This window comes from Hoplias malabaricus, chromosome 3 (genome assembly GCF_029633855.1).
Source record: "Hoplias malabaricus isolate fHopMal1 chromosome 3, fHopMal1.hap1, whole genome shotgun sequence".
Taxonomy (NCBI): Eukaryota; Metazoa; Chordata; class Actinopteri; order Characiformes; family Erythrinidae; genus Hoplias; species Hoplias malabaricus.
In genome coordinates, this window is record NC_089802.1 from 69,726,003 (window position 1) to 69,855,843 (window position 129,841).

General features: G+C 39.0%; 3 protein-coding genes across 4 annotated transcripts; all 3 read left to right on the forward strand.

Moving 5' to 3' along the window:
- The first annotated feature begins 29,568 nt into the window (after window positions 1–29,568).
- On the forward strand, window positions 29,569–30,627 carry trim63a (tripartite motif containing 63a). Its single transcript, XM_066666179.1, has one exon. It carries the CDS (start codon window positions 29,569–29,571, stop codon window positions 30,625–30,627), a length of 1,059 nt encoding a protein of 352 aa, XP_066522276.1.
- Window positions 30,628–41,576: 10,949 nt separating this feature from the next.
- On the forward strand, window positions 41,577–59,131 carry mlpha (melanophilin a). Its single transcript, XM_066666459.1, has 13 exons — window positions 41,577–41,705; window positions 43,930–44,151; window positions 44,706–44,818; window positions 47,283–47,324; window positions 48,112–48,173; window positions 48,270–48,359; window positions 48,469–48,586; window positions 50,510–50,706; window positions 50,961–51,044; window positions 51,316–51,549; window positions 55,409–55,573; window positions 56,825–56,896; window positions 57,818–59,131. Exons 1-13 carry the CDS (start codon window positions 41,596–41,598, stop codon window positions 57,881–57,883), a joined length of 1,575 nt encoding a protein of 524 aa, XP_066522556.1. The 5' UTR covers window positions 41,577–41,595; the 3' UTR covers window positions 57,884–59,131.
- Window positions 59,132–62,836: 3,705 nt separating this feature from the next.
- lrrfip1b (leucine rich repeat (in FLII) interacting protein 1b) lies at window positions 62,837–116,660 on the forward strand. Of its 2 annotated transcripts, XM_066664387.1 has the most exons (22): window positions 62,837–63,473; window positions 90,052–90,138; window positions 92,096–92,113; window positions 93,382–93,429; window positions 94,991–95,035; window positions 95,551–95,601; window positions 96,731–96,796; window positions 97,275–97,319; window positions 98,659–98,724; window positions 100,068–100,145; window positions 102,025–102,054; window positions 102,218–102,343; window positions 103,212–103,382; window positions 103,546–103,638; window positions 104,218–104,310; window positions 105,154–105,246; window positions 105,355–105,499; window positions 110,307–110,356; window positions 110,444–110,561; window positions 110,941–111,020; window positions 111,653–111,757; window positions 113,303–116,660. In XM_066664387.1, the coding sequence occupies exons 1-22, from the start codon at window positions 63,384–63,386 to the stop codon at window positions 113,411–113,413; spliced, it is 1,809 nt and encodes a 602-aa protein (XP_066520484.1). In that variant the 5' UTR covers window positions 62,837–63,383; the 3' UTR covers window positions 113,414–116,660. The 2 variants fall into 2 exon arrangements, with proteins under 2 accessions (XP_066520484.1, XP_066520483.1); XM_066664386.1 differs by lacking the exons at window positions 110,307–110,356; window positions 110,444–110,561; window positions 110,941–111,020; window positions 111,653–111,757; window positions 113,303–116,660 and adding an exon at window positions 106,116–107,234.
- The last annotated feature ends 13,181 nt before the right edge of the window (window positions 116,661–129,841 follow it).

A 129,841-nucleotide genomic window follows, 5' to 3' on the forward strand; every position in this document is an offset into this window, starting at 1 on the left:
GACGTTCCAAGTATGAAATTTCAACTGGAATGCCACAGAAATTCAGTTTCTTACTCTGAAAAAATGTGGGGAGCCTCACCAACTCTGAGTTGAGAATCCAAGATGGCTGCCCACATATCAACAGTGTGTAAAACACAAGTGTGAAAAAGTTTATTAGCGATACTATTTACTTGTGTCTTTATCAGTTGTACACAAAGTAGTGTCCAGTTGCTGAATGTAGATGTGTTTCCTTATCAGACCTTATCAGAGACTGATGAGGTCCTAAATCATTACATTCCTCAATGACAATTTCAATAAAATTTCCATTCTATTCTCTTTACTATGTGGCTTGGTGTTCAGCACTATCAGAGCGTATAATCTCTGGCTGTAAACACAGGAGAAAGCCTGTATCCCATGTGTCTGTTAACCCATGGGATAAAGCAAAATGTGGGGAGCCTCACCAACTCTGAGTTGAGAATTCAAGATGGCTGCCCACATATCAACAGTGTGTAAAACACAAGTGTGAAAAAGTTTATTAGCGATACTATTTACTTGTGTCTCTATCAGTTGTACACAAAGTAGTGTCCAGTTGCTGAATGTAGATGTGTTTCCATGGGGTTTAAACAGGCAAAATATTGCATAAGGATATCACTAACAGTGCTAACCAGTAACAAGCTAACAATGTAAACCTAGGGCATAAGTTTTTCTGAATGTTTCACTGGAACACAAACAGCTCGGGTGTGAAGTAATTCCCAGCTCCAACATCTAACTTACGAAGAGTTAAATGGATTGCAGCATTAATATCATTGAGTGTATCATTGTGTCATGTTATGTTTGCACAATTATGTATCCATAGCGGCTTGACCCTAATATAACCGAATGTACTATTTATAATAAGTGACTATAAATCTTTGGACATATAATGTCACAGATCACCACATTAGTACATTTTCCTGATGTCTATTTAATCCTTATAAGTGATTTAAATCAGCAAGTGCACAGTGCTTCTTCATTTAATCAATTCTGACATCAAAACTTTGCTGTGTGGTTTCTACTGCATTATATACTACACTAGGGTGGAATAATGGGAAGTCTGAAGACTTGACATGGGGTAGAAATAAGCTGGGATATATACATACGGGAAAACCTTATGGAATACTGATCACATAAGCTCAGCCAAGTACATATCCAGATGTTGAATAATCGTTGTGTGTGATTTGTCGTCATGTTTTTATGCCTCTGTGCAATAATACATTAATTCCCACTCATGTACTGAGAGTGAGTGGTGATTGGTGGAATTGGGCTCATATCCTTCATCCCACTGATTCATTCACAAAGAACGCTCTTAAAATCCCTGAGAAACTGGAGCTGCCGGTATGCATGAGAGTCACCAGAATTAAAGTTGTAAATGTTGTTTGTCTCGGCGTAAAAGAGCAGGGAACTGTTTATTTAACTCCACTTTAGCTGCTTTAGTGTTTTATATAAAATTGATCATTCCTACAATGAAGGGCTGTAGGAAGCATGTGGATATATTTACAGCCTTATCAGAGACTGATGAGGTCCTAATTCATTACATTCCTCAGTGACAATTTCAATAAAATTTCCATTCTATTTTCTTTACTATGTGGCTTGGTGTTCAGCACTATCAGAGCGTATAATCTCTGGCTGTAAACACAGGAGAAAGCCTGTATCCCATGTGTCTGTGAACCATGGGATAAAGCTGAACATTTCTGAGGTAGTTTTGGACATGTTTTAATCACTGACAAGGCTATTTGTCCATACTTTTTGTGTATACTTTAACAAATGTAGAGTTTACCGATATTCCCTGAGAATATCTGGTGTCGGAAATGGGATTTATTTAGTTCCAGGATGAAAGTGAAAGTTCATTCATTCATTATCCGTAACCGCTTATCCAGTTCAGGGTCGCAGTGGGTCCAGATCCTACCTGGAATCATTGGGCGCTAGGCAGGAATACACCCTGGAGGGGGCACCAGTACTTCACAGGGCAACACACACACTCACACCTACGGACACTTTTGAGTCGCCAATCCACCTACCAACGTGTGTTTTTAGATTATGGGAGGAAACCGGAGCAAACCCACGCGGACACAGGGAGAACACACCAACTCCTCACAGACAGTCATCCGGAGCGGGAATCGAACCCACAACCTCCAGGTCCCTGGAGCTGTGTGACTGTGACACTACCTGCTGCGCCACCGTGCCGCCCTTGAAAGTGAAGGTATTCTTTATTTTTTCCCCCAAATATTAATTTTGATATTGAAAAAAAAAATTCTAAATTAAACAATTTTTATACACTTTTTAATATTCTTGTGGCTGGCTGCAGTCAAACTGTCACAGAAAGTTTCCAACAGCTTGTGTAAAGCTTACTCTGAAAGGTTGGCTGTTACTGCATTAAAAAAGGGGACCATTGCACTATTAATTGCCTTTACTTCAGATGTAATGTTGGATGATAGCATTCACAAATTTTTTGACCCTATGTAGTGTATATTGTTGAGTTTTTAAACATTGTGTGCACTCATTGTCTACTCTCTTAAGCACACCTACCTTGTTGGTCCGCCTTGTAGATGCAAAGTCAGAGACAGTATCTCATTGTTGCGCAGTTTGTCTTAATCAGATGGACAGTGTGCAATTGTAGAACTTAGAAAGTGCACCCATATCAGTGGAGCTGATAAAGGGACTGAGTACAGAAAAAAGGTGGCTTTAATGTTATGGCTGATCACTGTACGTCACAACGTGACACTTGTCAGTGTGCACTTGTGATGCAGTGATACAACCCACACAATGAAGTGTATAGGAGATGTTTGAACACTCAGCTACATTAACTTTGGAGCAGCAGCATGAAAATAACGAAGCAAATTTTAGACAAAACATGTCTTGGATGATAGAATGCTTCTGGAGTGTGTACATTTGAGTTTTCACCAAGCTATTCATTTGACAAATCATTTTGCTAGTAGCCTATTAGTGTTTAGCTTTAGTATTAAAGCATATCCATAGGTTTATTAACCTTAAAAAAAAGCCATTTTTTGGTCAGAGAGGAGATTAAACATGGTTATTATTTCAGCTCTGTGCTAAATGCCTTTGCCTCACTCATCTTTTAGCGTTGTAATTAATAATGGGACACTAATGGGGTCTTGAACATTCTCATTCATAACTGTCCACTCCTTCTGCGCTAGCCCCCTATTAAAGCCCCTCACTCCAGGCAGAGCAAACCCCATTTATCTTCATACACACACATACACACAGAACACACCCTTGAACCATGCATAAAAACCCAATCCAAATTTAAAAAATGAGGCAGTTTGTGAAATGTTAGTAAAAATATAAAGCAGTGATTAATATAGAATAATTAATAAGCATGGTGGTGCCACAGGTGTGATGAGTGTGTGATGGATTGTATCTCTGTCCAAAAGTGTCTCTAGATAGGTTCCGGACGCAGTGCCACACTGATCAGGATGAACCAGTTACAGTAGGTGAATTAATGAATCAACTTTGACTGATTTAATACATTTTTTTGATGATGCTATGCAACATGGAGGTTGAATTTGCTAAAATTCCTGCAAGAACACACGTGATTCTTCAACTGTGGTCTTATTCACTAGTGCATTTTGGCCTGGGCCAAATAAAGGAATAAGCCTTTTACGGATACTCCTTTTAGAAGCAAAAAGCAGTTAAAATATATATTTTAGGTTATTAATATTGTAGCACACACACTCAGACATACTCTTAAAAATCTGATATAGTGAAATCTGGTTTAGCCTTTTGCTAAAACTAAATCTAAGCCCACCAGCACTAGGCACTGCATTCCATGAGGCCAACACTGACCACACTCACATTCACGTAAATAACACCACATTTACGAGTCGAATTAACACACACACGTGCATTGTGGTCTGCTTTCAGTCACACCAGTTTCAGAAAGTTCGTTTTCATTACTTTTTGGAGACAAACTTTGTATTTTAAAAGTATTTTAAAAGGTGTTTGTTCTGTATCAGTTTTTGGACGTCTGGTTGGACCACTATAATGAAACATTACTATTAAAACTCTCAAAAGAGATGTGTTATAACCAAAACATAGGATTTCTTTTATCCAGCACACTTTGACACATGGATAACACACCTTTTGTTACTTTTAACACACAATGTGTTATTTAACACATGCACTTTTACTACAAAGCTGTGTCTTAATGATAGTGTGTCAGACACGCAGTATATCTCCCAAATTTTGTAGACACCCTTTATAATGAGTGGAGCTAGGAACTAGTCAGTTAGTCCTGCCTCCGGTGAAAAATAGAGACGCCGCGTTTAGCTTCTATGCAGCTCTTAAATGGAACCAGCTGACTGAGAACATTAGAAGAGCCCCAACTTTAGACACTTTTAAATCAAGACTGAAAACATTCCTGTTTGAGCAGGCTTGCAGGTTGGTTCTTTTTATTCTGGAATGGCACTTTAGTTGGTGGTTTGTGGTTGGTGTGGTACACTGGTAACCCCAGGTCTGGACAATCAGTCTGTGCTACACCAATAAGAGTCCTTGGGCAAGACTGTGTTGGCGTACCTGTAATACCAGTAACCTTGTAAAGCCATCTGGGTAAGAACGTCTGCCAAAAATGTAAATGTAGTTTTTATTATTTTGTCATATAATATTAATTTTTTGAATGATTTAAATCATGTGTTTTTTATTGCACTATTTTAATGGAATCATTTTAACAGTTTGAATCATTATAATCATGTTTTCTTTTATTGCACTATTTTAATTTTTTTCTATTCTTGCTCTTAATCTAGATGCATTTTACTGTTTCTTTTGACTCTGTAAGGCACTTTGAATAGCACTTTGAATAGCATTTGCCTTGCCTTGAAAACATTAGCAAGGTCTCATACTGACACTGGATGGTTAGCTCTGGATCACTAGCGCTTATCACAAATGTATTGGAAGGAGCTCCATAAATCCAGAGAACACAGTTTCACTGCTCCTAAGGTTATATACCCCCCCAGCTGATGCTTTGCATTAAGCAAAGTGACCTATAAAAAGTTTGCACACAAATTAACATTTGTGGGTCAATGAATGATTCTTAAAAAAGCTGAAGTAATGTTTCTACCCACATTGATATATGTAGGATATTATTGGTTTTAACAGTTTTATTATTTTATTCAATGTTGTTATTTAAGTGTTCAGCACAGTTCAAACCTGTCCAAATACATTTCTAGTATTTTCATAATGACAACACAAAACTACTTGCCAATTTCCTTCTGGAAACTGAGACTAGGATTAAGATTAGTTGAAGGGTGTAACTCTGCCCTATTTTGCTACTATAAAGGACAAGTCAGTGAATACCTCCCCCTAAAGGTAGTAATACAAGAACTATCTGTGTGTGTCAGTTGGAAAAATGGCTGTGTAGCTTATGGGGCTACGAGACTTCTAAAACGTCTTTTATTTGAGTTTTCTGTGGAGGGTTTTGGTTCCAAATGCAGGGTAAATATTAAAGTGGCAGGGATAAGGTGGGCCCTGGGCCATGGGCAGCACAAAGAATGAGAGAGAGAAAAAGAGATAGAGAGAGAGAGGGGCCAGAAGCTGGGGGAAAGGCAGAGCAGCTGTCAGTCTACTGTACTAAACCCTGACCTTCATTCAGTCTTCCTGACGGCTTTAGAGCCGACCTCAGGCAATGGGTCTATAGAAAAGTGCGTTTCAATACACAGCTATCTGTGCTTTTATTATGGCAAACAGACCCTGAGACGCCAAACTGCCAATCACTGTGAGCTGCTGCTGCTTTATCTGTACATAAAAGATTTAGGGGGAAAAGGGAAAAAAGACAGTTCGGACAACAAAACAGACAAAGCACACATGCAAAGGACATGTCTCTGTATATTTTTCTTCACTATTTCAGGACAAAGGATGTTCTGCCTTGGAGAAGAACCAAAATATTTTCACAGGTATAAGTTCCCTTTGAGGGCTATTCCAAAAACAGGAATGTACTCCACAGAGTGTGATGTTTTGGTTAGTGTATAGGTTATCCTATATACAGGGTGAGCCAAAAGTTGCAGGACACCCTTTTATTTCTTTGATATGCTACATGACCACTTGCCCAATGGAAAAACTTGCCCTTGATCCAAAATAGCGGCTTTTAAGGTGGCGGCCATTTTCCGAACATAGTTCCAGGTTTTCAAATAAAAGTGTCTTTTATCTGGGACTTTTGACTTACCCTGCATAATATGTTTAATATTTAATAATAAAAAAAATACCTACTAAAGGAATTACACATTTTAACTAGATAAAACCAACTGAAATATATATTTCTATTTATTTACATGCTCTTTGACTCTGGATCTCAGAAAACTGGAGGTTCATCAGTGAACTGACATAAGGATTTAAAACCTATATCCACTATTTTCTACAAATCAATCATTTTAAAAGGAGACATGTTATACCCCTTTTCTAGAAGTTAACATGGTTTCCTAGTATCTTAATAAAAAATCTGTAATGTGCTTTGGTCAAAATACCACATGCATCAAACAACACAGGCCTTCTCTTACCCTGCCTGAACAGCCCTGTTCCAAAGGACCATTTTTAGTGCTAAGGACAAGCCCATTTATTTTCTTTCACAAGGCCCCAAGGGACTGAGGAGTGAGGAGCAGAAAAGCTGTCTTTAATCTCCTTCGCTTGGTTCTCTTTCTTGTCCATTTTCATTTTCACCATATTTACTCAGTATACTTCTCTGTGCTCAGAATCAAAATGACTCATTTTATCCCATGATTTCAGATTATATAAAACACACACACACTAACAGATTTTTTTATTTTACAGTATTATAAAAAGCTCCAAATCCCCAAACTAATGTGCTAATACACTCCGAAAGTTATTTGTCATAAGTTCCCTTTAATATTTTGATAAAAATAGACTGGAAAAATAGACACACATGAACAAATTAGCTTTGTTTCTGACCTCAGAGGCATTAAAACCCTCACATGCTGACTGCATTTCCATTAACCAATATTTTACCAAATATATCTCTCTACTTAGAAAATAGACTTGAAACTGAGAGTGTCTCATTGTGTATGTGCTGCCAGGGAAACTCTATTTGTGTGTCATTTCCTTTAACTTTTATAAATGTGTAATCAACTTCTGTTTGAACATTAATACTTAGAAGAGTACATATTAAATGCTGTCACACTAATTTCTGCTTTTTCTGTTAGTGACCCTATGGGATTTTGTACACATGCACACAGTATACATAATGTCTATATGTAGATCTGGATAATTGTGTCTGCTACAAATGTAGCTATAGCAGCAGCCAAAACAGAGCTCTGGCTAATGAAGAGAAAAACAATCACTGGCTTAGTGAATGATGACAGCAGAGACATTTTCAAATCTTAATTGTCTTGAAAGCGTATAGCAAATCAGGCCATTCCTGAGGAAATGAAATGACTGGTTGGAAATTGTCGCTATCTCCACTGCAATCTCTGTTGTTAGAGCTGTAGGGATATTACACACTGGGGTTGTGACCTGTGAGGAGGCAGCACAAGCTTGGTGCCAAAACTAAGCTCCAGATCTCCATGAGACACAAGAAGCTGTGGTGAGTGTGATTTAGTACTGGCAATGTGCCTGACAAAGGCTCAGACTCAGGAACCGATTGTGGCCATTGTTGCTACAAAGACAATAATTCATTTCCTTATTTGAGGCTTAATCTGTCATTGCCTTTTTATGTATCTGAGGCCTATCGTAGGGTTCAACACCATTACAGCACTGGTATCATGATGAAAACCATAATGCTCCCCTTCCTCAGAATCCTCTGGATGGCAGAGCCATGTTTCTAGATTTCTAGGTCCTTTCAACTTGGTTTGAAGTGGTCTGAGGTAAATGGAGGACTTAATGCCTCAGGACTACTGGCCAAATGGATACAGGATCTACAGTACGTATGGTCCACATCTTTATTAAAAAATGCTGACTGTTCCTTGACTTCAAAGGTTTAAGTAAGATATATTATGAGATATATCGATGTAGCACAATACTCAGTATCTTGCAGTGAATCATTTTACAAAACTTCATTCTAGAAAATGTGTATGTTATTTCTTTGTAAAATGCAGGAAAAACAAGACTTTGTTGCTTAAAACATGAAGTGAACTGATAACTGCAGCAAAGAATAATACAATTTACACTTACATTTAAACACATCCACAACTGGAGAGGCAGGCAGCCACCTCAGTGCCATGGGAGCAACTTGATTAAGTTGTATAAATATAAATATATTTTAAATGTGATGCCTTTAACACACACACACACACACACACACAACTCGGGTTTTACCTCACAGAATGAGGCCTGGCATTGTCTTGCTGAAATAACCATGAACTTCCCAGGTAAATACTTTATCTTGAAAGACTGCATATGTCTCCCCAAACCCCTTATATGTGTCTCCACATCAATGGTGCCTTTAGACACATGCAAGTCACATATGCCATATACATTCCCATATACGGGTTGGCAAATGTTTGTAAATACCCTTTATATTTAGTGAATTCAACTTCAAAATGCAGCCATTGTGGACACCAACAACCTTTTATGCACACACAGCCTTTATAATCATCTTAGAAAAGCTTGAAATTAATTTAGCTTCAGATAACTTTGGGTAAGATATGCCAAAAGTTTGGCTATCGGTGTATAAAGTATTGAGCTGAGGAGCACTGGACCTGTGTTCTCATATGGGGTGGAAAACCATTCAGTATTATTCTGATATGTTAAAGTGGGATTTGTTTTACATAACTAATCATCCAACATCAGTATTCATCATTAATAATGTTGTTGTTGTTGAATTCCATTAAAACTTTATTGAAATGTAAATACTTTCCAGAAGAGTAGAATCTGTCACTGCAGTGAAGAGGGAACAAAAGATGTTTGATAAGCAATTTCTCACAAAGTATGGATATATAGTGCATATGGATTAGTGTAGAAAAAGTCAATAATGTTTAAACTTTAATGAAAAACATTTAGCCACAAGGGGCTGACCTTTGGTTGCCATTATCCACCCAGAAATTCATTATTTGTGTATCCCTTGTCTAAACTCTTTTGAACTTGTACATCATTTACTGTAGAGCGTGTTTGCTGGCAAGTCTGTCCAATAAAATGTGTAGGAAAAGGTCAGTGCTTCTATTTCCTCCTGTTCATTAATAGCTTCATTGTGTGCTTACTTATCTGACTGTGAGACACACTAAAATTTGACACTTAGTGACCTGGCTTTGTTTCTGAGCACAGAAGCATGAACAAACCACTCACCTGCTGAGTGCATTTACTCCCATTAACCAGCGTTTTACTTACCAAAGGTCATTCTACATGGCACTAAGATCTGACTCTGAGAGTGTCAGTGTGTGTATAATGCTAGGGGAACTTCATTTTGGTATGTAATTTTCTTTAACTTTTGCAAATGTGTAATCACTGCCAACTTGAACATTAACTTTTAGCTTCTATCCTATTTGCCATCCCACAGGCAGGAACGAAACTGATTGGTTGCCTTTTTCCTAGTTTATATCTGCTTAAAACCGATAGTGGAGTCACAGCAGGAGTACATGCTGCGTAGAGTGAAATAAATTAAAGGAGAATCAGACCTTTCTTTGTGCTACTACTGCAAGGCTTTCTGTATTGTTGGAGGAAATGTGTAGATATTTTTTCGTCCTATAGCCCTGACGTTTTCCACTATTAAACGCATAGTGAGTCACACTGATTATTTTCACTGTGCATGGTAAATCGTAGTAAAGCATAGTAAATTTACTTTATTTTCTGACTGAAAAATATGTACATACAGAGAATGTGTTTTTGTTTTTTGATGATAACATAACTGTGGCTGCTAAGAGAAAAAACCCACATAAAAAAGTGTCAAGTAAAATGAGAGTGAAGGTATTCTGTTTAGTAATGCTGTTTGGATTGGAGATCTTGTGAAATATGTTTTAAAATTAAACATGAGCAAAGCTGAGGTGCATGGATCAAGGCCAAATGCATAAAGAAGACAAAGGGAAAGATTCTTTCCCCAGAAAAGCCTGACCTGTGTGTACAGGTCTCTGGGTGGTAAGGAACCTGACATTTGTGCATAAATCTCAGTGAAAGCCAGTGCACTGCCAAAAGGCTTTGGTTCTAAAAACAAGCAAAGCATAACAATGCATTTGAAACTTACTTTTATGGTAAGATCTATTTTGGTGGCAAAATGGCGAGGATGTAAATTTACTGCATTGGAAGGAAGTCAGCATGGGTTAAGTGAAGTCTTTTATCTGGTTTTGTGGTTTATAGACAGAAATAGACATCAGCAAGCAGATTTGGACTGGACATTAAACAAGAGGCCAGAGGGCTTAGGAGCATTTAGAACAGGGGTGAATGTGGACTGTCACCTTAAACAAGTTTAACATGCCTGCCTCTATGATTGAAGCAAATGCTCAGGAATGGTTGGAGGAAATCGTGGAGAGCTCCACAATGGCCTTGCAGCAATCCTCAAAGTCACGGAAGGGAGTGGACAGTGAAAACACACGAGCATCACACTCCCCCACTGGCCAGATGACGAGAGTTGCATTGTTGAGGAGATTGCAATGAGCAAACACACCAACACAAACACAGAGTCAATCAGAGACAATAAAGTCTTTCCTCACCATTAAATTTAGGGCTGGCAGCAGCCAAGTTATCTGCTCGTCTAACCAGACCTTATGAAAGTATCACTATAAGGTGTTGCATAGCAGCAACATTTCTTCAAAACAAGGTATTCTTCCAATGCCAACTTTTGACCAGCCAACGGAAATTAAAAAATAAATAAATAAAAAAATAAAAAATTCATCGCAGTGCTGTTGATCCAGGTTTGAAATCCCACAAAATTTAAGAAAGATCCCAATAAAGGGTCTGAGCCCTGAACTAATAAAATCACTGCATACTTGGCAGACAAAACAAACCCACAGTTTTGGCTCAGTGCGTCTAGGTTGTTTACATAATGCAACCATGGAACTCAAAATTAGGGCATGTTTAAAAAATAATTCCAAAGCAGGTCTGACCTTGTTTTTTTCTAATTACTTTGACTCCCAATCAGGAGTCTGCAAATTAACTGGCAACATATTAACTCTGCAATTTTACTGGGGATCAATTGGTGTTTTCTTCAACCTTTAGGACCACAAGCCATTCCTGCACATATATTGTTCATTTTGACATTTGAGCTCACTTATTTAGGGCGACCAGACATCCTCTTTTACCTGGAAATGTCCTCTTTTTTAGACTTTAAAAAAATGTCCGGGTGGAATTTTACAAACGTCCGGGATTTTGTTTTTCTAGAGCCCCCCCCCCACCCAGACGTGGATTTAGGGATTATTTGCAAATCAAAATACAACTATTTATTTGTAATTACTAGAATAAAATATTATAAAATGGTATGTTTCCTTTAATAATAACATATTGTGGTGGCACAGAGTATGGGAGGAGCTGAGGAGCTCACTGTGTAGCACCCAGCGTGCTCGGAAGCCACCATTTCTGTTATTTAGGGATTATTTTAAGGAGTTTGTGTGTGTTGCATGTGTGTTTGATCTCGGTGCGTGGTGAGGTGGTGTTATGTGTGGGTACACCTTCCTGAAGAAAGTGTGGTGTCCCTGCCTCTTGTTACACAGCAAGCCCAAACTGCTACCTGTTCACTTGCTTCTTTCTGCTTAGTGTAAGGGTGCCAGATTACAAAGGTTGCTGGTTACAGTAATGACTCATTCTTGGTTCCTGCCTCTGGTGACATCACAATATTAAGTAATGAAATTTTGAAGTGCTACATGTATGTTCAAACAAGTCTTATGATGGTCTGAATCTAAACGGGCCTACAAGCATTTTGCCAAATCAGAAAAGATAGGCATCTATTGCCACATATATATTTTTTTTACTAGACCTATAGGGGGCTCTTGAATCTTTGTTGCCTGCTGAAGTTTACCACAATATTAATAATTAAAAAAATATATATACATACTTCTGTGTCTTTCCCCGTAATGATTAGATGCAAAGCAATGACATTAATGAAGTGAAACTGAAAAATGTCATTCGCCTTCATTAGCTTGTTCAAGTTAATGTTTGAACAAGCCAGAGTCCAATGAAAGTCCATGATTTTAAGAGCCAATGTAGATTAGATTATACTGATGATTGAAAGTGAGCCATAAGCTGTGGAGAAACTGTTCATTGGTCATATTTTCCAATGATGTGGCAAGATCAGTTACATTTACATTTACATTTATGCATTTGGCAGACGCTTTTATCCAAAGCGACTTACAAAAGACTTACAGTTGGTTTTAGAGGTAGAGGGTGTTTGCTTTTATGCAACCCTGTTATTACCTTGTGGAGCATTTTTCCAGTTCATTTACCAGGCACCATTAATAAACTAGTGGGAGACAGGTTGAGGAAATTCTAGAGATATTTTTAGGATGACTGTAGCCCTCCACCCATGCACTTTGATCTTTTGAGTTTGCTAATGAAAACTGTTCCTGTACTTCTTGGTGGAGCACGAGAGAATGAAACTGGGTAGATCTTATCGCTAAGTATGAGGTCATCCTTGGCATGGACTTTGCTTAAAACAATATCCTAGTGACAGTTGATAGGATACGGGAGCTCAAGTGCATGGTAGAGGAGAGAGGGAAAGTAAATAGATGTGGAGATAAGAGGCAGGAATAACGCAAACACTCCGTACCTGTTTTGACCTGTATTGTAACAAGCTGGATATGCTCCAGATTCAATTACTGAGCCCTTGAGCCTTTGAGGCCTTTGGACCTGAGTCTGAGGTCCTAGGGTTTGCCTGAGAGACCGCTGACCAGGGTAAAGCAACACAGGGGGCTGGGCTCTGATCTCTGGGTAATTTCATGGGTATTTACAGAATTGTAGAGTCTACAGCTGTCCCTCAGAGCACAGCCTGACCCTGACACAAGGACAGCCATGGGAAAAAGCAGAGCAGCTAATCTGAACCACACAGAGCGAATTTGACACACCCAAAGGATGTGGTAAAATTATTAAAGGCAACTATGTTGTAACAAAGTGATTTCTCTTTATACCAATTACAGACCAGTCGGTTTTCATAAATAAAAAAAATGTACATATGCTTTTTTGTTTAAAAAAATGCATTTTAACTTTTAATAATGTGTGGTCCAGTTTCTATTCACATGAATATACATTTGTTCATTGTTCTGATTTCACCATTAAAAATAATATAATGATATAAAATCAAATGTGCTGCTTGTGCATCTATTTGATAAGTAAATTGTCCTTTACATGTACGTTTACTTAAAACATACACAGTAAAATTTTGCATTTGACATGCTATTTTATAACATCAAACATTAAAACATGGTACTATGTTACAAGTAATGCTATCTTTTACCAGTGCTGTTATTATGATGCTAATATTGTGCTGGTTTCAGTTGAGTAAATTTAATTAAACTGAGTTGAATTGCTGTGAGGAGTTTGGTGTGTTCTCCCTGTGTCCGCGCGGGTTTCCTCCGTGTGTTCTGGTTTCCTCCCACTTTCCAAAAACACATATTGTTAGGTGGATTGCCAACTCAAAAGTGTCCGTAGGTGTGAGTGTGTGAGTGAATGTGTGAGTGTGTGTCGCCCTGTGAAGGAATGGCGCCCCCTGGAGGATGTGTTCCTCCAGTTCCTCCAGTGATTCCGGGTAGGCTCCGGACCCACCGTGGCCCTGAACTGGATAAGTGGTTACAGACAATGAAATGAAATGAAATGAAATAAAATGATGAATTGAATTAAACCAAACTGAGTTAAACTGTACAGAATCACTTAGGGAGGCATGTTGGCACTACAGGTAAATACACTGTCAGAAAAAGGTTTTTTTGAGCAATTTTGTACCTTTAAATGGGGAACATATGACCGAACCACCTCAACTCTTCTCAATGAAAAAGAGCAGTGACTCTACTCCGAGCTCCTCCCTAAACATTGAGCCCTTCACCCAATCACAGAATCCACAAACTTGTTCTTTCTGTCATTACCCAGAGCTCATGACCATAGGTGAGAGTGGGTACGTAGACTGACTGTTAAACTGGGAGTTTTACTTTATGGATCAGCTCTCTTTTCACCATATTGGTCTGGTACAGTGATCACATTACTGCAGATGCTGCACCTAACCTATGGTAAAACCCACAATCCCTTTTCCCATCACTTATGAATGAAAACCTGAGATACTTGAACTCCTTCACTTGGGGTAAGTTCCCACCCACTACCTGAATGTAGAATGCCATCTGTATCTTTTATTTTACAAAGTTCTACAATGAAATATTACAAGCCACTCCTTCTTGAGAAGAGATTGTAATGTACCTGTAGGTAGCACAACTGGACTCCAAATGTTGTGTTCTCCACATGTCTGCATAGGTTTCCTCTGGTCGCTCTAGTTTCCTTCCACAGTCCAAAAACACTTGTTAGTAGGTGGACTGGCTGTTCAAAGTTTCCATAGGTGTGAGTTTGTTAGGGAATGTGTGAGTGTGTGATGCCCTGTGAAGGGTTGGTTACTTGTCAGAGCATGATCCTGCCTTAATTACTTAAAGGGAACATCTACGATTGTGGGGAAACTCTGTTCTCTGTTCTGTTTACATTCAGAAGGCCCACGTCTTTTAAGGCAGAAGTGTATTGTGACTGTAGGTTTTATTCATTGTTTGAATTACCACAGAACTCAAGTTGTTTAGTTTTATAGCACTTTCAGTTTGGTTTACTTTTCTTGGCATTGTCACTCTCCTGAATTTCCATCTGGTCAGGTCCATCTACAGCAAAAATAAGCAAGTGATTTATTATTGAACAACAATTAATAATATAACAAATGATTTCAAACTCATGAAGTGTGTAACAATGCAGTGCCTGACTGAGGGAACAGAGTTGAATCCTAACACATTTGTGAGTGATTGTAAAACTCTGGGCAAATGTAACACCAGATATTTACTGTAGCTTCAATAACTCCAGAGACTGCTGTGAAACTCCCTCCAGTCTCTGCAGTGCACATGTGCATGAGCTTGAGCAACATTTGCATTTTGCCACAGATAACAAAGAGGTGTAGGACAAGTAGGGAACCAGATCTGAAATAAGACTCTTATTTTAAAATGTTTTATGAGCACATGTTGTTGAAACCACCCTTTTAGCCTCGGCCTCTACATAACTTCCAGTACTAAGATGTCGCATTCATTGTGTAATGACCCCAAGCCAGTTTTAAAGTGACACCATAAAACAACTACGGGTGGCTGTCACGTTCAGCTACCTCACTGGATTAACATTAGACCCGAAGGTGTCAAAATGTGCAACACAGGGGCTATAAATCTTCGAGAACTTCAGCCACATTTTTATGGTCTTCAAGTGGACCTGAAAAAGCCTGCGAAGGCTCTTTAATCTGTCCAGCAAATATCTGGAAGGACAATAGCTAACCCCAGATTCAAACAGATACAGTCAAAGCCCCCATCTCTGCTGTGTTTACACTTTTGCGTCAACCTTTACCCCCAGTCCTGAGCCTTTTAGCCAGGTCTAACCCTGAGAACTTGCATTAGGCCTAACACAGGCAAACATCACTTTTAATTACAGGCCTCTAGTGTCTAGCGAATAATACCATTAACCCAGGATACTGCATGCTTGACTAATCTTCTGTTTACACTACTCTGGCTCTCTTTCTTCAGTCGAGACGGTCCACAGGCTTCAGTAATCTCCTGTTAATCTGCCAGAATTTTATTGCTTGGAATGACAATGTTCTTTTTCCCAGTGAATGACAAGCCAATGGATATGATTTCTATCGTTTCTTTGTTGTTGGGGACATGGCCATGTTAGGAATAATCATGAGCTCAATTTCTCAATAACAGAAATAAGTAGCAGACAATTTTTCAATTACCATTACTTACTCTGGATGTGGAGTGTTTGACAGATGTTGTTCATTATTTTCAGTATGCAGCGTAATTAGCTCGTATGTAACGAAAATGGTTGTTCAACTTAGAATCTAATAATATTCAGGAGAAAGTCTGCAATATGCAAAATGCATCAAAATCCCATTCACTTTTCACATTTTTCAGCCCTGTTCTCTAGACCCCCCACTATGTAAATTATTTTTAAGTCACTGTGCTTATCTTCTCTATAGTTCAAAGTAAAACATGAGCCATCGTCTGGAAGAACATTATTGATGCCCATTGTGCAGAAACAATATGAACATTGGTTATGCTCAGGCTATTTTACATCTACATTCGAAGCGAAGGAGCCAAACCAGTAAGATGGTTTTTTATTTTAATTTTTTAACTTTTTTTAGTTCAGCATTATTACAGTATATATATATATATATATATATATATATATATATATATATATATATATATATATATATATATATATATATACATTTTTTAGACAGTTTTATTGATGAGATGTATAACCACATTGTGAACTCCATAAGAATGAACTAGGACTTTGACCTACATTTAGGTCAAATAGTATAATTCGGTACAGTGGTATTATGAACTCTGGAGTACAAAATCTATTCAACCTCATTCTAATGTTACTGGATGGAGCTGAATCACTCTAGAGAACAGTTCTAGAGGGATTTATATCACTCTAGCACCTTCTCTATGTCCCTCTGGGGTCCACAAACTTCTAGACACAAATGTGTACATGTACTAATGTTAGTATCTGATGTACAGTAAAAAAACGGGGGACCATGTTTGCTAGACTTACAATAACCTTTATAATGGCAACTATTTTAGAGTTAATTGGAATTTAGAATCTTTAAAATAATTAAAAAGTGATTGGCAGCTCAGTAAAACCCTCTGACCTCAGTCAAGTGGATATTTGTGGTGCATGCCTGGTGTGTTTATGAGGAACGACAGCTTCTGTATAAATGTCAGCCCTCATGTAATGTTACCTTTGGGTGAAATTCATTGAAAATTGCTTTGGCAGTGCCAGGACTGTGGGGACAGTGTGGGCATGGCTTGTAAAGAAAGGTGGAAAATCAAACACTGAAGACTATGGGACACTAGGGAAAAAAATGGAATTGGACTCTAAATAGCCATCTCTTTAATATAATGTATAACTCATTATGTCTTTAGACAGTGAGTTATGTTGGTTGGAGTGCATGTGCAGAAATGTCCAGAAAACTAGATTGGAGAGACACCTTTCCACACTGTAGCCCAGTGGTTCCCAAAACTGTGTGTGGTGTGGGATGCTATTGCAGGGGGAGCTCCATTATTTTCAATAAAACGTTATAGTTTTGTATGAATTTCAATGTTAAAAATAAAATCCAATAGAGTCTGGATTGATTTGAGAGGTCCAGTGGTGTTGTGTTAGCAGCAGTTCAGAAAGAAGAAATAGTTGGCTTCATATGTTTGAGAGGAAGCTCTATAGTATCTATAAGATTTATCATTATCTCTATAAGAATGAATCATTATAGCAATCATATATTGTATACAATGTATTAAAAATCAGTCGATTATCAAACAAAAAACAAAGGTTTATTTGTATTTTCATTGGGGCCTAGTGCAAAAACTGCTATAAGAATGATTAATAGCATGTAACTCCCACATACTCCCCCATTCCATGTCATACAGCGGGCAAACAGAGCCACTGCCCCCTTTGGAATTCCTGCCTCATTGTCCCCTGCCAATCTGTTGGGATAAATAAACCCGTCCAACAAATAAATACGAAAAGCTCCAACTCAGGACAGATCAAAGTTTCACTTGGGGGAGGTTGACAGTATCAAGAATTGTCTCTCAGTTAAAGTATACACACACAGAGAGGTAACATGTCCAAGCTTTATGTTAATTGTAGGATGTTATGACAAGTTTGCCATCGGGTCCCACATGGTTCAGCTACGCTGCATGCAATTCCACTTTTGCAGCAGTCAGCTTTATCTGATACAGCCTATTGACATCACCTATTCTATTCCTCAGCCATATATTACATCATCTTTATCTTATGCCCAAATAAGAGCTCCTGGCGTAAGCGGTTATTCAAATGGAAAATTGACTGATGTTCTCCAAATGCCTCTAAAACCCCTTGGGGTAAACAAAATAACATGATTATTAAGTAGTCTACAATAATACATTGTTACATTAGAGCAGTCATTTTATGAGAAACTTTTCAGTGCTTGCACACATCCATTTTAGTTTCTGCAATGCAAACCTACACACACACTGAAAGAATGTCATATTGGGGGCTGTAAAAAAAATCAGTAAACATGGGATAAAATGAACCTTTCTGATTTTGCTTATTTTCCTGCATCAAGTTCAGATTCATTAGAATTATACTGATTCTGAGAATCCCCAGTCACCGTGCTGGACCCATCATTGTGTGAGTTACTGCCTTCAGTAACTGTCCTCCGATAATAATTCATACTTACAAGTTTTGAGATCATAATTTAAAGGCATATAGGCATTTAAATGTGGTTGGGGGCTGTACTTTTGTTTTGTGTATCATCAGAAACACATTTTCCTTATGTAAGGAAAATTTCCTATGAAAAACCATCACTAACATGCTCAAAACTTAACGTCTATTGTAGAAGCAGTGTCCAAACTGCAGCCGCTATGATCATATGAACATGGCGTATATATGACAAATATACTAATCATACAGGCTACAAAGTGTTCTAGAGGCTATTAATAAAAATGCTGTAGAGATGTTCTCTTCAGAGATTTATTAAGTTTTCTTTTTTTTTTTTGGCCAGGTGCCACAGAATGGGATCATACAGCTTTAATTTAGCTTATGGGGCCCGTGGAACAATGATTTACCCAGACAGAAATTTGTAGAGTTGTGGGCTATAGTAACCTTGGAAAGCATCCTCCTACACATTCTTCCGTAGGATTAGATGGATGTCTTCACAGGCTATGTATGAGAAAGACGCTTTCATTAAGTTTTCTCTTTGGCTTATTCATCGTTTCTAAGGAAGTGGATGTATGGGGATAGGGGCAAAGGGTACCACATCACGGTCAGACAATGGGTGTAAGTCAACCACCACTTAACATAGTGTGAAACCCTTGGAGGTTTGAAACCTTCTTGAGGACTCTTATCTTGGAGAATTTGTGGTTTTTACTGACCTTTGTGTCAAAGAGTACCATTTAGCATGGATAGTATGTTTTCCAAGTTATCCTGAAGTTCAAGCCATCTTTAATGCGGAGAAACAGCTGGATTTGTATGTCTTTAATCAAGTGTAAAGTTTGACAGCTTTGCCCATAAAAATGTTGGGGAATGGTCCAGTAATCCCTCACTCCTAAACATCACAGCAAATGGTTTCAATGATCAGTTTCTTTGTACTTTGATTATAATTTATCGTCACAAAACAAAGTATTCTCCAATGTGGGGACGAGGAGAACACTTTGTAGCTACTAAAAAAATAACATTGTTCATGCAGCATTGTCTATGAAATGTTTGGTGACCATCCAGTAATTCTTTGCTTTTTTAACACCACAGCAATTTATTTGAACTGTTACCATTTCGATGCACTGTTTATCACAGTGAAACACCATGTTCTCTACTAATATTCTTTCTGAATTATCCCCTGTGGGTACTGTTGTGCTGTAAAAACTTGAGAGAGAAATCCCGTCTGGGAGAAATCCCAAGGGAATACTTCAGTAGCTGTAGGAAAATGACCTTTGTTGAACTGGGCAGAGTATCGTGAGATAAAGCCTTGCCCTTTCCTGTACTCAGTACACTCTGCAAGTCAACAGATCCCAGGACAGCAGTGGAATCAATAGAGAACCATTTCACATTTTGTAAATGAAGAATTACATTAGTGAATTAGATACACCCATTGTACACACAGATGTTCTGTGCAGATTATGCACACACATTTTACATAATCTCCATTGAAAAGCATGAAAAGAAATGCTTTTTAGCACCTATGCATAAATCTAATGTTACCATGTCTAACACAATGTTGGTTAAAGGGTGGTTTCACATTGCCAGACTCTCTAGGAAGCTCTGCTTGTGGGCGGAGCAACTGTGGCTGAAACTAGTGCAAGAGTTTTGGGCTGTGGATCTGTGAAACTGGAGTTTTCTGGAGGGACCAAGTTGGGATGAGTTATGGCTTTTGTGATCTAATCATTCAACATCAGTTCCTGAACTCCCTCAAATCCTCACAGAAATGTTCAAACTTCCCAGAAGAGGCTTCCCAGATCCTGCAGCTAATGAATGGAAACTCATACTATTATCTCTACTATTATAACTATTATCACCAGTAGATTGACCAGAGGAGGATGGGTCACCCCTTGTGAGCCTTGGTTCCTCCCAAGGTTTCTTCCTCAGCTGGGGGAGTTTTTCCTTGCCACTGTCGCCCCTGGTTTGCTCACTTGAGGTTTTTACATTTGTTTTTACATTTCGTGTCAAATCTTTGTCTTACTGGAATTCTGTGAAGCTGCTTTGTGACAACATCAGTTGTGAAAAGCGCTATATAAATAAATTTGATTTGATTTGATTTGATTCATAATTATACCACAGTTAGTGTTGGCCCCACAATATGATTAGCTGAGAGATGTTTCAGGAAAATGAATATCGCACAATAATTGCACCCTGACCTTAACAGTGACTGGAACTGGTTAATGTCCCATTCATGCACCTAGTTTTAAACGATTCAGCGCACATCCATGGACATAAATAGGATCTGGAACATGATAGGTTTGTTCCCAAATAATAGTAGGTACTCCAACATGAAACGTGATGATGTCTGAGGGTGTGTCAAGTTAAAGAAGCTCCAGAAAGAGCACAGATACTAAAGATACAGCACAGTGGACCCAATCTCCACTTTCTGATTTGAAAACAAAAGAAAATCGCAAGGAAATAAAACAGGAAAATGCTCTCTGAGTATTTTCATGTGCTTTGGTCTGCATGAGTCAAGGCGGGTTATTTATTTATTTTTTAAACTTTCCTCCATTGTTCATGTTCACCAGTTCAGCAGGACAGATCTGAAGATACTCTGAAATACTGAGTTTAAATGTAAACAGGCAAACTCTGTAACATTTACAAGATTAAGACTAGAAGGATCATTTGGAAATTTAATATGTTAAGGAATGGAACTATTTTACTTTGTGGGATGTTGATAAATAGTTTTTTCTGTCCTGTTTAGCTTAAAACCTAAAAATAAACAGCAATAACGGAATTAAACTGTGGTATAATTGCAATAATACACTCAAGGTTGGTACTATAATGTGAGATATTGACACTGGTGTGCTGATTTTTGACTACGATCGAACAGAAGTCTCATGCTTAATTAACCCTGCAGTTTGGGATACATTCTGGATGAGCAGAGCCAATTAACTTTTGAGTGTATAGGCCACAGCTCAGTAAGTTGGTGACATGGAAATATCATGTATGAACATAAACATTGTGAGGAAAATGGGAACTGGCTGTCCCATAAAGATACAATATATAACTGCACTCATCAGTTTAACAAGTTCCTGCACACTTTTGATAAATCTGGACATATGTCACGTTAGTGCGCACATAAGCAAAACCACAAACGGTAAGCGTAGACAAGCCGTTGATTTTTAAAGCTATCAGATGCTCCATGAATGGGTGGGTGGAATGTCTGAAGCTGATATCACCCTTGAGAACCTTCACTGTAACAGTGATCCATGGGCTGTAGGAACAAAAGCGAGAGGAGTTGGAAAATTGACTGTATCTATGATAAATACCCCAATCAAATGACAAATGACCTCTTTGTTCCTACACTCAATGTCCATTTAAACAGCTGCACAGTTTGCAGTTACAAAAAATAACAGGCTGTAAGCCAGGACCTGCACAAAGCATGATTTAGGCAAAGGATCATTCTCAGCACTGTACTGATGTAGTGTGTGTTGTGTTTGTACAAGCGGATCAGACACAGCAGTGCTGCTGGAGTTTTTAAACCCCTGCCCACTCACTGTCAGCTCTGTTAAACACACCGACCTTGTTGGTCCTCCTTGTAGATGCAAAGTCAAAGAGAGTAGCCCATGTGTTTACAGAGGTCAGAGTGGTCAGTGGATGCTGTCGGCTGGATATTTTTGTTTCTAACACATCTCCACTATATCAGTTTTAACTGCAGTGCTCAGAATGCTCCACCACCCAAATAATACCTGCTCGCTATTGGTCATATGGGGCTCCTGATCTTTGAAGAACAGGGTGAAAGGGGGCTAATGAAGTACGCAGAGCAAGTGATGGACTGCATTATGTAATTGAAGGACTACAGAGTGGGCATATATAGCAATTTGTGCTGACAAAATGGACTATGAATGTGGAAAAAATGAGGTCATTTCATATACATTAACATTCAGCTAATGAAAATTGGAAAAAAATGGGTTTGCCATATTAATGCCAACATACAATGCAAAATATGCTAATGAAAAATGTAATTATTCACAGTATTAAAAAGTGAATTAATAATAAATTCCAAAATGTCTGTTATTTTATATTAAAACGTGCATATTTATGTATGGTGTAAAGGAAGGATTGTACGTGACCTTCTATGCGTAGTCAGAGAAAGGTTGGATGAAGAAGTGGTCACAAAATTGGGGCATAAAGTGTATCTCAACATTACCAAGAAGACAAGAAGGGGAAGTGACACTGTTTACACACATTGCTTCATTTTTCTATTGCTGACATTTTGCTTTTAACAGTAGTGATGTCAGGCATTCCCGCTTATTCCACTGATGGCTATATTTTGACGAATCGAAAGGCTAATAATAATTTTTTATTCCAACCAGACCAATATTTCTGTCTCCTGATGTGTGGGAATATTCATTTCCATATAAACATCATCGCTGAGGGCGCCACGGAACAATACACAATGTAATATTTATGGGAACGTCCGAGTGAGTGAAGTTTAGCTCAGCAACAGGAATCTCGTCTGCACGGCATGGAAAAGTACCACCTTAAAATGTGCACAAAAACAACTCCTTACCCTTTTTCTGCTGGGTTTCACTCTCAGCATTGTGCCTCATGCACGTCTCAGTGAAGAGGTATTGTAGACATACTTGGACGTGGAAATGGCTCGTCTGATAAGGGCCTAAGTGGCACCAGTCAGGAAACACACATTCAAGAATTATCTTTAGTTATGGCAACAACGTAAATAATCCAGCTCAGACAAGGCATTATCACCCAGCTCAGGAAGCCAAAGCAAAATGCTGCTGGGCATATCAACAGAACTGCACAAAAAGACTTGTTTTACACTGAAGTGACATTCAGAACTAAGTAAATTAACAACTTTTTGATTCCAGATAATCATCTGTTTAGTGCTTGAACTCTGTAGTCTCATCATACCAGATGCACAAAATGTACAGAGACATTGTAAGTTAGATTTGTGACTGAGTCAAGAGGAACGCATATAGTCTAAAATACAGTGCTCTTCAGCAGCCACGTGTCACACTGTAAAGTCTGAAATATTCATTATACAAACAAGAGCTGTTTGATTTGGATTTCCCAGGAGCTTTTCAGATTACGTCAGAGGTCTTAATGTATTGATGTTGCATGCACAGGCTCAAAAAAAGGATTCTTCTGAGTAAAGTTAGTGGGGGTGTGGCTCACAGTGTGGATCTATACATCACTAAAAATTAGGGAATGGAAGAGCGAGATATAGCAGAATATGGTGCAATATAAATCAATATAAATGCTCATATTGCAGCCACAGAGCTAGTGAATAAAAGAAGGCTTGTTTGGAAAGTAAATCAAGTTTAATTTTTGTTGTCATTTTCCAGTTTCTTCTTGTTATTTTTTATAGTTGAGCAATTGTATTCAATACTTTAGACATAATTCATCACAGATCCCGTTCTTTTGACTACTGCTTTAATTTGAACATGCTCACAGTCATCATCAATCCACTCACGGGCAGAATGCTGCACCACAGCACATTACAAAGTTCTTTCATACCCCCCCTATAAAATAATAGAAGAGTTTGGTGTGTTCTCCCTGTGTCCGCGTGGGTTTCCTCCTGGTGACTGTCTGTGCTGAGTTTGGTGTGTTCTCCCTGTGTCCGCGTGGGTTTCCTCCGGGCGACTGTCTGTGAGGAGTTTGGTGTGTTCTCCCTGTGTCCGTGTGGGTTTCCTCCAGGTGGTTCCTGCCAGTCATCATCAATCCCCCCCACCCCCCACCCCCTACCTTGTCAATCAGTATGATGCTGCACAATAATATAAAAGTGAAGGTTGGGTTGGAGGTGTCGCTGGTTCAATTCCCAGGACAGAAAAATAAAAGTGGTTGGCATTCACTGCTGTTTGGTGTGTTCTCCCTGTGTCTGCATGGGTTTCCTCCAGGGGCTCCAGTTTCCTCTCACAGTTCAAAAGAAAGTGTTCTTAGAAACGTGTAGTGCCCTGTGATGGACAAATAAAATTTCATATTTTCACTATTTCATATAGTTCATATTTTTTCACTCTTAAACAGCTGAAATATTGCCTAATGCAGCTCTGGTATTATTTGATAGTATTTAGTGAACGGTGCTGTGAAAGCACGAGGCCTTATTTTTTAAACCCGGATTCCCATTTTGAGAAGTGAAGTCAGAGATAAGAAAAATTGAGAGTAGCTCCCCATCTAGTGGCGCCTGTTCACAATTACACTTCATTCATTTCACCTTCGGTCTTGTACGTCCACATGTAAGATAGAAATAAAACACAAAGACAACTTTATGAGCACAGCGATTAGTTTTCATACAATATTTATCATTTCTAAACTATAGGGTCAAACGTTTTGACACTAACACGCCCAGTGATTTTCTGAAATCAATGATGTTGATGTGCTGCTTGTCCCATGTAGCCTCAGTTACAAATGACTCTGCAAGGCCACATCTAGGTTGCAGTAGCCAGATCCGTATTGTAACATGTGGAAAAAAATTAGCATTTTTGATATGTGGGCAGAGCGGCACGGTGGTAGTTTCGCAGTCACACAGCTCCAGGGGCCTGAAGGTTGAGGGTTTGATTCCCGCTCCGAGTGACTGTCTGTGAGGAGTGTGGTGTGTTCTCCCTGTGTCTGTGTGTGTTTCCTCCAGGTGACTGTCTGTGAGGAGATTGGTGTGTTCTCCCTGTGTCTGCGTGGGTTTCCTCCGGGTGACTGTCTGTGAGGAGTGTAGTGTGTTCTCCCTGTGTCCATATGGATTTCCTCCGGGTGACTGTCTGTGAGGAGTTTGGTGTGTTCTCCCTGTGTCCACGTGGGTTTCCTCCTGGTGACTGTCTGTGAGGAGTTTGGTGTGTTCTCCCTGTGTCCGCGTGGGTTTCCTCCGGGTGACTGTCTGTGAGGAGTTTGATGTGTTCTCCCAGTGTCCGCGTGGGTTTCCTCCGGGTGACTGTCTGTGAGGAGTTTGGTCTGTTCTCCCTGTGTCTGTGTGGGTTTCCTCCGGGTGACTGTCTGTGAGGAGTTTTGTGTGTTCTCCCTGTGTCTGTGTGGGTTTCCTCCGGGTGACTGTTTGTGAGGAGTTTGGTGTGTTCTCCCTGTGTCTGCATGGGTTTCCTCCGGGTGACTGTCTGTGAGGAGTTTGGTGTGTTCTCCCTGTGTCTGTGTGGGTTTCCTCCTGGTGACTGTCTGTGAGGAGTTTGGTGTGTTCTCCGTGTCTGCGTGCGTTTCCCCCGGGTTACTGTCTGTGAGGAGTTGGTGTGTTCTCCCCGTGTCCACGTAGATTTCCTCCGGGTGCTCCGGTTTCCTCCCACAGTCCAAAAACACACGTTAGTAGGTGGCTTGGCGACTCAAATGTGTGAGTGAATGTGTAAGTGTGTGTCACCCTGAAGGACTGACGCCCCCTCCAGGGTGTGTTCCTGCCTTGTGCCCAGTGATTCCCACTGCGACCCTGAATTGGAAAAGCAGTTTCTGGGATGGGAAAAGCGGACTATGAATATGTGAGCAAATTTTGGTTCAAATTGAGTTTGTCAGTAAAAAGAAAAAAAGTCCACATACTAGATGGGTCTGAATCACAAACACTGTTCCAACTCATCTTACAGGTATTTTCTGGAGCTCTATTACTCCACAGCAGGGAGCTTAATACTGGCATTTTTACATGGTGAAAATAGTTGAGGGGTGGAAGATTCCACCAATCATTCCATTTCATGCTTTTTTATGGAGATCATAAAAGCTGTGTGTTTACAAGCGAATGCCTGTACAGGTATTAACTCCAGAGAAAGGAGTATAACATCACTGTCCAAAGAAAAACATGCATTTCTGTTTTTGTCAATATTTTTTTTACTACATCATTTGAAGGCAGCAGCTGCCCTGCACATTGTATGAAAATGTCATCCTGAATGGACCAACAAAAATGCTCCAAAACTGATTTTTTTAAACATTGACTTCCTCTGAATGTTAAGAAGTTATTATATATGTTACAAATGGTGTCTACAAATATTTGCACACACAGGGTACATTACAGTTGAACCTAGATATAAGTTAAGACTTCTTTTTTGTATTTAAAAACTCACAAGTTTACAGACCAGAGGAAGAAGAATGAAAAGTTCCATTTAATATTTCTAAGAAGATTACAAAAGCTAGAGGTGTTATCTGCAGCACAACTTCAAAAGATTGTAGATAGTTTTCAGTGTCCACTGAAGTCCTCTCAGAAAGCTGGATTTGCTCTAGTCTCTGACTTTCCCATTAGTCTCAGTTTATAATCACAGTAACACAGGGTGTAGCTCTTAGGGAGGGCCACATATATTTAACTTGTCAATGTGTTATTGTTCAGTTCAATTAATTTAAAACAGTTGTTTAAAACCCTATCAATTAAACTTCTTTCATTTGTATTATTTTTCTTTTAAAAATTATACCCATAAATCATTGCATGTGTTGTGACTTGGGACTGCTAGCAGATGTTCTGAGAATAACAAACAATGAATATACTGAAAGTTAATTAATGTGTGAATGCTTTTAAACTGGTATTTCATAAATGTTTAATAATGATGATTAACATCAAGAAACACTGCACGATCTGCCAGAAAATAATTTTAGCAAGCTTATTCTAGTCACTTTGAGGTACATTTTGCATAGCAAGGCGCTAATATTAATAACTCTGAGGTAAAGTTTGCCTAGTAAATGGACTTTGCTAAATCAATTACTCGTTTTCTGTAGCACTGCAGTGGAACCTCTGTTGTTGGGGCAACAAAGTGAAAACAAACACAGTGTTTTAGGGAGAAAAAAAAATTAATGTGTGTTAGCTAGTTAGCTAACTTAAATATCTTGCTTGAGCTCCAATATATGACTACAGCAAACTAGACAGAATGTAGCATTTTAATAAGTAAACAAAGTTTTCTTAAGTTCACTCTGCTGTGTCTACTTCACTGGAAACTGGCTCCCGTCACCTTTAGAAACTGTTTCATAATCTAAGAGTATGAGTGTCAGCTAGCAGCAAGGGTCACACGCTTGTTTATATTTACATGGACATGGGCGCAGAGGAGGGGAAGGGTGGACAGTCTGTAAACTGACTGGACCTTTCCACTATGTAATCAGGATGACACTACAGCTGACTTTTAATGAAGGTCACCGTAGAAGATTATGTGTATTTTAGGAAAACAAACTGGCTTGAACCAGGGCTTCAGAAATCACCAGAGAAAGGACATTAAGTGTGACAGAATTCAAGGTTATTATCATAAAACTGGAATTTATAACTAATAAATAGTCCATTAGGTGTGGTTTGTTGAGAAAACGTGTGGAATTTTCTTTATAGCAGTTGTGACAGGAACCAGAAGTTACATATTAAACACAGATTAAACACTTTCGTGTTTCTACATTCATTGTCCATTTCCTCAGCTACACGAGCACTTTGTTATTCTACAATTACAAACTGCAGTCGATTTGTTGCTCTGCATACTTTGTTTGCCCCTTTTACCCTGTTCTTCAATGGTCAGGAACCCCACAAGACCACCACTGACCAGCTATGATTTGGGTTGTCAGTTATTCTCAACACTATATTGACACTGATATGGTGGTGATGTGTTAATGCGTGTTGTGCTGGTACAAGTGAATCACTCAGGTTAGATGTTAGAAACACCTACCTCATTGGCCTACCTTGTAGATGTTAAGTCAGAGACAGTAGCTCGTTCTCTAGTCCTTCATCAGTGGGCAGAGGACGCTGTGCACAAGACACTGATGATTGTATGTTTTTGGTTGGTGGACTATTCTCAGTCTGACATTGAGTTGGTTAAAAAACTTCAGCAGCACTGCTGTGTCTGATCCATTTGTACCAGAAATACACACACAGCCACCACATCAATCACGGCAGCGCTGAGAATGACCCACCATGAAAATGATACCTGCTCTGTGGTGGTCCTGAGGGGTCCTGACCACTGAAGAACAAGGTGAAAGGGGGCAAACAAAGTATGCAGTGCAATAGATGTAGTACAGTTTGTAATTATAGAACTACAAATTGCTTCTGTGTGGTCAGCTGAGCCGAGGGAATGGACAGAGAGTGTAGAAACAAGGAGGTGGCCATAGTTATGGTTGACTGGTTTACATGTATGTATGTCTCTAGGGTTTATACTAGAGATTAGAGTTTATAAACAGGATTTATTCAGGATAATTTTGGGGATTCCCAGCAGTTTTATGGCTCTATCTATCTCTTACAAATAATAACAAAATCAATCTGTTCTAAAGCTATAATAATAATAATAGCAATAATAATAATAATAAAATAAGGCACATGTATTGAGGTTGCTAAATACTAGATGTCCTAAGCTGTTTATTGCAAAGGATAGAGAAATTCATTTAAATTCTTGGTAATTTTTTGTTTGCCACATGATATATTGCTACCTCGGTGAATAACAACATTCCAAGACTGAAATGTTCGTATCCACATGTACCAACATCTTTTAAAAGATCTGACATCCACTATGTTCTTGTCTATCATCATGATAACATGATGTTTAGCACTGGCTATTTTTGCATGTGGAAAGTCTATATATACTGGACAATGCGTACTTCAATTTCAGAGGAAAATTGCACAAGCTACCTTCGAGTTATGTGTCGAGGTGAATGAATGTTAGACACATGACTGTCTGTTTACAGGAGCAGTGGTATTCTGGTTGAGCAACAGCACAGTCACAACAGGATGAGATTTCTAGAAAGGGTGAGGTCTTCGTTTACATTGGATTTGGACTGGCCCCAATCCCAATATTCTTCTAGAACTTTTTTAACCGGTAAACTATTGTGAGACTTCTGGACTAACTTGAAAATCATAACCCAAATGAGAACCCAAATAAATCAAACCAGTAAAGAAAAATGAGTTATGCCCCACTTCACCTGAAATGTTGTTTAACAACCAGTGAACCTCTTTATGTGTCTATCAGGGCACATGGGGCTTGTTTGGGCTGCCCATTTGATCCTCCCATTCCACAGATGGAGTGCTTGGGTGGTTGGGGGGGTGAATTGTTGCTAAGTTTGGCATGTGACTACCCATGGTGGGTTGGGTTTGGAGGCAGCATGTTTTCTCCGAATCAAGTCTCAAGCCTCACAAACAAGCAGAGGACGGAATCTTGCCACAGACACCCTGTGTATCAAATGTCAAAAGCAGCCGGCTGGTATATAAGCTGAGTCTCCTCCACTGGGCTGCTAGATTAAAATAAACTCAGCTAGTGACAGAAGGCTTTACGGACACAGCTTACCAACCACAAGGATCGGAATCAGATACGTCCACCCTAAAGGAAAGACATGGACATTCAGACAGGCCAGATTGTGAGTACCCCGAGTACTCTGGAGAGCTTGGAGAAGCAGCTGAGCTGTCCTATTTGTCTGGACATGTTCACCAAGCCTGTGGTCATCCTGCCCTGCCAGCATAACCTGTGCCGCGGCTGCGCTAATGACCTCTATGACTCCCGCAACCCATATCACTTCTCGGGAGGTATCTTCCGTTGCCCAACTTGCAGATTTGAGGTAGTGCTGGATCGCCACGGTGTCTATGGGCTGCAGCGGAACCTCCTGGTCGAGAACATCATTGACATCTACAAGCAACAGCTGGAAAAAAGTGGCACTGATGGAGGCAATCTTGAGCTACCCCTGAAACCCAAGGACACCAAAGAGCTGATGTGCCAGGAACATGAGGATGAGCGCATCAACATTTACTGCATCACCTGCCAGGTCCCCACTTGCTCAATGTGCAAGGTATTTGGGCAACACAAGGACTGCGAAGTGTCCCCCCTTAAGAGTGTGTATGAAGTCCAGAAGGCTGAACTGAAAAACTCTGTTGACTTGCTTGTAGCTAGCAACAGCTCCTTGCAGGCTATGCTTGCACAGATGGAGGATACCTGCAAGGCCGTGGAGGAGAACAGCCAGCTGCAGAAGCAGAGGCTTGGAGAGAAATTCGACCTACTCTATGCCATCCTAGAAGAGCGCAAAGCCCAACTGCTAGACAACATCGCCCAGGAGCAGGATGAGAAGGTAGCAGTGGTGAAATCACTAGTCCAGCAGTACACAGAGCAGCTGCAGGCCAGCATTAATCTCATGGACAAAGCTACCCAGAGCATGGACAACAGCAATGTAGCTGAATTCCTCATCTCAGCAAAGAAGCTAATTGCAGAGGCAAAGGACACAGCCAAGAACTCCCAAATAGAAAGGCCAGAACCAGGCTTTGAGAAAATGGACCACTTCACACTGTTCACTGACGACGTAGAGGCAATGCTTGCAAAAATAGACTTTGGAGCAGATGGTGATGACGACGACAATGATGATGATGACGACTTTGAAGAGGCAGAGGAGGAAGAGGAGGAATAAGGGATAACAGACTTTGAGAATTTATATGAGGCATAGACTCAAAGACTCAGTTGTTTGGTGGGAAAAGGTTAGAGAAAGTGATTTTAAACACCCGTTGATACATGTCATCAATCGGGAACACAGTCTAGCTGCTTTTGAAAACTGTGACAAGCGTGTGCAATCCCAGCAGTTTATTTGTTGTACAAAGTCAAACTGCACCATTTCCACTTTTCCACTTGACTTTTATACTTTTGTATTTATACGAATGTTAATGTTTTATTATTTTTGATATCTTGTAGATCTGTAGATGGCAAGGTTTAAACTTGAATATACAGAATTAGACATTGTTTGGCAAGTTGCTTGCTGTAGAATACAGCTGCAGATAGTTGAGTTTTAGAGTGCCTCATAAAATGTTTGAATACTTGAAATGCTCCATTGTGCACTTGATTTATCAATTACTGTAAAGTTTTGTTTTCATTGGACAATTCAGTGGGAATAAAGAGTCTAAAAATAGATTGGTTTCTGAGTGTCTCAAGGCACCCAGTCATAGGCTTTGTGCCTTACATCTATGTACTCTGCCTCAACCAACTTTATCCTGCCCTCTTTGCTGTTCAAGAGGCCAACTATTTTTGCAAGGTGAGAATGAGAGAAGCCATGGAGCTCCAGGAATAGAGCACAGTGTGCAGCAGACCTCATGTTTCCATCCCTGACAATTACAGCTGCTAGCAGGCATGCCAGCTAGAGCTAAGGGTCAGAAGTCAACCCTGATTTGACCACCAGCCACAGATAGTTGCTAGGTCCCTTCACAAATTTTGAATGTAGTCGGAAGCATTTACAATTGGGAATTAATCAAAATATTTCAGCGCAGTACAAAGGGTAACAAGACTTTTGAAATGAAGCCAAAAATTGACAGGTGACAGTTTGGACGTTTCATTAGGCACACAAATGAACAACTACATACTCAAACATGCAGAATTTGTTGTCATATTCATTGTTACATTTTATATCCAATGAGCTGTAGCACAATTCAAAAAACAAGAATTATGTTAGCGTCTAAAATATTAATGGCCACATTTAATATCCCTTCCACTGGTGTTATTTATAAACTAGAACAGGTCTCATTCTTGAAATAAGCAGTCAACACCATGGCTGCACATTTACACTATGAATAAGCAGTGTCCCATTGCAGGGCCTCACCTTAACAGATTCAGAGCAACAGCGTAAACGTAAGGAACCAATCCTGTCAACTTTTGACTGAGCTTTCAAGCTGCAAATGAGCAACAGACGTTTGGATGTATATAGAGGTACATACTAATTGCATATTTGTGCATACTGACCAAAGTCAAAGGTGTGAAGTTCCATCTAAGCCGCTTTTAACGTCTTAACTTCTAAATATATAGTTTTGATGAACAGAGGTGTGTTGTCAAGGGATCTAACAGATCACGGGAGGTGGAGTTTAAAAATAGAACGCATAAAGAATCAGCAAACCTTAGGTATTAGAACAGTAACCTATTTACACCATGATTAAGAAATTAATGAGGGTACAGTATAATTCATTCCACACACTTATATTCAGACTTTGTAGGTTTATATACTCAAGTAATCTAGATGATATTGGGGATAGTGTTGCACTGCCAGACTACAGAGTGTCTGGTGCCTTTCGCCATGTTGCCAAGATCCCCCTACTACTGCAGGAAAAGAAATGTGACTGACCCACAAGGACCAATCACACAGCTGCCTTTTTGGCATGACGTGTAGAAGGAGGTAGTCTTTATGATTTACTTCGGATCTGTAAGAGTCAGTACAAAATAATACACGGAAGTGCGAATACATCGATGGACAGAGAGCCAGTCAGAATGCAACTGGCAGAATCCTGACAGTGAGGCCAGATTAGTGCACTGAAAGTATCAGACTCTAGGTCAACTTGTGGACGAAGCGTCTGTGGCTGAGACTATGCTGAGGACAATGTCAGCCTAAGGACTATAACCGAATCAACCCGTGAAAAAAAAAATATATTACTTTTGTCTAAATCTGAAAACACTTTTTTTTTTACCTTGAACTCAATTTTAGCTCCTTGGGCTGGTGCAATAGGACAGTGTACACCAAGACCCTCACTGGCCTCTTTGTGACAGCTGATACCTACTCTCAAGCCGTTCACGTGTACAACACCAAAACCCAGCTGTGAACTCAGTACCCTGTGAACCAAATCCATATGTACAACATGGCCAAAACCTTCTGCACACCTGCTCATCCAACATTTCTTCTTGAGTATTTCAGGGTATTAATAGGAAGTTTGTCCAATCTTGGCTGTTGCAACACTGCTGTAAGACTTTGGCATTCTGTCACATCAACATTAATGAGGTCAAGTACTGATGATGGGTGACTTGATCTCCAATGACTGGGTGACCCTAGAGAATACAGTTCTGTTGCTACACAGCCCAGCACTGCAGTCTTATACCCCTCTAGCCCTCATTTGGCATTGTGCATGGTGCATGTTAAGCTCATGTGCTGCACTTCAGAGGGCTTCTATTTTATTTCACAATTATCTAAGGAGATTTTACTGTGTGCACCTAAGTATAGCAGAGTTAATTAATTCTTAGTTTATTAAGGTGGACATGTGCTGTAGGTCATAATGACAATGCTACTGCTAGTGAAGTGACAGCACCCTGTCAGTGACAGCTTCTGAAGTCAGCAGAGGCTATCAAGCGGAATGTGAACTCAATGCAAGTCTGTACAAGCCAAGTGGGTCTTTGTCTAAAGGCACTCTACAGCTGCTTGGTGGCTGACTTGTTGATCTAAAACCTTCCACCTATGTGGGGCCCAGCTTCTCAGTTCAGACGCTATATGCACACTGCACGGCATGAAGCTCTAGCTCTCATATTTCCCACATGCCTCAGGATGCACTGCTACATGATCCACAACATTGCAATAGGGCTGAGTCTGCACCCTGTAAACTACACTACAAAACAATGATTGTGCACTTACAAGCAGTGGCCAACTATAAGACTTAACCAGCTATAAAATTCTAAAATAAATTCTTGCTCAAGGCCAATCATTGGCTACAAGGTTATAAAGCTCTCCTGTATCAGGCTTTGGAGCAGTGGAACTGATAATTGGAGCCCCATTACCTCTGAGTGGAATGAGTTAGAGTAGGGCTTGTGATCCAAAACTAGTCATTCACAATCAGTACCTTACCTCACTAAATCCTCATGGATAAAGGCCATCTAATATTCACAGCAGCGAGAAGCTCTTAATACAGCCAAGGGTGGGCAAATTAATGCTCTTAGCTAATCAGGTATATGAACATAGTGTGTATTTTGATGATTGCACTGAAAATCCTACAACTACAGTATGTAGCCCGTATGACCCATTCCAAGTCAAATTTAAGGTGGTATGACCTTGGTCTTGAAAAGCTTTCCTTTACATTTGGACAGAGCCCAAGGTCAAATGCTATTTGTAGCATTGAGGCCAAAACAAGAAACTAACAGAATGAAAACGGCACATTTTTTGAGTCATGAATTGGCCACAAATTATTTGTTTTGGTTTTTTTTTCCATTTAAAAACTATTTATATACCACTCTTTTGACCATTTTTCACCCAATCATTAGTCACTGTGCAACCTACTATTAGCTGAAATCCATCCATCCATCCATTATCTGTAAGCACTTATCCAATTTTAGGGTCGCAGGGGGTCCAGAGCCTACCTGGAATCATCGGGCCCAAGGCGGGAATACACCCTGGAGGGGACGCCAGTCCTTCACAGGGCAACACAGACACACACACATTCACTCACACCTACGGACACTTTTGAGTCGCCAATCCACCTGCAACGTGTGTTTTTGGACTGTGGGAGGAAACCGGAGCACCTGGAGGAAACCCACGCGGACACGGGGAGAACACACCAACTCCTCACAGACAGTCACCCGGAGCGGAAATCGAACCCACAACCTCCAGGCCCCTGGAGCTGTGTGACTGCGACACTACCTGCTGCGCCACCGTGCCGCCCCTATTAGCTGAAATACTATTGTAAATAATGCCACTAACACTTGGTGAGGACAAATATGTGCTTTCATGTAATGTAATGTAATGGCTACTAATGCAGTTCTCAGTGTGAATAGGAGAGGGCGGGGGCCATCTTTCTGCCCCTCTGCTGTTTTAGGTCTTTTTCACACTTGTCCCAAATACCTGAGTCTGCACCCAGGACCAATTTCGGAGCTTGTTTCTGGAAATTCACACTCACACTCCACAGAGCTGAGCTTAATACAGTCTCCCAGCTCCAGTCAGTCTGTGACAGTGTGGATTTAGTAAACACGAGAAAGGGAAGTAATACGACAAGTCAAAGCAGTTACATTACAAATGAATAAATCACGCGATCACACACATGGCTCTGGGAGCAGATCGCTTACACATCTGCAGCAGACCACACCAGAGTCTAGAAGCAAATCCCAGTCCCTCAATTTCAAAAGAAAGATCCAGAGCCCAGGCCCTGGGCTTGTCCACACTTGACCAAATTTTCCAATCACTCCCGACTCCATGTTAGCTAACATTCACAAATCACATAATTTTACCAGGCTGGCACATGCTGAAGTCAATTACTGCCTCTTTATAATCTGTTGAGAACACAATGCCTGTGGACGACTCAGCATGCTTGGATGAGAACACTAATTGGCCAGTTTAGTCATGCTAACATCATGCTGAGTGATGGGGGAGAGGGGGGCCATAATACGCACCAAGAGTGTGGCTGGTTGTGGCGTCGTGTGGTCTCTGGGACTCCAGGCCTCAAATGTTTGAGGCATCACTGGGGATTAAATTCATCATCTCTCAACTCATGCACAGCTGTACCAAATGGGAGCCATTTGATTTGTTTATTTCGCGTTTGGTTTACATTTCTGTTTGTCTCTCTCTCTCTCTCTCTCTCTCTCTCTCTCTTTCTCTCTGGTGCTTGTCTTATTTGTCTCTTTCTTCTCATTTTTCACAAATTACTGAAAACTATACACTACATTTTGTCCAAATTTATCCTTCAACCAAACCCAAGGGTAACAAGATTCTCCCACCTACCTAGTGACTCACCATATGGCTATTCTGAAGTCAACTGACCACCAAATGTGTCACGGGCGATTGGGCGGTTGTTTCCACATTGACTCATGAAACTCCGAAACAGTTACTGACTACTTCTGACATACGGTGTATCATCTTTAATCAAAATTCTGTGTGACATTTTCTTTTTTGATGTAAATAATATTTTTAATTGGTAGCATTGATTAGTGTTTGTTGATTTGTCTTCAGTAATAATAATAATAATAATAATAATAATAATAATAATAATAATGAAGGACTGGCGCACCCTCCAGGGTGTATTCCAACCTTGCGCCCAATGATTCCAGGTAGGCTCTGGACCCACCGCGACCCTGAACTGGATAAGCAGTTACAAATAATGAATGAATGAATGAATGATGGTAATAATATTGTATTTATAAAAGAATCACTCAGTAAAACTTAGCAGCAAAGTTAGCATGCTTCTAGCCACCGTGTTAGCAAATTGCTAACTGATGAGCAGCAGCAACAAATGCTTCCCCAGCCGATATCACCAGCAGCTAGCAGAAGTGTTAGCAAACTACTACCCATCAAGCAGCAACAGCAACAACCAGCAGTAGCGAAAGCCGGATACCAGCCACTGGTGACAAAGTGGTGAGGGCCGGCAGCTGTCAGAAGTGATGAAGGCTGGCAGACATGTAGCTACAGAGCAGCAGCGATGAAGACAGGCTCCCCTAGTCAGCAGCCCAGCCTCAGAGATAGCAAGAAGCTAACTATGAATTAGTGATGAAAACAAATTGCATTCACATGTAATTCTTGAGTTATGGTTTCATGGTGATGGAAATGGTAATTCTTGGAATATACTTTTATAGCATTTTATTGCAGAGTGAAAAATAACATAAGAATAAAAGTGTATTTTATATTTATTTAAATGTCCCACTGTCCCATTAAACTCAGTTCAAGAAGGAAAGGATAACTGCTTGCATAATCATCAGTTGCATATCCGGATGCCTCCCCTATGTACAAATCAAGTGCTGGTCTTTTTGTGCCAATTTTATTAGTAAGCCGTGCATCTTTTGGCATAGTTAATTTTGAAAGATCCTTGTCTCACCAAAACGTTATGTACCCTGTTTTCACAACTTAATTCTCTTTTGAGAAGCTAGTCTAGTGCTCTCCTGCACAACTCAGCAGAGAAGAATTTAGCCTTGTCTGGACTGACCCGTCCATGTCTGGAGAGTGGCTAGCAGCTCCAAACTGGTTCTCTAAATAAGAGCAGGACTTCCCCTGGCTGATCAACAGTACAGCAACTAAATTTAGAACTGTGATTCAGCCTGCCCTGATCCCCTGCCCAGAGCACTGAAGGACAACATCTCAGTCAGGTCAAAGCTGTGAGTCCAGCACCTTCCCTGTAAGATGGAGTAGTGTAATAGTCACTAATGGAACCCTTGCAACAGAGAGCACACAAGGACACTCTAATGAGAGTAGCTTGCTTTCAGACATTAAACATAGACAGTGACTCTTATATTCACCTGCTCAGTGGTCATTAACATTTTTGAGCGACTTACTGAAATCAGGTATTAATGCTGATAATCAGATTACTTCTGAAACATACCACTCATACTAATCCCAAATGTACTGAATGGAGCTTCTCTCTCTCTCTCTCTCTCTCTCTCTCTCTCTCTCTATATATATATATATATATATATATATATATATATATATATATATATATATATATATATATATATATATATTTTTTATTTTTTTTTTGTTATTATTATTTTTCAATGAACAATGGGTGTGTGTGTAGCCAATCTACCTACCAATGTGTTTTTGAACTGTGGGAGGAAACAGGAGTACCCAGAGGAAACCCACACAGACACAGAAAGGACACTAGACTAGCCATGATTGAGTTGTCAGTGATTTAATAGTGATTCATGTTTTACATGATAAGTACCTTATAAATCATTAATATGTGGATATATTTAGTCCCAGTCAAGACTGAGACTGGGACACATCAAGCCTGGGTCAATATAAAAATAAATAATCATTTAATGTCATTGTAAATATATATGACAGTTACCATTAAATAATAGAACATAATGTATTTTTTGGAAATATAACATTCAATAATACAGAGTTAATTATTGTTTAAGCTACTAAAAACCTGCATCTCCCCTTGTGCTTTCTTTTCAGAGGTCTGGGACATTTAGCTGATGATGAGGTGTGGCACTCAGCTGGTCTTGAGCGCGAATTTCAAGTCCACCTTACCGCATGACTGAGACCAAGACCAAGTCAAAATGTCTGACCAGGTCTGTTCATTAATGATCACAACACTATTAATGATAGCATTATACTTAAGCATTGCTACATGATCAAATAATATATTAAACAATTATAATACTAAAGTAACATTGTTTTATTATATGCACTAGTATAAGAATAAATGGTTAATATTCTTCAAATACATCTGACTTACTGTTCATCCTTACAAGAGTTATTAAGGCAAAATGCAACTGACCAGATTTAACATTATGACCTAACATGCTGTGCATGTGTGTTATTTCATGCTAGATTTGTTACAGTAATGAATCAAATTCATTCATTCCTTCATCTTGATTCCTGATCAGTCAATGCTAATACCAATGAGCATGTCAACCCCAGCACTCAGTGAAGAAACGATGAGTTTGAGATAATGGTAGATTTTGCTAGATAAATGTTTATAATTATGTTTTTGAGTAATTTGGCCCTAAGGTACTTGTACTCTAATGGGTTAAAGATGTGGGCTCACAGAAAACTATGGCCTGAGATTTTGCAGAGTGCGCATTTGGAGTGTAAAAATATCCACAGTTCATTTTTAGACACAGTGCCGCTGCCTGTAGATGGTCGTACAGTAAATAGAATCGTTCTCTCTGTCACCTTGCCATGTGGTCAGCTGGCCTATAATCTACAGTCACATCAAAGAAGTCAATAGAGATCTCTGCAGAGTAAGGAAATTGGAAAATACTCTTCTCAGATGATCAAACGTGACATTTTCTGAAGCTACAAAATTGCTGCATTGCAAAAAATACCTGGGTCATGTTATGAAATATGGACAATAGGTTACATGAGGTTGGCTATTGTTCTCCACATTGTGACCTTGAGATCATTATCATAAAATGACAGTTATGTCCAAATGTTTGTAGACACCCTTTGCAATTTGTGCTTTATATACTTTATTGTAAATACGTTGTGGAGACATGCATGAAGTAACACCTCATAAAACACACACAATGTTTTTACAGTTGTAATGTTTTTTTATTATTATTATTAATGAAAGATCGCCAGTTCAATCTCCAGCAATGTCTTAGCCAGGAGTCTAAGAGAGCACAACTGGCATTGCTGTCAGGGATGTGTAGCACCCAGACACTTTTACTACACAACCTTGCTGTTGTAATACATGTAGAAATTGGTTTGGACGTGTCTGAAATAAGCAAAGCTAAAGTTGTCATTAAGATTGCAGCATGTTTAGCTCCAAACCTGTATATATCATTCAGCATTAACAGTGCCTTCACACATATGAAAATCATCCATGACAAGTGCATTAATGCACCTCCATACCATTATAGATTCTGGCAAACTCTGCACTTATTAAATGCTGGATTCTCCCTGTCCTCTTTAGCCCAGAGTATGCAGCATCCATGATTTCCAAAAAGAATTTCAAAGTTTGATTAAGTCTGTCCACAGCACATTATTACTTCAGGACCAGAAGAGGCAGCAGCATTTAAGGATCTTGTTAATATATAATTTCTTCTTAACATGTAATTTAACCTGTAATTGTGGATGCTAAAGAATACTGTCTTCACAGACAGTAGTTTTGGAAAGTGTTCTTGAGCTCATGCAGCCATTTCAACCACAGAATCATATCTTTTAATGCAGTGCCACCTGAGGGTCTGAAGATCATAGCAATCCAATACTGGGTTTTGTTCTTGTTTATTACATACAGAGATTTTGTCATATTTTACATTGAGAATAATTATTCTTGATACTTGTCTTTCACAGTGTAGTGAACAAACACAGCTTCTCTGTTTAAACTGTTTTCCCCATTAATATACGTAAAGGTTCTTTTAAATTTTATATGATGAATACTTATAAATACATGTTTGTAAGTGTAATAGTAGACTACTGTCAGACTTTTAAAATCCCAGCATTAATTAATGGATGTAATTAGTATTCTGTATAAAATAAAATAAAAATAAAAATAAATAAATAATAAAAAAAGATCTAAATATAGGTTTGGGTGTAGTTAAAGATGGTCTTCTGATTTTTCTACCTAAAATAAGTGAAAATATGAGTGCTCTTTTACAAAAACGTAGACACAGGCCTGTAATATTCACCACAGTAGGTTTGTTCTTCTTTAGGCAGTTTCCCTGCGCTCAGAAAAATAAAAACCTCCATTCACTGGAGGCTGGAACGTTGGCGTTTGTCCTCTCCCACTTTTTTCGCTTGAAAAGTTAAGCATGTGACTAAACACAAAATATTTCAGCTTGTTTCTGCATTTTATTGCCTCTGCTTGGAGGGACTTGGACGGCAGCAGCTGATTTTCCACTAAGAGACAGGTAACTATAACTGCAGCATATAAAAGTCGGATTTACACTGTACTACATTCATATTCTGCAAAAGAATGAAATAATATGAAATGTGTATTAATAATAGTGAACTAATCTCAAATATTGTAAATCTATTTAATATTTTGCTGCAAGAATATTACAATATTATTTAAACTACTTTTTGGTTTTACTTGTTCTAAGTGATTTATTTAGGAAATTGTATATGTGTATTGTTCCAAGTATCATTTCCTGTAAAAAGCAACATGGTCTGCATTATTTTTTAAAGTCAATGATCTGCCAGTGGAACATGACGCCTTCACAGGATAAAATCACTTAAAAATAGCAAAAGAGCCTAGAAACAGATTAAATAATCTTATAAGATTCTTATGGCAATAAGAATTAACTACTAGATTTATTACAATTAAGATAATTTCACTTAATGAGATACCTTTCTTTATTTTGGTTAAAGTCTGTAATAGCCACTTTGAGCCTGTAAAAAAAGTCTGTAATTGAGCCTTTGGGGCTCTGGTCTGTGGATCTGGTCAAGTCCAGTTACTACTAACACTCTGAGATAGCACATTAAATGCTAGGAATATGAAAGCAACATCCAGTCAATACTATGGATCAGGGTCAGATTATTAACATATTTGTAGACGATGCTGTTTTTGTTGTTATGGAATCATTCATCTTTCATGACTTTAATAAAATGTATGCACTATGATTTAATCATTTACAGGTTGCAGTTATAGTGTGATCAGTAATTTCATGATCCTTACCTTTTCATGATCCAGTCCTTACACACATTGGATTCTAGTCATTGGCGTGGATTTTGGTTCAGTCATACAGATTATATACACAGTTTATTAAGAAAGAGAAAGATTTTTGATGCTACTGCTATTATTATTATTATCATTATTATTTATTTTATTATTATTAGAATATTTCTAATATTCTTTTTTTCACATTATATGTTTGTTAGTGTTACTTCTGCTCCTCTGGGAAGGCTTTACACTTAATTTTGGGACATTGCTGTGTGTATTTGATGGTATTTGGACCAATAGAACCTGAGTGAGGTCAAGCACTGATGTTGGATAATTAGATTTGAACCACACAGACCACTCCAGCTCTTACCAAAGAAACTAATTACTGTTGCTCCTCAGCCCTGGGTGGCTTCATACACCTGGAGCAGACACTTGGCATTGAGCATCTCACTCTATTGCCAGTGTTTTGCTATGAAAGGTATGCAAGTTTTCAGGGACTTTCGTGGGTGCACCTATAGTGTGGTCGAATAATTTTCCAGTAACTTTTGCTTGTGCATTTAGTTCCTTTTCTCTAAAGAACTGAAGGGTTCCCAAGAAGCTGTAGCATGGAAAACAAATTAGACCTGTCCAGACTCTCGGATGAAGAGGCTAAGCATGTGTGGGAGGTCATCCAGAGGGACTTTGAACTGAGAAAAAAAGAAGAGGAGAGACTTGGGTAAGTCTTAAAGGAGCAGTCAGTAAATTACCCATTATACTGACACCTTCTGGTCAGGATGTATTCGACATTCAGTAGCGTACATTTATTTTAAACATTTTGTGTCATTTTAAAAAGCCTATTTAATTTATAATATTTGATTATTTTTGGTGTTATAACTGATCACACCTCCTACTCTTCTAGGAGAGTGAAAGTTGAATGGGTACATTTAGTTCTGGTGTTTTAAGTACAATAACTGGTGTGATGGTCACACTCACTCTATAATTAGTGCCCAAAGTCCCTGAGGGTTAAGTATGGTGACCACTCATGCCTTGTTCTTTCTATAGAATAAGTCAGTGGCAATGGAATGTAAGTGTGGAAAGTCTGATGTTATGAGGCAGGTCCCATTATGACGATCATGGCAAAGTCACAAGGCCAATCTCTCCATGGCTCAGCCTGGGAAAACAAGATGCTGTGAGAACTATTCTTTCCGCTCACACAAAGATGCCTCTGTTTGGATTTTGCTTTCTTCATTTGCTAATGTCTGAAAAATAGCCCCCCCCCCACCACCCACACACACACACACACACACACACACACACACACACACACACACACACACCCTCGTCTCATGAACCAGGTTTGTCAGTGTCAGCTTTTACCAGCAACTTCTCCTGAGTTTTATTTTTGATATAGTGCTGCTTGAGATTGTGGCCATATTTCAGAATCAATATTAAATCTTGAGGATTATGTAAGTGGAATTATGAATGGCCTGACCAGCATAGGCTATGTCCAATGGTGGACAGTAACGAGGTAAATGTAATTTGTTACTGTACTTAAGTAGTTTTTTCATGTATCTGTACTTTACTGAAGTATTTCCATTGTTCTTCTGCGACTTTATACTTTTACATTATGAAAATCTACCATTATTTTTTTGTTTATGTGTGAATAAAATCATAACGTGTCTGAACAAATCTCCCGACTACATTGCTAAAAGTTTCTCCGCCTAAAACCAATCATACCAAAGGCAAACTTTGTTTTTATTAACTGTTGTGCGAATTTGACACAGTTAGTAATCACTTCAGTTATGAATTAATCAAATGATTTATAGCGTTTAGTATTTGACTGTGTCATCAGTAACTACTGCTGATTCATATACATGGTCATTGAGGATTAGAGTGAATCAGAGATTCATTAAACACAATACATAAAGCGAGGGCAGAACCAGAATAAATATTACAAAACCCAGAAATTAGTACAGTACATTTCCAAAAGACAAACAGATTTCCAGGGCTACAATATTCTGGTAAGGTCAGGGGCTAGGATCCACAAATCCCACTTAAGCTTAAAAGAGAATTATACGAGCTAAATGGCTAATAATTAACATGTTCTATGAATTTCACCTGGAATCAAAGTCTCTAGAATAAAAATAAAAGCAACAAAAAAACAAACAAACAAAAACACTAAATTAGTAATATTCCAGTCAGGTTTTAGGACGTATCATAGCGCAAGACCACGCTGCTAAAAATTGTGTATGATTTTTTTGTACTTAAACATTTATAATACTGTAGACATTATGGGGTGACCTGTGGGGTTCCACATGGTTCAATCTTAGGATCACTCATTTTAAATTTGTATATTTTACCCCTGCGAAGGGTCATCTGGAGTAATGACATCCGTTACACAAGTATGCTGATGACTCTCAGATCTATTTGACTGTGTCTCCTGATGACATTCAGTAGATCGTTGCATTTGCTAACTGTATCTTAGCTGTAAAGGTCTGGATCTCAAATTTTTTTACAGTTCAACCATGATAGCAGGTAACTTTATTAGAACATTTGGGTAACGTTAGCCAAAGAAGTGGGATCCTTCCCTGGTACCCTGGGAAAGTTCTGATCATTAACTCAAAAGCTTAGAGACAGAAACTGTGCTCCAAACAAAATGCACTAATATTTTAACCCAGTCAAAAAGCAAGAACTCTAAGAGTGAGTGATTTTTTCACTCTGATTTTAATTCCAAGGCTCGTTTTGGGATGTTACAAAAATGCTCAATAAAACTTAAAGGGGACATACATCATCTGTAAGGTATATATATATATATATATATATATATATATATATATATATATATATATATATATATATATATATATATATCTGCCTGATAGTGTTTATTTGTAATCATTCAAAAAAATTGAAATATTTAAAATAATTCAAATAAATTCTGATCATTTTGGCTCCTCCAGAGCATTAAGAAATAAGATTGAGAAGGAGGATTCAAAGAGAGAGCTGTTGGGTTCTCAGTCAAACCTGGCCGAGTCCCACTGCATCCGCTGCCTACAGCCCTTCAAGTTCCTCGTCAACAGTAAGCGCCAGTGTCTGGACTGCTGCCTCTACACATGCAAAGCCTGCAGCCGTTACAACAAGAAAGAACGAGGCTGGGTGTGTGACCCCTGCAGAATGTCCAGGTCAGACACGTTGTGAAGTGTTATAAAGCTTATATAGACCGAGTTGTCAGTTTATTGTTTACACAAAGCTGCATTTATTGGCTATTTTATTAGGTGCATTTTCTGCTTCTCACATTTTGAGTAATTCCAATTACAAATGTAGTCTCTATATCTAAATACACACGTAATGCACAGCTCAAACATTTTGATATAATGCACTTGGAAGATTCTATAAATTGCTTTGCAAATTTCCTTCAACATGGACACACTTTGTCACAGATACAAAGCACTGTATAACATCCCATTTTTGGGGCATTTTATAAAATGTGAGTGAGTGAGTGTGTGAGCGAATGGCTGTTTAAGTGAATGAGTTACATGAAGATTTCATGAGGCTCATTGAATCTAATAACAAGAAAACAAGTGTCCTAAAAAGAATGAAAGATGTAAACAAAGGGCAAATTCTGGCCACACCAAATACTAACAAGCACAAATGTCATTGATTTGTTGACAGTGTGTTAAAAATGATGTCCCATCTTTACTCCATTAGCCTTGAAATGTTCTTCTTGTTGGCACAGGATCCTGAAAATTGGAACACTGGGCTGGTACCATGACAATGTGCGATCTCGCTTCAAACGCTTCGGCAGCGCCAAGGTGATGAGGTCACTCTACAAGAGATTAAATGAAGAGAGTGAGTGCTATAAAAAGTATGTTGATAATCTTGCAGTGTGTTAGAATGGCCTTCGCTATCATCACACCATGTTATCATGGTTTTCCATAGATATGCCAAGCACAGATAATAAGCGTTTAAACTAAAGACACTGGTTTGTATCTTTGCACAGTACACTGTTAAAAATGGATGCAAACTTATGGTGTAATCATTCTTTAAAAGAGCCACTTAAAAAATGTATGGATGTTATTTTCTATAATATTTAAACTTTTTTAAATGAAATTATATGAAAAATCAAATTGAGCCATAGTGCCGAAAAGAACCAGTTTATGTTTCATAGGGTGGGAATAGATTTTTTTACTTGGATTTATTTGGACAGTGGACCACAAATTCTGGTAGATTTTTTGGCATCCAACACACAGGTGGTTTCTTCTTGTGCCCTACCATATATATTAGACACAAACCATAAATCAAGTAAAGTCTAATGAACCTCTTAAACATGGCCTTTCACATAAGGTTGACCAGACATGCCTGGGAGCTCCGGTCAGTTAAAGCTAAGCTTTTATTGTCCTGTTCTTAGCTCAGTGATGTGCTGTTGATCAGATAGAGCTGGAGGGCTGTACTCAGAGCTGAAGCAACAGCACATCACATGTTGCTCTAACATCTGAACAGAGACTCTTGAAATTGTTTATGACTTGAGCTTTGCATGCTGAGACATGTTATAGAGAAATGGATAGCATTGGAATGCACCACTAGGAAATGGACAATATAAGCATTACCCACCATGATTGGGAATATATCTTATAAATATAAATATTAAATATATCTTTGTTGCAGTGTTGCTTCAGAACATAGAAAGATTAAAAAAGACAAATACATCATCAATTTAAGCCCCAATTTAATACATTTACATTAGATGTAATAGTGGCAGCATGGTGGCGCAGCAGGTAGTGTCGTAGTCACACCGCTCTAGGGACCTGGAGGTTGTGAATCCCGATCCGGGTGACTGTGAGGAGTTTGGTGTGTTCTCCCTGTGTCCGCGTGGGTTTCCTCCGGGTGACTGTCTGTGAGGAGTGTGGTGTGTTCTCCCTGTATCTGTGTGGGTTTCCTCCGGGTGACTGTCTGTGAGGAGTGTGGTGTGTTCTCCCTGTGTCTGCGTGGGTTTCCTCTGGGTGACTGTCAGTGAGGAGATTGGTGTGTTCTCCCTGTGTCTGCGTGGGTTTCCTCCGGGTGACTGTCTGTGAGGAGTGTGGTGTGTTCTCCCTGTGTCTGCGTGGGTTTCCTCCGGGTGACTGTCTGTGAGGAGTGTGGTGTGTTCTCCCTGTGTTTGCGTGGGTTTCGTCCGGGTGACTGTCTGTGAGGAGTTTGGTGTGTTCTCCTTGTGTCTGCATGGGTTTCCCCCGGTTGCTCCGGTTTCCTCCCACTGTCCAAAAACACACATTGGTATGGGGATTGGCGACTCAAAGTGCCCATAGGTGTGAGTGGTTGAGAGAATGTGTGAGTGTGTGTCGCCCTGTGAAGGACTGGCACCCCCTCCAGGGTGTGTTCCCACCTTGTGCCCAGTGATTCCAGCGAGGCTCCGGACCTACCGTGACCCTGAACTGGATAAGCGCTTACAGACCATGAATGAATATGACTGTAGTATGGTAGTGCTATTTTTAACTGCAAGTGTGCCCAAAATTAGCATAAAATTTTGCAAAGGTTCAAATGCTCTATTAGTAATTTTAATTTATTTTATATGGAATCTTTGCCACAAATATCGTTTACCCTTTAGATTACTTAATTAACATAGAATATCCTAATGTGTGGTTTGCAGGGCTACTGTAGTTGTAAGCATTTACCTTTGTAAAAGACTGGTCTTTCAAACAGATTTTAATTATACACCCTTACCTGAATCAATGAGTGTATGGAAGGCACACACCTGTGGTGATTATTTTGAATAGCCAGTCCACCAGTCTGTGTATTTGGATTGTGGGAGGAAACCAGATCACCTGGAAGAAACCCATACAGACACAGGGAGATCACACCAAACTCCTCGTAGATAGTGACGTGAGGCAGGGTTTGATCCCATAACCCCAGGATCCTGGAACTGTGTAACAGTGATACTGCGCATTGTGCCGTAATCCTATTAGTAAAATAGGCAGGGCAGTTAGCTTTCTCCTCCCTGCATGATTAGCTGTCCAGTGTCATTGTGTTAGTGGCAGTGTAGTTAGCTTCTTCAGACTAAACTGGGAAGAATATTGCGTAGAAAGAAATTACTGCTATCCCATATGTAAATGTATTTTATCCCAGCCACATTGTGTAACCACATGAAAGCTACTGGAATATTCATGATTATTTAAGTACAGGCCTGAAACTGAATAACATGACTGTAGAGTTATGGCCTCAGCCTGGCTGGCTGTGTGAAAATCCTGCTGGAATGAAACATGGGGGTTCCCAGAAGGCATGGGATTAGCATTCACATTATTCTCCTTTGTTTGTCCAGGTCACCGTGACGATGACACACAGAGCATGCCAGATGTCCGCAGTGAGTTGACAAACAGATGACTCCTGTTCCAACTGTCCTAACTGCAGTTGTCCGATAAGCAGTGATTTGATACAAGTCAGAATGAACTGACACTTTTAGAGATATTGTTTAAAATAGACATTCACAAACACAATGCGGACGAATTGTTAAATTAGTTCATTCATTCATTCATTATCTGTAACCGCTTATCCAATTCAGGGTCGCGGTGGGTCCAGAGCCTACCTGGAATCATTGGGCGCAAGGCGGGAATACACCCTGGAGGGGGCGCCAGTCCTTCACAGGGCAACACACACACACACAAACACACATTCACTCACACTTTTGAGTCGCCAGTCCACCTACCAACATGTGTTTTTTGGACTGTGGGAGGAAACCGGAGCACCCGGAGGAAACCCACGCGGACACTGAGAGAACTCACCAACTCCTCACAGACAGTCACCTGGAGCGGGAATCGAACCCACAACCTCCAGGCCCCTGGAGCTGTGTGACTGCGACACTACCTGCTGCGCCACCGTGCCGCCCTGTTAAATTAGTAATATATAAATTATTTTTTATTAATTTTATATAATACAATATATATACATTTTAGCTGGTATATAATAACCAGCTAAATAGTGCTCGTATTGCTTGGTAATACATATTAAATCATTAGCATATTGTAATGGTTAATAGCTGCTCTCTACATGGCAGACATTTAATTTCCAACCATACTGCATATAAATCTAAACAACATGTTGTCATATCACCTGGTAATTTCCAACGAATAATGGTACAACTTTCCTTTTAGATGTGCACAATGGCCACGACGATGACCACCTGGACACAACAGAAGCCCAGCGCTACAGGCAGGTAGAAATCTCCCTTCAAAGCCTATTGCATATTATTTTCATATAATCACTGAACATGTCTCAAATTGTAAAATCCTTTATGCTTTCTGCTACTGAGATGCGAAAGACCAAGCGCCTGCTATCGGTTCACCCCATGGACCTGGACATGGATGAGTATGCTACCCACTCCCGGCGTCATTCTGTACAGGCAAGAGGGCTTTAATTTGTTTACATTTATGGTCACTTACAAACGATACGCTTTAAACCCAATTTCATTTAATTTTTTAACTTATAAGCCTAATTTAGACTTCTCTCAGTGTATGCAGGATGAGCGTGTGCTGTCCAGAAATGAATTTGAATACACCCCTGACATGTACCATCATCATCATCATCGCACGAATCGCAGGAAGAGCCTTGACCGCTTCTCACGTGCAGGTTTAAGAATGAGCTTCTGTTTTAACATACAATATATGAACAAAAGTATTGGGACAGAACACCTAATTATTGAACTCAAGTTTTTCATTCAGCACCATTGCCACAGGTGTAATAAATCAAGCTCCTAGCCATGCAGTCTGCCTTTACAAACATTTTGGAAAGAATGGGTCGTTACACAGTCCTCAGTGTATTTAAGCACAGTAATATTATGAAATGTCTTCCCCTCTTAGATATTTCATCAGCTGAGTGATATTATTGAGAAGTGGAATAATTTGGGAACCACAGCAACTCAGCCACAAAGTGGCAGACCACGTAAAGTTAAAATGCAGAGTTGATGAGGCATATAGTGTGTAAAATTGACAATGTTGTGCTGACTCAAATATTCAAACCTTCTGTTATAACTGCAAAGGGGGAACCAACTCCACTATTATGCCTGTGGATTTAGAATGGGAGGCCATAAAAACTGTGTAATGTGTAGGTGTCCCATTATTTTTGTTCATACGGCCTTGCATTTTTGGACATTGTTTCCACCCATCGCAGACACAAGATCTACAATTTGTACACTCCATAGAAGAGAATTACCAATGAAACACTTTAAGGCAGAAAATCATATGCTTGAAGTCACCATGCACAAATATCCAGATGTGTGTGAATGACTGGATGATTGTGAGTTGCCCTGTGCACACAGTTCAGTCTGAATTCCTGCCTTAACCCAATGATCCTGAGTAAGCTCTGGACTCTCTGCAACCCTGAATAGGAAGAAGCCATTAAAAAGATTAATTAATGAATAAACATAATTTTAGAAGAAACATGATATGATCAGATATCATCAAACTTAAGACTGTGTTTGCAGCTCAGAGTGACTGGACCCCCTCACCACATGGCTCAGGCATGAAAGCCTGACCTATTTTTTTGGTGTATGCCACACTTTCACCCACTTGTAGAATTTAAAGAAGGGTGTCAAAAGTGTAAATAAGTATTTGTCTTTGTAAGGAGGGATTTATGCACTGATCTAAACAGTTTTTTGAACCATGGTACTCTGTAATGATGTGTATATGCACTGTAGCCCTACTATAATATCCCTCTCTATACAGTTGTGAAAAGAATGTCCTTCCTGACACATTCTGACCATGTCTGGCATTGACATTCTCAGTGGCCTGAGAAACAGTTGCTCTACTGTTTCTCCTTACATGTCACACTAATAAAAAAAACATCACGGTCACTGAGAGATTTTGACCAGTATTTCCTAACCATATAATTACTGATATCTTTCCCATAGATATGTAGTCACTTTAGTTGTTCTGACTGGAACACTATCCGGTTGAGGAGACTTTTGTGAACCATTTTACAAATTTATTTAGAGAAATGTCTGGCATTGTAGAAAAATAACAAGGTCAATTTAGCCAGCTCAGCATATTAATAATCTACATGTTAAAAACCTTTTACAAACTCTGTAATTAAATAATTCTGTAATTTAAAAAAATACGTCCATTTTATGGTGCACTAGTTGTGGAAAAAGATGTTTTAGCAGTGCACACACAGCTTGCATAGTCTCCACAGGAAAGCATTAAAAGAATTGGGACGCTCTGAAAAATTAACATGAGGTTTACATCACCATGCCCAATGCCAAATCTCCAAATCTTGGCAGAGGGGTTTAAGACCTCATGCACTCAACTCAGGATCAGTGGAGTAACATTTGTATCCAATCTTAGTAGAGGCTGAATGCCATTAAATTGGTACAGCAAGGTACCAACATCTAATATAAAGTCTGTTTAAGCAGGAAGGGGTTGTTACAGGAGAAAATATACACCTTGGATTTCAGAAGACATGTTAGATTAGCTTGTGTCTACATGTGTTTTTTACACTTTAAGTGACTCAGCATATACATAATAGATACTGGAATAATTGTCTTCTTTTATTTAGATGATGGCATCTACTCTGAGCACAGGATGGTGCGTGCTCGGTCTCTGTCCAAGATAAACTCTTCCATGCCTCAGCGCTCTAACTATCTTGACACCTCTGAGGAGGAGGATGGTTATCGGTTTCCAGTCTATCAGATGCCTTCTCGTCGCAGAAGCCGAACCTGGTCCCAGGAAAGCGCCCAGCAGAACGCTCCTCCGGTATACCTCCTGGGGTCATGAGCAATTAGCAATTAGCAAGTGTGAAAATACAATTTCTTTTATGACGTAATATTCTAGAGCATGAAACTCTCAGTGGAAAAACCATAAAGAGTTTTGTGTCGGGACTAATGACGTGCATGTAAAGTGTGAAATATTCACTGAATCTGAAGCTAATTGGCTTTTCGTTTTCCATGACCCACATTCTGCACAATAACAAGTGTACTATTGTTTGTCACTTCTCTGCTTGAATACAGATTAATGAGCTCAGCAAGAGAATGTCTGCTATTGAGAGTCTCCTGAATCGACTGGAGGAGAAGATAACTATACCTCCTGATCAGGTAGTGCCATTCAATTTTAAAATTAGGAATATTGCAGCATCAGTGTAGCACGATTTTCCCTCCTTGAGCTGGGAACTCTTTTCTGCCATTACCAACTATGATAAACAAAGCATCAAAATGATGCAGAAGCATGGACATAAATGATGTAATGTGCCTGACACCTAAACTCAATTTTGCATCACACTGCTGCTTGTCCACACCCTAACTGCAGTTGGTCGTATGGTTGCTAGACTGGGCACAGGACTGAAAATTATTGATGCTTCCCCAGCAGCCAGTCCAGCCCGCTGCCAGTCAGCTGGAGGAGGAGAAGCTGAAAAGGAAGCTGGATGAGCTGATGAGTGACAGGGCTCTGTCTTCTGATGAGGACGAGCCCAGGAAACCCCCTCAGTACAAGGTCCCTGGTGGGAGAGGAGGCCTTCATGCTGACCACGGGCCACCACCCCCAGTGGCACTAGAAGCAGAGTTAAGCTCGTCCAGTGATGAGATGCCCACAGAGGCACAAAGGGTAAGAACTCATCAAATCTGTAACTTCCCCATTCTCTTGAACATCTATTTAACTGACAAAAAAAAACAAAGATATGACTTATAGTGTTTTGGTTGAACAACTTGATTATATTTTGGATATTTGAATCTGATGTCTGCAACACACTCAAAGTTTGCCCTCAAAGTTGTGATGGGGCAAATAAGAGTGAGAAGGTAAAGCTGAAGGTAATGTGACTGTGAATAAAAGAGCATCTACGGCTCAGTCTTGGCAAGCAGAAGTGGGCTATTTTTCAGCACCTGGTGCCATACTGTGAAATGTCAATGTTCAAAGAGAGCATTTCTCAATTCATCTAATTCTGTTTGGGGCCAGGCCAAAAACATCGCTGAATATGTGTGACCTTTGAGTCCTCAGACAGCTTAGCATGACATACCATCATGCTACTGAGATAAAAACATGGCCTTGAGGGTACTTTGGAAAATTGTTAACACAGTCTGCTACTGCATCAAAAAATGAACCTGTTTCTATATTAAACTTCTGGGCCTCATCTCATCCCAGAGCTCAAACGGAAAGACAGTAGAAGCATGATGTGGCGAAATGAATCCAGATTTCAGGTTATTTTCTTAAAAAATGGATGTTGAATTCTCCATGCCAGTAATGAAAGAGACTGTCAAGCCTGTAATAAATGAAAGGTTCAAAAGTGAAAAATCTGTCAAGGAATGGTAGTGTATTTGTGCCATAAATATGTGTGAAGATACCATTGATACAAATGCATCAAGTGGTATTGTTGAATACTCTCTCAGAACAAAACTTTATATCTACAAATTGATTGCTTTTTTGTTTCTGTACATGATCTGTAAACACCATCTGTCCGATCCATTGTGTAAAACTCCAAGAAGAATGACTCAAAAAAAAAAAAAGAAAAGTCCAATAAATACTTGGATTGAAATCCCAGCACATTAACTTAAAAAAAAAAAACAATAATAAAATTTAGGAATACCCATTTTGAGATATGAGGTTTGTACCTTTTTCATTTTTCTATGAGTCTATCTTTTCATTTCATTTAACTTTCATATTAGTTCATGTAAAACAATTTCAACTGAAGTAGTTTTGGACAATATATATTTTTCTGCTTATCATGATATTTGTCAGAGTGTAAATATAAAGTGAAGGTTTTAAAAAAATCACATCAGAAAAATGAAATATTGAGATACAGTTTTAAGCACTGTTGCCAATTTTGCTTTCAAACCTCTTCATCACGGCAGCTGACGGATATAAATATGTGCCAGACCCTGTAAAGCTATATGAGAAGCAGTAGCATATTAGACATTAGGAAGCCTGAGACAAAGGCTAATACTTAGGTAAGTCTCTTGTCCTCTCAGCTAATTGCTGTTCCCTCTACATGGCTTTCAGAGATCCACAGCGGCAGCCCTTTGTGACATCACAACCGAGGTTCTAAGAACCCTTAATGCTACTGAAAGCGCTATGACCGAGTTGGCCCCCTCAAACGCTAATGACAGACCTCAGTTAGCGGGCACTGATGTAAAGAAAGCTGATGATGCTTACAGGGAACTTGAGGAAAATGTAAGCTCTCAGATACTTTTGATATTTAACACATACACATGGAAAATAATTTTACAGTGCATCCCAATTTTGCTATACATTTTGGGATTGATATCCCAAAATGTCTGAAATTAATTATTAGTTAATTATTAGTTATTAATTAGTGCTTGAAAATGTGGAAAGGAGGAAGAATGTGCACTTGGCTCTGAGTTTATGTATAGTGTTCTGGCATTTGTGTGTTGGGGAATGAGGAGGTTGTAGCTAAGTTTGTGCTAGGTAGTTGCTATGGTACCTCTGGTGGTTGCTAAGATTTTGCTAAGCATTTGAATTTGTATACAAGGTAGTTGTTCTGTTATCCCATGTGGTTGGTAAAGTGTCGCTACGCAGTAACTATCATATAAAATATGTTTGTTAACATGTTGTTAGACAGCTGGTATTTCTTTTGCTTGCTAAGGCATTGCAAGGCAGTTGGTATGGTATTCCATGTTATTACTGAGGTACTGCTAGGCTGCTGCTATGGTATCCCAGGTGGCAGTTTTGGTGTTGCTAGGAAGCTGGCATTCCGGGTGTTTGCTAAGGTGTTGCTAGGCAGTGACTATGGTATCCTAGGTGGTAGATAATGTGTTGCCAGGCATGTTTCTATTGTTTTCAACGTGGTTGCTAAAGTTTTGCTGTACATTTAAAAAGCCATGAACAGTCACAGGAAATAATCGTGCCATTGCCTAAAGGTAATCACTGCCCTATTTCTTTCATTCCACCTTAAATTATGTATCTGGGGTAAGCATTGTTCAGCTTTTTTGTTCTACCTTAAGTGGTGCAAAAATGTCCTTAATTTAAATGCGGCGCCAGTATAAAGTGTGCAAATTTGCTTGTTTGTGTACTATGAATGAGTGTCAATGTGAGAGATGTGCATCATAACATCATCACTGGCAGATATTAACAAAGTGTTAATTCATTTCTATGGGAGATTTTTATATATAAGCATACATGTACTAAAAACAATAAATCTCCACTCTGTTCCAAAGATACATAGCACCCCTCTTACCACTGAAACCTTCCGAACACATTTTGAATGGAATTTAATCACAAACTTGTGTGGTGTATTTATAATAAGAAAAAGCATGAGTGATAAAGTTTTTCAAGCACTATAATAATAGAAAAGTGAGATAGTAAACATTAAGTATGATGAGTGTAGAGTGTAGGGGTGAAGTCAGTGAAGCAGTGAGTTGTTGTTGTGGGTGGAGCTATTGCAACAATATTTTATCTATAGAGTGAAGTAGACTAATGTGTTTCTGATGGTGTTAAGTATTCGAGTTAGTGAATCAGTATGTTGTTGTTTTGTATATAGGTATAGTTAAATTATCCATAGAGTGTCTTATTACTGTGTCTCTGATGGTGTTAATAAACGAAGTGGGTGGAGATATAGTCCGAGTATATATAGAGTGAAGTACATTAATGTCTCTGATGCTGTTTATATAAGAAGTCAGTGAAATGGGTAGTTGCTGTGGGTGGAGATATAGCTACATTATCTAAAAGTGAAGCAGAGTAGGGTCTCTCTGATGGAGTTTATGTAGTGGAGTCAGTGAATCACTATGGTGTGGGTGGAGTTACAGCTACAGCATCCATAGAGTGAAACAAATTAGCGTGTCTGATGGTGTACATATACGACGTGGAGTCCATGGCTCTATAGGTTGTAGCTGTGGGTGGAGCTATAGCTATATAATCAATAAAGCAAAGTAGATGAGTGTGTCTCTGATTATGTTTATATTAGAGGGGGAGTCAGTGGATCACAATGTTGTGGGTGTAGCTATAACAGTAGAGTGAAATAGAGTCTCTGATGGTGTTTATGTAAGAGGTGGAGTCAATGAATCAGTAGGTTGTTGGTGTGGGTGGAGTTATAGCTACATTATTCATAAAGTGAAGTAGGTTACTGTGGGTGGAGCTGTGTCTGATATTGCTTATTTAAGAAATAGAGCTAAAGCTACAATATTTATTGGTGACCTGTGATATTACTGCTGTAGAAGTACAGTCACATCAAAATCACTTAAGAATAGTGTACAGTACAGTAATATGTACAGACATATTATTTACTGTAAAATACTGTAGATGATACAGGAATTTGTGTACAGTGTGCAGTCACGGTATAGCATAAACTATATAAGCTATTTTTCCTAAACATGCGAATGATCTCCTTGAGGAAGTAACACTGGAGGAGATTGCTGAGAAGAAAGTACTGAGCTATATATTGTACACAATTTTGCATCTTTTGCAAAATATTTCAGGCTCTGCTGATCTCATGATGCTTCCCATTCTTGTGCAGGTGTATTTGACTGCAGGGAAGTCCTTTGATATGGAGAGGAAACTGAAGAAGATTGAAAGAAGTGCTAAGAACAATTATGTCAGCAACTTCACTGACTCTGAACTCTCTGAACTGGAGGACCAGCTCACAGCAACCGCGGCCAAGGTCCACGGCACAGAGAGTGAGGTAAGGACAATTTAAAGAAGATCAGTAGTATTTGACAATTGTCAACACAAATTCAGCTCCTTTAAAGCAGCTATCCACTCATTTTCAGACTCTCCTTTTACCCATTATCTGTATGTTTTACTATGAATATGGCCCAAAAAAGATGCAGTATTTTATCTTTAAATAGAGGCAGCGTAGAACACAAGTCATCAGTAGAATTTCTTGGTTGTGTACAGACTACAACTATATTGCTGGATGCCTCTCAGTTTCTATATACTCTATGGGCATCCAAAGTCTAGCCTCATGAGTGGTTATGGCTGGCTCCTCCATTGACACTGCGTTATTTATGTTGCCATTGTGATGCCAATGAGCAGATAGGGATTTTTAATACTATTATAATTCATTCATTCTTTATCTGTAACCACCCATTCAGTTCAGGGTCACGGTGGGCCAGGAGCACACCTAGAATCACTGGGTGCAAGGCAGGAACACACCCCAGAGGGGGCGCCAGTCCTTCACAAGGCGACACACACATACACACATTCACTCACACCTATGGACACTTTTGGAGACATCAATCCACCTACCAACATGTGTTTTTGGACCATGAGACACACCAAACTCCTCACATATAGTCGCCCAGAGCGGGACTTGAACCCACAACCTCCAGGTCCCTGGAGCTGTGTGACTGTGACACTCCAGGCTGCACCACCGTGCCACCCTTACTATTGTAATGTATAATAGAAAAATATACTGAATACAACATTAGTAAATATATATTCCATTGTATTGAGATACGTTCTAATATATTTATATATGAGTCAACACTGGCTGAACACATTCAGATGTATCCATGGCAGCTTGTTAAACCTCTTTAGAAAAGCACAGCCAATAGAATGTGTTGTTCTGGACCAGCTGTTTATGAGCTTCCCCATGCTCAATGTCAGCCCTCAGAGAGGCATAAAATGTGGTTTTTGGAGTGATAATGCATCATCCAATAGGTCTGGAATGAGTTGGGATTTATTTTATGATGCCATCAAATTTCACAACAGTGTTCCAACTCTCTTCTTATAAGAGTAGAATTGGTTAAAATGTGGACAAAATGCCTGTTAAAAGACATTGTCAATTTCCAAATAAATGATGGATGAGCAAGTGTTCACAAAGCCTTCACCATGTAGAGTATATATGACAGACCTGTGAAGATGAATGGCTGTTTTTTGTCTGTGGTTTTGTTCCTGTGATACTTAACTAAATACATTTTTCTCTTCTCAGGTGTCAGACATTGAGAGTAAGATTGCTGCTCTCAATGCCTCTGGACTATCAATAGATAAGGCTAACAAAAAGGTAAAATAATCATATAACACTAATATCCAAACTAAATTATTTAGTATATGAATTAACTCCTTAAACTGAAGGGGTGTTTTTTAGTAACATCAAAATCTTTTTCAGTAAGTGGTATAATTCAATCATTAACTGCTATGGAACTAGTAACCAGAAAGTGTGAGGAGTTTAATCTTACACACTGTGTTTTGCTGCTCCGATTTTTGAATTGTACCACCCCCTCACTTGAGGCGCTCCAATCACAGCGCACATTTATGTAAGAGCACAAACATGAGGTTAAACCACATAAAACAAACAAAGTATCCACTCTCTCTGCTCTCACTGCTGTGCACTTGTGTTGGTGTGAACAGTGACTCATTCTCATTTAAAAGAACATATGCTCAAAGCAGTTTTCTGAACAGGGCTGGTTATACAGTATAAGAATGGCTCGGTGGTGCTTGATCCTTGTGGTATTTTGACTGTAGCATGTAACAAATATTGCATTAAGACCCCAGAACTGGGTTAACTTGGGGAAAAGTCTATCCCCTTTAAAGGGATTTAAATTTTTATTACCAGAGAGGCCACAACAAGGTATTTTGACCATGGATTAATTGTCATTTGTTGTGATTGTGATTTAAAAAGTGACTTTTGAATTAAAAATGTAAATGTAAAGTAGCTGGTATTCTGGTATCATAGCTGTTAAATCATTTTATTAATTTACATATATCTGTCTCAAAACAGGCTATATTTATACTCTCATGGTTGCAGCATCAGTATTACATAGTGAAAGCTGACAACTGTGGAACATGGTCAGGTCTAATACCTGCAGTTAATGCTGTGATCAGTATGACAGGCTTGCTGTGGAAATGAGTACATTTATGCTTTCAGTATATCTTCTCATATTATTTTGATCAGATCTCTAAAATGTATTTTCTGGGTTTGCAGGCATTGGTCATTCAGCAAAGAAGAAAATTCTTCCAAGAAAATGCATTGAGCAGAGCCCATTACTGAAGGACAAGCTTTGAAAATAATGCTGTTCTGCTTGGCCAAATATACTGCTTTAACAGTACTGATGTTCTGAGCCTTTGTTGTCCCTCTGCTTTAATCTGCACTAAGAGGAAATATTATCATCCAGGACTATGTTAATTTTTGACAGTTATTTTCATGGATTTTCTGTATTTTATAAGCATATCTGACCTTTATCTGTAAAATACATTGTTCTTGCAGCTCTTACTGATATTCTAATTCCATGTCAAACAATTTGCTGCTGCCAGAAGGAAACCATGCTTTTTTCCCCATATGATGAATAGAAATGGTCCAAAATGACTTGTTGCTTATATAGTTTCCATTTAACATTAAGAAAGACCTTCTCCTTAACAATGTTTTACTCTGACAGTGTTGAAATAGTTCTGTAATGAACCAGATTTACTGTAAACAGAGCTCCATCACATGGCACTTCATCTGTCACTGTTGAGAGCTGATGCAGCTATGTTCTGTTGAAAGCTCTGCCCTACATAGACCCACTGTGTACTGTATAAATTACACCAAGTTGTTTTCCCCCCACAAATCTGGATTTCTCAGTTAGCTGGGTAATTTAAGCCAAAAGTGATGATTGTTCATGTCAGGATTGCTCAGTTGTCCTTTCTACTGGTTAACTTAGAAATTGTGTTTTATAAAAGACCACTTAGATAGATAGAGACATAGATGGATGGATGGGTGAACAGACAGATAGACAGACAGATATTATATCTGAAGATATGTGGACACTACTGATTTCTTGAAACACCCAAATTCTAATAACTGAGCTTCAATAGTTTTAGCAGTTGTGTGGAAAGCCATTGTTTTCTGTGCCCCTGTGCACAAAGCAAGGTCCAAAAAAAGGCATAGTTTGAGGAGTTTAATGCAGAGGAAGCCAGTTATCTGAAATATTTTCCTATATAATGTAGATCAAATTTAAACCAGTTCATAGCCATTACTCTGACTTTGACTCAACTAAAGCAGCTGCATGCTACAAGTCTAAAAATAGAAGTTGTGTTAACATTTAGGAGCCAGAATTGGGAAAACAAAGGCTAATTTCTAATATGATTACATATTTACATCTGTAGCACACATGCACAAAACGGTACCATATCAATGCCACATCACACAAATGCCATGTCAGGCAATGCCACAGAAATGCTGCATTAGTGCATTGTGTTTGACAAGTGGTTTGCTCTGTTTAAAGTACATCTAATGTATTCCAAATGTGTGCTGCTCAAACGTGCTTTTGAAATGCAATTATTAAATGATTACAAACTGTTTTTCATCTCCTGCTGTGCCCAGCACCCGGGGCCAGAGTCTGTTTATGAGGATAGGTTGGAGTAAGGACAATTGGTGCCCCCTTGAGGATACGTTCAGATCTGAATTCAACTGAGAAATGAAATGGGATTATTTTTATTATTATTATTAGCAATAGGTGTGGGACTGAGAGATTCTACTTACCCAACCTCTAAAGAGTCGATAGTTGATAAGATATTAATTACTTAGATATTAATAACTTGCCAATGCTTATAATTAATGTATAAATGGTGCTACTATATTCTTAATGAAGTAGTACACATGCTCCACATCAAGAAACATTGCAATTGTCTCTTACAGTAAACAAGACTAAGAGATCTATTGAAATAAAGTAAAAAGACGATTAAGGAAATAGAATGATTAATATCTAATATGTAAATAGTCAGCAAGCGGGAAATCAGTTCATTTTTATAATATTTATAATGAAATAAAATCTTGTGACATGTCATAGTTTCCAAAAGCTGTTAAATCATGTTGACAATGTCTGTCCCGTGGCTACATGTCTTCAGACATCCCAGAGAATGTCCTGTTTAACCCCTCCAATATTCAACCCATAGTTCCCAGACAGCATAGGATATATGACCCAGATGAGACCCAAATGTAGCACATCTGCAGGTCTCTTATGGCTTGCATTTGGCCTTGGAGTCTGGCTACCTCAGCTCAGCCAAAGGTCAACCTTGTATGCGCCAGATGTCAACATTTGGTCAATGTATTGCGCACACGTCACATACCATAACTTAGGTCACGCCCATCTCATGATATTTGGCCTACACAACACTTTGGCCCAAAAGTGTCATGACTAGCCAATGGGTAAGATGTGATTTTACTCAAAATGTTTGCGCATGTGCTGAGCAATCAACTGAGCAAGAAGTTGTTTAAATTGTAACTACACAGTAGAGACTGCAGGGGGAGCCAATGTAACGTGTACACAAGCAATGCTTTACTGGATTAAATGATCAAACCGAGACCCTGCTGTTGGTGAGCATCCAACACGGAGGAAATTTTGATTATAACTGCTTATACCGTTCAGGGTCGTGGTGGGTCAGCAGCCTATCTAAAATCGCAGGGCACAAGGCAGGAACACACCCTGGTCAGGGCGCCAGTCCATCACAGCGTACAATGTACTCTACTCACACAGTCGCTCATACGCTAACACCTGTCGACAGTTTAGCATGTTTTTGGACTATGGGAGGAAACCGGAGCACAAGATTGTATGCAGGGTTGGTACCGAATTTCCTCTCTCTGTTCCACTAAAAGAGAATGAGCAAGCTGAGGCATTAGGGTCTGGCTCACAGCCAGTATCCCAGTTCTTCCAAAACAAGTGTTCGATTGCGCTGAGGTCAAGTTCTGACCTCACAAATGCAAAACACCCTTCGTTATTAATTTTATGGTGTTTGTGCACAGGGAGGTGGCTGGTCTGTGTTTGTGTCACTCTCCTATCTTGGCATTATATAATGTATAGAGTCTTATTGAAACTGTGGAGGTAACTGGGTGAAGACATGGAACTATATTGTTGAGCATTTGTTGTTCTGAGACAGTTTTGTTTTCAGTGGCATTCTGGTCATTCTCTTGACCTTTATCACTGGTCAGTTTCTGGCAAAAGGATGTTATTCGTTTGGATTTTTGGTTATGGGACTATACTCTCAGCCAAATATAATAATACTACTAATATTAGGGTGACCAGACGTCCTCTTTTACCCGGACATGTCCTCTTTTTTAGACTTAAAAAATGTCCGGGCGGAATTTCACTAACTTCCGGGATTTTGTTTTTCTAGAGCGTACATAGAATTTCGAGAAGCGTTTCGTTCACAAACTAGTCCCGCCCTCCCCTACTCCGATTGGTTCGCTTGAGTGAGAATGGGGCGTGGTGAAGTAGCCTAAAATCTTCTGATTGGACGGTCTGACTGTAGAGCTACCGTTATTGGTCGATAACCTTCTCTCTACACATTTAATTGGTCAGCCCCCCCCACCCCCCGGGAGACATGTTCTCTTTTTCACCATCTCAGATCTGGTCAAACTAATAATAATTTAAATGTAAGAGAGAGAGAGAAAGAGAAATAAAATCTAGGAACACTGCTGTGTGTGATCCACTTTTGCTGCACACAAAGCAACCTGTGATCACATCCTAATGTCACATCAGATCTAAGTGGTTGTCCTGTATAGAGAGGCGAAAATGGGCCAGAATGTACTGGACTGTTCCAGTAGCACAAGTCAAGACCAGAAGGGGTTATAGTTCAGATCTCACAAATGTAATATTATAATTTTCAAAGAAAATATGTCTCTAGTTTTCAAGTAAGTGTGAAGCAAGGCGACAAACTGTCACAAAAATCACATTTCAGTGCATTAGCATATGAATTTGTTAATCTGGACCTCCTAACAACCCAAAAACTGGTCAATTTATTGTGAGCTGCCTAAGTCAGTAAAGAGTACAGAGTAAACAGTGAGAAAAGGAGAATGTAGAAGAAAAAGAACAGAGCAAACTGTTTAGACAGTGGGAGAACAGTGTTTTGTTGTTTGATCCTTGTAGTATTTTGACTAATCACACAAACATACTTTGGAGAAAAGTGGTAAAATATTTCCTCTTTTTTTACTCCCTTACATGTTTAGCCAAATTGTTCTACAGCTGTGACCCTTCAGTCACATAAAGTGAGCTTTTAACATGAAAACAGCATGAAACCCTCATGGTTGGTAATGTTTATATTAATAAAATCAGCAATTTAATTTTGATATCAATTCTGTGTATATTATCTTTCTTTATTGGAATTTTCCATTCCACCTCAAAAAATTATCCATTTAAAACATTCTGTGCTGTACAGGCTTTTCAGAGGATAGATTTTAATTAGACAAATGAGATAGGGCTCCGCCAGGATGGCCATTTCCACTGCTGGCTGTAGGGTCATGACCTCTGATCAATGTAGTTAAGAAAAACTGGATCCCCTCCAATAAAAAATACCTTTTTTAAACATATCTGTGTGGAGATTTTGAAGCTAGAAAATGTATCATGTGCTTAGATAACAGCAGACAAGCTATCAGCCCCATGGCTGTGTATTTTCGTCCTTGTCAAATGGGCATTTTCAGACAGCCAGGGTTGCTTACGTCATAAATGTAAACAACTAATCCTGTTAGTTTGCAGGGAGGGCCTGCAGGAGAGCACAGGAAGGGTAAGTGGAGACATAGGCAGGGACTGAGAGCCATATTCATAGATCTGCACGTACTGAATGAAGGTGAAGGTGTACAGTTGTATCTAAGCCACTTTTTAAATCATTTTTTTGGATTACCTGTATCATTCTGATTAATCCATAACCTGAGGGGGACTTTAACAAATAACAAAATCTATAACAAGGACAAATATATTAGAATGCATATAAATGATAAGATAATATGCAAGGTGTGTATGTTTATGTAAGGCTTGTATGTTTATTTAATGAAGGGCCCTATGAGTGTGGTCAAGCAGATAGACAGGGAAGCAGGCTAGATGTAAGCGAAAGCCTGAATGAGATTCTTTGACCTTGTTTAAGAGCTCGCTGGCTCCTTAATGAGATCAGAGGAGGAGCGGGATATTAAAGGCAATGAAGAAGGCCGGGGGAGGTGCAATGTGCCTAAAATCCAGAGAGGGAGAGGGAGCGACTGACTGACTCCCGTCTGGGGCCCCGCCCCCCTCACAAGCCGCATCCACACAGCAGCGCCGCCGAGGCTGTGACTGGGCTGCGGGCGGATCGCGTCCAGGGCTCGAGCTACTCATGCGGCCTCCGCTGCGTCCACAAAACCAAACCCAATATAAACAAAACTCTCTACAAATTTGACCTCTTCGACTACAAACCCGAGACAGAGAACCGGCACAGCCCGAGAGGATGAACCGTCGCCGTTACAGGAATATCAACAGCCTGTCGTTATTATGGCGGTTTAGCGAAGTGTCGGTATCTTTTCGGCGCTATGTGGGGACTCACTGAGGGGCTTTTCCTGCTCGAGACTCTGGTTATGAGTGATGTGGCTTCGAGGAGAATGTCCAGTTGACGGTTCCGCTCCTTGGCGGAGGGAAAAATAGAACCGCGTGTTTGGAATAATTTGACTTTCTTGAAGCTCCAGAGGAGTTAACCCATTTGTTGCTGTTTTCTGGACTGTAGAGTAACTAGGTGCTTTTATTTACGCTGTGGAAGCTGTAGTTTATATTAAAATGAGCACTCAGGTGACGGGGAGGAAGAGGATCCCGAACAGGGAGAAACTGACGGCGGAGGATGATGCTCTGAGTCAAATAGCTCGAGAGGTAAGTCGGCGGGATTAGAAATAATGTATGAATAATGTAAATAGTATGGTAATACCAGTCTGTGCAGCCTGTAAAATGACATTCAACAGCGGCATACTGCGCAAAACAACTCGTATCCCTAACGGTATCTTAGTAAATACTCGTTTTTAACATGACTAGTCTTTGGTGTACAGCTCTGGAAAACCTGACCGGATTTGAGTCAGCGAATGACGCTGCAGTAGCCTTTCGTACGGGAAAATTATTAAAGATTTTATAGCAGGAACCTTTTTCATCGCCAAATAACAACGCCTCATTGTTATTCCCCACGTAATTCAAAGGACATTGTTATTTATCGTTGACCGACATGAGTGGTCACGTCAAAGGCGGAGCTCAATGACTAAATTAGTGAAGACGGGGGCAGTACCGATATGAAAATAGTAGGGCGATGTCGATTCGATTTACGTAACACCTAACGCTACATATCTACCGATATCGATATATACATATAGTTTTAGAAATGTGGTCTAGGTTTGATGGAATTAGCATTACTGAGAAACTGAACACACTCCCTTTTGATATCAATAGTCATATAATGTATAAATTGCAGATATCCTGACCTGACCTATATATATATATATGTCCCTGTAGTGTAAAAAAAATATTTGTGTGTTATGAAAAGTTTGCTTTTTGTTATTCTCAGCTACAGCCGCCCACACCTAGTGAGAGAGCAATATTTATTGTGTGTAAACCTGGCCACACTGACAAGATTTTGCAAAATGCATTCTGATTGGCTTTCTGCATATTCGCGTATACTCCTTTTCAAGTCATGCCAGAGTTGGACGCTTGTGATTGGTCATTTTGCATGTGCTGAATTTACTTTTCCTGCAATTGTAAGCAGTTCCTGGCCACATTTGTTAGGCGAAAGTACCAGACTCTCCCTTGAAAGTCAGACAGCGTGAGACTTACCTTTTTAGGAGAGAGAAGAAACTTGTTTTGGATGCTGATATGCTGGTCAGCCAACTTTACCCGGATACAGCAGCACCAGCCTAACATGGAATTCATGCTGACTTTTGCTGGGGCATTTGTTAGCAAAGGAATGCAATAAATCCATGATCAATATAGGTTTGCAATAGTAGTCATGTCAAACACATATGTACATATGCATGCAACTATCTGCTGATACTGATACGACTCCAATCATGATCAGTGTGCCTCCCTATTAAATAGACTGTATGCAGATCTCACACAGAGGTGTCTGCAAAGCTCTGTGACGCATTTGGAGAGGAAGACCAGACTGCTGATGTCAGATCCTCCACATCACACCCAGTCAATGACTTAAGCAGCCTGAGCTTCAAAGCTTAGAGCTCAGTGGTTGCCGTTCATTCGCTTTAGGAATAATGAGTCACATTTGGAGGGAAGCACTCATGGCTTGTTTTCACACAGGCAACATATCCTCCACCTTACATCACAAGACGTTTATTTGAATAGAGCACATCCCTGGGAAAGTCATATCATTTTTATATTTTGTATGGAATTTTTCCATTCTTTATTTAATAAAATAGGGGTCTGTTCCTTTAACAATTTATCGCTACAATACAATATAATACTATATATTCATGTTAATAGACTATTTAATGTGCACTAATTTCTGACACAGGTATTTAACTGTGCACGCAGAGTTTACAGTCTCTTCAAAAAAGGTTGCTAATATAATAGGACACTGTAGTAGCCACAGCCTAGCCTAAGACCGCGATTCTCAATGCCAAGCATTGAATAGAGGTATAAAACTGGGCTATATAGCAGTAGAACTATGTTTTCCAGTGTGATGGAGCTCCTTCCAATAACATAGGGTTGAGTTGGAATTATTGCTGGGCGATATGAGCGTACATTTTACCACAATTACGATTAATAAATGATTGTTTTTGTATTTTTGACCCTCATAGTTCAGTGACGAGGCTTGTACTGTAAATATGCTCCAGTAATAAATATGGGATGTTTTTTTCTAATGTTGGTGGGACCTTGTTCTTCTCATTCTTCGAGCACTGTTTATATTTGGCGTGTGATTGTGCTTTGGTCGCTAAGACTGTTTTTTTTCTCATCATTTACATTTGAGTTCTTTTTGTTCAGTGTCGTTTTAATTATAGTCAAAACACAGCACCTTCAAACCAGAGACGCTGTTTTGTTTTTGTTTCTTTTCCTCTCTCTTGGTATGAGCTTTTTGAGTCGCTTGGTCAGCCTCAGAGTTTAGGTTGCTTCCATGTGGCAGATGGGCACAGAATCATGTGGTTACAGCTGGGTAGCGTGGTATTAAAGGGACAGTACATGAACACACAGTGGGGACACAACAGAATACAAGTAAGCGATATAGACAAGATAATGTTGATTGGAAGTTCTGAAATGTTGATTTTGATTAATTGTCCAGCGCTAGATGGAATGGTATTTGTAATCCAGAGCTAATAATCCAACATTAGTACCAGGCCTTTGGCTGAATGCAATAAAACCTTCACAGCACTATTCTAATATATACAGTGGTGTGAAAAGGTGTTTTCTTATTTTTTTGCTTATATGTTTATTACTCTTAAATGTTTCAGATCATCAAAAAACTTTAATATTAGTCTAAGACAATACAAGTAAACACAAATGCAGTTTTTAAAGGTTTTTATTATTAAGGTGGGGGTTAGGGTTGGCATGGCCCTTTGTGAAAAAGTGTTTTCCACCCCAGTTAAAACATAACTGTGGTTTATCACACCTGAGTTCAATGTGTCTAGCCACACCTGATTACTGTCACACCTGTGAATCACTTAAATAGGACCTGCCTGACAAAGCGAAGTACACTAAAAGATCCTTAAAAGCTAGACATTATGCCAAGATCCAAAGAAATTAATTGAGATCTGTCAGTCTGGAAAAGGTTATAAAGCCATTTCTAAAGTTTTGGGACTCCAGCGAACCACAGTGAGAGCCATTATCCACAAATAGCAAAAACGTGGAACAGTGGTGAACCTTCCCAGGAGTGGCCGGCCAACTAAAATTACCCCAAGAGCGCAGCGACGACTCATCCAAGAGGTCACAAGACACCACAACAACATCCAAAGAACTGCAGGCTTCACTTGCCTCAGTCAGCGTTCATGACTTCACCATAAGAAAGAGACTGGCAAAAATGGCCTGCATGGCATAGTGCCAAGATGAAAACCACTGCTGAGCAAAAAGAACATTTTAGCTCATCTCAATTTGGCCAGAAAACATCTTGATGATCCCCAAGACTTTTGAAAGGTGTGTGTCCCATTACATTTGATGTAAAAGTAACACCGCATTTCAGAAAAAGAACATCATACCTACAGTAAAATGTGGTGGTGGTAGTGTGATGTTCTTCAGGAAATGGAAGATTTGCTGTGATAAATGGAACCATGAATTCCGCTGTCTAACAAAAAATCTTGAAGGAGAATGCCCGGCCATCTGTTCGTGACCTCAAGCTGAAAAGAACTTGGGTTCTGCAGCAGGACAATGATCCAAAGCACATCAGCAAGTCCACCTCTGAATTCCACAAAGTGAAGACTTCGGAGCGGCCTAGTCAAAGTCCTGACCTGAATCCTATTGACATGCTGTGGCATGACCTTAAAAAGGCAGTTCATGCTCGAAATCCCTCCAATGTTAATTACAACAATTCTGCAAAGATGAGTGGGCCAAAATTCCTCCACAGCGCTGTGAAAGACTCATTGCAAGTTACTGCAAACACTTGATTGCAGTTGTTACTGCTAAGGGTGGCCCAACCAGTTATTAGCTTTAGGGGGCAAACACTTTCACACAGGGCCATGTAGGTTTGGATTTTTTTTTTCATTTTAATAATAAAATCCTTGATTTAAAAACTGCATTTTGTGTTTACTTGTGTTGTCTTTGACCAATGTTTACATTTGTTTGATGATCTGAAACATTTAAGAGTGACAAACACCACTGTAGATTGCAGTCTTTGTCATGTTTTCATTCAAAGTATTTGTAATTATTGTTTCAATTATTTTTTTATTTTTGTAGTCAGGTTTATTTTTAATCATTCTCTCATCATTGTTTTCATAGCCATAAAAAGAAAGGAATATTTTTGGGTTCCATTCATGTTTTTGAGAATAACCACATTTTGGCCAGCTATGCCCCTGACCCTCTCTGAACTCTAAGGTCTGTTGACCACATCTGGAAAGTGTTTCCTTGGTGTTAAATCCACATATCGATTTCATACTTTAGCTTCTGCATTTGCACAGCTTGTCCTCTGTGTTGTCCCTTTGATGTAGTGTTACTTCACCCTAACAAGCAACTTAGCTACTGGTCAACTTAAGATCTGTATGGAACCATTTAAGGAAATGGGAGTGTTCCAAAAGGCTGAAGGAAGAAGTTACAGTAACTTGTACATCATGTGCCCTCCGGTTTTTAGTGTCCTCATAAGGCTTCAGGGTTCTCTTTCCAAGGATGAGTCAGACTCCTGGGCTGCAGAGGAGACATTCTAAACTACATTTTTGCCTACACTCACTAAAACTGATGTCTCAAGCAAAGGCAAACCAGACCCAAAAATAAGATACGCATTGACAATTCTTCATTCAGCTATGTACTGAAGAGTTATTTAAATGTGTCTTGGCTGAGGCACATGGTCGTAGGGGAACTTTGGTATTGGTATAGAACTTTTAAACCGCATGGCAATCCCATAAATTCTGAAAATCATGCACTTTTAATCTAAAGGTTTGTAGCCTTCCATTTATCCAACATGGTGGATATTGCTAGGTAGTTAGTCCTGTTTTACAGACTATAGTTTATACTATATTTTATTACTATATAGTTTTTGAGAGTATAGTATAGATTGTGGAGGATTAATGCCATGCCAAATCATCCCAAAGTCACTGAATGCTGCTAGACCAATTTGGAGGGTGCACAGTAATACACCTTTATAGCTAAAGCTTGGTAAGCTTTGGCTCATGTGAAGATGCCTTCCATTTCACCCCTTACAGAGCATCCCATTTTGTTGCATACTTTTCTATCCAGATTATACAAGGTGCACAGTAGAAGTGGAACATTATATATTTTAAAATATGTCATTTAAAGATATTGTTTTAATAACCATCCACAGTATTGTTTAACTAAAAGTTACTATGTATGTTCGGTGTGTTTGGGGAAATGGCAGATTTTCTGGAGGAAATATGTAATTGGAGGGAACGTGCAGAAGAGCATGCCCCATTTGTGAGCTCTGGGTCCTGCTCTCAAGCTTCATGCCTCACAACCGAGCTCCTGGTTCTGTTAAACTGGTTCTGTTGCTGTGCCGACAGCTTGTCCTGATTGAGCGAACGCCATTGCCAGCAAAGTGCTGGAAACCAAAGTGTGGCTGTGGAACTACACAATCTGACAGAGTTTATAGCTCTTTGACTGCGATGCACTTTTCTGGCGATGGCGTCCGCTCCATCAAGACAAGCTGCTGGCTCAAGCATGCACATAAGTAATGTTAACAATGGTGAAATTAACTTCTTTCACCCCGAGCTCCTTAATTACATTTCCTGTTCCACTTTAAATGTTACTGCAGCTGCTTTCTGTGTTTTAACACTGAGAAAAGCGCATGTAAATAAAACACTGTGTAAACGTAGGGAATATAAAGGAAAATGCACAGCAACAGAACCAGTTTAATTTAAAGCACAATTTAAGGTGGAACTGAACATCAGACTAAGAACCTGGTGAATAAGGAGCTTATTGAGATTCGTTACTGGCTCACTGCAGCTTTGTCTTAAAGGAGTGGGCGCCTTCACCAGCAAAGTGCTGGGAAGCTAAAGTGTGGCTGTGGAACACACTCTGACAGAGTTTATAGCTCTTTTACTACGACTGGTGCTGAATATGTCTAAAAGAGCTAAAAGTGTCACTAATGTAAATGTTTTACACTGAATGTTGCATATCATGTGAGTGTTCAGTTGATATTTCTCATAGTCAACAGTGAGGAAGGTCTTCTGCTTTCAGTGCTATGCTGTCAGTCATTATACCACGCCCCTCTCTGCTGATGTCCCGCCTCCCACGCTAGATCAGGGCCAAAAATCTGAAAAACAAGGATCTGAAAATAGGGGAAAAAAAGGATTTAAAAGTGAAAATAAGATCTGTGACCGAAAAAAAGTTATGACACTAAAAAATAAGATCTGAATCTGAAAGCATATGTTCTGCAACTGAAAAATATAAGCCTTTAAATATCAAAATATATAGGAAATTGAAAAATGAAAATCGCAGTAGAACCCTTTTGTCTTCATTTGACTTTTCAAACTACCAAGTCTAACAAGTAAATACTATGTAATGCAGCTTTAATAGGTGAGGTCAAACAGATTCCACAGTCTGTTAACTTTTTTTTTTTGTACTGGTGATAATGAAGATGATAAATCAGTGGCAATATTCAAGTGGCATGTGAGCAGCTGAAGTCAAAGCTCTGCATTCATTTGCAAAATAATTGTTGGCCCTAACTGAGATTCCAGGAATGCCCTTAAAGCCTGTCATAAAGGAGGCTTTCAGAGAATGCTTACAACTTAGTTTTATTAGGTTAGCGAAGTACATTCAGGCTAAATCTCGTCACCCTTAGAGGGGCTCAGCATGGCTGTGCAAAAAAGACTGTACTATCCCCGTCATGTTGCTTCATCCTTTTGTCCTCAGGACAGACTTGGACTATTTGCTGTAACTTGAAAAACAGATTTGACCTACCAGAGCCCCTATAACTGCTCTATATGTACTGAGCTGACACATGAATGAGGTTTAAGAAATTCCTGCCCACAGCTGATTTGCCATGACTGCTTTTTGCCGTCCTGAAACATGACCACTTTTATTTCCTCAGTTTGTTTACAGATATAGTGGGCCTTTGTTTCAAACTGACTTCAGAATGGAGTGTGCCTGTCCTCATAATGGAAGTTATGTAAATGCTTTTCCCATCCTTATAGACCAAACTTGCATTACGTAAGCTTTAGAAGGTTCTTGCATTATGCTTAAGGGAGTTAGCAATATGGCATCAATATTTACATTTATTTTGTCTTTTGTATTTCCCCCCATATTTCTCCCCCCTATATAGTCATTGCCCGTTCTGTTTGAAATGACTACAGCGGTCACATGATTTTATCAAGTTGATGAAGTATGAGGCACATGCTAGCACTTACTTCCTCAGAAATATGTAAAGTCAGCTAGTTCTTGTTTTTGAAGTGCTGCTCACAAAATGCCACTGGTCTTTAAAAAAAAACAAAAAAAAAAAAGCTTAATTGCCCAGGTCTGTTATGTTAGCTAAAAGATTATCATCATTTTCTTTACTGGCAAAAGTAGAAAAAAATATCTCCAATCTATTAAAATTATATTGGAACTTAGGGCCTGCAACAGACATAACGTTGGGACAGAGGCACGTTTACCATTGTTACCATGCCTTTCTTTTATATTACACTTTTTGATACAAGACTTAAGTGGTTTAATGGTTTGTGGTCACCACTGTCTGCTTCTCTTCTTTGGCAGGTCAGTGAAGAACACACACATTGTGCCTACAAATCCATGTTGTAATAGCATTTACAAAATGTACCTACTTTTCTGGAAAGGGGTTAGTAACAAAATCCAAAGTGAGACTGAACTATTTGTAGCTAGCTTAACAAGAAGGCCCAGTGACAAACATTTGGAGCAGTGAAGCATTGCCGTGTTTACCCTGTGCTAACATATCCAGATCATCTCTCAAAGAGCTTGACTAATCGCATGTCATCAGAAATAAACCCTGCACTTTTGGGGACCTCCACTGTAGTTCCTTACCTTATTGTTTCTAGTTCTTTTATTGCTATGTAAATCTGCCTGATTCTCTCAGAAGAAAGAACCCCCAGATGTTAAGCCTGGACATGTAATTTGTTTAGAATCCTGCAACTGCTGGAGAACTGTCCTGATGCTCTCCAGCACTTGTGGTGCACTCTCACTAATGATGTTTCTCTGTCTTCTGCTCATGCCCTGTTCTTTTGTTTTGGAATGGCGAGGCCTCTTTGCTAGTGTGGTTGAAATGTTCAGAAAATTTCTGAAAGATAAACATAGAGACGGTCCCTCTCCTGTGTTTATATCGAAGCTAGGTCCTTGCCTCACGCCCCAGAGCCAGAAAAGAAGGGCCCGAAGTGAGTAACGGCTGGAGCTGGTTTGGGACATTGCTGTAGAAATTGCTGCAATTTATAACCCCCTTCAGCCATGTTTACTGCATTGCAGGCAGATGGAGCTGGCTGCAGGATTTTTTTTTCCAAATGTTTGTCTTCAGAGTGAAGGAGAAGGGGAAAAAATAAGAAAATGAACAGTTTACATGTGCCTAAACATTCATGCTGTTCAGGTATGGTCAAAGTGATGAATGGACCCAGGTATTTTAATTGATTTGTTTAGATATAGTCCGTATGCATTATATGTGCTAAAGTTTGCCCAAACAGCTTGTTTAATCTCCTTTAATCTCCTAAAAACCTGGAATGAAATGGCATGCTCTGGAATAGTAATCCATGAGCCTAAGCATAACATAACTAATACTATGTGCCAGATAGAGGGGAGTAATAAGGGCTGTCATGATCATAATATTTTAGCTGATTATTAATTGTCAAATAAGTCAGTATTTAAAATTCAAAATTGAATTCAATAATTGTTTCACTTAAAGGCAACATAAACGATTCTGGAGAACTATACTTTTCACGGCAATACAAATTCCCACTTGTGTTTGTTTATGTTCAGAAGCCCTGCATATTTTCAGGTGGTTTGAGTAAGAAGCCAACTACCTTGTTTGTGGTTGAAGTTGAACTTGTCTGTAAGTTTTTATTCACTGTTTAAATCCGCTGTCTGGTATTCTAGCACTTCCAGTATGTGTTTACTTCTGTTTCACCTTAAGTAATACATCTGAAACAACAAAAAATGCTCAGTGTTACCCACCTATAGAGCAGGAACAGAGCAACATCATCCCTTTTTTTGTCTTTCAACGTTCAGAGATTTTGCTACTGTCCACAGTACTGAGCAAGGGCTGTGTATAAACACCAAACATTTTTCCAGCAAGCAAACAGACCATAGTGCTAGCAAATGGTGAGGAAACATTTATAAAAAGTTTATTGGATTAAAATCATGAACCTCCCCTTTAAATCTTTGTGATTATTTATATTTAATTAAGCCTTTTAAAATTTATTTCTACATGCAACAGCATTTGTTTAGATCATTTTTAAAATGTATTTATTCCCTGGAGACTTCCCAAAATCACAAGGCTTGTGTCCATGACTGAGAATTACACACTTATACATTAATTTACACTCACACTAGTGAGCAGTTTCTGCTAATCCACTTACCAGCGTGTGTTTTAGACTGTGTGTGTAAAGTAGAGCATCCAGTGATAACACATGGAGACACAAGGAAAACATACAAAACCTCACAGTCACCGGAGGTGAGATTTTAATGCAGATCCCATTATAGAATTGTATGGCAGCGACCCTATTCATTGACACCATGCTGTTTTTTTTGATGGTACTACAGTATATATATAGAAACAGGTAAAATTATTTAAAAGCTGCAATTATGATTTTGAAGAGTTGTGGGGTGAGTTGTTGTGGGGCTGGAGGGTGTGTACACAGAATAATTGATGGCTGCACAGGGGAAACAAACTCCCTTTAAAACCCTTCACATCAGGGGATGTTTTAAACAAGCAGAGGTCTGTTAGCTTTTGGCTATGTAGCAATGTTACAGGAGAGTCATGAACATTAGTCATGAAAGGCTCAAGAAGGAGAACAACAAATCACAATCAAATGTGCTCCGTATTGCAACACTTTAGTGCTGTAAACTGTATTCTAGGGAGATGTATTACTTCAAGAAACATACTTGTTTTTAATGAAGTACACCAGCAGCTAAGCTAATTTAGCTAATATAGTCCAAAGAGTTCCTTTGTTGACAAAGCTACATTTCCTGTCAGTTAAGGTTTAAGTGTTTATGGTATGCTTTTTATCATGGGTACTGACCTTATGAAGGGTTAAAATAGACCCCCCCCCCCAGTGGAATGCTAATGAAAACATTGTTTTCTAGCCTGAAATTAATTTAGCAGTACAGTTTACATGGGTCAGAGAAAGATAGGGAAAAGAGTTGTGCAGTAAAGCGTTAGACCTTGCTATTTATGTATCCTTTAGCATTAGCATGTCAGAACAGTCAAGTGTTACCTTTGTAAGATGTGGAATTACAGACGAACTGTTAATATACATTGTGTAAATGACTTCTTTATATTTTTTTGAGACGATTTATGGAGGTATGCTTGTAGAGAAGATTATTTTTAATTTAAGGGTAGCTTCTAGTACCTAATTAAAGTTCTATTTTGTGGTATTTATCGGTTTTATAATTAAAATAAAAATTTATTGTAATGGTGAAGAATGCTGGCTGTTGGAAACTCACACTATTAGATCTGAGTCTTTAATCATGAACCACTAATACTTTCTCCCGAGAGCCTAACTGCTAAGCTTGTTTAATTTGACATTATCATCATGAATGATATATGAGAGGTTCTGGAGTACATACATTACTCCAACTAATCTCAAAGGTATCGTATGGCACCCCATCGCTCTAGACATAAATCCACAGCTTGAAAGCCTGTGGGGAGGGTATATCTTCGAAAACACATTTGATATTAAGCTCATGTGCAGCTGCTCCGGAATGTCTCCTTTTCATTACACGCTTTTCTATTTTACAGGCTGTGTCCAGAACTAAATGCCTATGTCCACAATGTGTGCACCTTATAGTAACCAAATCAACTACTTTATAATAGGTTAGCATTTTAATTTAACATATAAAAAAACATGAAATCCATATGAATTAAGACAACGTAAGATTTTTACATTAATCTGTTTTATTCAGAAGCTGTGGGAACTTTTTCTTTTAATACTGGATTAGCCTATATTGCCAGAAAGAAGCAGAAACTGCATCTCGTCATGATCTAAATTTAACGTTTGCCTTAGTCATAGCATGTGGAGCTCAGTGGAACATTTGACTAAATTCACATTCTTTTTGGGGGGGCGCTCACTCATTTTTCCAACTTGTAACTCCCATGGCAGGAAGTAGACAGCCATTGAGAGAGAGAGAGAGAGAGAGAGAGAGAGAGAGAGAGAGAGAGAGAGAGAGAGAGAGAGAGAGAGAGAGAGAGAGAGAGAGAGAGAGAGAGAGAGAGAGAGAGAGAGAGAGAGAGAGAGAGAGAGAGAGAGAGAGAGAGAGAGAGAGAGAGAGAGAGAGAGAGAGAGAGAGAGAGAGAGATTTTTTGCTGACAGACGGGTGGGAATCGGACTGACCTACTGGATATGGGGAACAGCTGTCAGAAATGGAGTGAAAGAGAGAGAGATAGAGAGTGAGAGAGCATGTTTAGCCCAAGCCCACTGTTGCTGAAGAGGACTGGCCAGTTTCTACCCACTGACCTGCATCTGTTAAGCCTCTAGCCAGCGTCAACAACATCCTACGCTAATCACCCATCCAGGAAACGGCCTAATGTCCATCTCTTTGGCAGGCAACCCATTACTCTGTTTAGCTTATTGGACACATGCAATGTTTCCACCGGCTCCTTGTCACTTTAGGTTGTTTGTGAGAACAGGGGTAGGTGATCTGAAATGAAACTTGTAACACATTCTGGACTTTAAAATGAATAGCAATTTCCACTAACGAGAACAGACCCCTATCTCTCTGAATGAAGACAGACCCTTTTAATATATTTTACTAATAATGTGAAATCACTGGTAAAATCGGACAAAAACCAAACAAACATTTTGCGTTCGCACAAATTACGCACAAAAATGTTATTTTTTTCTGTTTTTCCTGGCTGCACACAGCACATATTGACAAAGGCAGGGCAGATTTTGTAGCCTGGACCTTTAGCAGGGACGAGTTTTGCTATTTTTATTGAAGGGTGGGACTTCCCATGTAAACAGACTTATTGAAGTTACAAGTTTTCCCATTCTTATTTCAACAAGTGACCTTTGTTCACCTTAACCTCTCTGGAGACACTCAAATAACTTGAAGGACCTCAGCTAGTGAACAACACTGCTGGTTATTTTCACCCTCAGCTATACACTGTGTAACCTGAGAAATATTCTAATCAAACTGATCATGCCAGTCAACTTTATACCACCAGTGTACCTCTGCCCTGTTTAGAAAATGCCAGGAAACGTTTGTGAATGTTTCTTTCTTGGTACACATGCATTGTCCATAGAATATTTGGCCTTTTACTAGTGTGTGTGTGTGTGTGAGAGAGAGAGATTGGGGTTTGGGGGGATTGCAGTAAGCCTGCGATTAAGTTGCTGGGTAGACTAAGATGCTGAGGCGGGAGGAAGTGATGCATTATGGGGCTTCACTGCGTTCTAATAGCAGATTAGTCTGGAACTCTCATGTGGGGGTGGTATTGTGTGTGTGTGTGTGTGTATGTGTGTGTTCATGCATGTTTGCCATGAACTTCTAATCCTATCCACCCCCCACCAACCAGACAGACAGCAGAAATCTTTATCACTATTAGTGCATGCTACATTTAGTCTGACAGTGATGATGAGCAAAGCAGTTTTCACAATCACAGGATGTTTTTATACATCATTCATCAAGACATTTAGGCAGTGCAATTAAGTAAATTTGTAAACAGTAAAAATACATTTTAAATATATTTTGGTTAAAAGTTACCTGTTGTTATTATTAATATTAGGTGCACTAATTATGTGCATTAATTTGGAGATTTTGGGCAACTTCCAACTCACAAATTTTTAACTGTTAAATGAAATAACCCAGTCAGTTTTTTTTGGGGGGGTTACAGAAGTCCAAAAGCATGGGATAAAACGAGTCATTCTGATTTTTCACTGCTTTTTATTTAGTGTTGACACTTTAGCATTGCCACACCTCCTCATCTGAGTATCTCCAATCACAGCACTGGACACGTGTTAAGAGGTTAATGCAACAAAACAAAATAACAAGGAGAAGTAAGAGTATTAATGATATTGGTCTAAAACAAGAATGGGCAGCATGGTGGTGCAGCAGGGAGTGTTGCAGTCACACAGCTCCAGGAACTTTGAGGTTGTGGGTTCAAGTTCCTCTTCAAGTGATTGTCTGTGAGGAGTTTGATGTGTTCTTCCCGTGTCCACGTGGGTTTCCTCCCATGGTCCAAAAACACACGCTGGTAGGCTCCGGACCCACCACAACCCTGAACTGAATAAGCGGTAACAGAAAATAATTGAATGATTGAGTAAAACAAGAATGGAGAATGAAGTGAACCAAGTGAAAATGGCTAAAAACCAGAGATTCTGTTCCTCTTTCCTCATTCCTAGACTCTTGTGGTGAACTGAGCTGTGGCTCATTTGCAATTAAAGGAACTGGCTGTTTAGACACTGTAAGAACGGTTCTATGTTGTTTGGTCCTTGTGGTATTTTGACAAAGCTTTTAACAGACATTTCAGGAACACAGTTTAAAGCACATTAATGCACATTGATTGTAATTTCTGCTAAATGCTCTGTGATTTTGTGCTGCTTCTCCAGTTCACAGGAGTCAAAGTAGGCTCAGAAGTTTCATTCATTAAGGAAATTAGAATCTTAGGGATGCAATGGTCCCATCTCATTTCTTATTTTAACCCCTACCACTTGGGACTGAGTTACAAAGCATAGTCTTTGATATCTTCCCCTACGAAATGGGACAACCCTTCATGAGCCATCAGTACGCAGCTCTGCCAGTCTGCAGTGGTATCAGAGAAGAGGTACAGTGCAGGACTTTCGCTGCTGGACTTTAATTTGGGGGACCTTATGCCTTCAGACCCTTAAATATTCTGTGACCTGAACCTGAATTCTTATTCAGCAGCAAGACATTAACATACTACTAGCAAAGGTTTATGCAAATTATGAAGTAAAGCTTCATAATACATTGAAAATACATTCAACAAAGACAACCCAATGGTTATCGTAATTCTTACATTTGTGGATTTCTTTGGTCATCTGCAAAGCAATGTTGCTGGTGATTCACAAGACATTCACGATACTCCGTTTGGAGAATCCGTCCCATAGGCATAAAGGAGGAGTAGGGCTAAGTGTTTGGGGTAATGTGTGAAATGGGATTGACTCTTAATTTTAGACCTGTATTTACACAGCTCTCTGACTGTGTTAGGGGTCCAGGGTTTTCATGGCTCTAGATAATTTACCTATCAAAAAAGTACTTTACTTTATAAAGTATTGACTTTATATCTTAGATTTATTTCCTAAATTCATGCCATTTGTACTATATCATATTCATTAATGAATTGCCAAAATTAGTTACAATATGCAGTATTTTGATCACAATATGATATGTTCATATTATATATCACTAGCATGTGGTGAAAATGTATCCAGTGGCCCGCTGATGACTGGGTTGGTTAAAGAAACATTACGCCACCAAAAATAACTTATTTACTTTTATGAACTGCTATCAGTGGGCCAGCAGCGCTAACTTATTTGCTTATTTGTCCTGTCTGTTATCAGCCTCTGTGCATGTTTTTCCTCCACACATCACTTCTACATACTTCAGGATTATTTATTCTATAATAGGGAGAAAGAAAATAATAATAATATATAATCTTAATACCCTAAACGTGTCATTGACTGCTATTAAGGCCTGTAGCATTTCAAAGATCTAAACTAGCTCCCAGCTGCACACAGAGTAAACTGTGGCTGTGGACCGCAGTTTTGTTTAGTTTGGATATCCATGCTCTCAACTTAAGCTCAGTCTCCACTGGCCAGAGCGCTTCTAAAAAAGAGCACATACTGGGCTCCTGCCACAACTGACTCACACACTGCCCTTAGCTTCATTTCTGTCTGTGAAAAAAGGAGCAGGACGCTTAGCAAATGTTTCCATGCTCAGAGTTTTGTCACTGAGTCAGTAGCAGGGTTATTTTGAGGCAGAATTGTGGCCTGGTTATTGAATCCCCTAATTGAGAGGAGTGTATTTTAAGCTGTGGCGAAGGCCTGAGAGGAACACACTGGGAAGTGAAGATAATTCACATGTCGTTCCAAAGCCAATCAGTGTGTTATCTCTAAAATGCCGCCGCCCCCACACCCACCGCCTTTTTAACTGCCTCTGTTTTTTTGGCAAGGCTTTACACTAGATGTTGGAACATACTTTACAGATTAAAGGCTTGATGGCAAAGGTATTCCACTCATTCCAGTCATTAATGTAGATATCCCACGCATTCCATAGATATGGATGATGCCCCATTACTCCATAGAAATACCCTACAACCCAGTGCCTTGGGATTTTACACCACTGTTGCCCATATTTAGAAAGGACCATGACCTTAAGCTCATGTGCAGACCGTTGAGGGTCCCACCATTGAATAGCACACAATGGGTGTTGAATTCTCTAATTTTGTGAGTCCATAGCGCCTTGAGACTTTGGTCCATGGTGAAAAGAGTTTTATACAGTCATACTTACATTTACACACATGCACACCCACACACACTCAAGCCGGTTTTCCCTAAACACATGGCTGAGTTTTTTTTTCTGTAAGTGCTTTAATCATTACCTACTGTTCTAAGAAGATTAAAAAAACCTCCAAGTGGTGCCCATTTATCAAAGAGGTGCCATATGAGGCTTTACTGCTCATAGCAGGTAATGGCTGAACAGTATGTGCTGAGTACTGTGGTCCTCAGACTCAGGGGACCAACTAGCTATGAACTTCTGTGCATTTACGAACGACATTTAAATGCAAAGTGAGTTCATCTTAAAGGTTCTCCTATAGCATTGGTTATATATATTGGTTAAATGGTTATATTTTCACATTCAGGGACACTAGACTCTGTTTAAAAAATAAAAATACAAATTAAAAGAAGTAAGAAGAATGAGTAAATTCCTCTGAGTGTTAACTTGTGTTAATGCATTAATATTGACAGCACAAGTAGAAAAATTACAAATATACAGTACCAGTCAAAAGTTTGGACATCATCTCATTAGTCGTTGGTGGAGCTGTGTACCAGACCCACCTCTGCACAATCCAAGTTATGGTCTCAAACACATTAAGAAGGCGAGTGGTTCTACAAATGAACTCCTGACGAGGCCACAGCTGTTCACTGAAAACCATTCCAGGTGACGACCTCATGAAGCTGACTGAGAGAACGCTGAGAGTGCGCAAAGCTGTCTTCAAAGCAAAAGGTGGCTACTTTGAAGAATCTAAAGTATAAAATATATTCTGGTTTGTTTAACAATTTTTTTTGTTTACTATATGTGTTCCTTCATAGTTTTAATGGCTTCCATATTCATTTACAATGTAGAAAAATAAAAACAATGAATGAGAAGATGTGTCCAAACTTTTGACTGGTGCTGTACATTCACAACATGTGGAAAATGGCCCAAAACAAAGCAAACCCTCCCCTGAGTGGACGTGTCCAAACATTTGACTGGTACTGTATGAATATATTTGAACATAACTTTTATAACTCCACCAGTGACCTTGCTAAGTTGACATATTCTGCTTTTAGCACCATCACAACATGATCTCTTTCCTGGCACCAGCCGGAGCTGAGAGTTCCCATTGGTTCCACAGGGAGAACTGCAAGCTCCGTGTCCTGCTCTTGCCAAGGAGCACTAGAACATCTGGCCGGCTGGCGTGAACTGCTCTGTGCGCAGATGCCACCAGTGCCTGCTTTTAGCCAAGGATCTCTCTATCATCTCTCAGAAACACTGCACATCTCCTGTCCCTCTTATGACACTGAGTGGTGGCCTGGTTTTACAGGGAGGTCTTTAAGAAAACCAGAGAGACAACAATAAAGACCAAAAATATAGCTTTCCCAGCAAGGGGAATCAGCCGTAGAAAAAACACATTTTTTTCCCCCTGTCTTTTATTGCAGTCCATCTGACGTGGCTCTGTCTGTGGAGCAGTGATCCGTTCCTGATGGCAGGGAATATCTAAATAATTGGAACCCAGTTATTAACACGAATTTAAACATCTGAAGAAAAAGTAGCTAAAGATGGCACAAAACCACTTTTTCCTTTTCTGGTGCCAGTTTTGGACTACCTTAACTTCTGTACCAATTTTCTAACCATAAAAATGTGTCTCTCTGGCTTTTATGTGTTTATATGCTTGGCAATTTTATTTTATTTTGGTAGTTTTCTTTTTCTGTTCCTCAGTATGCCAAAATACACATCAAAATATTTTGATGGAACCCTAGTGATCTGTTTTCCTTTTAATTGAACACCATCTAAAAGTATCTTACAGGGTATCTTCACCCCGCTGGCTTTAGTTAACCCCACCCCTTGAAATGCTAAAAAATGGGAGGTGCACTTTGCATACACATACTCCTTCGCTCTTGTCTGATATAATATTTATGAAAGCAGCACAGGTGACATCGTCATGGGGTGATAATAATGGTAGACCGATTTACAGAATGTGATCCCAGGGTATGGTGCCACCTCATCCATGCTTATAGAAGAGTTGCAGGTTTCACAGAAAACCACTGTAAAATTCCTGACTGTTAATACTAGTGCCAACTTTTAATTAACATTAAAAATGTTGACCATTACTGTGAATGGAAAAACTAACATATAGCCATTGCCAAGGTTAGTGACAGTCACAGTTGTAGCACATACCATGGGTTTGTTTTGTGTTGCTCTGGAGCCACTGACGACTCCCTGTGGAAGTGAAAATTAAGCTAACTATGGGCTAGCTGTTGCTGAAGCTCTTGTAAACAAACCCCTAACCTCTTTAACACTAATCCTAACATGGCTGTAGAAAAGTGCTGGTTTAGTCATTTTCATGAAAAAAAGAACCCATTCTAGCCAGAATTTAAAAACTCGCCTTCCATTTCACCTTAAATGCTTGCCACTCTATTCCACCTTAAATGGTACAAGAGCTTGGCACTACATTCCACCTTAAATGATGCTGTAATTATAGTGGTTTTATTCCCTGACGTTAAATTGTGAAGAGGTTCTGAGCCTCTTTCCATCTTAAACGTTCATTCCGCCTTAAATGATTTCTGTTCAAACAAACTTTCCTTTATGCTCCAGGAGCTGTTTAAAATAAACCTGTCTCGTAAAAAGTGACGTCAGTTATGTCTGTATAGCAAGTATTTCCAAGGCAAGGCAAGGCAAGTTTATTTATAGAGCACCTTTCATACAGAAGCAATTCAAAGTGCTTTACAGAAAAAAACAAAAAAAAAAACTGTTAAATTAAAAGCCAGAATAAAATCATAAATGTCCAATAAAACAATTACATAAAGAGTAAAATGATTAAAACAATTTAAATGATGAATAAAAGAAAATAAATAAAATGTCGTTACAGAAATAAAAGTGCAGAATATTTTAAACTGAGCTGTAGCTGCTCAAACAGGAATGTTTTAAGTCTTGATTTAAAGGCGTCTAAAGTCGGGGCTCTTCTAATATTCTCTGTCGTCTGGTTCCATTTAAGAGTGGCATAGGAGCTAAACGCTGCCTCTCCATGTTTAGTTTTGACCTAAGGCAGGACTAACCAACTAGTTCCTAAAGATCTGAGAGCTCTGCTCGGCTCATATCTCTGTAGCAGATCTGATAAATACGCTGGTCCTACCCCATTTAGACATTTATAGACCAGTAAAAACACCTTAAAGTCTATTCTGTAACAGACTGCTATCCAGTTTAAGGATTTGAGAATGGGGGTGATGCGATCTCTTCTTTTGCTCCTAGTGAGAAGCTGTTTAATGGTCTTTTTTGGAAGTCCAGCTAAGAGACCATTACAGTAATCAATGCTAGAACTAAAGGCATGGATAAGTTTCTCCAGGTCTGGTTTAGTCAGAAAATCTCTAATCTTACTCATGTTCTTAAGATGGTAAAATGCTGATCTAGTAACCACTTTAATATGAGACTAAAACCAAGATCTGAATCCAAGGTTGCGAGCCAGTTCTTTAGATTTGAGAGCTCTCGAGTCCAGATACGTAGCCAATCTTTGTCTCTCAGTGCTGTTGCCAAATAGCATTATAGTTTTATCTTTATTCAACTGCAGAAAGTTCCATCCAGTTTGTGATGTGTTCAAGGCACTTGCTTAATGAGTCGTTTGGAGACAGGGCCATGTAAGTCTAAGTATCATCTGCATAGCTGTGATAGGACAGCCCATAGTCCTGTAGAATCTGGCCAAGAGGAAGCATATATAAATTAAATAAAAGTGGACCAAGGATAGAGCCCTGAGGGACACCACAGGTCACTGGCATGTTCTCTGAAATATTATTTTCTATTTCAACAAAGTAGTTCCTGCCTTCCAGGTAAGCAACGAACCACGTCAGGACTGCTCCTGAGAGTCCAACCCAGTTTGCGAGTCTATCTAAGAATCATATGGCCAATGGTATCAAAGGCAGCACTAAGGTCAAGAGGTAATAGAAGAGATACCTTTCCAGCCTCTGTATTTATGCGAATGTCATTAATTACATTGATTAGAGCAGTCTCAGCGCTGTGATTAGACCGGAACCTGGAATGGAATTTGTCTAGGCTACAGTTTATAGACAAGAAACTAGTGATTTGCCTGAAAACTATTTTCTCAATGATTTTGCCAATGAACGGTAAATTAGAAATTGGTCTGTAGTTACTTATCAGAGATAATTCTAAATTTTTCTTTTTTAGAGGAGGCTTTACAACTGCAGTTTTTAGTGTGCTCGGAAAGACCCCCGACATGAGTGAGGTGTTTACAATGTGGAGTATGTCTGGTGCTGTAGTGTCAAACACACTCTTTAAAAATTTGGTTGGTAGTGTGTCAAGAGTTTTTTTCCACAAAAAAAGTTTATAAATGTATGATTACTGATTACATGTTAAACATTAAACCTAGTGATTTCTGTGTTAATAATGTGATGATTTTTACAGCTTTGAATAAGGCAAACAGAAAATTTGTGTTGTTCATTATAAAAATTCCCATCTAGTTTGTGATGTGTTTAAGGCACTTGCTTAATGAATCAACTGGACCAGAGTCATTTGGGGACAGGGCCATGTAAATCTGAGTATCATCTGCATAGCTGTGATAGGACAGCCCATAGTCTTGTAGAATCTGGCCAAGAGGAAGCATATATAAATTAAATAAAAGTGGACCAAAAATAGAGCCCTGGAGGACACCACAGGTCACTGGCATGTTCTCTGAAATATTATTTTCTATTTCAACATTAGGACATTTTTGTACTAGTATTTTTTTTAATGTTTCCGTACATTTTAATAATGGCACAATGATACTGATAACCGTGATAATTTTGCCACTATAATCATGATATTACATATTCATACATTGCACGTCTGGTTGAATCACAATAAAAATGTTATTTTGACAATTTGGAAAAATGTTTTATAATTTTAAGCAGGGTGCCTTTTATTTTAATATAGCAATACATTTCAACTGTTCATTTAAAAAAAAGGCTTTCAATCATTTTAAAGCCCTCTCTAGTGAAAATGACATTTTATATTTTTTGCTTTAAGATGCTTAGAGCTACAAGCATTATTTTGATATTTCAAGTAAGATTTGTAACCAAATCATATTAGATTTGTTCTCTGGTATCTGATCCAGTGGTGGAGGGGTCTTGGATCAGTGGCATTTCTTTTAGTGGTACTGAACATGCATGGTTATTTATGCATATTAGTTTACTCCTTAATGAACGACTCCACCACACTGATACCAGATTGAACAACAAAATGTCCTTCATGTTTTTTTATTGATTTCATGAGAGCTTTAGTTGATGCATCTGGTAGATTTTGCAAATATTAAGGATAAACAGTAGCCAAAATAAAAGCCATACTCCAGTTTTTCCATGTCCTGCTACTTTTTGCCCCTGGCTGGAACACGGTGAACTCATGTGGTTGCATTTAGGCCTTAATGGGTCTGCACAGATGTAGGTTTTCATCAGCCCATCTCTGCTTGGAGACCCTTGCGATTATCACATTTTTTTTGCTGGTTATTAGGCCTTGACCTTGTTTACTCCTTTGCTTTTGTTATCTTCAAGCATCATAGGTTTTTACTCTATGGAGCACAAACAGCAATGGCAGCGTCTAATGAGTGGGCCCCCTACATGGGGAAGGTAATGTGTAGTATAGAATCCGATACATCAAAATAAGTGTGTATTTTGGCAATGCTTCTACTCCATGAGAACAAGAAAAGTGATTTATCTCTCAAACAACAAAAATGACCAATTGAATTCTCAGACGAATTCATCTAAGACCTAGTCAAGATAACGCCTTCTGAGATTGTTGTGAGAATACAAATTATGTTCTTGCTTGTGTTGAGAACCCGAGCAGAGGCCTGTGTCAAGGGGAATAGTGTTTGAAGACACTCATTAATTCATTCATTCATTGTCTGTAACCGCATATCCAGTTCAGAGTCACGGTGGGTCCAGAGCCTACCTGGAATCACTGGGCGCAAGGCAGGAACACACTGTAGGGGGCGCCAGTCCTTCGCAGTGTGACACACACTCGCACATTCACTCACACACTCACATCTTGAAGACACATTTCCTCATAAAACAGGTGACATATGTCTATACAACAACTGAAATAAGGTGATTCCTCCTATAATATTTAAACATTATAAATAAATGGACTTATTAGCTACAACAATTAGAATTTAGATGATTTAGGGCTAGAAAGAGTTAACACTGACATGTGAGCAGTGTGTACATTTCTGAATAGCTTTGCATAGATTCATAGGAATAAGCCAAAACATAAATAAACAAAGTCCGGCAGTCATGGTTTGAGGTGTAAAAATAAGGGATGGTGCCTCTAAGCCATAAATGGGCCCTTTTGGCATTCACATGCTTTCTGTGCTATGATTTATAGGCAGCTTTCCTGCCTCTGTAGTCATTTTTCTCATCTTTTTTTTGGCCTCACAAGTACAAAGCTCCTGCTGCATGGGAAACTGCTTGAAATATGTGATTGTAAATGAGAGCTCCCTGGGCTGCCACGATGTTGACAGGCTGGTCAGTGGATGGCTGACAGAATCTAGGCCACAAGCCTTTCTCTGGCCTGCTCTCAAATCAGTTGTGACTGACCAAGACAAAAGAGCCCAAGTGGCATTCTAACAGCATGCATGCACTTCACAATACAAGTTTCGTAGCCACACAAAGAGTGTTAAAGGATAAGTCTTATACAAAACACTGTAAACTGTAATTGAGGAATGGAATGCCAACACTTTTATTGATAATCTTGTACAACAAACTGAAGTTAAAGCTGGAGTTGGTGATTCTGCATGAGCCAGGTTTTGAAAAAATCCAACCAAAAGGTCCCAACCCCCTTTATTTAGCCCTCATTCCAAAGACTCTCCTCTAAAGCACGAGCATGCACGCTACTTGATAAGTCTCACACGGAGTGAGGAGCACAACCGCCGTGCTATCCAACACCATCTACTTCGTCTTCAGTCACATGTAAGAAAACACCTAACAGCTACATCAGTATTCACCTTGGTTGGGCCTCTGGTATCAAAGGTTCAAACAGTCATTTTCTCCAATGATTTTTATATAACAACCATTATACTGCCACCTAGTGTCCTGCATGTATAAAAGGATAAGTTTTAAACTTGGCTGCCCTTATGAGGGGAACCCACTGTGGAGAATATACTTGTTCATTCAAGGACTACAAAGCACTTTGATTCTTCATGATGATCTCATATCATGTGAATTTATATAAAAATATTAAATTTGTGTTGGTAAAAATGACTTACTGCTACTTTAACAGTTTCAGTGTTATTAAACTGCCATTTTGAAGGTTAAAGGAATACTTTGTAAGAAGTGGCTTTTTTGTCTCCCAAACTCCCCCTACTTGTTTCTGAGTGTAATTTACATTTAGAGTACTTTCATGAAAACAAGTATCATACACACACCTCTCTCTCCTCTCACAGACAAGCCCACACAGACTTTCTGAGCTGAGAAATATTCACATCGGTCACAAATGGCTCTAAGGGGCTTCAACAAATAATCAGGGCTTGTGCACATACACTACCTCTATTTTGAGCTTGGGGAATATGTGAAATCGAATACAATTAAGTCGACTGCATGATTTTTTTTTACAACTGAAAATTGTAATTTTGGTATTACTCTAGTCGTTATAGCAACCGACAGAAACACTAATTATAAAAATCACTGTCCAGTGCTAAAAAGTGAGCTAATCCAGCTAAAGTTAGCAGGTGCTACCACTGGCCCTCATTCATTCGTAACTCTCAAAATCCTGATTCCCTGATTCTAACACTTTGTCGACAACAAAGCCTGGGTTCCACCGACACAGTGTATTTCTGACAAAAGCACACAGCAACCAGAGAACAGCACTTATTACCAGAATCAATGTCTAATGTTGAAAAATGAGCTAATCTGGCTAAAGTTAGCAGCTGCAAATACTGGCTCACTGCTCAGTAATGCTCACAAACCTGACTATGATGAAATGTCATAGTGAGCCAGTGTTTGCAGCTGCTAACTTTAGCCAGATTAGCTCATACCACTAACTAAAACAGCAACACATGAATAAAGGGCAACAAATACTTACTACACCAACTTGTGTCTTCATGTCTGTTTCAGCTTACTCTACTGAGTAAAGTCAGTCACTCTCACTCCCTCTCTTTCTCTTTGCTCTCTCAGAGGAGTCTCACAATCTCTTTGAAGTTGTCATTTTAGGTATAAATACTACATGGTGCTCCTTAAAGGGTGGTTATATAGAAGACCAGAAGTGGATAGTGTCAATATGTAATTAGATTACATGTTGGGGGCTGGAAAAAGGGCACAAGTATTTCTGAGTTTATGACCCCGAACATATCATATAATATCAGTATCTGATCTTTTAATGTCCCTGTGGCTGAATGCCATCAAATCCTCACAGACATGTTCCAGCATCTTGAATTAATCATTCTCAGATATGTAGAAAGCGGTAGTTTAAGCAAAGGAGACTTCATGGCAATATCCTTAATTTCAGAAGGAATGTTGGAAGGGAAGGAATCCACAAAATATGGGCCAAATAATATATAACGAAATCAGAGAATGAAGACAGAAGCAATGTGTTTTATTAATGTTTTAATGAGCTAATGCATTCTCAGTGTTAATAAGGCATGACAGCTTGAGTGTGGTGTCACTTGTTTGAAATTTGAAGAATTGCCTGGTCACTCATACCTTGTGAAAAATTATAGAAAACACTGCCCCCTGCTGAACAACAGCTTTGTGGGGTTTCAGGACTTTACCATGAAGGTGAGCTGTTTGGTTCTCCAGGCATGGCAGGTTAGGGTTAGGGTCTTTCTATTCCATTTTATTATGTTCCCTGTGTAGACAGAGATAATTACACTGAATAAGACTGCTTGTGTTTTAATTGTATGAAGCTTCTTGAGGAACTTAAGATATTTAATGTGCTTGATAGACTTCAGTGTTCACTGTGTGGAGCTGAAAAAGCTTCCTATGTTACAAGCTACAAGCAAGGGGCTGGAAACTAGAGAATGTATGTTAAACAATGTCTATACACTTTTTTTAATGAGTGATGACTACTGTATGTTTGCGCAGTCTATGGCAGCCACATAAGTATAAGCTTAACATGCCTCATGCCAAGTGTTGGCTAGAGGGGTATGAAGCCCCCACATGCTGTGAAGCGGTGTTGGTGATCCTAAACTAATCACCCAACATCAGGACTACAATAATACTCACATGGCTGAAAACCAAATCCAAAAAACAAAGATTCATATCTATTATGAAGCCTTCCCAGAAGCAGAGCAGGGGACATTCCTTATTAATATCCATTTTAAAAGAAAATATCTAAAACATTTGGCTATGAAATGTAATTGTGTTTGTATCTGATAGCAGCTCTTGACAAAAGTCATGCACAAAAATGGCTGCTTTATTAGGTCCAACATGTTCAAAGGAAATGACAACATGGGAGCAACAAATGAGTTGTTCCTTCCTCTCTCTCTCTCTCTGTGTGTGTGTGTGTGTGTGTGTGTGTGTGTGTGTGTGTGTGTGTGTGTGTGTGTGTGTGTGTGTGTGTGTGTGTGTGTGTGTGTGAGAGATATTGTGCTGCCTTGGGAATAGAAAACACACATCCAAAAAAGGTCTCCCATGTATTGTTATTCAACAGTAGATGGGTAATACATTTTATATCAGGAGAAATACACCACAGTTCTTTAGCACTGTAATGAATGTCAGTCAGTGACAGATGTTTAATTAATGTGTATTGACCATGTCAATGTTATAAAACATTGGCATATATTAATATCACATTATTGTCCAGCCCTATATTAAATACTAAAAGGCTATACACTTTTAAATCTGTTTGCTCTACTAATTCCTGCTCGATCACCTGGAGCTTGAGTTTTATATCTGTTATCAGTAATGTACTTGTATTTCTTATTTGGTGTTTTATATTTAATCCCAAAAATAAATAATCCCAGAATCCTGAGTAGTACAACTGTTTACCCATGCCTCCTTTTATCTGGAGATCACCAGTTCAATCCCGATTAATGGCTCAAGTCACAAGTACAAGATTTGTACTAGTTACACTTTAATGTTGTGTATTGTTTTATGTTCTATGTCCTTTGCACTTTAATGTGTGTGCACTGTTCTATGTTTGCACTAGCTTTGCACTAGTTACACTTTAATGTTGTGTATTGTCTTATGTAGCACCTTGGTTCTGGAGGAACGCTATTTCGTTTCACTGTGTACTGTAAACACTGTATACTGCTGAAATGACAATAAACTTCTTGAACTTGAACTTGAACTTGATGTCCAGGGATTCAAGAAAGCACAGTTGGCCTTGCTCTAGAGGGTATTTTGGCCCTCCCTCTCCCCATCCCTCAGCATGATCATAGGCAACGCTCTGGACTGGTATAGTCTTTGCGTCCAACCTTGTGGGAATGTTTATTTACATTGTGTAGTAACAGAGAGACTCCATTATGTGTTGACTTGAGAATTTCTGTCTCCCACAGAATGTCCGTAATTAATGTAGGTCTTACAATTAATACAAACTGAAAATAAAGAAATGTTGATAACACAAACATTTACCTTAAAGGGCTTCTGGTGACTGTCTGTTGTAGTTGTAGTCATATACTGTAAACACCAATGGACACCACCTTAATCTCTGTGTTAACAAGTCTGGGCAATGACTTCACCCTGGCAGATGAACCTTGATTGCTAGCTCAAAGCTTAAAATGTTATCTGTCTTGAACGGATTGATCATGTGAAACTTTATATATCCTTCCACACTCTCTCAGTATCTGTTTCACCCAGGTTTCACTAAGGCTGAGATTACACAGTGTTTTTTGTGAGTTTGTTAGTTTGTCCCAACTCCATTATGACTCTGAAACTGGCATTTATATAAAACAATGGCCTCTGTGATGAGATTAAGCTAATGGCACACTAATGGCTAATCGTTAATCTTCGAGAATGTGTAAAGAGTCTAATTATGTCATGGTATAAAAAGCAACTTCACAAAGGAAGATCAGTCTGGATACAAATCAGAATAGGGTAGTCTTACCTCACCCCTCCAGTATGGTACATATCTATCCCACAATCCCTCCCAAAACCTAGCCTAATATTAAAAAATCTATGTGTAGTTCCAGTTGATACATTGAAAGATATTTTAAGTTATTTTATATAAGTCATGTCTTCTAATTCTGACAGTTTCCTTATTTGTCATCTTTCGCACTGTGTTTGTTTACCAGGCGGAGGTGAAACTGGCGGCTAAACGAGCAGCTCGGGCTGAAGCTCGCGAGATCCGTATGAAGGAGCTGGAGAGGCAACAGAAAGAGGTGAGTACACATATTAAACATTCTGTATGGTATTGTGATGAAATACACTTTGGTGTAGTTATATTCTAGGCTGTAGTACTGCTATACAAGGGCAGTCCATTTCCTGATTAAGGCCTTCCCAAAACATAGAAACATCTTGAACATAAGACATAATTACTAATATTCAGCAAAATGTTTGGCCAAAGATGTAAGCAAAATCAACTTAGTAAATTGACTTCAAATACATAGCAATATCTAGTTATTAATATAGCTTTAAATATTGTAAAACCGGTAGGAATTGTGTAAATATGTAAATTCAAAAGCAATATAAGCACCTTCATTTACATTCTCTGTAATAAAGCCTAGGGATTATATTAGGCTATTTTTCTCGTGGTGACAGTATATTTCTAATGAATATTATATTCCACCCCGAATGGTACCATAAGAGGGGGCATCTTCTTAAAACAAGTGAAAGGTGTCATATTTTAATATTGAAGTATTGGTTTAATAATCATAATCATTTGTGGCTTCTTTTTCTTATTGTGTGCCGTACATAGCAGTACAATAAGCTAAAGATTCTAAATGAGCCGATGTATTAATTATAAAAGTCATATCAGAAAGAAAATGACATGTATTGATTATATAAATTTACTAGATTTTGTTGTTAGTTGCCAAGAGATTTTACAGTGTGCTTTGTCTTTATTGCAGTATTGGCTAAACGTTTATAATATGCAAATAACCCCTCAATGCTATGTGTAGCATTTGGGTCAAAATAATGCAGGTCAATGTTAATTTGGGTCAAAGATTCAGCAGTGAGTTTTAGTATAATGAGTTCAAACACAATGCGAATCCCTAAAATAACAATATGTGCATCTCTAACTAGAGCATAAACGTCTACTGAACATATTGTGTAAAATAAAACTATAGCTAGACATGAGTAAACACGTCCCACTCACAAAAAAAGACTCAGGATTACAGATTACTATGAAGCAAACTGATCCGTGTACAGACTTGTAAGGGGTTAAAGCTCTTTTAAAGGCTCCAAAGTGGATTAGTGGGTCGAAGCACTGTAGGGAGTTAGTGTGAACTTTCTGGAGGTAGCATTTCAGAAGAGATGGCCTTTGGATAGGGCATGAATACAGAACAAGGTAGCGTCTAATGGTTTCAGGCAGTTAAAGGAAGCCAAATGAAATCAATCACCAGGCCATGTGTGCAGCACCTTGTTTGATTTGGAAGGTAAGATGGAGAGTGACTCTAGAGTTGAGACAAATAGTCTCTGACTGTGTCCGCTAACTGTAGAGTGGAATGAGGGATCATTAACTTGTGAGTTGACTTATATGACACATTTGACTAGATTTAGAATCTGTCTGCTGTTTTATCGCATGTTATTTGTGTGACTGATTGATTTATGTTGTTTGTATGTTTGATTATGTGTTTTAAACTAAGGGTGAATGTAATGTGTTGAATGTTTGGATCCTGTATTCTAAAGTGAGACCAAGAAAACAAAGTATTTGTTGGACAATAGTTCCCCCCCTACCCTCTCTAGTGTACTGACCCACCGTTTAGAAAATTACCCAGTTTAGTGGAACTGTTAAGAGCAAAGTACAGGAACGAAGCTTGGGATTAAGATTTGGCCCAAAGACCATGGGTTTTCACATATACGAGGCCAACACATAACTCCATAACGCCAACTGCGTTACACAATTCTGATCTTTTCTATTGTTGTTAAGAGGTTAGCCAAGCTGTACAAAGGTAAATGGACAAAAACAATATTATCTGGAGTTTATACAGAAATAATGGTGGGCTTATAACAGAATAGAAGCAGACATTAGTGGAATTGTGACAATGTTATTGTTATTTCCCACTGATTAACCCTACTTTAGGTTGTCGTCTGTTAATACAACTGCATGTGGTCTTCTCTTTCATTCTCCATGACTCTTTCTGCTTCTCCATCTGGTTTTCCCTGCTGCTCTTTTAGATATATCAGGCTCAGAAGGTAAGCCATATGCCACCAAGTTCAGTGTTTTCTTCTGTGTCTCTGTTGTATTAACATTACAATTGTTCAGTTGGTATTGTTATATCATTAAATATCATTTTTACGTTACAGTATTTTAGAGGATAAAATCTCAGGCCTCAAAATATCTCAAGTTCTTTAGGAAATGATTCAATGCATCATGAATTCCCAAACGCTTTTAATTTAAACAGATTGTTTTGGGACAGTTTATCATTTTCCTGAATTATATTTAAGAGTACATTAAATAGTATTTACATAGCAGCACAATATAGACCGTTAAAAACACCAAAAAATAACGAGCACATTGGAAAATAGCCGAAGCACATGCTTTATAGAATATGATCATGGACATTTCTAACATTCTAACAATGCAGAATTGATCACTCCTCTGTGTACTGGGAAGGGAAGCAGCTGCACTAAACAAGGAAAGATCTAGGAAGTTTGAGGATACTGCAGCATTATACACTATCAATGCATTGGACATATATAAGTACATAAGGGTACGAACAGCACTGTGCAAAAGCCACAGACTTCTCTTATTTTAAATGATTTCCATTCAAATCAAGTATAAGTTACTTATATTATGAGTAATTATATAAATGATTAATATTTAATAGTATTAAAACATATTTAATAATCTTGCATGTAAGTTCAACAATTCAGTGTAATATACACAGTATGCCGTATATAATATAGTACTTTTGTCCTCTTCACCCACCATTTTTGGAGGTTCTTTGTATTTTCTGTTTTTCGCAATCCTGCTTGGTAGGAAGATACCTTTGGAGATCTTGAAGCAAATTTGAAGGTTACTTTTTATTTAATGGTCACAGATGGAAGGTTTCACATGTTTTTCATGGTTGTGCCATTTATTGTTTAGTAATTTATAAACTCCAGTTGAGGAAACTCATGATTCCTTTGACATTTTCCCTCTTTACGCTAGTGCAATACCGTAAATCTAAACACCATGAGGTTATGGTATTTTGTTCTTTTCTGAAACTGAAATATGAGTCCACTTGTACATATCTGATTGTCTGAATTATAATTAGGCAAAAAAAATTGGTTTCTGACTGTTGTTTTTAACATTTACTAAAGAGAAAGTGATAACGTTTCATGGCACTTTATGCTATGTGTGCGTATATATGTGTGTACTATAACTCTCCCTCACCTCAACAGGTCATAATTTCACCTTTTTCTCTCCATTCCTCCTCATTTTCTCTTCTTGCTTTCTTCCACTGTGCCCACAACCCCAGAAATATTATGGGCTGGACAGCAAATGGGGCCATATTGAGCAGTGGATGGTATGCCATGTAAAACCACAAAGCTGCATGCAGTGTGTGGCACAATTTGGTGATTAGAATCAGAGCCAGTACAGAGAGAAAGCTTTAGCAGATATAGCAGATACCTCTCTGTGAAATGTACGCCACAATAGATTTCACTACAGTTGGACCATCCTGCATTACAGTGATGTTTTTAGTCTAGTAATATGTGTTATGTAGCGGATGCTGGTTTATCCCCATTTGTATGTAGTGCTACAGAGATGACGTTGTATTAAGGCCACACAATAATGTACAGTGTGTAGACTGTAGAAACTGTGAAAACAAAAATGCATCCAAAGTTTGTATAATTGCAGTAGATATGTATAAATTAAATGGAAAGCTCTGGAGCAGCTGCGTAAGTGCCTGTGGAATTCCTACCAAATGATAAGGATTGGCTTGAAGGGTATAACGCCTTCCGGCACTGGTCTATGGAGAAGTGGAACTGGGTTCCCTGGAGTGATGGAGATCTTGCCAAAACTTTGCGGTGAGTTGGAGTGGCATTTAAAGAGAGCATTAATGGGGTCAGATACTGATGCTGGATGATTAATTCAGGATCATAAATACCACTCCAATTCCAATCCCAAATATATTTCCACTGCTCCATAGCCTTGTGCTGGGGGCTTTATACCCTCAGCCTGCATTTCTGACTGATGAAGACCTCTTCATTAAGAAAGATATAGTTACTCAGTGTAAAGGACTGAGATTGCATTCCCAAAAACCACACTGTTTATAAAAACAGCTACGTTTCTGAGAATAACTATAATAAATTGTGATATTTCCCACCTCTAATCATAATATTTGCCTCAATTCATATTGTGCAGCCCTCCCCGTATCGTGCTTTCCACTCCCCTGGACATTATAAAGCAATGGGGGCTTGGAGACCATCTGACATGTGGGCTTTAGTAGAGACGCTTATAATATATAGTAGGATTATAGCGCTGTGGCGTGACCCACAAGCTTACAGCCATTCTAACCTTTCCACACTCAGTCTTAAGCTTTCTCTCAGACCTAAACATGCTCTAAACCTTGATATGACACAGTGATATTGTAATGGAATGGCTCAGTGCATGCTTGGTGGTGGTGGTGATGGTGCTTTCTGGTATTTGTTTGCATTCACGGCAAGAAACGATACAATTTACAGTAATATTAAGTAAAATCATCTTAAAAGTTGTCAATATATCTGCTATTTTTCTATAGAGAATTAAAATTAAGAACATTATTCAACCTATTTCTTGACTCTTTTGCTTGTATTAAAATGATTTCACGTAGAGAATGTGTCTTTAAATTGGCAGCTCCAAATGAAGCTTAAAACGATTTTTTAAATAAAATCACTTAAAACAGGGGAAGCAGCCAAGACGTAGGTTGAAAAGCCTACATTCATACTACAATTTCAAAAAGACAAATATTAGATATATTTGACAAGATTTAAGTTGATTTCTCTTGATAAGATATCATTGGTGTAGTGTTTTGTGGTTTTCCACAAAACTGACCTTCAATTCCTTCCCTTCTTTCCCCTTTTTTTCCTGCTGCTGCTTCTTTGCAGGAGGACAGCGAGCGTTACTCTCGCCACTCACGGAGACACGCCTCGGTCTGTATTCTCACCTTTACTCACGCCCAGCTACCCCACATTCTCCTTCCTTTTTCTGATATTGATCCTTGTCCTGCCCACTCATCTGTAACCTTTTAAATATTGTAGACTCTCTTTCAGTGTACTTTTATTATTACACCTAGCCTTGTAGCAGGAGTAGATACAATACCCTCAGAACCCACCTAACCCAAATGACCGAGTCCAAGCCAACGCAAGCTGTGCTTGTGCAGTATACAAAGGTTTAGACACATGCATGGCTTTCTAAATGAAAATATGTGCACGTTTTCTGCAGAGAACATGCCTTTAGTGGAATTGTTCTTTAAAATAGGATTCTTAGAAGATCAGCAAAACATTAGTTATGTCATTTGACCAGGGGTGCCCACATTACTGTAGTATATTTGGTTGCTATACATTCATCCATAAAGGAACATACTCAGTTTTCCATCTATAAAATAAAAGGTACAGGTTGCATTATCATCTCGTGACTTGTTCATGTTTTTGTCTCCATCTTGTAGATATCAGATGATGAAGAGCGGATGTCTGTGGGAAGCCGGGGCAGTTTGAGGGTCAGTATGTCTGCAGTTTGTATGAAGAACGTCTCCTACCACTGGATAAGACTGATTTCACAATGTGATGTTCGGATAACTAACTGAAACATTGGCATAAAGCCTTTATTTGGACTTGTAAGCTCTGAAGCAGCTTTTAAGATCTAAATCAGTTCATATGGAGGAGTATAAAAAATGGCATAGCATTGTAGATTATTGATAGAATAATAAATTTAGTTGAGGTAGGAGTACATTCCTCTAAGTTTAAGTATCAGGGCATTGTGACAGAAGCAAAGCTATAAACAAAAGTTAGTAGAATAGCCCATATCCACACTCAAAAAAAAAAAAACACCACTTAAAATATAAAGTAAAATATTTAAAATGACATCAGAAAAATACCTTGAAAATAAGTACAAAAGTACTAATATATAAAAATGTATTGATGTGCCATAATGGTATTAACTACAGACCTCATTCAGTCATTGCCTGTAACCACTTATCCAGTTTGAGGTCGCGGTGGGTCCGGAGCCTACCCGGAATCACTGGGCACAAGGCGGGAACGCACCCTGGAGGTCGCTGTTTCTATCCCCAGTGATGCCTTAGCTGTTTGAGGCTGGGAAAGCATGACTGGCTTTGCTTTCTGGGTAGGAGGCCCTACTCGCACCGTATTTGTCTGCCCACAATGATAGCCAACATGGGCCTCTGTCGGCTGATATCACAGATTTGGCGTTGTTCTCAGACATGTCAAGCTGTTCAGTTGCCTCATGTTTCATAGGAAACAGATATTCACAACAACCCTCCCAAGACCAAGGCAATGTGTGAAATTAGAAAATTTTTAAAATAAATAAATAAATAAAAAAGTTTTTGGACCGCAACTATTTACATTTACTGTGTACTTAGAAGGTATAAATTCATCGTTATGTCTTAGGTCAGTGTGTGTGTGTGTGTGTGTGTATACATATCTGCCTATGGGTGTATTTTACTGAATTTCTGCAATGCTACAGCCATCTCTAGCACAAAATCTCACACTCCTTTTCTACCTCTCTCACAACAGCATTACACACACTTGAATCTGCCCACTTTTTCCTGCCATTTTCACCTGCCCCTCATTTTCGCATCATCTTATCTTGTCCCTCTCTGCTCGCTGTAGGGAAACTACTCGGACCTGTGTAGCAGCACCAGCAGCCTGCCTTCATCCAGACTTCAAAATGGCCGGGTCTGTGTCTCACAAAGAGCTTAATATCTCTTTACCGCACACTCTGACCCTCTTCAGTCCATTACGCTTTGTTCCTTCCTTCCTTTCAGCCCTCAGTGCTTGTCCTAATTAGATTCATCTATGTTTCACATATTACTTACATTTTGCTCGAGTCATCTCAGAGGCCTCAGGAAGACAAACTCATGTATTTCACGTTATGTCCCAAAACTGCCTTATTATTTATTGAACTATATTAGCAATCAGTGATGTGTATGGGGTGTAAAAACTATGGCTGTTCTCCTGAGTTCGCCTTGCTCTTTTTTGGTGGCCATGCTAGCCATTTGTTAGCAAACATAAAAGAATCAGTGTTCTCCTCCGAATGTGTTGAGCTTTCCAGTGTCGTTGAGTTTGCGTCAGTTTGAGAATGATCAAAAATAATCAAAGAAAGGAGGTGCTAGACATGACCTAATGAACTAAACTGTCCATTCTCTCTCTGTAGCCCTCTGCTCTTTTTAATGATGCGCCTCGCTCAAGAAGTCACAGGGTTTGTTTCTGACATTTCTAATGATGTCCCATGAGCTAGGCAGCATTATCTGCATGCATTCATCTTGTTTGCATGTGTCCAGAGATGTGTGTGATCCATCACATTTCTAACTGGAAAGTCCAGCACCAAGTACAATAGCCAGTGGCCGAGAATTGTCCAGAGACCTAACTTTGGCTACTCTTGTGTTATTTCAGTACTTCTTTTGTTTGTTGTCTTTTCAACTGTCAGAAAAACTTGTTTAATGTTAAATAGACTGCATGTAGATGTGTATAGGCCTTACCTGTTGAAATAATACTGTTTACCGCATTGTTTTTATGGTAGTGTTTTCCAAAAGATCACTGGAGTTCTGAGTATTATAGAGAAGGCTTTCATCAACATTTTCTAAAACTGAGACTGAATCAGTATTAAAATGGAATTCCTCTGGTGTTTTCAGAAATACAGATTAATGGTTAAAGTGTAGACAAAGTCATTCAGCATAGTTTGTGTTAATGTAGTATCTTACAAGCAAGATTTTGTAAGGCAAAAATACTTGAATCAAACCTATTTTTGGAGAGCAAATGATATGACTACACAAGTAAATATACTGGGAAAACACGCTCACTGATTCCTACTGCAACGTCATAATGTTTCTTTACAATGCACTATGACATATCAAGCCAAAGTGTGTTTACATCTCAGAATAAAATCAGTGGAATTTCCCTTTTAAGGCTATTTTCTCTGTTCGGTCATGATAGAATCATTTGTTGGTGGTTGAATTAGTTCCGTATTTGAGAGTGATAAACTGGCATCAGATTGAGGCCATGTGGTTTAAGACACAAAAGGTTTTGAGCTCCAAAAAAGCAGAATTTATAACCAAGAAATCAAAATTTGTATCGTCAATGTAGCATCAATAATTGAGCCATTGCAACAAAGCATTACACTGAAATGGAAAAACGAAGTCTAATAGAAGAAATCCCTCAGTGTCCTTTGTTTTATATAGTAAGCATTAAACAATGTAATTTTGGGTTAAGATGTGTTTACAGAAATGTCATGGATGTGGTTCTGCAAGAAGAATATTTCTGTATTTAATCATCCATTTTGTATGTTACATACATAAATAAGTTCTCTCTTCTTATCCAGTTTCACCCCCCCACCCCCCTTGAGAACTACTGTTATGAAACCAACTTAAGTGAGACTGCCCTTATTTACAAATCCTCATTTCTTGGTTCTGAGTTCTCCTTTTTGGTTCTCGAAATATTTGGTTTATTGAGAAACCATACATGACGTCAGTGTGTGAGTGTGTACGGAAATATTAAGATGATGCTGTAGGTGCACAGCAATGGTTTTGTTCTATCTGCAGGGCTCCGTGTATGAGGAAAATGCATACACTGGGGCTAGGCGCTTCAGTGGCTCCAGCACTCGTGGCGTAAGGCCTTTCCTAATTCTGAAAATAATTCCTCAGCTCAGGAGCATGGCCTGGTTCTCACTAGCACCTACTGTGATCTCTTTGTGCATGGAGTTGTTGTCAGAACACATCTGTTTCTTCTCAACCAGCTTGACTTGGTTTTTCATCTTCATGTTCTAAAGGGATCATCGAATTTCCCCCTCATTCCAAACTATGTTCAGTCAACAAAGACATGTCTGGGGCCGTTTGTTTGATTTTGCACAGGAGCAACAAGGCTATAGCTAATAAATAAAGGAAGCGTATACTAGCATCGTTAGCATTGTTCAAACTGCTTGTGACAATAAGCCATATCAAATATATTTACTTATGTGATCGCAGACACTATATGATGTGCTGCTACTCTTTGTAGCTTTCGTTCTTTTTTATGGATAACAGTATGACATACAAAAGCGCAAATTTGGGTCTGATACAGATGACTTCAGGAAGCAGTAGTTAAATTGTACCACAGAAATAGCAAACACCACTTTTAAATGTGATTATTCTTTATTTAATCTTTTGTTTATAAAGTGCAAGTCACTTGACAATTGCTTTGTAGTCCCTGAGTGAACCAACTTATGCCTCATAGAGCCACAATATGGGCCATACATGTAAAAGAGGTTTAGTTCAGAATCTCTGTGAAGAATGTCTAATCACTTACTAGCCACATTAGCCTTGTAGCTCAAATACAGCCTAAAGAAGCAACTTTCTGAGAGATTGACTTGAGGGGTAAATTGTGTACATGTGATTTTTGCTTCATTACTCCTGTAATTCGCTGTTTGCCTGGAGAATCTGAGGCACATTTTTCAGTAGGGATCCTGTTTTACTATGTCCTGCCTTTAGAAAAGTTTGAATGGTGAATGTTTATCACTGCAGATGGTGTACGGTATATTATGTAACTGTCGTTTATAAGGCATGTATTTAATAGTGAGACATTTAACAGGTGTATATTCATTTTGTAAACTGTGGTGTGGCGTGGTCATGCAGTTAATGTTTGCACTAGGTTCCGCCTTTGGCATGAAGTATGTATATTTTTGCGTGTGTAGTGATGAAATTACCACTTTAACCTTTACTTTAGGTTATCTATTGTAAGGCTTCATGACACACATATAAGCTCTACAACAATCTATTACGGTTTATTTTATATATATATAATATAGTTGTCATGAAAAGCTTGTGAACAATGACCTACAGTAAAGTGTTGCCATGGTTTAGTATGTTTCCCACATTTTTACTGTCTTCGTCTCAGTTTTAACTTTTCTTGTTTCTGTTCTTTTAACATATACTTTCTGTCTTTTCTCTTCTTTCCTCCTGCATGTTCTTCCCAGCCTTCAGACTACAGTGGTTTTCTGGGCTCCAGCTCCAGGGCTTCGTCCAGAGCTAGCTCAGCTCGTGCCAGTCCAGTGGTGAGCTCCCATTTCCGGTCACTCCCTGAGGATTCAGCCCAAATATCTCCAGATTTGACAGAATCCTTAAATAAATAAATAAATAAATAAATAAAAATAAATCCTGAAACCCATACTAAATTGATCAGGCCAAGACATGTTTTCTGTCTTTATATTTGCATTAGAGCTGTGAAGCTAATGTAGGTCATTTTTGGGGCGTTTTTGTGGGAATAATATATAATATTTTACCTTAAAGGCTAAGCACCACTTAATGGACCTCCATGAATATTTCACATTATTTTAGTTACTGACATATATAAGTATGAATTAAAATGAAAATAGCAGCTTAATTTGCTTTAAAACTGACAATTTTTTTTAAATTGACGGAAAAACCCGAGCTCGCTACGGAAATTCTTGAATGCAACCGTGACGTCACTGGTGGACAACAGCTGAACAACGCCGCGGTAAAACACTGTTATGACAGTATCTAGCTAAATAACTAACATTATTCATGACAATAGCCTAGCAATAAGCTAAACTCAAATTTAGAAGCACCGTTATTCTTGTAAATGTGATCGAAGTCGAACTCGAATTCATCCGACACTATAAACCTCCGTAATGCAGCTACGTAGCCGAGTATAATCTGAGCCACCGAGTTTAGCGAGTCAAGCTAACGTTAACTAACACCAACTAAAACAGGCGAAGTGAGTGTCCTTACCCTGTTTACCTCCATGTTACAGAGGCTCTTGAACACCTTTCGTTGGTGTCCTTACATGCCCATAGTGTTGGAAAAGCGCCAGTGAAATGAGCTACAGATAACGGAGTGAGCGGATGGTCCTTTCCAAAGTGCCCGTTTAAAGTTGACAAATTTAGTCCATTTTCTGGATATTTTGGGATCTTTGGGCCATTTGTGCACAGATGTCCCACTGTACATTGAATGATTGCAGCCAAAAACAACACACCTTTCCGTTATTTTGCATTAAATTAAGTGCAGCTTCTAGAGTTGTTGTCCACCATCTACGTCACAGGCAAGACGCCTATTAGAGTTTCCGAACACCGTTGGGGGGGGGGGCCTTATTAAACCTTATTCCTTCAATTAGTAAGAAATAACATGTTTTCTGACTATCAATAAACACAAGTTAGGAACTCAAATTCCACTGTATTTATTTGTTTGACACTTTCATATAGCTGGTGCTTAGCCTTAAAAATTACAGCTTCAAAATTATTGTAATCATTCACTGTGTTGTTATTTTAAAAAAACAGCACTGGTTCAGCACTGCAGAAACTGCACTATGTGATTTTTGGTAGAGCGTAGGAAACCATCTTCCCTTCGCTGATTTCAGTACAGTGCTGTAAGAATTAATTACAATAAGTGGGAGCCCCTTGTCTAGTGTTCCTTTAGTTAGGACAAAATGAAGGCTGCCCACCACTCTTTTACATACATGTATTGTGTTGTATAGAAATATGTCAGATGAGGGTGTCTGAAACCCCATGAGTAAGACTAACTGCGTCTGCTTGCTTGGAAATTACTGAGTATTTCCCATACTCAGTGTGATCCGAGAACGTAGTTTGCAGAATGCTAATTGCTGAGATTCTTATTAATAGTGACATTTGCCTCATAGATCCAATGCAAAACTAAAGCAACAAAGAAAAAATTAAATGTCTGGGCTGATTGACTATGATTAAGTGATGCTTACATGGCTTTGGACAATTAGATTAAATAACTTTAGCGAGTGACTTGGCTCCTGCAAGCTGACTTCCGTTTGTGACCTGAGCATTGGCTTTGTACAGCGACCTTGCCCCCTCTAGTGGTGGACCCTAAGCTTGGCATCTCTATGAAATTGTGATGTGCATGGTTAATTTTTCAGCTCTTATTCTTACACTCTGAATTTATCTTTAGGTGGAAGAGAGGTCAGACTTCCTGGAAAAGGTCAGTAGTCTTTGAACCTGTCCTCAGTGTGGATTCCATTATTTAAATCTATAGTACTTTCATGTAATAACTTATCTGTCCCATTCACTGTGCAGATATCTAAATTGATAAACACGTAAGCTGACTATATATCTTTGGGGTTCTTTTTTGTTGTTGTTTATAGGGATCCAGGACAGCATCAACTCTCTCTGCTGCCACTCTGGCATCACTGGGCGGTGGTGTGTCTCGGAGAGGCAGCTGTGATACCTCAATCTCAGCAGACACAGAAGCTTCCATAAGAGAGATAAAGGTAATTGGGAAAAAAACCTGTCAGAGGTCTACATTAGAAAAGCCCATTTCACACATGGCATTACATATATAGACACACACAAAGTACTATAGGGAATGTGTTAGACACTCTTCCTCCAGTCTTCCAAACCCAGTCTTCTGTTTTGAAGACAGTAGTGTTAATCAATACACTACACCAGGGGTCATGAATAGACGGGCCGCGGTCCAGGTCCGAACCCAGATGCTGTCCTATCCGGACCTGGACCGGTAGGTGATTAACTATTAAGTGCTATTTAAGTTTGAACACAGTGTTTTAAAAATGATAAAAAGCTCTTTTGTGACACTTTGTTGGGACGACAGTGTTGTGTAAGGTAAAACCAGAAGCTTTAATAAGAAGGGAATGATTACCGTTTGAGGGCGGCACGGTGGTGGCAGCAGGTAGTGTCGCAGTCTCACAGCTCCAGGGGCCTGGAGGTTGTGGGTTCGATTCCCGCTCCGGGTGACTGTCTGTGAGGAGTTTGGTGTGTTCTCCCTGTGTCCGTGTGGTTCAAAAATGATTTCAAAAATCATTGTTTTATTTGTAAATTTGACTTGAAATTAGAAAAAGCTTTTTTTTTATTTAAAGTATTTGTTATTTATAATTATTTATAAATCTTTTGGAAATATGTTGAAAGGTAGTTTGATTTAACATTCAGTTGTTTACTACATAAAATGTTGCTATAACTACAAGACTACTTCAAATATGCAGGATATGGCACTGATCATAATGCAAGTTATACATTATGTTCTGGACCTTAGCTTGGGAAGATTTTCTCTAACGGGACCTTAATGAATTTTAATTAGTTACCCCTGCACTACACCAACTGCATTAATTAGTTGTACACTTACAGGACTCCCTGGTTGAAGTTGAAGAGAAGTACCGTAAAGCCATGGTGTCGAACGCTCAGCTGGACAATGAGAAGTCCAACCTGATGTACCAGGTGGACACACTGAGGGACACACTGCTGGAGCTGGAGGAGCTTCTGTATGAGACACGCAGAGAGTGTGCGGAGAGAACGAAGGTGAGTGAGAAGAGTCTCACAGCAAGCAGGGATAATATATATATATTATATTAGAAGCCAGTGGACAGTTGCTTTGTCAGTTGCACATGTAGCAAACAGCCCTTCCCTTAATTCACTGTGTGCAGTTTAACCTTTCACACTGTGGGCTCTGTGTCTCTGTCAGGAATATGAACGAGAACGACATGCTCACAACATCCTGCAGTTCCAGTTCAGTGAGATGAAGGAGACATTAAAACAAAGCGAGGAATTACTAACGGTAAGTTTTCTTTCCTGTGTCTAGCGCCCCTCTGTATACTGAGCAGTGCCAGACACGGAGCAGAAATTCAGTGTTAATCAGACGTCATCACATATTTCAGAGTGAAACATGCTATCAAAGAGACTATCTGGAGAGTATGAGCTTATTCAAGGGACAAAAGGAAACAAGAGTTTGTCTTTTAAATGACATGATGAATTGTGCGTATATCACACACTCCTTTACTCACGGCCAGGGCCACCCTGTTCCTCCAGGTTGGTGTTTCTCTCGTCAGTTGTCTCAAATTTTAATGTTGGGCCAGTGACCCCCCCCATTGGCAGCTTATTACAGGCAAGGACATAAACTATCTTGTTGAAAAGAAAAATAATAAAAACAAACAGGTTAACTTTAATGAAGCCAAACATTTGAAATTTGAACCTCACTCTTACCTTCTCACTTGTTTCTAACTAACTTCACGAGTTTTGGTTTTGTAGTAGTGGCCTGTAGCGTTTTAATTCCAACTCTGTCTTAGTTACCGTCATGTCTCTTTGTCTTTCTCTTTCTCCTCTTTTTCCTGTGCTTTCCTTCCTGGCCGCTGCTCAGGAAGCTCAGCAGTTACGAATGAAGCAGGGGAGCTATGTTAGCGAGATTTCAGACCTGCAGGAAACTCTGGAATGGAAGGAGAAAAAAATTGGGGTACTCCCACCCTCATTAAATTTACGACCATTCATTTTCAGGAGCTTTTCTTTTGGACGTTAAAGCCGCCCAGCAGGGATTCTGTTAAGTGTGAGTGAGCTCAGACTAAGTGAGTCTCATGCATTTTTAACAGCAGTATTTAAGGCAGGGGCAGAAACCATTTTCACTCTTAGGTGGTCAATGAGGAAATTCCTCACCTGACAGAAATTCACCTGGGCAGCTTTAGTCTTTTCATTCTGGGCAGTGGTTTCAGTAGTTTTGTATGTTGCCTGTCATTAAATTTATTAAATATAATTTTTTACATATTTATCTTCTGTGTAGAAGATTTTTTTAAATTATTATTTAATAAGGAAAACAATGCTATTCATGCTAATAAACAACTTGCTTTATCAGTGTTGTTATAGCATTAGTTTGAATGGTAAAGGCTTGTTAAGTTTGTGTTCAAACAAACAGAAAAGTAATGAATAGGTGTAATAGGTGACATCAGTGCAGTATTTCTTTTTTCAGATTTACTCTGATTAATAAACAAATGGCTTTTATGTCCCTGAATGAACTGGGAATACTCCATAGAGCCATAAATAAAATGGGTTTACTACAGAGTCTCTGATACATCCAGGTGGCTAGGTGTCTGTGTAATGGCTGTTTCATAATTTAAAGATATATCACTGGAGAAAATGGCTGATAGCTCCTATTAAAACTGTTCATATTCCCCAGCCAGAACCCAGACCTTAATTTTTAAAAGTGTACATTCTGTGTCCTGAGTTTTTCTACTGTCTTCTTCAACTTTCCCTTCTTGTCTTTTTCTCTTCCTGCTTCCATCTTGCCTTCTTTGGTCTCCTGAAGGCCTTAGAGAGGCAGAAGGAATATTCGGATATTGTCAGAGATGAGCGGGATGCACTGAGGAATGAGGTTTTCCAGCTCAGAGATGCTCTAAAGGTAGAGCGACTCAGATGTTTGCCGGGGACAGCAGTCAATTTTTTTTTTTTAAATCTTAGGCTAACTCAAATATAATTTAAAATGTATCATGTCTTTTATGATTCACAGAAGCATGGAATTGTGTTGGGATCTGAGCTGACAACAAATGGGGAGACAAAAGGCAATGCTATAGATGGAACTGAAAACGAGGAATCACCTTCAAGATTGGATCAGGATGCATCGACACCCATCATGAGTGGTGACAACCTGCTGGGTAAGACCATGGTGTCTCGTTTCGTCTTTGATTTTGCTGAATATTGCTTGGAATCAATTTATAAAGAAACAAATCACGTTTGTGCAGTTGCTGTAGTGTAGTGTAATGTTCTCCATGTCACAGACTAGGTTTCTGTCCCTGCACCACACCATTAAAAGCCCTTGGCATGACTCCTAATCCTGTTTTCTTTAACTATTTAAAATAATACAACTTGTATGTCTTTCTTTATTTTGGGATAAATGCATCTGCCAAATTCCATGAATGCAAATTGCTGTTGATGGATTGATTATATTTTTAATTCACAGTATATGTTTCAATCAACAAACATTTTTTTCTACAGTGGATTTAACCAATTACACCATGTTTTTTTCCAATGGAACTGATTGTCCTCTGCACCTTTTCACACTTCAGAATCTTCATTCTTATCAAATGATATTATTTCCACTGTTTACCCTTAATCATTTATCTGAAGAAAGTTGTCCTTTCTACTTTTTCCTCAATGTCTTGATGATTCGCTTTGGTCGGCTCTACACCAAATCAGTCCTTCTTCAAGAACAAATTAACTGGTTGTTTTATGTGGTGTTTCATCACTGGTGTTTTCTCAATGGTGTTCCAGAGAGATCTCCAGAAGTTCAAGCTCCTGAAACAGACAGTGCATCACAGAAGAATCCCAGAGCTAATATAGGGTGCATGTTACATGAGGCAATTAGTGAGGAGCCAGTGGCCAACCAAGGAGATGTTGTTGGAACATTGGAAACACCATGCACAAAAGCAACAGGGACAACGATGTCTAAAAGCTCAAATGACAAGCCAATAATTCAGATGGAGGAGGACATGCAGATTCTTAATGTATATGCCAAATTGGAGTTTTCCAACATGGTAAGATGTTCAGAGCATTTTGAAGAGAAGAGCACTAACCAGCAGCCGTTAACTCATCCCCAATCAGTTTCTACTGAAGGCCATGTGATCCCTGCAGAAGAACAAGCTCAAGATAAAGCAGTGAATTATGTTATCAGACCACGGAATGAGCCACAAACTATACGTAACACCAGCACAATGAAGACACCACATCTCCTGATTAAAGATGTAAACAATGCACTTCCCGCAGACCAAACCAACCCCCAACTTCTAAGTCACTCTGCAAACATTACTATGAAATGTTCTAATGAAATGGTAAAGGAAACTGCGATACCAGGAACCAGCCAAGATCTTCATTTCCATAATGTTGAGATGACAACCACCTCAAGTGAAGACCTCTCATCGACACACATTCAGAACCATTCTGAAACCGACTCAGAACTTAGATCTGATGGTCCCCAAGATGGCACGCTTGGCATGCCAGTGGAAGAGAGAGGTTTCGCTGTGTTTGTAGATAGTTGTGAAGAAGCTGGAGCATTAGACTTCGAAGGTGTAACACTAGACCAATCTTACATGCCCATCACTGCGCATCCAAAAAAGGCAGCTGCTGCAGGACACAAAACAAAACCCAACAGCATGAGGCTGAAGACCAAGGAAAGCCATGATTGTACCATATCGTAGTATTGAAACTTGTATTGCCAGTATTGAATATTGTATTTATGCTGCTGTATATGATGCCAATTAGATGTGTCTATAACTCTTGTGTTGTCCTGATAATGTCACGTTTGTAGCATTTTACTGTCAAACCAAAAAATGCTGGTATCCGTGTTTGAAAAACAAACAAAACAGTACATGTAGATGATTTTAAATGTATAGATATAGGTATAATGATTTATTTTTATGTTATAAATGCACCAGTGCATCAGATTTGTTGTCCGTGTTATTATGAATGCTTCACAACAATGCCACTTTGTGTCTTTAGGTGACTCATTGTAAGTGACATTCTGTGTACACCGTTCAACCATAACTTTATGACCATGTACATCTTTGTTTCTACACTCACTGTCCATTCTCTGAGTTCCACTGACCATACAGGAGCAATTTGTAGATTTAGAATTATAGACGGTATCCCATTTGTTCGATGGGTATGAGTGGATCAGACAAGGCAGGGACGCTGGATTTTTAAAGCCCTCAGTCTTTAAAACTCATCGCTGGACTGAGAATAATCCATCAAACAAAAAGTATCCAGCCAACAAGTATCCTATCCTACGTCCTGTGTCCACTGATGAAGGCCTAGAGGACGATCAACACGAACTGTGCAGCGACAGAAGAGCTACTGTCTCTGACTTTACATCTACAAGATGGACCAGCGAGGTTGGTGTTGTCTAAAACAGTGGACAGTGAGTGTTTAAGAGCTCCAGCAATACTGCTGTGTCTGATCCACTCATACCAACACAACACAAATGATCCATATCCAACAACCAAATCATACCTTCTGTGGGGGCCCTGACCACTGAAGAACAGGGTGAAATGGGGCAAACAGTGTATAGAGAGCAACAGATGGACTCCAAATCTACAAGTGCACTTGTATGGTCAGTGGACCTCAGAGAATGGCCAGTGAGTGTAGAAACAAGGAGGTGGCCATAATTTAATGCTTGATTGTACATTTTTAGGGACATAATAACATAATAGGATGTTTCAGTCAGGAAATGAGGTTAAGAACAATATTTTAGGGGTTAAACAGTGTGCAATATGTTTCATGTATGGGTATAAGATACAACAGATATCCAGCATTTGTAGTCAGCTCTTCTAATTAGTGATTTCCACTCCGGTGTAACCACTGTGGACACAGATGTTCAGCTGTACTCCTACAGACCGTATAGGCTCTGTAGTACACCAATGGAATACTCTGGAGCAGCTGTGTAAGGTCAGCATACTCAATGCCAGGCATAGGATAGAGGTATTTAACCAGCGCAACTACCACTAGGTTGTGGAGAATTGGTCACAGCACTATGTTATGTATAAGGATGATTTGCACTGGCTTTTGGGACACAAAACGAAATATCCAAATCACTCCCTAAAGCTTTTGTGGTCAAATACAATTAAATCCTTAAAGACATTTGATCTAACTCCTTCCAAAATGAGTAGAATCTCTTACTGCAGTAAATAGGCAAATAGTTGCAGAATTTTCAAACAGTATATTGCAGTATTGCTGCATTGTTTGCATGATTTATAAATCTATTTTTAGCCAATCTAATCCATTCCTTTAAGATTGAAAGGGAACATATTATATGAAATGTGGGCGACAGGTTTGGTAAGGATCAAACAACACAGCTCCGTTCTCATGCTGTCTAAACAGCCTAAAAAGCCTTTTTCAAAGTTGCAGTGCCTTTTTACTTCATATGAGAATGTGCTACAATTTACCCCAACAGTGTTGAGGAACTGATTTTTAATTTTTAATTTTTTTTTTTGTATTATTTATTATTATTATTTTTTTTTTTTTGCCAATTTTGCTCAATACTCTTATGATTCTGGATACATTTAGCTTGTTTTACAGAGTTTACCCTCAACTTTACATTCTCACATAAACATAGGTAGCTGAAGATACTCAGATGAGGGGGCAGTACAATTCAAAAACTCCACACTTTGGACATCAGATTGATCCCATGTTTTCTGACTTTCTTTTCTGCAGTCCCCCAAAAAACTTAATGGTTTGTCTTGTTTAAAAGTGTGTGGATTGGTAGACACTGCAGAGCCCCATATTAATGTACAAATGCACTGGGGAAACAAGTTTAGATACATGTCCTCTTTAAAATCTTCCCATCGTTGACTTCATCTCACAGTCTAGACCCCATCACTGAGTGTTTGAGGATGTCATTTACATTTGCACCTCCACAGTGAGCATACAGTTCTGTGCCAACATTTTAGACACCCAAGCTGATAGAAGGCATATACTACCAGTACAGCACCATGTAACATATGATTAAATGGACATTGATTAAATAAAAGTAACAAAACACCACCATACAATATTGCCTGATTAATTTAATGAAGAATTGATCAGCCAAAATTGGGAATTGGGATGATGACATATAATACCTGGTTGCCACAAAAAAAGAGGTTTGAAAATGGTCAGATTAGTATTTATTTGTATTCTATCACAGGAGGAAATACCATATAAATTGCTGCTTAAATACAATTTCACAGTAGTGAACATGAATAAATTTGGTCTTTAATATGGAGAGAGAACTGCAAAGTGTGAATCACTCTACAGCTTATGATTTATCAAACAACATTTCACACGTTTACGCAACAAACCAACAAAAGTCTAATTTGAAGGAACGCTACATAATGTTTTCACCTTAAAATGATAGCTTCAAAATCATTGTGATACTCCACTGACCTGGACTAGGGAGAATAGAGCCTCTGTCATTGCTATTCTGCACTGCAGAAACTGCACTATGTGTTTTTATAATAAAACTTACCTAGTGTTCCACTATATATCAAAATGTTTGTAAACTACCTTCTTATAACCCTTATAATTAGCTAATTCAACTGCTCTAAGATGCCCACTGTGGACAAGAAATTTGAGCACTGTACTTAATGATACCCTTGATTTCAGGAATGTCACTTGAGCAGGTTTCCAAAATCATTTTTGCCATCTACTGTACACAAGAGTTATGTTTGATTAGTTTTGTCTAACAAAATTCTGTGGCTTTAGTAAGGAAAATTATGACTGATCAGGGATCAGTTGTATAACTCTAGATTAGCGGTTTTTCATTGCTCTCTGTTCATATTTTACATTTGGACATGTTTAATATCATTGTTATTTGTTGCTAAAATAAACTTCAACAAATACTTAACATGAAGTAACACAGCACACTGCATATAAATCCCTTGCATAGTGAATCAGGTTTACTGAAGCTTGCTTTTGTGTTTTATCTTGCAGAAATTCGGCTCAGGAAGTTGGTCGATGAGAGAGAGAGTTTGCTTGACCAGGTAATGATAATGGTCACACTCAATACTACTGTTTATCCATAATTCTAAACAGTTTTTTTGGCTAATCACTGGTGTGAATGTGTAAAGGTCAGGAAGCTGAAAGCTGTTGTGGAACAAAAACAGAGGAATGGCACAGAGGAGGTGGTCAGTCCAGATGAAAATGACCTCCAGAATGGCCTAGACCCTCATATCCTGGACTTGCAGAGTAAGACAGCTTTTCCCACTGTCCTCAATATCACTGTGGCTTAATTGCCATCGTTTCTGTCACATTAAGGTCATATTTTCCACTATATACACTATAAAACCCACACTAAAATGTCCCTAGCATGTCAGTGTTGTTTAAAAAACCTTTGATACGTTTGTTTTCTAGAGATTTATTGAGTATTATTACTTCAATTACAGTGTCATTTCTTTTGCCCTATTCCTCTCTTAATTGAGCAAAAAAAAAACAATTCGGTTTGTTACACACCTAATGTTTAGAGGTAATTTGTACATTTTCCAATTCAGGAATGTCGTAGTAGTCTTTCGTGCCATGTTCCAGTCGATATTCATGTTGTTATTTTGGTCTTGTTTTGTCAATGCAGGAGATGCTAACAGGCAAATCAGCGACTTGAAATTTAAGCTGGTGAAGTCAGAGCAGGAGGTGGCAGCCCTTGAGCAAAATGTAAGTGGGGTGAAGACACAAACAGCACAGATCCAACATGTAGTAGAAGAGAGCAGTCAAGGTTGCCAGTTGTATACTTATAGTAGCTGGTATTTTAAAGAATTTCAAAGCTATGATCAGGAATTCAGAGGGGGTTCTTAATTTATTTTTATTTTTTTAAAAAGATACAATACAAGACTCCTACCGGAATGTAGTTTCAAGACATATTGTACATGAACTGATGCAAATTAGTCGAATATAGGTAACTATATACATATAAATGCCAAGGTAGTTTTAACAGGGGACAGCCGTGACCTGGTGGTTAGGGAACTGGGCTTGTTGCCGGGAGGTTGTCGGTTCGATCCCCAGAGCTGGCAGGTCATGACTGAGGTGCCCTTGAGCAAGACACCTAACCAGACGCTCCTGACATGTGTGCTCACTGCCCCTTAGTGTTCACTAGTGTGTGTGTGAATGTGTTTCACTGCACGGATTGGGTTAAATGCGGAGAACATGTTCCTCTGTGTGCAAGCACATTGGCCAATAAAGTAATTCTAATTCTAACTGTCTGTAAATATTGCAGAGTATTAGCAGTGGCTTCAGCGTAAAGTGCATAATGACAGTAAAAGTGTTATTTTTTGTGAACTTGTTTCCAGATCATTCGCCTGGAGGGTCAGGTGGCCCGCTATAAAGGTGCCTCTGAAACAGCAGAGAAAGTGGAGGATGAGCTGAAAGTGGAGAAGCGTAAACTGCAGAGAGAGGTAGGCCACTGCATGAGCATAAGTAAATCACTTTAGATTTGTAAACAAAGTCTTGGCCTCTCGATTCCTTTGAAGGATGTCTTCATTTTAAAGTGGCTCAGTGAATCATTGTTCAATCAGAGAACAAAATGGCCCACTGTGGATTGTATGAACACACTGCTTTATGTCTTTGCATCATATAAGGCCCCTTTAATCAATTAGAGTTCAGCTCTGCAATGAGGAGAGTTCTTGAGAGCTATTAGCAGAATTGTGTTATTCACATAGCTCTAATGTCAGATAGCTGGTGTTATTTTACTTTTGCATAGAGCAAATCTTATAAAAACAGTAAGCAAATTAATTTTTAATACATTTTAAAAAATACATAGCCATGGACCAGCTATATACCAATAGAAAGAGTAATTTATTGTACATTAATTTATAATGAAATGTTATATATATGTATAGTGTACTGGGAAGCAGGTTAGACATGTAAAATTAGTTATTTAGTTGTTGTCAGGTTAATAAGCATGAATATTCCCAGAAAAAAAACACTTATTATAATGCATAACATGATTTTATATCTGAGATTATATGTTCTTTAAACCAGTTGTTCCCAAAATGGGGGGTATGAGTCTTTTTCAAGGGGTGGGGAGAGAAAAAGGCAAATGAATGAGGCATGTTTGAGTACTGCTAACACTGCAGAAAAAGTTTGGGAACCTGTTTTTTTTTAACCATTTACTAACCTCTCTATAAGGAATCCTGGTTTGATTTGTAGTTCATTCATTCATTATCTGTAACCGCTTATTCAGTTCAGGGTCGTGGTGGGTCCGGAGCCTACCCGGAATCACTGGGTGTAAGGCCAGTCCTTCACAGGGCGACTCACACATTCACTCCCACACTCACACCTACGGACACTTTTGAGTCTCAAATCCACCTACCAACATGTGTTTTTGGACCGTGGGAGGAAACTGGAGCACCTGGAGGAAACCCACGCAGACACAGGGAGAACACACCACACTCCTCACAGACAGTCACCTGGAGGAAACCCACGCAGACACAGGGAGAACACACCACACTCCTCACAGACAGTCACCTGGAGGAAACCCACGCAGACACAGGGAGAACACACCACACTCCTCACAGGCAGTCACCCGGAGGAAACCCACACAGACACAGGGAGAACTACCTGCTGCACCACTGTGCAACCCCTGATTTGTAGTTGTGATCTAAAATATATTTATTTAAGCATATTATTCAAGTTTTAAACAAAGGAAAAGTGAGGGTTGGTGAGGGGAAATGAACAAAAGAATGGCATGTCTGAGCACTGAGAAACCAATAACAGAATCAGACGTTTATTTGAATATATTTTTAATGTTTTATGTTTTAAAGGCACACAGTGTGTGTGTATGTGTGTGTGTATATATATATATATATATATATATATATATATAAAAAGATGTTAATCAATAAAGAGGTGTAGATATAACAACTCTCAAATTCTAAACACTAACACCTGTGTAGTACTAGCAAAAATCAAGTCTTTTTCATTGCCCTTTCCATGTGCAGCTGAGGACTGCTCTGGACCGTATTGACGAGCTGGAAGCCAGCAACAGTCACCTGTCCAAGAGACTGGAGAAGATGAAGGCCAATCGGAGTGCTCTGCTGGCCCAGCAGTGATGACCACCTGAGACCACTGCCCTGTCCAGAAACTGCTTTCATTATCACAGGCACCATTCCTGTAGGGTCTTGGTAGCACCTTATTTCATAATCTACAGTTTAAAAAAAGCTTAGATCTGTTATCGGCATTGCAAAATTTACACATCTGTATTTAGATCAGTTAAAGGAGCAATCTCTCATTTTTCCAGTGATTCTTCTTCATGTTATGAAACATTCTTGGACTGACACCTAGTGGCCTAAATATTCTACACCAAACCTATAAACATGGCTGCTCTACGGAGCATAAACTCATTTATTTAAAGATAAAAAAGCATTTTAATTCTCCGTATGTTGGCTGCACTTTCAAGAATTAAATATAAAAATTATGAGAAAGTATTGTAATAAATATTGCTAAAGTTGGTTAAAAAATGATGTATTGCTCCATTAAAATGAAAACATTTTCAGAACTGTCAAATCTAGTAGCAGGGCCCTGGTGGTATAAAGTCTCAATGCCTAGTTTTAGATCAGGACAGGAGCTACAGGTTGAGCCACTTCCAGAGGGGTCTTTATTAGCAGTGGACATTTCTGAGCTTTGCTGGATTCACCCCACGGACTTCACTGTGTTCTACAGTATGAACTGGATTGAAGTGGTGGGAGCATAAAGCACATTGGTAGGGTTTCAGCATATCCATGTTGTGGGTGGGGCTCCACTTTGGATCCACCCACTGGCTTACGCACTTTATCACAAATGGCTTATTCAGCATTGTGAAGATTCCTATCCAGAGGAGCTACAAACTTACAGATGAAGAGTATCTAGGGCTTGTGCACTAAACCCAGTTGCGTTATTCGCGGACACTATGTGCGGTTGGGTTTAAGGACAGTGTTCTTCATCAAGGCTGGGAGCAGTCCAATCAACTCGTAGCTAATCCTCTCTGGAGGCAAAGAAATATAGAGCATAAGACTCTGAAATTCATTCAGCGGACCTGTCCATACGTGTATGAACTATTGTCATACTATTGTTTGTCAAGCTTCACAGAACTTTGGTGAAAAATCCCATTCAACATCATGAGAAATATTATGTAGACACTAAAATATGACTCTTTTTTTTCTTAGATCAGACCTGAGAATCAGACCTTTCTGTTCCCTTAGTTTTTCTTCTTTTCTTCTCTGGGTTTTAGGTGCATTATGACATTTGCGACTCGCACGAAAATTGGATTTCCAAATACACAGGTTATGAAATAATGTACATCAAGGCCAAGACACGTTTTTATTTCACTTACTGACCTCAGTGAACAAAATTGGAAAGAAAAGAGTAGATTGACAGGTTTTGTATCATCTTTCTCATTATGTTGAATGGGATTTCCTAATATAAGTTGCACAAGTGTGTGATTATATCTAATTTGTATTACAAGTAGCGCACACTGCTTACAGTGCGTGTCCTAAAATGTGCACAAAATAACTAGCTGTTAAGTCCAGTTGGGACCTACATTAACTCTAACAACTTTGGTTCTGGGTTCAATAAGTATGTCCATGAAAGTACTTCTGAGAAGTCTTAAGTGTCTACATACCTTTCACTTCATTCCTTTATGCCAGAAGACAAGAAAGAAAGGATTTGAAGGGCTAATGCAATAGGCGGGCAGTAGTATTATTGGAAATTCATATTAGAACTTAGTATCATAAATCCATTCCACTAAAGCAGAGGCAAAGCTAGGACCTCATGCATTTGACCAAACAGTGTTGCACACCTGTGTGAATATCTGTAAAATGCACAGACTTTGAGCCTTCTTCATAAAGGGGCCCTTGTTTATTGACTTGTTCTGCTTGTCATGTACATATGTTTGCAGATATGGTTTGGATAATGTCAAACGATGTCATAGAGATAAAAAAAAAACCCTAGTGCTGGAGAAAGGACATTATATGGACACTTGTGTGGACATTCAGTGGACGGCACAGGCACCTGGGTTATCACCAGCTTAAACCATTCTAGGCTCTGAGGTCTATTTTGAGAAAAATGTATATTGCAATAATGCTTATGTTTGAATGTAACTGGCTGTTTCATTGCGTTTAAAAATGGCAAACAATCGCAGAAGCCTGTCCTCATGATGAACACTAGGGCCTGACTGTGTTATTGTAAAGGGTTAAAAATTCCATTCACTAGTATCAGGTGATTATACAAAATATTAATATTTTAAGCAGAATATTTTGAACATAAAACACATTTATTGAATTAAAATTTTATTTATTAAAAAAAAACAAGAATTCACAGATTTCACAGGGAATAGCCATTATACTGGCACCTAGTGGCCTGGGTGTGTCACAGATTCAATGCTAAATCTATGAACCCTTGGCTACTGCCACGTGGGGGGCCTGCTCTGTGGAGCATAAAGTGCTTCATCCATGGACTACAAAGCAATTAGACTTTAATCTCATGTGAGGTGCAAAGATAATAAATGACCATGTTCACACACCTTTTTGCTATTAATCAAAAGGGAATATTGCTAATTTCTATAAGAGTTACAAAGTGCAAACAACTCGTGAAAAAGTAATTGTAAGTTTCTCAAGAAACAAAACCCTAAATCAAAAGAAATAACTGGTTTCTGCCGCATCAGAGTTTTCTGATTCCAATAATGATAAAGGATACCAGTATCAGTCAGTATTACTGAAAAAAACGATATATCAGTCAGACCCTACTGAGCACCAGAGGTTCCTTCTTTTTTTAAATTATGTGACACACATCCTTCTTTTTCAGCAAACTCCAAGATATAAAGCAGCACTTTCTTTATTGACCACACAGTCCTTCCCTCCACAGAACTGGACATGGACTTAACTTGCATTCCTTTTTTATTATTGTTTTCTTTCAATAGACGACCTTTGGTGGTCATTATTACTGCGTGAAGACTGGTCAGTGTGATACAATATAATAAACATTCATGCATAAGTTCAAATATTCAATATGTCTTGTGTTTACCACATGCAAATAACTTATGTGGAATGTACTCAAATACAGTGGAATCTCTACTAACGAACTTTCCAAGATACGAATCGGGCATTTGAATATTTTTTGCCTCCACCAACGGACCATGACTCTAGAAACGAACCCGAGACTCCGCCGAGCCGGCGGCTGGAAATAGCCACTGAACCCAATAGACGAGTCTCCCAGCGCACCCAGACATCGAAATTCGTGCTAAGTTAAGCCGTATCTATGCTTTGTCTGCCCACATTCACTCGCCTACTCTCCGTTATTCCACCCGCCCCCCACCTCCCGTCATACAGCCAGGGCCTGTGTTACTGCTCCAGGCAGTCGTCACGTCTTCAAGGTAGCGATGTGTAACCACTTAAAGTTTTTTATTTCTTTTTTATTACTCTTACCACTGTGTTTCTTTTTTTCTTTTTAGTAACGCTACATGATTTTTTTTTAATAATTTGAGAGCGTTGTAAACATATCAGTGCAAAAAAGGTGACTTTCGGGGTGGGGGCTGGAACACATGCTTTTCCATTATTTTAAATGGGGAAAATTTACTCGAGAAACGAACTTTTCCACTTACGAACCGAACTGATTCAGACAAGAGCTCCAAATCTTAAGATATATATATATAGAGAGAGCTCAGAGGAAACCCATGCAGATACAGGGAAAACACAAACTTCTTAAACTTCTCAAAATCAGTGACCTGAGGCGACGATCCAACCCAGGACCCTGAAAACCTGGAGCTCTGTGGCAGTGACACCACCCGTAATCAGCAAACACTAGATGCTTATTTCAACACTATTGCACCGAAAACGGCTTTTGCAATTTAGAGTCATGTAAACTCCTGAATAAATATTTACTGGTAAATGTACTCTGTGTTAACAAGAAAACGGGTGAATTTTTTTAAAACTGGTGAATTTTTTTTTGTTGCTAAGCTTTAAATAGAAAATTATTACAAAAAGACTACAGTTTTTAGTGATTTTCTGATGTTTGCAAATTGTTTGCTTGTAAAAACACTGTTTTATTTTTCGGTGTAAACAGCAGAGGGCGACACTACCTTGTTGGAAAACCAACTGCTCTGAACGCCTTTATCTCTCACTGTTGCTCATCGTTCCTGATCTTGTCTTACTGGTTTTCTCACCTGTTCGTGCATGCTTAGAAGCCGTTAGTTATCTGCTAACAGCGGCTACGTGTATATCTCTCTCCCAGTCACTGAACCGTTAAGCCATGCTCCCAAATACACATCATGACAAAAGATGCCGGTAGCCACCATTTTGCTTGGTTAGAAATAAAAACCTGTTTCTCTGGGAATGGAGCATATACTTGATGTTGGACGCTTAATTATGGAACCTTTCCCTGTCTTCAGGTCACTATATATTCACGTTGGTGGAAAAGCGCTATGTAGCTAACTTCAGTTCATGGACAACTGCTCCAGAGCATCTCACGTTCCCTTTAGCTTTATCTTTAGGCCCAGACCTATCTGTGGTATCTGTGTATTTGCCTGCTCTGGTGTTTCATGACTGTGTCTGTTGGTAATATGTTAATCCTTTTTCTTTTATGGACGGTTTCCCAGACGGATTAAGCATAGTCTTGGACTTTATCCTGATTTCAATGGAAAATCACAATTCAAAATGCAGTGTAGTCCAGGACTAGGTTTAATCCCAGTATGGGAAACCACCCATTAGTGTTTACACATGACACATACAACATTGCACCACCAACAAACTCCCTTAACAACAAAAGTACTCAGGTTTAGCGGAGCTTTTGCGATTTACACACGTATCATTTTATTTGTCTGAAGTTCTAGTGAAATTATGCATTACTCTGGCTTTCCCGCAACACGAATCCAGAGGCGTCTCTATAATAGGGCTAATGGAGTCTGGCCTCACCAGATGTCACCGTAAAGCATTAGGAGTATTTCACTGTTCTATTCTAGCATTGTTGCACATTTACACACATGACAACAGTCCGATTAATTCCTAATATTTTTCTATACACCCATTCCATATAACAACAGTTCTCCTCTTAGCACCTTTCAAATATCTATGTATTTATGGTGTCTCTAAGCTTGTTGCTGAATATACTACAGCCTTTTTATTCCTTTAGAACTATTCCTATTTATAAGAATGACACTCCAGAATTGATATTTAAGCACATCCAATGCCATTTCCAAGGTCTGAAGCATACTATGGTGTTCATACTATTAATAACTCAAAACATAGATTGGCAGTGGAATTGGAACCTGCTGTTGATGGAGTTTGGCCCATTCCAAAGAAAAGCCCAGTCAAAATGCATTAAATGTGTCTCACACTTGTCAGTTTAGCTCGAGAGTAAGGAAGTGTGTAGAGCACTGTGAGTAAGTCACTAGTCATTTGTGGTATTTTATACTGGAACTTGTTTTCCTTTTTATTTGCAGTTATTTTAGGAAGACTTCCAATGAAAATCTTTGGCCTTCCCTTAAACAGATAAAATTTTTAACCGGTTGAACAACATGTGTCCAATTTTCAGTTTGGCTGAAGTTGGCTGAAGCTACAAATTTTTCTGGTTTATATACACTCTGTCAACACTTGCATCTGTTCATCAACTTCGTCCTTGTTTTCAATTTATGGGGTTTTGTTCTGTTGAAGTTTTCATGAAAGCAAACGAATGCCATCCATCCAAGTTTAGTCACTATAGGGTATGTAACAAAAACGTAAGTATGCTTGGTTTATTTTTTGATTATTTATATTTATATATATATATATATATATATATATATGTATGTATGTGTGTGTGTATATATATATATATATATATATATATATATATATATATATATATATATATATAGGGTGGGCCATTTATATGGATACACCTTAATAAAATGGGAATGGTTGGTGATATTAACTTCCTGCTTGTGGCACATTAGTATATGGGAGGGGGGAAACTTTTCAAGATGGGTGGTGACCATGGTGGCCATTTTGAAGTCGGACATTTTGGATCCAACTTTTGTTTTTTTTTAATGAGAAGAGGTTTAGGTGACACATCAGTGTGGGTGGTTTCCTGTCCTCCTCCAAAACTTACATAGTGCAGTTTCTGCAGTACTGAACCCAGAGTGACAAGGACAGAGGTTCTATGCTCCCAATTACAGCTCAGTGGATCATCACAATATTTTTGAAGCTGTAATTTTAAGGTCATAACATTATGTAGTGTTCCTTTAATTGTATTTGAATGTCATTTGTCATTTTATGATGTTGCATAGTTTTTTTTAATTGTCAGTTAAACATTTTTAAAACACACTATGTTCACAATCGCTCACCATCTTTAAATTGTCTAACCCAAATCTCACGCACAGTTAGATAAAATATTATCTCCAAGAAGAGAACACATTGATGCACACCTTTGCAGCTCTTTTTCCTGGACTGAACTCGTAATGAATGAAGTGACACATAAACTGTTCTCATTTTCAAGCTACTTAATTTTTAGGTTATTTTTATTGAATATAATGACAATTCTACGCAAGTTATGATAAAATGCTAAAAGAGTGGGAGAATATTTTAGTTTTTAATTACAATTATATGTTACACAAATGACGCTTTAAAACTAAAAATTTGTACACCTAATATTTTTCTTGGCATGGTGTATTATTTTTGTGGCTAACCAATGAAAATTAACCTTTGGGCAAAGTATGGTGTATTTACATAATTTTGAATGTTGGTTATTGTAGATTGTCACATTTCACTCATAAACAAACAAATAAAAAAAGCAAGTTGCCCAAAAGCAAGTGGCAGAGTTGTATCTGGGTGGAATGCCTGCCCAAATAGCATGACGAGTCATCATCTGCCGTCCAGAATCGGTATGACATGGCACAAGGAAACACACCAACTTAATAAAGATCAAAGAGATTTTTCACTATTTTGGGAAAAGAGTATGAATTGTTTGTTAGACCTTGTGCTTCCAGGATGAAAAACAGGTTTGATCAATATCAGGCCTTACAAGATATCTATGCTATTTTATATGATATTTTGTGATCATTTTATCATTCTATATGTTCATTCCAACTTATAGATTTGAATATTCTTTTATATGAGCAATAATTATACCGGCTTTGGCTTTTTCAAAGCTGCATTTGCTAATGTCCAATCCCTACCCATTAGCAATGTCTGCCCTTATCACATAATAGTCACAAGCTGACTGTGTACATGTGAGCACATGATTCATCCAAGTTATGTAAAGAATATGTGAACCTTCAACAAGCTTAGAGGAGAATACTAGCTGTCATTTATAACATATTTGCTAAATGTTGGCTAAAATCGAGCTGATTTAATAGTGAAGAGAGAAGGCTGGCATCACTATCTTGTCTTGAGCTTTTGGGAGATCATTTTGAGAGTTTGAGTTTGAGTGGCCCAGTGTTGTCTTAGGCCAGTTAGTACTGGATTGGGTTGAGAGGGCCACTCTGCTAATTTGGCAGTTTATGTGTAAGACTGCAGAAGAGCTCTCAGCGTATTAGGGCTGATTCAAATGTATTAATGTACTAATTACTTAAAGCTTAGTTGAGCAATTTACCTTTTAGAAGGAAATTAGAAGGTTGCCTAATAAACTGTGTGTCCACTGTGTCCAGAACCACAGTATCTGTGTCTTCACGCTACAGAGCTAGGAACAGCTACTCTATTGTTCTTATGTGAAACGTATGTAAAGTATTTTCTGCACTGATAATAAAGTGGTATGCGAGTGACTGTTGCTTCTGTCACGTCATACCGCAGATGAGGATCATGCGTCATGGGAGAAATAAAAGATAAATACATGCAAGTCACATTTACCCTGAAAGCCTCCATAAATGCACACCACTGGCCACATCTGTTAAGAGCAACAAGATCAGGCAGTGTCAAACACTTCCACAAAGCAGACATACGCTGACCACAGTAGTGCTTACTACAAAACCTTAGGTCTTTCTGTATATAGTTCTTAATGCTAATAGACAATGTTTTTGGACATAGTGTGTATGGATGGGCGGTTTCCTTTTTTTTCATACCATCCTAAAGGTTTCTTATTAAAACACTAAAATATTAATACAGTATATGGTATTACCCTGTGGGTTACACTGTCTGGCTGCAACGTCTGAGCACAAATTGGAATTAAGTTTGCCTCAGCACAGTGACGCAATGAAACTGAAATAAAAACATCTGACAAAGTGAATACAAGCAACTGGTTCTGGAGGAAGAGTAAGGTTAAAAAAATAAGGTAATTAAGACAGGTTCTACACTGTTTGGAAGCATAGCTAGCCTGCTTGGCTTCGTTTAAATGAAGGGGCTAAGAGCACAGCACAAACAATCTTCCTGCCAACTGAAGCTCAAGTCATCTACATACCTTACACACTACTGAGTGTCGTTCAGATAATGATAATGAATTGGAGCAAAGTATAAGTAATGCGGCGGGAAACACAGTTATTTAAATTTTTGCTTTTATTTAGTAACACAGCAACACAACATAAAAAGCAATATGAGCATGGAGCAATGGGTTATATTTTATTTTCCCTCGTGAAAAAGGGAAGTAAACACAAGAAAGGTCCTGTGCTCTAGACTAAAGGTGGGCCATTTATATGGATACACCTTAATAAAATGGGAATGTTTGGTTTTATATTAGTTTGATATTAACTTTCTGTTTGTGGCACATTAGTATATGGGAGGGGGGAAATTTTTCTAGATGGGTGGTGACAATGGTGGCCATTTTGAAGTCCGCCAGTTTGGATCCAACTTTTGTTTTTTCAATGGGAAGAGGGTCATGTGACACATCAAAATTATTGGGAATTTCACAAGAAAGACAATTGGTTTTAACTTAACTTTATTATTTCGTGAGTTATTTACAAGTTTCTGACCACTTATAAAATGTGTTCAAAGTGCTGCCCATTGTGTTGGATTGTCAATGCAACCCTCTTCTCCCACTCTTCACACACTGATAGCAACACCGCAGGAGAAATGCTAACACAGGGTTCCAGTATCCGTAGTTTCAGGCGAGAAGAGAGTTGCATTGACAATCCAACACAATGAGCAGCACTTTGAACACATTTTATAAGTGGTCAGAAACTTCAAAATGGCCGCCATGGTCACCACCCATCTTGAAAAGTTTCCCCCCTCCCATATACTAATGTGCCACAAATAGAAAGTTAATATCAACAACCATTCCCATTTTATAAAGGTGTATCCATTTAAATGGCCCACCCTGTAGTACAGATTGCTGTTCTGTTTCTCAGGTTAGCGGCTAGCCTTTAGCTAATTCTCCATTTATCTGTTCTGCTGAGTCCAAAATGCACAACCCCGTTGGCTATGGGGGAACCAGACTGAGACTATCTCCTCTCTGAAGTCTCTGTATGGTTGTATTTGTCCTCAGCCGAGTATGATTACTGTTTCACACCTACTCAAACAAACCACCGAACAGAAATTTGACATACCAGACACGTTGTAATTTCGAAATACTGACCTCATTTTGAGATAACATCCAAAGTTTTTTAATAGCATCGACCATGTGACTTTAAGTTTCATGTTTCTCTATTGTGATAATAGAAGCTGCGTGTGCATAGAGCAACATCCGTGACTAAGACAGAAAGAATTTACTCCAATGATGTTTAAGTAAGGATCATTCATTCAATCGTTGTCTGTAACTGCTTATCAAATTCAGGTTCACAGTGGGTCTGGAGCCTCCTCAGAATCACTGGGTGCAAGGAGGGATCACACTCTGGAGGTTATGTGAGTGTATACACATACACTCACACCTAAGTACACTTTAGAGTCTCCAATCCACCTACCAACATGTGTTTTTGGACTGTGGGAGGAAACTGGAGCACCTGGTGGACACTACAAACTCCTCACAGACAATCACCTGGAGCAGGACCCAAACCCACAACCTCCAGGTCCCTGGAGCTGTGCGACTGCGACACTACCTGCTGCACCACCATGGCGCTGTTGAAATAAGGGTGATCTGCTTAAATCCCTCATTGCAAAGTATCTATTTGAGAGTTTATATAACATCCACTAGTTTTGCAGGAACTGATCTACAGAAATTAGGAAAAGTGTTGTTCAAACTGGTTATGCGTCACTTTCTGATTCTGTTGTTTCCTTATGTGACCCATAGCAAATGTCTGTGAAAAAGATGAGACAAAGAGAGCTGGCACAATGCCTCCTGTCATGCAACTGTGCTCGCTCTCTCTCTCTCTCTCTCTCTCTCTCTCTCTCTCTCTCCCTCATTCACTTACTCTCCCTCCCTCCCTCAATCTGAGTGTGTGTCATTTATAGACTTTTGATATGTTTGTTACTTTCCACCTCTGGAAGTACTCTTCATTGACTATTTGTCAGATCCAAGTATCCTTGAGTTTTAATTTCTAAGCCTTTCATTGTGATTGTGCCAACACATTGTTTTTCTTAGTGTAATATCTGATATTTCTTGTTTGGTTGCCTAGCTGAGACTTCAGCCAGCAATGGGTGATTCACGTTCTGCCCTTTGGACTCATGATTAACAGTGAAACTTAACACTTACATAATATCTGAAATATGCCACGTTTGCCTTGCTGCCAGCTAATATCTTGCCCCATTTAATCATTTCTTTAGTTTGCCTCTCACAATAATGCAGTTTTCAGTTTATAAAATTTTCAGTATATACACAACCCACTTCCATAAATGCTGAAAAGTTTTTATTAGTAAATATTTTATTTAGTAAAAATAGTCAAATTAAGAACTGAAACACACTTCTAGAATGCCGGGACAGATGCAAGTTTACCATTGTGTTATATCATCTTTCCTTTTACTTGCACTGTTAAAATCTTTGGAAACTGAGGATACAAATTTTTGCAGGTTTGCAATTGGAATATTTGGCCATGGTTACCTGATACAAAATTTCAAAAGTCAGAGGTGGCTGGTACCTAATCCTTGTCTTTATGTTGCACCACAGGCGATCAATCTGATTGGTAACATGTGCAGAATGATGACTGACGTCTTGCTGAAATAACCATGGACTTCTCAAGAAAAGAGGCCACCTTGTCTATCTAAATCCCAATATACATCTCCACATCGAAGGAACAATTACCATCAGTGCTCAAGAAAAATCTATTGTCTTCAAAATTGTAACTTTATTTCAGAAGCATGATGGTTTTGTCTTGAAGATTCATCTGAGGGCTTGAAGGTAACACTCATTGAACACATTGAACAGTGGTATTTGGCTTTACAAAGTGGTGCTTGTTCAATGTGCTTGTTCAGTGTGCTGGAATGGGTATTTATTTATTTATTTTGTGAACCTAATTAACTAGCATGTTAGCATGTCAATTAGCTTGCCTACTTGCCAGGGATCTATATACAGTTCAATTTGTTTATCTATGACTTAGGTACATTATTTCATGTTAAAGTTACTGTAACTCACTATGAATATTTAGAAGTGGACAAAAAACATGACTGCTATCTTAAATGTAGTGTTTAATACCTCAAGTGCAATTTGTTTTCTGGCTTGGGAAGGTCAAATAAGCACAACCCCAGTGGCAGGGGTAGACACAGGTAGAACAAACCAAACAAACCAAAGGCACTGACCCAAGACAAGGGACCAACCCTGGCCTCCAAGACCCTGGACCTGTGTGGCAGTGACACCACCCTCCTCACTGTATTATTAGAGTTGAATGACAACACACAAAGTATTTCCATGTAAGCTATATGCCACTTCAAAGAAAGAGATATACATCCTAGCATTGTCTTCTGGGGCAATGACCTCAGGATGTTTTCACTGGAAATGGCACGACAGCATATCCTGAGAATGTTTAAAAAGCTGTCAGATGACAGCTTGATAAAACAAGCACACTTTTAGCACTAATGTCACTAGCTCAGTGCCGATTAAAACATGGCGTTACTTCCTAAAACTTCCCTGAGTTCAGGGCACTTGTCATTTTATAATAACCTCTTCATACAAACTAGAGAAAGGGTCAGCTCACATTTCTCCTCATAGATTAGTTTCTCTTCATGCACTGGCTAGATTAATTGTTTTTGATAAAAGTCAATATTGGAGTGATTTTATAAAGTGGGGTCAGCTCTCAACACATTAGGTGACTACTATTGCTACACTACAACCAAATAAGATGGAGTGATACTTAAAGAGATTATTGTAAGATATTATCGCTCATAGTATGTCTTTAGACTAAACGTATTGCAGGCTCAAAACTAACTTTAAAATGTGCAAACAGTCCCCAATAGGTGATAGAGCACACATTAATATTGTCAGTGGTATTGAGAAAGAGGATATAAAAGAGTGGCAGCATGGAAATTTTCAAGAGTTAAATATTTGGGTTTCTTGCAAATATTGTCCAACATTGTTAGCAACTATGAATGAGCATTTTTCACTTCTCCAACTGACCCTGGTCCTGTTTTAAAAGTTTTAAATTCAGAAGCCAAGAAGCCAACACTTGAACGAATTAATTAATGAGTTTGGTGAGGTGTGAGACAGATCAGCAACCAATCTGATAAGACATAACAAGCTTTGCCAAAAAAATGAGATGATATCTAATCATGTTCCTTAAGTGAGTCAAATCAGTACCAAGCATCGTTTAAGTTTAAGATACAAAAATCCCCTTAGCTTTTGCAGCAGTGGGACTGCATTGTCTGGTATGACGAAATCCCTTTCAATATTTTTGGGATGAACTGGACTGGCATTTGTTGTCTAATTTTCCAGCATCAGTACCTTAACTAACTACTCAGATAGCAATAAATGTTTGGCCCGTATGAAGCCCACATGTGCATTTCCTTTATGGCCTTTATTTCCTTTATTGAATGACAGCATTGTCTCAGGGTGAGCCTGGCTACCTCAGTTTCACCTTCTATTGGCCAGAAGTAAGGTGTGGTAGCCCACACACAATATGGGTCATAACTCAGGTCAAACCCAGTTCACAACTGCTGGCCCACACCACACTTACTAGTGCCATAAGTGCCAATACTGACACATCATCATCATCATTATCTGTAACCGCTTATTCAATTCAGGGTCGCGGGGGTCCAGAGCCTACCTGGAATCATTGGGCGCAAGGCGGGAACACACCCTGGAGGGGGCGTCAGTCCTTCACAGGGCAACACACACCCACATTCACTCACACCTACGGACACTTACCAGCGTGTGTTTTTGGACTGTGGGAGGAAACCGGAGCACCCGTAGGAAACCCACGCAGACACGGGGAGGACACCCCAACTCCTCACAGACAGTCACCCGGAGGAAACCCACGCGGACACGGGGAGCCGGAGCGGGAATCGAACCCACAACCTCCAGGTCCCTGGAGCTGTGTGACTGCGACAGTACCTGCTGCACCACCGTGCCGCCCAATACTGACACAGATTAAGCCCAAGTATGTCTGCTATCTGGGTAAATGCAATTAAATTCCCACAGCAGTGGTCCAGTTTATAGTTGTAAACCTAACCTTAAATTAAACCCTACCACAAACTCACTGTTGACACCGTTGCTTCAGGAGGAAACACAGAAGGAGTGGGTGTATACAAACTTTTGGTCTTATATTGATTAATGAAAAATATGAAACCCAGCTTGTAATGCAATATAAGGTTAATTCATCACATATCAACCCAACGGCACCACGTCTAGTAGTGCCATGTATTTCCTTCTTTACTTTCTCGTTATTCTTTGTAAATTAGATTAATAAATAATTTTAATCAAGTGGACTGATTTTTGCTTCCTGCATTGGTCTCATCAACTGTTGGCCAATGATTCATGGAGTTGACTCAGTCTCAGACTCAGTCTCAGTTTGTGAACGCCTTCTGCAGCACATTGAACTTAAAATGTTATTGTTAAATAAATGCAAAATATACGTGAAGAAATAATGGCTGCAATCTTTCTATAATTTTTAAAGATATTTGAATAGTTAGTAATAAAAAATACATGACTAAAATAAGTTTACTTTTTTATTTAATGGACTAATAGACTAATATTACTACACTTAAATGTAAGAATAAAAGACTAAAATGACAGGAAAACTAACACACATTTAATAATAAAAAAACAAAACAACTATTGATTTGTGAAAAACATTGGGGTAAAACCCATAAGCAAGTAACTACACATCCTTAAAGGCCCTTACTGGCTCTACAACATTTAAAGTGGCACACACGTGTAGGGGTGGTTTCCCAGAAAGGGATAAAGCCTAGTCCTGGATTGTATCCACTATTCAGTGGAAAATCACAATAAATAATGCTTTATAGTCCAGGACCAGGGTTATTCCCTGTCTGAGAAACCACCCATTAGTGTATTTTGTGCCAAAGCTTAGCCATGGAACCCTATTTAATGCAGCTCTGGGTTTACAGAGACGTTTCAAGTGCAGCAGTCATGCATACTGCCAACAACCTGCTCAACAAGCTCATACCTCCTCCAAGAGATGTGATGCCAGGCACTGCTTCACTGTTAGCTACCTGTATATCAATACACTTCATTGTTCATTGCACTTTGACAGGAATTCATTCCACATTTTATAGTCTTTTGTTAATTTAAATACAGGCCTTGGAAACAAGGTGTGGTGGGTAATTTGCATTCACTTAATGAAGTTGGTATGTTGTCCTAAAATAATTAGACTATATTTGCAATTCAAGGGGCTTCAAGAATCTTCATTTCCATTTATTTTATGCTTAATGGCTTTCAGGCCATAAACATGTATAATTAGTGAACTCTTCAGTAAATCAACCACAAAGTGATGGAATATACTATTTTAATGTGTCACCTAAAAAATTAAATATACATCAAAGTAAACTGCTAATACAAAATAAAGTAGTAATGCCCAATCACATAATAGGTGATTTATATATATATATATATACTATTTGGCTCATTATAGCGGTCTGTGACTTTGTGGCTCTTGCTCTTTGATGCTAGCACTTACTGCTGTGTGCGTCCCATTATAATGTCAGTATTTTTGGATTAACTTTAGATATGTGCTGGAATTTTTACCCCTGTTGCTTGTGGATGTGGCTGCAACTCCTGAAACCCCGTTCTCATTGTCATGTTAGCCCTCATTCAACTTTAATTACAAACATAATATGAGGCAGTGCAGGGGTCTGTTACAACAGGAAGTGTTGTCCAGGGCCTCGTGGTTTTGATATGTTCTCAGTGTGTCTGCATGGGTTGCCCTATTTGAGTACATGCAGGAGTCTATATGCAGTTGTTCACAGGTTTGAGAGTCTGTGCGTGAGTGTGGGTGTGATTCCCTGAGATGGATTGGCAAGCTGTCCAGGCCGTGTTTCTGCCTCGTACACAATGATTTCCTGTAGGCAGCTGACTCACACTGACACTGATCGAGATGAAACAGTTGCAGAAGTAAGTTGAAAAGTGCCTGTAAAACCAGTTTGTTTTAGAATAGAATATGATTACTAAACATTATTAGCATGCGATAGAGTGGTATTTCACCCCCGAGAGTTGCCCTTAAGCCGTGTTTTAGAATAGAATATAATGACTAATTATTTCTTAGAAGTACCTGCTGATTAAGTAATTAGTGTACTGGAAGTCAACACTTGATGTTCAATTAAAAATATTATAGCTGGCTTCAAGCGCTCTTTATAGGAATTATCTTAGGAGGAATCACATAAGAGACACAATATAAACATGGTTCCAGAATTTTTTTATGAAACATTGCAGGAACATTCCCTGTTGAGACCAAGGTCTTTTAATCAACCAAAGTGCATGGAGATGCTGGCTGAAGAAGATGGGTTACTATAGCAATCAGTTAACCAAATTAAATTTAAAACTGGGTTTCACTAGCCACACTCCAGCATGATTACACTTGCTAGGTCTGCTGAATCTAAACATCACTTACACAGAACATGTCTAGCATTATGTTGCAGGTAAAATTGAGAAAAAAAAAGTAGGTAAGAAAGAAAGAAAAATCGGAAGCAGAATATTCATGTGATCTTTAAATTTATAATAATAATAATAATAATACATTTTATTTGAAAGCGCCATTCACTGTACAATAGATAATAAAAATAAAAAATAAAATGTAAATAAAACGTAAATGCGCATACATACATTCATTCATTCATTCACTCATTCATTCACACTCACACACAAACACCTACGGACACTTTTGAGTGGCCAATCCACCTACCAAAGTGTGTTTTTGGACATAGATACATACATAACCATAAAGACATACACATAATATCATCCATATGCTAGTTTAAAAAGATGAGTTTTGAGTCTGATTTTAACAACATCTACAGATGAACAAGCTCACAGTTCGTCAGGAAGACTATTCCACAGCTTTGGACCCACAACACAAAATGCTCTATTTCCAATGGTGCTTAGCATAAAATGTGGGACCTCAAGCAAATGGAGGCTTGAGGACCGAAGAGTACGCACTGGAGAGTATGGTTGAAGTAAACTACTTAGATAAGAAGGGGCATGCAAGGGTTTAAACACCAACACAAGCAATTTGTACTGTATACGGTACTGCACTGGAAGCCAATGAAGACGACTTAGGACTGGAGTAA

Bases quoted from the DNA above. Each gene is read 5' to 3' on its own strand.
- mlpha (XM_066666459.1), top strand. From the start codon at position 41,596: ATGGAAAACAAATTAGACCTGTCCAGACTCTCGGATGAAGAGGCTAAG. The intron at 41,706-43,929 runs GTAAGTCTTAAA...TGGCTCCTCCAG, and splicing joins AAAGAAGAGGAGAGACTTGG to AGCATTAAGAAATAAGATTG. The intron at 47,325-48,111 runs GTGAGTTGACAA...CTTTCCTTTTAG, and splicing joins GAGCATGCCAGATGTCCGCA to ATGTGCACAATGGCCACGAC.
- trim63a (XM_066666179.1), top strand. From the start codon at position 29,569: ATGGACATTCAGACAGGCCAGATTGTGAGTACCCCGAGTACTCTGGAG.
- lrrfip1b (XM_066664386.1), top strand. From the start codon at position 63,384: ATGAGCACTCAGGTGACGGGGAGGAAGAGGATCCCGAACAGGGAGAAA. The intron at 95,602-96,730 runs GTCAGTATGTCT...TGCTCGCTGTAG, and splicing joins GAAGCCGGGGCAGTTTGAGG to GGAAACTACTCGGACCTGTG. The intron at 98,725-100,067 runs GTAAGGCCTTTC...TGTTCTTCCCAG, and splicing joins GTGGCTCCAGCACTCGTGGC to CCTTCAGACTACAGTGGTTT.